Source organism: Aristolochia californica, unplaced genomic scaffold (genome assembly GCF_029961685.1).
Source record: "Aristolochia californica isolate CCGP_79_NKW_82.1479 unplaced genomic scaffold, dmAriCali1.0.hap1 SCAF_7, whole genome shotgun sequence".
NCBI lineage: Eukaryota > Viridiplantae > Streptophyta > Magnoliopsida > Piperales > Aristolochiaceae > Aristolochia > Aristolochia californica.
The window spans coordinates 15901989-16046167 of NW_027182268.1; positions in this window are offsets into that span (position 1 = coordinate 15901989).

Consider the following 144179-nt stretch of genomic DNA (forward strand, 5'->3'; position numbering starts at 1 on the left):
GAGAGATAATTCCAAAGAGTGTATGTAATTTTTAGGGATTGTAAGCTCTTTTAAGTTTTTATATCTCAGGTTTTGCAATCGTCGGGAAAAATTGGTGGCGGAGGATTTTTAACTGAGTGTTGAATTGCAATCCATAAGTCATTTCATACAAAAATATAGCCCTTTACGCTTGATAAATCACTTTACAATCATCTATGATTGTTAGATCAAATTTTTGAAAATGGCCAAAATAAAGACTTGTTTGACTCAGGTAAATATCCCACCACACGTTCACTTGAGAATATAATGAGCTTTTGTTATTCTCTTTAAAAGTTTTGGATCCATAGGTCATTTGAATCTTTAGCTTGTTTCAAACATGCATACCCATTTTTAAAACATGTGTTGAAAAAATCTCCTTCATGTAAAATTCCAAGATTAATAGGGTTGGACTAATGGAATTTCCCATACTTGGATAACAAAACTTTTGTGTTCATTTGTCGTGTGTGAGTAGATATTTTTTATTTACATTAGTTATTATTTTAAATATTTTCCACACATCAACTATAAAATTTTTATTTCGCTGTGATCGTTTTTGCCTTTTTTGTTTAGGGGATGAAGGGGGGACAGAAAACTCAAAGTTCTAATTGAAGAAAAAACTGTACATCTAAAATGGAAATGCACAATGCACAAATATAGAGAGAGATATTTCCAAAGAGTGTCTGTATGTTTTAGGGATTGTATGCAATTTTTTCGATATCATATCTAAGGTTTTGCAATCGTAGGGAAACGGGGGAGGCGGGCGATTTTTAACTGAGTGTTGACTTCAAATCCATAAGTCATTTCTTACAAAAATATAGCCCGTTACGCATGACAAATCACTTTACAATCATCTATGATTGTTAGCTCAACTTTTTGAATAAGGGCAATATGATGGCTTGTTTGACTCGGGAAAATATCCCACCGCACGCTCACTTGAGAATTTAATGAGCGTTTGTTATTCTCTTTAAAAGCTTTGGATCCATAGGTCATTTGAATCTTTAACATGTTTCTGGCATGCATATCCATTTTTAAAACATGTGTAGAAAAAATCTCCTTCATGTAAAATTCCAAGATATTAGTTTTGGACTAGTGGAATTTCCCAAACTTGGATAGCAAAACTTTTGTGTTCATTTGTGGTGTGTGAATAAATTTTCTTCATTTACTTTTTTTATTGTTTTAAACTTTTTCCGTACATCAACTATGAAATTTTCCGTTTGCTGTGATCTATTTGCCTTTTTTGTTTACGGGATGAAGGGAAAGCGAAAAACTCGAAGTTTTGATTTAAGAAAAATGTGTACATTTAAAATGGAAATGCACAATGCACATATGTAGGGAGAGATAATTCCAAAGAGTGTCTGTAATTTTTAGGGATTGTAAGCACCTTTTCGTTTTTATATCTCAGGTTTTGCAATCGTCGGGAAAAATTGGTTGTGGAGGATGTGTAACTGAGTGTTGAATTGCAATTGATAAGTCATTTCATACAAAAATATAGCCCGTTACGCATGATAAATCACATTACAATCATCTATGATTAATTATGTCAGTTTTTTGCAAATGGGTAAAATAATGGCATGTTTGACTTGGGTAAATATCCCACTGCAAGTTCACTTGAGAATTTAGTGAGCGTTTGTTATTCTCTTTAAAAGCTTTGCATCCATAGCTCATTTTCATCTTTAACATGTTTCAAACATGCATATCCATTTTTAAAACATGTGTGGATGAAATCTCTTTCTTGCAAAATTCCAAGCTATTAGAGTTAAACTAGTGGAATTTCCCAAAATTGGATAACAAAACTTTTGTGTTCATTTGTGTTGGGTGAATAAAATTTCTTTATTTATATTTTTTATTGTTTTAAATTTTTTCCATACATCAACCATAAAATTTTCATTTTCTTGTAAGGTTTTTGCCTTGTTTGTTTTTAGGATGAAGGGAGAGCGAAAAATCCAAGTTTTGACTTAAGAAAAAAGTGTAGATCTAAAATGGAAAAGCACAATGCATAATTGTAGGGAGAGATAATTTTTAGGGATTGTAAGTTATTTTTAGTTTTTATATCTCAGGTTTTGCAATCATCGGGAAAAATTGGTAGCAACGGATTTTTAACCGAGTGTTGAATTGCAATCCATAAGTCATTTCATGCAAAAATATAGCCCGTTACGCTTGATAAATCACTTTTCAATCATTTATGATTGTTAGATCAAATTTTTGAAAATGGGCAAAATAATGACTTGTTAGACTCGGGTAAACATCCCACCGCACGTTCACTTGAGGATTTAATGAGCGTTTGTTATTCTCTTAAAAAGCTTTGGATCCATAGGTCATTTGAATCTTTAACATGTTTCAAGCATCCATATCCATTTTTAAAACATGTGTAGAAAAAAACTCCTTCCTGTAAAATTCCAAGCTTAATAGGGTTGGACTAATGGAATTTCCCAAACTTGGATAACAAACTTTTGTGTTCATTTGTGGTGTGTGAATAGATTTTTTTTATTTACATTAGTTATTATTTTAAATATTTTCCACACATCAACTATAAAATTTTTATTTTGTTGTGATCTCTTTTGCCTTTTTTGTTTATGGGATGAAGGGGGAGCGAAAACTCAAAGTTCTGATTTAAGAAAAAAGTGTACATCTAAAATGAAAATGCACAATGCACAAATGTAGAGAGAGATATTTCCAAAGAGTGTCTGTATGTTTTAGGGATCGTATGCACTTTTTTCATATTTATATCTAAGGTTTTGCAATCGTCGGGAAATGGGGGAGGCAGGCTATTTTTAACTGAGTGTTGACTTCAAATCCATAAGTCATTTCTTAAAAAAATATAGCCCGAAACGCATGACAAATCACTTTACAATCACCTATGATTGTTAGCTCAACATTTTGAATATGGGCAAAATAATTCCTTGTTTGACTCGGGCAAATATCCCACCGCACGTTCACTTGAGAATTTAATGAGCGTTTGTTATTCTCATTAAAAGCTTCGGATCCATAGGTCATTTGAATCTTTAACATGTTTCTGGCATGCATATCCATTTTTAAAACATGTGTAGAAAAAATCTCCTTCATGTAAAATCCCAAGATATTAGATTTGGACTAGTTAAATTTCCCAAACTTGGATAACAAAACTTTTGTATTCATTTGTGGTGTGTGAATAAATTTTCTTCATTTACTTTTTTTATTTTTTAAACATTTTCCGTGTATCAACTATGAAATTTTCATTTTCCTGTGATCTATTTGCCTTTTTTGTTTATGTGATGAAGGGAGAGCGAAAAACTCGAAGTTTTGATTTAAGAAAAATGTGTACATCTAAAATGGAAATGCACAATGCACATATGTAGAGAGAGATAATTCCAAAGAGTGTCTATAATTTTCAGGGATTGTAAGCACTTTTCATTTTTATATCTCAAGTTTTGCAATCGTCGGGAAAAATGGGTTGCGGAGGATTTTTAACTGAGTGGTTAATTGCAATCCTTATGTCATTTAACACAAAAATATAGCCCGTTACGCATGATAAATCACATTACAATCATCTATGATTAATTATGTCAGCTTTTTGCAAAAGGGCAAAATAATGGCATGTTTGACTCGGGTAAATATCCCACCGCAAATTTACTTGACAATTTAATGAGCGTTTGTTATTCTCTTTAAAAGCTTTGCATCCATAGCTCATTTGCATCTTTAACATGTTTCAAACATGCGTATCCATTTTTAAAACATGTGTGGATGAAATCTCTTTCTTGTAAAATTCCAAGCTATTAGGGTTAAACTAGTGGAATTTCCCAAAATTGGATAACAAAACTTTTGTGTTCATTTGTGTTGGGTGAATAAATTTTTTTTATTTATATTTGTTATTGTTTTAAATTTTTTCCATACATAAACTATAAAATTTTCATTTTGTTGTAAGCTTTTTGCCTGGTTTGTTTTCGGGATGAAAGGAGAGCAAAAAGTCAAAAGTTTTGATTTAAGAAAAGAGTGTACATCTAAAATGGAAAATCAAAATGCACAATTGTAGGGAGAGATAATTCCAAAGAGTGTCTGCAATTTTTAGGGATTGTAAGCAGCTTTTCGTTTTTATATCTCAGGTTTTGCAATCGTCGGGAAAAATGGGTTGCGGAGGATTTTTAACTGAGTGTTGAATTGCAATCCATAAGTCATTTTATACAAAAACATAGCCCGTTATGCATGATAAATAACATTACAATCGTCTATGCTTGTTAGATCAAATTTTTGAAAATGGGCAAAATAATGACTTGTTAGACTCGGGTAAATATCCCACTGCACGTTCACTTGAGAATTTAACGAGCGTTTGTTATTTACTTTAAAAGCTTTGGATCCATAGGTCATTTGAATCTTTAACATATTTCAAGCATGCATATCCATTATTAAAACATGGGTAGAAAAAATCTCCTTCATGTAAAATTCCTTGCTTAATAGGGTTGGACTAATGGAATTTCCCAAACTTGGATAACAAAAATTTTATGTTCATTTGTGGTGTGTGAATAGATATTTTTTACTTAAATTAGTTATTATTTTAAATATTTTCCACTCATCAACTATAAAATTTTATTTTTTTGTGATCTTTTTTGCCTTTTTTGTTTATGGGATGAAGGGGGAGCGAAAAGTCAAAGTCCTGATTAAAGAAAAAAGTGTACATCTAAAATGGAAATACACAATGCACAAATGTAGAGAGGGATATTTCCAAAGAGTGTCTATATGTTTTAGGGACCATATGCACTTTTTTTGTTTTTATATCTGAGGTTTTGCAATCGTCGGGAAACGGGGGAGGTGGGCGATTTTTAACTGAGTGTTGACTTCAAATTCATAAGTCATTTCTTACAAAAATATAGCCCGTTACGCATGACAAATCACTTTACAATCATCTATGATTGTTAGCTCAACGTTTTGAATATGGGCAAAATAACGGCTTGTTTGACTCGGGCAAATATCCCACCGCACGTTCACTTGAAAATTTAATGAGCGTTTGTTATTCTCTTTAAAAGCTTTGGATCCATAGCTCATTTGAATCTTTAACATGTTTCTGGCATGCATATCCATTTTTAAAACATGTGTGGAAAAAATCTCCTTCATGTAAAATTCCAAGATATTAGTTTTGGACTAGTGGAATTTCCAAAAGTTGGATAACAAAACTTTTGTGTTCAATTGTGGTGTGTGAATAAATTTTCTTCATTTACTTTTTTTATTGTTTTAAACTTTTTTCGTACATCAACTATGAAATTTTCATTTTGCTATGATCTATTTGCCTTTTTTGTTTACGGGATGAAGGGAGAGCGAAAAACTCGATGTTTTAATTTAAGAAAAATGCGTACATCTAAAACGGAAATACACAATGCACATATGTAGAGAGAGATAATTCCAAAGTGTGTCTGTAATTTTAAGGGATTGTAAGCACCTTTACGTTTTTATATCTCAGGTTTTGCAATCGTCGGGAAAAATGGGTTGCGGAGGATTATTGACCGTGTGTTGAATTGCAATCCATAAGTCATTTCATACAAAAATATAGCCCGTTACGCATGATAAATCTCATTACAATTACCTATGATTAATTATGTCAGCTTTTTGCAAATGGGCAAAATATTGGCATGTTTGACTCGGGTAAATATCCTACCGCAAGTTCACTTGAGAATTTAATGAGCGTTTGTTATTCACTTTAAAAGCTTTGCTTCCATAGCACATTTTCATCTTTAACATGTTTCAAACATGCATATCCATTTTTAAAACATGTGTGGATGAAATCTCTTTCTTTCAAAATTCCAATCTATTAGGGTTAAACTAGTGGAATTTCCCAAAATTGGATAACAAACCTTTTGTGTTCATTTGTGTTGGGTGAATAAATTTTCTTTATTTATATTTTTTATTGTTTTAAATTTTTTCCATACATCAACTATAAAATTTTCATTTTGTTGGAAGCTTTTTGCCTTGTTTGTTTTCGGGATGAAGGAAGAGCGAAAAGTCCAAGTTTTGATTTAAGAAAAAAGTTTACATCTAAAATGAAAAGCACAATGCACAATTGTAGGGAGAAATAATTCCAAAGAGTGTCTGTAATTTTTAGGGATTCTAAGCAACTTTTCGTTTTTATATCTCAGGTTTTGCAATCGTCGAGAAAAATGGGCTGCGGAGGATTTTTAACTAAGTGTTGAATTGCAATCCATAAGTCATTTCATACAAAAATATAGCCCGATACGCATGATAAATCACTTTAAAATCGTCAATTATTAAATATGTCAGCTTTTGGCTAATGGGCAAAATAATTGCATGTTTGACTACGGTAAATATCCCACCGCAAGTTCACTTGAGAATTTAATGAGGGTTTGTTATTCTCTTTAAAAGCTTTGCATCCATAGCTCATTTGCATCTTTAACATGTTTCAAACATGCATATCCATTTTTAAAACATGTGTGGATGAAATCTCTTTCTTGCAAAATTCCAAGCTATTGGGGTTACACTAGTGGAATTTCCAAAAACTGGATAACAAAACTTTTCTGTTCATTAGAGTTTCGTGAATAAATTTTCTTTATTTATATTTTTTATTGTTTTAAATTTTTTCCATACATCAACTATAAAATTTTTATTTTGATGTAAGCTTTTTGCGTTGTTTGTTTTCGGGATGAAGGGAGAGCGAAAAGTCAATGTTTTGATTTAAGAAAAGTGTATACATCTAAAATGGAAAAGCAAAATGTACAATTGTAGGGAGAGATAATTCCAAAGAGTGTCTGTAATTTTTAGGGATTGTAAGCTCTTTTAGTTTTTATATCTCAGGTTTTGCAATCGTCGGGAAAAATTGGTGGCAGAGGATTTATAACTGAGTGTTGAATTGCAATCCATAACTCAATTCATACAAAAATATAGCCCGTTATGCATGATAAATCACTTTACAATCATCTATGATTGTTAGATCAAATTTTTGAAAATGGGCAAAATAATCACTTGTTAGACTCGGGTAAATATCCCACCGCAAGTTCACTTGAGAATTTAATGAGCATTTTTTATTCTCTTTAAAAGCTTTGGATCCACAGGTCATTTGAATCTTTAACATTTTTGAAGCATGCATATCCATTTTTAAAACATGTGTGGATGAAATCTCTTTCTTTCAAAATTCCAATCTATTAGGTTTAAATTAGTGGAATTTCCCAAAATTGGATAACAAACCTTTTCTGTTCATTTGTGTTGGGCGAACAAATTTTCTTTATTTATATTTATTATTGTTTTAAATTTTTTCCATACATCAACTATAAAATTTTCATTTTGTTGTAAGCTTTTTGCCTTGTTTGTTTTCGGGATGAAGGAAGAGCGAAAAGTCAAAGTTTTGATTTAAGAAAAAAGTGTACATCTAAAATGGAAAATCACAATGCACAATTGTAGGGAGAAATAATTCCAAAGAGTGTCTGTAATTTTTAGGGATTGTAAGCACCTTTTCGTTTTTATATCTCAGGTTTTGCAATGTCGAGAAAAATGGGTTGCGGAGGATTTTTAACTGAGTGTTGAATTGCAATCCATAAGTCATTTCATACAAAAATATAGCCCGTTACGCATGATAAATCACTTTACAATCGTCTATGATTAATTATGTCAACTTTTTGCAAATGGGCAAAATAATTGCATGTTTGACTCGGGTAAATATCCCACCACAAGTTCACTTGAGAATTTAATGAGCGTTTGTTATTCTCTTTAAAAGCTTTGCATCCATAGCTCATTTGCATCTTTAAAATGCTTCAAACATGCATATCCATTTTTAAAACATGTGTGGACGAAATCTCTTTCTTGCAAAATTCCAAACTATTGTGGTTAAACTAGTGGAATTTCCCAAAATTGGATAACAAAACTTTTGTGTTCATTTTTTTTGGGTGAATAAATTTTCTTTTTTTATATTTGTTATTGTTTTAAATTTTTTCCATACATCAACTATAAAATTTTTATTTTGTTGTAAGCTTTTTTCCTTGTTTGTTTTCGGGATGAAGGGAGAGTGAAAAGTCAAAGTTTTGATTTAAGAAAAGAGTATACATCTAAAATGGAAAAGCACAATGCACAATTGTAGGGAGAATTAATTCCAAAGAGTGTCTGTAATTTTTAGGGATTGTCAGCTCTTTTTAGTTTTTATATCTCAGGTTTTCCAATCGTCGGGAAAAATTGGTGGCAGAGGATTTTTAACTGAGTGTTGAATTGCAATCCATAAGTCATTTCTTACAAAAATAAAGCCCGTTACACATGAAAAATCACTTTACAATCATCTATGATTGTTAGCTCAACTTTTTGAATATGGGCAAAATTATGGCTTGTTTGACTCGGGCAAATATCCCACCGCACGTTCACTTGATAATTTAATGAGCGTTTGTTATTCTCTTTAAAAGCTTTGGATCCATAGGTCATTTGAATCTTTAACATGTTTGTGGCATTCATATCCATTTTTAAAACATGTGAAGAAAAAATCTCCTTCATGTAAAATTCCAAGATATTAGTTTTGGACTAGTGAAATTTCCCAAACTAGGATAACAAAACTTTTGTGTTCATTTGATGGTGTGTAAATAAATTTTCTTCATTTAATTTTTTTATTGTTTTAAACTTTTCCCGTACATCAACTATGTAATTTTCCTTTTGATGTGATCTATTTGCCTTTTTTGTTTACGAGATGAATGGAAAGCGAAAAACTCGAAGTTTTGATTTAAGAAAAATGTGTACATCTAAAATAGAAATGCATAATGCACATTTGTAGAGAGAGATAATTCCAAAGAGTGTCTGTAATTTTTAGGGATTTTAAGCACCTTTTCGTTTTTATATCTCAGCTTTTGCAATCGTCGGGAAAAATGGGTTGCGGAGGATGTTTAACTGAGTATTGAATTGCAATGGATAAGTCGTTTCATACAAAAATATTGCCCGTTACGCATGATAAATTACATTATAGACATCTATGATTAATTATATCAGCTTTTTGCAAATGGGCAAAATAATGACTTGTTAGACTCGGGTAAATATCCCACCGCACGTTCACTTGAGAATTTAATGAGCGTTTGCTATTCTCATTAAAAGCTTTGGATCCATAGGTCATTTCAATCTTTAACATGTTTCAAGCATGCATATCAATTTTTAAAACATGCGTAGAAAAAATCTCCTTCAAGTAAAATTCCAAGCTTAATAGGGTTGGACTAATGGAATTTCCCAAACTTGGATAACAAAACTTTTGTGTTCATTTGTGGCGTGTGAATAGATATTTTTTATATACATTAGTTATTATTTTAAATATTTTTGACACATCAACTATAAAATTTTTATTTTGTTGTGATCTTTTTTGCCTTTTTTGTTTACATGATGAAGGGAGAGCGAACACTCAAAATTCTGATTTAAGAAAAAAGTGTACATCTAAAATGGAAATGCACAATGCACAAATGTAGAGAGAGATATTTCCGAAGAGTGTTTGTATATTTTAGGGATCATATGCACTTTTTCGTTTTTATATCTAAGCTTTTGCAATCGTCGGGAAACGGGGGAGGCTGGCGATTTTTAAGTGAGTGTTGACTTCAAATCCATAAGTCATTTCTTACAAAAATATAGCCCGTTACGCATGAAAATTCACTTTACAATCATCTATGATTGTTAGCTCAACTTTTTGAATATGGGCAAAATAATGGCTTGTTTGGCTCAGATAAATATCCCACCGCACGTTCACTTGAGAATTTAATGAGCGTTTGTTATTTTCTTTAAAAGCTTTGGATCCATAGGTCATTTGAATCCTTAGCATGTTTCTGGAATGCATATCCATTTTTAAAACATGTGTAGAAAAAATCACCTTCATGTAAAATTCCAAGATATTAGTTTAGGACTAGTGGAATTTCCCAAACTTGGATAACAAAACATTTGTGTTCATTTGTGGTGTGTGAATAAATTTTCTTCGTTTAATTTTTTTATTGTTTTAAAATTTTTCTGTACATCAACTATGAAATTTTTATTTTGTTGTGATCTATTTGCCTTTTTTGTTTACGGGATGGAGGGAGAGCGAAAAACTCGAAGTTTTGATTTAAGAAAAATGTGTACATCTAAAACGGAAATGCACAATGCACATATGTAGATAGAGATAATTCCAAAGAGTGTCTGTAATTTTAGGGATTGTAAGCACTTTTTGTTTTTATATCTCAGGTTTTGCAATCGTCGTGAAAAATGGGTTGCGGAGGATTTTTAACTGAGTGTTGAATTGCAATCCATAAGTCATTTCATACAAAAATATAGCCCATTACGCATGATAAATCACATTACAATCATCTATGAATAATTACGTCAGATTTTTAAAAATGGGCAAACTAATGTCATGTTTGACTCGGGTAAATATCCCACCGCACGTTCCTTGAGAATTTAATGAGTGTTTGCTATTCTCTTTAAAAGTTTTGGATCCATAGGTCATTTCAATCTTTAACATGTTTCAAGCATGCATATCAATTTTTAAAACATGTGTAGAAAAAATCTCCTTCATGTAAAATTCCAAGCTTAATAAGGTTGGACTAATGGAATTTCCCAAACTTGGATAACAAAACTTTTGTTTTCATTTGTGGCGTGTGAATAGATATTTTTTATATACATTAGTTATTATTTTAAATATTTTTGACACATCAGCTGTAAAAATTTTAAATTTGTTGTGATCTTTTTTGCCTTTTTTGTTTATGGGATGAAGGGAAAGCGAAAACTCAAAGTTCTGATTTAAGAAAAAAGTGTACATCTAAAATGGAAATGCACAATGCACAAATGTAGAGAGAGATATTTCCAAAGAGTGTTTGTATATTTTAGGGATCGTATGCACTTTTTCGTTTTTATATATAAGCTTTTGCAATTGTCGGGAAACGGGGGAGGCTGGCAATTTTTAACTGAGTTTTGACTTCAAATCCATAAGTCATTTCTTACAAAAATATAGCCCGTTACTCATGACAAATCACTTTACAATCATCTATAATTGTTAGCTCAAGTTTTTGAATATGGGCAAAATAATGGCTTGTTTGACTCGGGCAAATATCCAATCGCACGTTCACTTGAGAATTTAGTGACCGTTTGTTATTCTCTTTAGAAGCTTTGGATCCATAGGTCATTTGAATCTTTAACATGTTTCTGGCATGCATATCCATTTTTAAAACATGTGTAGAAAAACTCCCCTTCATGTAAAATTCCATGATATTAGTTTTGGACTAGTGGAATTTCCCAAACTTGGATAACAAAACTTTTGTGTTCATTTGTGGTGTGTGAATAAATTTTCTTCCTTTAATTTTTTTATTGTTTTAAACTTTTTCCGTACATCAACTATGAAATTTTCATTTTGCTGTGAAATATTTGCCTTTTTTTTTTACGGGATGAAGGGAGAGCGAAAAACTCGAAGTTTTGATTTAAGAAAAATGTGTACATCTAAAACAGAAATGCACAATGAACATATGTAGAGAGAGATAATTCCAAAGAGTGTCTGTAATTTTTAGGGATTGAAAGTACCTTTTCGTTTTTATATCTCAGGTTTTGCAATCGTCGGGAAAAATGGGTTGCGGAGGATTTTTAACTGAGTGTTGAACTGCAATCCATAAGTTATTTAACACAAAAATATAGCCCGTTACGCTTGATAAATCACATTACAATCATCTATGATTAATTATGTCAGCTTTTTGCAAATGGGCAAACTAATGGCATGTTTGACTCGGGTAAATATCTCACCGCAAGTTCACTTGAGAATTTAATGAGCGTTTGTTATTCTCTTTAAAAGCTTTGCATCCATAGCTCATTTTCATCTTTAACATGATTCAAACATGCATATCCATTTTTAAAACATGTGTGGACGAAATCTCTTTCTTGCAAAATTCCAAGCTATTAGGGTTAAACTAGTGGAATTTCCCAAAATTGGATAACAAAACTTTTGTGTTCATTTGTGTTGGGTGAATAAATTTTCTTTTTTTATATTTTTTATTGTTTTATATTTTTTCCAGACATAAATCATAAAATTTTCATTTTGTTGTAAGCTTTTTGCCTTGTTTGTTTTCGGGATGAAGGGAGAGCGAAAAGTAAAAGTTTTGAGTTAAGAAAAAAGTGTACATCTAAAATGGAAAAGCACAATGCACAATTGTAGGAAGAGATAATTCCAAAGAGTGTCTGTAATTTTTAGGGATTGTAAGCTCTTTTTTAGTTTTTATATCTCATGTTTTGCAATCGTCGGGAAAAATTGGTGGCAGAGGATTTTTAACCGAGTGTTGAATTGCAATCCATAAGTCATTCCATAAAAAAATATAGCCTGTTACGCATGATAAATCACTTTACAATCATCTATGATTGTTAGATCAATTTTTTTAAAATGGGCAAAATATTGACTTGTCAGACTCAGGTAAATATCTCACCGCACGTTCACTTGAGAATTTAATGAGCATTTGTTATTCTCTTTAAAAGATTTGGATCCATAGATCATTTGAATCTTTAACATGTTTCAAGCATGGATATCCATTTTTAAAACATGTGTAGAAAAAATCTCCTCCAGGTAAAATTCCAAGCTTAATAGGGTTGGACAAGTGGAATTTCCCAAACTTGGATAACAAAACTTTTGTGTTCATTTGTGGTGTGTGAATAGATATTTTTTATTTACATTAGTTATTATTAATATTTTCCACAGATCAACTATAAAATTTTTATTTTGTTGTGATCTTTTTTGCCTTTTTTGTTCACGGGATGAAGGGGGAGCGAAAACTCAAAGTTCTAATTTAAGAAAAAAGTGTACATCTAAAATGGAAATGCACAATGCACAAATGTAGAGAGAGATATTCACAAAGAGAGTCTGTATGTTTCAGGGATCGTATGCATGTTTTTTGGCTTTATATCTAAGGTTTTGCAATCGTCGGGAAACGGGGGAGGCAGGCGATTTTTAACTGAGTGTTGACTTCAAATCCATAAGTCATTTCTTATGAAAATATAGCCCGTTACGCATGACAAAACACTTTACAATCATCTATGATTGTTAGCTCAACTTTTTGAATATGCGTAAAATAATGGCTTGTTTGACTCGGGCAAATATCCCATCGCACGTTCACTTGAGAATTTAATGAGCGTTTGTTATTCTCTTTAAAAGCTTTGGATCCATAGGTCATTTAAATCTTTAACATGTTTCTGGCGTGCATATCCATTTTTAAAACATGTGTAGAAAAAATCTCCTTCATCTAAAATTCCAGGATATTAGTTTTGGACTAGTGGAATTTCCCAAACTTGGATAACAAAAATTTTCTGTTCATTTGTGGTATGTGAATAAATTTTCTTCGTTTAATTTTTTTATTGTTTTAAATTTTTTCCGTACATCAACTATGAAATTTTCATTTTTGCTGTGATCTACTTGCCTTTCTTTTTTACAGGATGAAGGGAGAGCAAAAAACTCGAAGTTTTGATTTAAGAAAAATGTGTACATCTAAAACGGAAATGCACAGTGCACATATGTAGAGAGAGATAATTCCAAAGAGTGTCTATAAATTTTAGGGATTGTAAGCACCTTTACGTTTTTATATCTCAGGCTTTGCAATCGTCGGGAAAAATGGGTTGCGGAGGATTTTTAACTGAGTGTTGAATTGCAATCCATAAGTTATTTAATACAAAAATATTGCCCTTTACGCTTGATAAATCACATTACAATCATCTATGATTAATTATGTCAGCTTTTTGCACATGGGCAAACTAATGGCATGTTTGACTCAGGTAAATATCCCACCGCAAGTTCACTTGAAAATTTAATGAGCGTTTGTTATTCTCTTTAAAAGCTTTGCATCCATAGCTCATTTGTGTCTTTAACATGTTTCAAACATGCATATCCATTTTTAAAACATGTGTGGACGAAATCTCTTTCTTGCAAAATTCCAAGCTATTAGGGTTAATCTAGTGGAATTTCCCAAAATTGGATAACAAAACTTTTGTGTTCATTTGTGTTGGGTGAATAAATTTTCTTTATTTATATTTTTTATTGTTTAAAATTTTTCCATACATCAACTATAAAATTTTCATTTTGTTGTAAGCTTTTTGCCTTGTGTTTTTCCGGGATGAAGGGAGAGCGAAAAGTCAAAGTTTTGATTTAAGAGAAAAGTGTACATATAAAATGGAAAAGCACAATGCAAAATTGCAGGGAGAGATAATTCCAAAGAGCGTCTGTAATTTTTAGGGATTTTAAGCTCTGTTTTAGTTTTTATATCTTAGGTTTTGCAATCGTCGGGAAAAATTGGTGGCAGAGGATTTTTAACTGAGTGTTGAATTGCAATCCATAAGTCATTTCATACAAAAAAATAGCCCGTTACGCAAGATAAATCACTTTAAAATCATCTATGATTGTTAGATCAAATTTTTGAAAATGGGCAAAATAATGACTTGTTAGACTCGGGTAAATATCCCACCGCACGTTCACTTGAGAATTTAATGAGCGTTTGTTATTCTCTTTAAAAGCTTGGGATCCATAGGTCATTTGAATCTTTAACATGTTTCTGGCATGCATATCCATTTATAAAACATGTGTAGAAAAAATCCCCTTCATGTAAAATTCCAAGATATTAGTTTTGGTCTAGTGGAATTTCCCAAACTTGGATAACAAAACTTTTGTGTTCATTTGTGGTGTGTGAATTAATTTTATTCATTCACTTTTTGTATTGTTTTAAACTTTTTTCGTACATCAACTATGAAATTTTCATTTTGCTGTGATCTATTTGCCTTTTTTGTTTCCGGGATGAAGGGAGAGCGAAAAACTCGAAGTTTTGATTTAAGAAAAATGTGTACATCTAAAACGGAAATGCACAATGCACATATGTAGAGAGAGATAATTCAAAAGAGTGTCTGTAATTTTTAGGGATTATAAGCACCATTCCCTTTTTATATCTCAGGTTTTGCAATCGTCGGGAAAAATGGGTTGCAGAGCATTTTTAACTGAGTGTTGAATTGCAATCCCTAAGTCATTTCATACAAAAATATAGCCCGTTACGCATGATAAATCACATTACAATCATCTATGATTAATTATGTCAGCGTTTTCCAAGTGGGCAAAATAATGGCATGTTTGACTCCGATAAATATCCCACCGCAAGTTCACTTGAGAATTTATTGAGCGTTTGTTATTCTCTTTGAAAGCTTTGCATCCATAGCTCATTTGCATCTTTAACATGTTTCAAACATGCATATCCCTTTTTTAAACATGAGTGGACGAAATCTCTTTCTTGAAAAATTCCAAGCTATTAGGGTTAAACTAGAGGAATTTCAAAAAATTGGATAACACAACTTTTTGTGTTCATTTGTGTTGGGTGAATAAATTTTCTTTATTTATATTTTTTATTGTTTTAAATTTTTTCCATACGTCAACTATAAAATTTTCATTATTTTAAAGCTTTTTGCCTTGTTTGTTTTCGGGATGAAGGGAGAGCGAAAAGTCAAAGTTTTGATTTAAGAAAAAAGAGTACATCTAAAATGGAAAAGCACAATGCACAATTGTAGGGAGAGATAATTCCAAAGTGTGTCTATAATTTTTAGGGATTGTAAGCTCTTTTTTAGTTTTTATATCTCAGGTTTTGCAATCGTCGAGAAAAATTGGTGGCATAGGATTTTTGACTAAGTGTTGAATTGCAATCCATAAGTCATTTCATACAAAAATATAGCCCGTTACGCATGATAAATCACTTTAAAATCATCTAAGATTGTTAGATCAAATTTTTGAAAATGGGCAAAATAATGACTTGTTAGACTCGGGTAAATATCCCACCGCACGTTCACTTGAGAACTTAATGAGCGTTTGGAATTCTCTTTAAAAGCTTTGGATCCATAGGTCATTTGAATCTTTAACATGTTTCAAGCATGCATATCCATTTTTCAAACATGTGTAGAAAAAATCTCCTTCATGTAAAATTCCAAGCTTAATAGGGTTGGACTAATGGAATTTCCCAAACTTGCATAACAAAACTTTTGTGTTCATTTGTGGTGTGTGAATAGATATTTTTTATTTACATTAGTTATTATTTTAAATATTTTCCAGACATCAACTATAAAATTTTTATTTTGTTGTGATCTTTTTTGCCTTTTTTTTTACGGGATGAAGGGGTAGCGAAAACACAAAATTTTGATTTAAGAAAAAAGTGTACATCTAAAATGGAAATGCACAATGCACAAATGTAGAGAGAGATATTTCCAAAGTGTGTCTGTATGTTTTAGGGATTGTATGCACTTTTTTGTTTTTATATCTAAGGTTTTGCAATCGTCGGGAAACGGGGGAGGCGGGTGATTTTTAACTGAGTGTTGACTTCAAATCCATAAGTCATTTCTTACAAAAATATAGCTCGTTACGCATGACAAATCACTTTACAATCATCTATGATTGTTAGCTCAAATTTTTGAATATGGGCAAAATAATGGCTTGTTTGACTCGGGCAAATATCTCACCGCACGTTCACTTGAGAATTTAATGAGCGTTTGTTATTCTCTTTAAAAGCTTTGGATCCATAGGTCATTTGAATCTTTAACATGTTTCTGGCATGCATATCCATTTATAAAACCTGTGTAGAAAAAATCCCCTTCATGTAAAATTCCAAGATATTAGTTTTGGACTAGTGGAATTTCCAAACCTTGGATAACAAAACTTTTGTGTCCATTTGTGGTGTGTGAATAAATTTTCTTCATTTACATTTTTTATTATTTTAAACTTTTTCCGTACATCAACTTTCAAATTTTCATTTTGCTGCGATTTATTTGCCTTTTTTGTTTACGGGATGAAGGGAGAAGGAAAAACTCAAAGTTTTGATTTAAGAAAAATGTGTACATCTAAAACGGAAATGCACAATGAAAATATGTAGAGAGAGATAATTCCAAAGAGTGTCTGTAATTTTTAGGGATTGTAAGCATCATTCCGTTTTTATATCTCAGGTTTCGCAATCGTCGGGAAAAATGGGTTACGGAGAATTTTTAACTGAGTGTTGAATTGCAATCCATAAGTCATTTCATACAAAAATATACCCCGTTACGCATGATAAATCACATTACAATCACCTATGATTAATTATGTCAGCTTTTTGTAAATGGGCAAAATAATGGCATGTGTGACTCAGGTAAATATCCCACCGCAAGTTCACTTGAGAATTTAATGACCGTTTGTTATTCTCTTTAAAAGTTTTGCATCCTTAGCTCATTTGCATCTTTAATATGTTTCAAACACGCATATCCATTTTTAAAGCATGAGTGGATGAAATCTCTTTCTTGCAAAATTCCAAGCTATTAGGGTTAAACTAGTGGAATTGCAATCCATAACTCATTTCATACAAAAATATAGCCCGTCACTAGAGAACTTAATGAGAGTTTGTCATTCTCTTTAAAAGCTTTGGATCCATTAGTCATTTGAATCTTTAACATCTTTCAAGCATGCATATCCATTTTTAAAACATGTGTAGAAAAAATCTCCTTCATTTTAAAATTCCAAGCTTAATAGGGTTGGACTAATGGAATTTCCCAAACTTGGATAACAAAACTTTTGTGTTCATATTTGGTTTGTGATTAGATATTTTATATTTACATTAGTTATTATTTTAAATATTTTTCATACATCAAATATAAAACTTTTATTTTGTTGTGATCTTTTTTGCCTTTTTTGTTTACGGGATGAAGGGGGAGCGAAAACTCAAAGTTCTGATTTAAGAAAAAAATGTACATCTAAAATGGAAATGCACAATGCACAAATGTAGAGAGAGATATTTTCAAAGGGTGTCTTTATGTTTTAGGGATCGTATGCACTTTTTCGTTTTTATATCTAAGGTTTTGCAATCATCGGGAAATGGGGGAGGCGGGCGATTTTTAACTGAGTGTTGACTTCAAATCCAAAAGTTATTTTTTTACAAAAATATAGCCTGTTACATATTAAAAATCACTATACAATCATCTCTGATTGTTAGCTCAACTTTTTGAATATGGGCAAAATAATGGCTTGTTTGACTTCGGCAAATATCCCACCGTACGTTCACTTGAGAATTTAAAGAGCATTTGTTTTTCTCTTTAAAAGCTTGGGATCCATAGGTCATTTGAATCTTTAACGTGTTTCTGGCATGCATATCCATTTTTAAAACATGTGTAGAAAAAACCCCCTTCATGTAAAATTCCAAGATATTAGTTTTGGACTAGTGGAATTTCCCAAACTTCGAAAAAAAACTTTTGTGTTCATTTGTGGTGTGTGAATAAATTTTCTTCATTTACTTTTTTTATTGTTTTAAACTTTTTCTGTACATCAACTATGAAATTTTCATTTTGCTGTGATCTATTTGCCTTTTTTTTTGCGGGATGAAGGGCGAGCAAAAAACACGAAGTTTTGATTGAAGAAAAATGTGTACATCTAAAATGGAAATACGCAATGGACATATGTAGAGAGAGATAATTCCAAAGTGTGTATATAATTTTTAGGGATTGTAAGCACCTTTTCGGTTTTATAACTCAGGTTTTGCAATCGTCTGGAAAAATGGGTTGCGAAGAATTTTTAACTGAGTGTTGAATTGCAATCCATAAGTAATTTCATACAAAAATATAGCCCATTACGCATGATAAATCACATTACAATCATCTTTGATTAATTATGTCAGCTTTTTGCAAATGGGCAAAATAATGGCATGTTTGACTCGGGTAAATATCCCACCGCAAGTTCACTTGAGAATTTAATGAGCGTTTGTTATTCTCTTTAAAAGCTTTGGATCCATAGGTCATTTGAATCTTTAACATGTTTCAAGCATGCATATCTATTTTTAAAACATGTGTAGAAAAAATCTCCTTCTTGTAAAATTCCAAGCTTAATAGGGTTGGACTAATGGAATTTCCCAAACTTGGATAACAAAACTTTTGTGTTCATTTGTGGTGTGTGAATAGATATTTTTTATTTACGTTAGTTATTATTTTAAATATTTTCCACACATCAACTATAAAATTTTTATTTTGTTGTGATCTTTTTTACCTTTTTTTTTACGGGATGAAGGGGTTATGAAAACTCAATGTTCTGATTTAAAAAAAAAGTGTACGTCTAAAATGGAAATGCACAATGCACAAATGTAGAGAGAGATATTTCCAAAGAGTTTCTGTATGTTTTAGGGATCGTATGGACTTTTTCGTTTTTATATCCAAGGTTTTGCAATTGTCGGGAAACGGGGGAGGCGGGCGATTTTTAACTGAGTGTTGACTTCAAATCCATAAGTCATTTCTTAAAAAAATATAGCCTGTTACGCATGAAAAATCACTTTACAATCATCTATGATTGTTAGCTCAACTTTTTGAATATGGGCAAAATAATGGCTTGTTTGACTCGAGCAAAAATCTCACCGCACGTTCACTTTAGAATTTAATGAGCATTTGTTATTCTCTTTAAAAGCTTTGCATCCATAGGTCATTTGAATCTTTAACATGTTTCTGGCATGCATATCCATTTTTAAAACATGTGTAGAAAAAATCTCTTTCATGTAAAATTCCAAGATATAAGTTTTGGACTAGTGGAATTTCCCAAACTTGGATAACAAAACTTTTGTGTTCATTTGTGGTGTGTGAATAAATTTTCTTCACTTAATTTTTCTATTGTTTTAAACTTTTTTCGTACATCAACTATGAAATTTTCATTTTGCTGTGATCTATTTGAGATTTTTGTTTACGTGATGAAGGGAGAGCGAAAAACTCAAAGTTTTGATTTAAGAAAATGTGTACATCTAAAACGGAAATGCACAATGAACATATGTAGAGCGAGATAATTCCAAAGAGTGTCTGTAATTTTTAGGGATTGTAAGCACCTTTTCGTTTTTACATCTCAGGTTTTGCAATCGTCGGGAAAAATGGGTTGTAGAGGATTTTTAACTGAGTGTTGAATTGCAATCCATAAGTCATTTGATTCAAAAATATAGCCCGTTACACATGATAAATCACATTACAATCATCGATGATTAATTATGTCAGCTTTTTGCAAATGGGCAAAATAATGGCATGTTTGACTCGGGTAAATATCCCACCGTAAGTTCACTTGAGAATTTAATGAGCGTTTGTTATTCTCATTAAAAGCTTTGCATCCATAGCTCATTTGCATCTTTAACAAGTTTCAAACATGCATATCCATTTTTAAAACATGTGTGGACGAAATCTCTTTCTTGCAAAATTCCAAGCTATTAGGGTTAAACTAGGGGAATTTCCAAAAATTGGATAACAAAACTTTTGTGTTCATTTGTGTTTGGTGAATAAATTTTCTTTATTTATATTTGTTATTGTTTTAAATTTTTTCCATACATCAACTATAAAATTTTCATTTTGTTGTAAGATTTTTGCCATGTTTGTTTTCGGGTTGAAGGGAGAGCGAAAAGTCAAAGTTTTGATTTAAGAAAAAAGTGTATATCTAAAATGGAAAAGCACAATGCACAATTGTAGGAAGAGATAATTCCAAAGTGTGTCTGTAATTTTAAGGGATTGTAAGCTCTTTTTAGTTTTTATATCTTAGGTTTTGCAATCGTCGAGAAAAATTTGTGGTAGAGGATTTTTAACTGAGTGTTGAATTGCAATCCATAAGTCATTTGATACAAAAATATAGCCTGTTACGCATGATAAATCCCTTTACAATCATCTATGATTGTTAGATCAAATTTTTAAAATGGGCAAAATAATGACTTGTTAGATTCGGGTAAATATCCCACCGCACGTTCACTTGAGAACTTAATGAGCGTTTGTTATTCTCTTTAAAAGCTTTGGATCCATAGGTCATTTGAATCTTTAACATGTTTGTGGCATGCATATCCATTTTTAAAACATGTGTAGAAAAAATCTCTTTCATGTAAAATTCCAAGATATAAGTTTTGGACTAGTGGAATTTCCGAAACTTGGATAACAAAACTTTTGTGTTCATTTGTGGTGTGTGAATAAATTTTTTTCATTTAATTTTTCTATTGTTTTAAACTTTTTTTGTACATAAACTATGAAATTTTCATTTTGCTGTGATCTATTTGTGCTTTTTGTTTACGTGATGGAGGGAGAGCGAAAAACTCGAATTTTTGATTTAAGAAAACATGTACATCTAAAACAGAAATGCACAATGCACGTATGTAGAGAGAGATAATTCCAAAGAGTGTCTGTAATTTTTAGGGATTGTAAACACCTTTTCATTTTTATATCTCAGGTTTTGCAATCTTCGGGAAAAATGGGTTGTAGAGGATTTTTAACTGAGTGTTGAATTGCAATCCATAAGTCATTTCATACAAAAATATAGCCCGTTACGCATGATAAATCACATTACAATCTTCGATGATTAATTGTGTCAGCTTTTTGCAAATGGGCAAAATAATGGCATGTTTGACTCGGGTAAATATCCCACTGTAAGTTCACTTGAGAATTTAATGAGCATTTGTTATTCTCATTAAAAGCTTTACATCCACAGCTCATTTTCATCTTTAACAAGTTTCAAACATGCATATCCATTTTTAAAACATGTGTGGACGAAATCTCTTTCTTGCAAAATTCCAAGATATTATGGTTAAACTAGGGGAATTTCCCAAAATTGGATAACAAAACTTTTGTGTTCATTTGTGTTTGGTGAATAAATTTTCTTTATTTATATTTTTTTTGTTTTAAATTTTTTCCATACATCAGCTATAAAATTTTCATTTTGTTGTAAGATTTTTGCCATGTTTGTTTTCGAGATGAAGGGAGAGCGAAAAGTCAAAGTTTTGATTTAAGAAAAAAGTGTATATCTAAAATGGAAAAGCACAATGCACAATTGTAGGGAGAGATAATTCCGAAGTGTGTCTGTAATTTTAAGGGATTGTAAGCTCTTTTTCGTTTTTATATCTCAGGTTTTGCAATCATCGGGAAAAATGGGTTGCAGAGGATTTTTAACTGAGTGTTGAATTGCAATCCATAAGTCATTTCATACAAAAATATAGCCCGTTACGCATGATAAGTCACTTTACAATCATCTATGATTAATTATGTCAGCTTTTTGCAAATGGGCAAAATAATGGCATGTTTGACTCGGGTAAATATCCCACCGCAAGTTCACTTGAGAATTTAATGAGCGTTTGTTATTCTCAATAAAATATTTGCATCCATAGCTCATTTGCATCTTTAACATGTTTCAAACATGCATATCCATTTTTAAAACATGTGTGGACAAAATCTCTTTCTTGCAAAATACCAAGTTTAATAGGGTTGGACTAATGGAATTTCCCAAACTTGGATAAGAAAACATTTGTGTTCATTTGTGGTGTGTGAATAGATATTTTTTATTTACATTAGTTATTATTTTAAATATTTTCCACACATCAACTATAAAATTTTTATTTTGTTGTGATCTTTTTTGCCTTTTTTTTTTACGGGATGAAGGGGGAGCGAAAACTCAAAGTTCTGATTTAAGAAAAAAGTGTACATCTAAAATGGAAATGCACAATGCAAAAATGTAGAGAGAAATATTTCCAAAGAGTGTCTTTATGTTTTAGGGTTCGTATGCACTTTTTTGTTTTTATATCTAAGGTTTTGCAATCGTCGGGAAACGGGGGAGGTGGGCGATTTTTAACTAAGTGTTGACTTCAAATCCATAAGTCATTTCTTACAAAAATATAGCCCATTACGCATGACCATCACTCTACAATCATATATGATAGTTAGTTCAACTTTTATAAAATGGGCAAAATAATGGCTTGTTTGACTCGGGCAAATATCCCACCGCACGTTCACTTGAGAATTTAATGAGCGTTTGTTATTCTCTTTAAAAGCTTTTGATCCATAGGTCATTTGAATCTTTAACATGTTTCTAGCATGCATATCTATTTTTAAAACATGTGTAGAAAAAATCCCCTTCATGTAAAATTCCAAGATATTAGTTTTGGACTAGTGGAATTTCCCAAACTTGGATAACAAAACTTTTGTGTTCATTTGTGGTGTGTGAATAAATTTTCTTCATTTACTTTTTTTATTGTTTTAAACTTTTTCCGTACATCAACTATGAAATTTTTCATTTTGCTGTCATCTATTTGCCTTTTTTGTTTACGGGATGAAGGGAGAGATAAAAACTCGAAGTTTTGATTTAAGAAAATTGTGTGCATCTAAAAAAGAAATGCATAATGCACATATGTAGGGAGAGATAATTCCAAAGAGTGTGTGTAATTTTTAGGGATTGTAAGCTATTTTTAGTTTTTATATCTCAGGATTTGCAATCTTCAGGAAAAATTGGTGGCAGAGGATTTTTAACTGAGTGCTGAATTGCAATCCATAAGTCATTTCATACAAAAATATAGCCCGTTACGCATGATAAATCACTTTACAGTCATCTATGATTGCTAGATCAAATTTTTGAAAATGGGCAAAATAATGACTTGTTAGACTCGGGTAAATATCCCACCGCACGTTCACTTTATAATTTAATGAGCGTTTGTTATTCTCTTTAAAAACTTTGGATCCATTGGTCATTTGAATCTTTAACAATTTTCTGGCATGCATATCCATTTTTAAAACATGTGTAGAATAAATCCCCTTCATGTAAAATTCCAAGATATTAGTTTTGGACTAGTGGAATTTCCCAAACTTGGATAACAAAACTTTTGTGCTCATTTGTGGTGTGTGAATAAATTTTCTTCAATTAATTTATTTATTGTTTTAAACTTTTTCCGTACATCAACTATGAAATTTTCATTGTGCTGTGATCTATTTGCCTTTTTTGTTTACGGGATGAAAGGAGAGCGAAAAACTCGAAGTTTTGATTTAAGAAAAATGTGTACATAAAAAATGGAAATGCACAATGCACATATGTAGAGAGAGATAATTCCAAAGATTGTCTGTAATTTTTAGGGATTGTAAGCACCTTTTCGTTTTTATATCTCAAGTTTTGCAATCGTCGGGAAAAATGGGTTGCGGAGGATTTTTAACTGAGTGTTGAGTTGATCTCCGTAAGTCATTTCATACAAAAATATAGCCCGTTACGCATGATAAATCACATTACAATCATCTATGATTAATTATGTCAGCTTTTTGCAAATGGGCAAAATAATGGCATGTTTGACTCGAGTAAATATCCCACCGCAAGTTCACTTGAAAATTTAATTAGAGTTTGTTATTCTCATTAAAAGCTTTGAATCCATAGCTCATTTGCATCTTTAACATGTTTCAAAACTTCATATCTATTTTTAAAACATGTGTGGACGAAATATCTTTCTTGCAAAATTCCAAGCTATTTGGGTTAAACTAGTGGAATTTCCAAAAATTGCATAACAAAACTTTTCTGTTCATTTGTGTTGGGCGAATAAATTTTATTTATTTATATTTGTTATTGTTTTAATTTTTTTCCATACATCAACTATAAAATTTTCATTTTGTTGTAAGCTTTTTGCCTTGTTTGTTTTCGGAATGAAGGGAGAGCGAAAAGTCAAAGTTTTGATTTAAGAAAAAATTTTACATATAAAATGGAAAAGCACAATGCACAATTGTAGGGAGAGATAATTCCAAAGAGTGTCTGTAATTTTTAGGGATTGTAAGCTCCTTTTAGTTTTTATATCTCAGGTTTTGCAATCGTCGAGAAAAATTGGTGGCAGAGGATTTTTAACTGAGAGTTGAATTGCAATCCATAAGTCATTTCATACAAAAATATAGCACGTTCCGCATGATAAATCACTTTACAATCATCTATGATTGTTAGATCAAATTTTTGAAAATGGGAAAAATAATGACTTGTTGGTCTCGGGTAAATATCCCATCGCACATTCACTCGAGAATTTAATGAGCGTTTGTTATTCTCTTTAAAAGCTTTGGATCCATACGTCATTTGAATCTTTAACATGTTTCAAGCATGCATATCCATTTTTAAAACATGTGTAGAAAAAATCTCCTTCATGTAAAATTCCAAGCTTAATAGGGTTGGAATAATGGAATTTCCCAAGCTTGGATAACAAAAATTTTGTGTTCATTTGTGGTGTGGGAATAGATATTTTTTATTTACATTAGTTATTATTTTATATATTTTCCACACATCAACTATAAAAATTTTATTTTGTTGTGATCCTTTTTGCCTTTTTTGTTTACGGGATGAAGGGGGAGCGAAAACTCAAAGTTCTGAATTAAGAAAAAAGTGTACATCTAAAATGGAAATGCACAATGCACAAATGTAGAGAGAGATAATTCCAAAGAGTGTCTGTATGTTTTAGGAACGTATGCACTCTTTCGTTTTTATATCTAAGGTTTTGCAATCGTCGGGAAACGGGGGAGGCGGGCAATTTTTAACAGAGTGTTGACTTCAAATCCATAAGTCATTTCTTAAAAAAATATAGCCCGTTACACATGACAAATCACTTTACAATCAACTATGATTGTTAGCTCAACTTTTTGAATATGGGCAAAATAATGGCTTGTTTGACTCGGGCAAATATCCCACCGCACGTTCACTTGAGAATTTAAGGAGCGTTTGTTATTCTCTTTAAAAGCTTTGGATCCATAGGTCATTCGAATCTTTAACATGTTTCTGGCATGCATATCCATTTTTAAAACATGTGTAGAAAAAATCCCCTTCATGTAAAATTCCAAGATATTATTTTTAGACTAGTGGAATTTCCCAAACTTGGATAAAAAAACTTTTTTGTTCATTTGTGGTGTGTGAATAAATTTTCTTTATTTACTTTTTTTATTGTTTTAAACTTTTTTCCGTACATCAACTATGAAATTTTCATTTTGCTGTGATCTATTTGCCTTTTTTGTTTCTGGGATGAAGGGAGAGCGAAAAACTTGATGTTTTGATTTAAGAAAAATGTGTACATCTAAAATGGAAATGCACAATGCACAAATGTAGAGAGAGATAATTCCAAAGAGTGTCTATAATTTTTAGGGATTGTAAGCACCTCTTTGTTTTCATATCTCAGGTTTTGCAATCATCGGGAAAAATGGGTTGCGGAGGATTTTTAACTGAGTGTTGAAGTGCAATCCATAAGTCATTTCATACAAAAATATAGCCCGTCACGCATGATAAATCACATTACAATCATCTATGATTCAATATGTTAACTTTTTGAAAATGGGCAAAATAATGGCATGTTTGACTCGGGTAAATATCCCACTGCAAGTTCACTTGAGAATTTAATGAGCGTTTGTTATTCTCATTAAAAGCTTTGAATCCATAGCTCATTTGCATCTGTAACATGTTTCAAACATGCATATCCATTTTTAAAACATGTGTGGACGAAATCTCTTTCTTGCAAAATTCCAAGCTATTAGGGTTAAACAAGTGGAATTTCCCAAAATTGGAAAACAAAACTTTTGTGTTCATTTGTGTTGGGTAAATAAATTTTCTTTATTTATATTTGTCATTTTTTTAAATTTTTTCCATACTTCGACTATAAATTTCATTTTGTTGTAAGCTTTTTGTCTTGTTTGTTTTCGGGATGAAGGGAGAGTAAAAGTAAAAGTTTTGATTTAAGAAAAAAGTGTAGTTTTAAAAAGGAAAAGCACAATGCACAATTGTATGGAGAGATATTTCCAATGAGTGTCTCTAATTTTTAGGGATTGTTAGCTCTTTTTAGTTTTTATATCTCAGGTTTTGCAATCGTCGGGAAAAATTGGTGGTTGAATTCCAATCCATAAGTCATTTTATACAAAAATATAGCACGTTATGCATGATAAATCACTTTACAATCATGTATGATAGTTAGATCAAGTTTTTGAAAATGGGCAAAATAATGACTTGTTAGACTCGGGTAAATATCCCACCGCACTTTCACTTGAGAATTTAATGAGCGTTTGTTATTCTCTTTAAAAGCTTTGGATCCATAGGTCATTTGAATCTTTAACATGTTTCAAGCATGCATATCCATTTTTAAAACATGTGTAGAAAAAATCTCCTTCATGTAAAATTCCAAGCTTAATAGGGTTGGACTAATGGAATTTCCCAAAATTGGATAACAAAACTTTTGTGTTCATTTTTCGTGTCCGAATAGATATTTTTTATTTACATTAGTTATTATTTTAAATATTTTCCACACATCAACTATAAAATTTTTACTTTATTGTGATCTATTTTGCCTTTTTTTGTTTACGGGATGAAGGAGGAGCGAAAACTCAAAAGTTCTGATTTAAGAAAAAAGTGTACATCTAAAATAGAAATGCACAATGCACAAATGTAGAGAGAGATATTTCCAAAGAGTGTCTGTATGTTTTTCGGATCGTATGCACTTTTTTGTTTTTATATCTAAGGTTTTGCAATTGTCGGGAAACGGGGGAGGCGGGCGATTTTTAACTGAGTGTTGACTTCAAATCCATAAGTCATTTCTTACAAAAATATAGCCCGTTATGCATGACAAATCACTTTACAATCATCTATGATTGTTAGCTCAACTTTTTGAATATGGGCAAAATAAAGGCTTGTTTGACTCAGGCAAATATCCCACCGCACGTTCACTTGAGAATTTAATGAGCGTTTGTTATTCTCTTTAAAAGATTTGGATCCATCGGTCATTTGAATCTTTAACATGTTTCTGGCATGCATATCCATTTTAAAAACATGTGTAGAAAAAATCCCCTTCATGTAAAATTCCACGATATTCGTTTTGGACTAGTGGAATTTCCCAAACTTGGATAACAAAACTTTTGTGTTCATTTGTGGTGTGTGAATAAATTTTCTTCATTTACTTTTTTTATTGTTTTAAACTTTTTCCGTACATCAACTATGAAATTTTCATTTTGCTGTGACCTATTTGCCTTTTTTGTTTACGGGATGAAGGGAGAGCAAAAAACTCGAAGTTTTGATTTAAGAAAAATGTGTACATCTAAAACGGAAATGCACATTGCACATATGTAGAGAGAGATAATTCCAAAGAGTCACTATAATTTTTAGGGATTGTAAGCACCTTTTCGTTTTTATATCTTAGGTTTTGCAATCGTCGGGAAAAATGGGTTGCGGAGGATTCTTAACTGAGTGTTGAATTGCAATCCATAAGTCATTTCATACAAAAATATAGCCCATTACACATGATAAATCACATTACAATCATATATGATTAATTATGTCAGCTTTTTGCAAATAGGCAAAATAATGGCATGTTTGACTCGGGAAAATATCCCACCGCAAGTTCACTTGAGAATTTAATGAGCGTTTGTTATTCTCTTTAAAAGCTTTGCATCCATAGCTCATTTGCGTCTTTAACATGTTTCAAACATGCATATCCATTTTTAAAACATGTGTGGACGAAATCTCTTTCTTGCAAAATTCCAAGCAATTAGGGTTAAACTAGTGGAATTTCCCAAAATTGGATAACAAAACTTTTGTGTTCATTTGTGTTGGGTGAATAAATTTTCTTTATTTATATTTGTCATTGTTTTAAATTTTTGCCATACATCAAATATAAAATTTTCATTTTGTTGTAAGCTTTTTGCCTTGTTTGTTTTCGGGATGAAGGGAGAGCGAAAAGTCAAAGTTTTGATTTAAGAAAAAAGTGTACATCTTAAATGGAAAAGCACAACGCACAATCGTAGGGAGAGATAATTCATAAGAGTGTCTATAATTTTTAGGGATTGTAAGCTATTTTTAATTTTTATATCTCAGGTTTTGCAATCGTCTGGAAAAATTGGTGGCAGAGAATTTTTAACTGAGTGTTGAATTGCAATCCATAAGTCATTTCATACAAAAATACAGGCCGTTACACATGATAAATCACTTTACAATCATCTATGATTGTTAGATCAATTTTTTTAAAATGGGCAAAATAATGACTTGTTATACTCGGGTAAATATCCCACCGCACGTTCACTTGAGAATTTAATGAGCATTTGTTATTCTCTTGAAAAGCTTTGGATCCAGAGGTCATTTGAATCTTTAACATGTTTCAAGCATGCATATTCATTTTTAAAACATGTGTTGAAAAAATCTCCTTCATGTCAAATTCCAAGCTTAATAGGGTTGGACTAATGGAATTTCCCAAACTTGGATAACAAAACTTTTGTGTTCATTTTTGGTATGTGAATAGATGTTTTTTATTTACATGAGTTGTTATTTTAAATATTTTCCACACATCAACTATAAAATTTTTATTTTGTTGTGATCTTTTTTGCCTTTTTTGTTTACGGGATGAAGGGGCAGCGAAAACACAAAGTTCAGATTTAAGAAAAAAGTGTACATCTAAAATGGAAATGCACAATGCACAAATGTAGAGAGAGATATTTCCAAAAAGTGTCTGTATGTTTTAGGGATCGTATGCACTCTTTCGTTTTTATATCTAAGGTTTTAGAATCGTCGGGAAACGGGGGAGTCGGGCGATTTTTAACTGAGTGTTGACTTCAAATCCATAAGTCATTTCTTACAAAAATATAGCCCATTACGCATGACAAATCAATTTACAATCACCTATGATTGTTAGCTCAACTTTTTGAATATGGGCAAAATAATGGCATGTTTGACTCGGGTAAATATCCCACCGCAAGTTCACTTGAGAATTTAATGAGCGTTTGTTATTCTCTTTAAAAGTTTTGCATCCATAGCTCATTTGCATCTTTAACATGTTTCAAACATGCATATCTATTTTTAAAACATGTGTGGACAAAATCTGTTTCTTGCAAAATTCCAAGCTATTAGGGTTAAACTAGTGGAATTTCCCAAAATTGGATAACAAAACTTTTGTGTTCATTTGTGTTGGGTGAATAAATTTTCTTTATTTATATTTTTTATTGTTTTAAATTTTTTCCATAAATCAACTATAAAATTTTCATTTTGATGTAAGCTTTTTGCCATGTTTGTTTTCGGGATGAAGGGAGAGCGAAAAGTCAAAGTTTTGATTTAAGAAAAAAGTGTACATTAAAAATGGAAAAGCACAATGCACAATTGTACGGAGAGATTATTCCAAAGAGTGTCTGTAATTTTTAGGGATTGTAAGCTCTTTTTAGTTTTTATATCTTAGGTTTTGCAATCGTCAAGAAAAATTGGTGGCAGAGGATTTTTAACTGAGTGTTGAATTGCAATCCATAAGTCATTTCATACAAAAATATATCTCGTTACGCATGATAAATCATTTTACAATCAGCTATGATTGTTTGATCAAATTTTTGAAAATGGGCAAAATAATGACTTGTTAGACTCGGGTAAATATCCCATCGCACGTTCAGTTGAGAATTTAATGAGCATTTGTTATTCTCTTTAAAAGCTTTGGATCCATAGGTCATTTGAATCTTTAACATGTTTCAAGCATGCATATCCATTTTTAAAACAGGTGTAGAAAAAATCGCCTTCATGTAAAATTCAAAGCTTAATAGGGTTGGACTAATGGAATTTTCCAAACTTGGATAACAAAACTTTTGTGTTCATTTGTGGTGTGCGAATAGATATTTTTTATTTACATTAGTTATTATTTTAAATATTTTCCACACATGAACTATAAAATTTTTATTTCGTTGTGATCCTTTTTGCCTTTTTTGTTTACGGGATGTAGGGGAAGCGAAAACTCAAAGTACTGATTTAAGAGAAAAGTGTACATCTAAAATGGAAAAGCACAATGCACAAATGTAGAGATATATATATTTCCAAAGAGTGTTCGTATGTTTTAGGGCACTTTTTTGTTTTTATATCTAAGGTTTTGCAATCGTAGGGAAAAGGGGGAGGCGGGCGATTTTTAACTGAGTGTTGACTTCAAATCCATAAGTCACTTCGTACAAAAATATAGCTCGTCCAATCACCTATGATTGTTAGCTCATCTTTTTGAATATGGGCAAAATAATGGCTTGTTTGACTCGAGCAAATATCCCACTGCTCGTTCACTTGAGAATTTAATGAGCGTTTGTTATTCTCTTTAAAAGCTTTGGATCCATAGGTCATTTGAATCTTTAACATGTTTCTGGCATGCATATCCATTTTTAAAACAAGTGTAGAAAAAATCTCCTTCATGTAAAATTTCTTGATATTAGTTTTGGACTAGTGGAATTTCCGAAAATTGGATATCAAAACATTTGTGTTCATTTGTGATGTGTGAATAAATTTTCTTCATTTACTATTTTTATTGTTTTAAACTTTTTCCGTACATCAACTATGAAATTTTCATTTTGCTGTGATCTATTTGCTTTTTTTGTTTTCGGGATGAAGGGACAGCGAAAAACTCGAAGTTTTGATTGAAGAAAAATGTGTACATTTTAAACGGAAATGCACAATGCACATATGTAGAGAGAGATAATTCCAAAGAGTGCCTGTAATTTTTAGGGATTGTAAGCACCTTTTCATTTTTATATGTTGGGTTTTGCAATCGTCGGGAAAAATGGGTCGCGGAGGAATTTTAACTGAGGGTTGAATTTCAATCCATAAGTCATTTCATACAAAAATATAGCCCGTTACGCACGATAAATCACATTACAATCACCTATGATTAATTATGTCAGCTTTTTTAAAATGGGCAAAATAATGGCATGTTTGACTCGGGTAAATATCCCTCCGCAAGTTCACTTGAGAATTTAATGAGCATTTGTTATTCTCTTTAAAACTTTGTATCCATAGCTCATTTGCATCTTTAACATCTTTCAAACATGCATATCCATTTTTAAAACATGTATGGACGAAATCTCTTTCTTGCAAAATTCCAAGCTATTAGGGTTAAACTAGTGGAATTTGCCAAATTTGGATAACAAAACTTTTGTGTTCATTTGTGTTGGGTGAATAAATTTTCTTTATTTTTATTTGTTATTGCTTTAAATTTTTTCCACACATCAACAATAAAATTTTCATTTTTTTGTAAACTTTTTCCTTGTTTGTTTTCGGGATGAAGGGAGAACGAAAAGTCAAAGTTTTGATTTAAGAAAAAAGTGTACATCTAAAATGGAAAAGCACAACGCACAATTGTAGAGAGAGATAATTCCAAAGAGTGTCTGTAATTTTTAGGGATTGCAAGCTCTTTCTAGTTTTTTTATCTCCGGTTTTGCAATCGTCGGGAAATATTGGTGGGAGAAGATTTTTAACTGAGTGTTGAATTGCAATCCATAAGTCATTTCATACAAAAATATAGCCCATTACGCATGGTAAACCACTTTACAATCATCTCTGACTGTTAGATCAAATTTTTGAAAATGGGTAAAATAATGACTTGTTAGACTCGGGTAAATATCCCACAACACGTTCACTTGAGAGATTAGGAGCATTTGTTATTCTCTTTAAAAGCTTTGGATCCATAGGTCATTTGAATCTTTAACATGTTTCTGGCATGCATATCCATTTTAAAAACATGTGTAGAAAAAATCTCCTTCATGTAAAATTTCAAGCTTAATAGGGTTGGACCAATGGAATTTCCCAAACTTGGATAACAAAACTTTTGTGTTCATTTGTGGTGTGTGAATAGATATTTTTTTTTTACATTCGATATTATTTTAAATTTTTTCGACACATCAACTATAAAAGTTTTATTTTGTTGTGATCTTTTTTGCTTTTTTTATTTACGGGATGAAGGGGGAGCGAAAACTCAAAGTTCTGATTTAAGAAAAAAGTGTACATCTAAAAGTGAAATGCACAATGCACAAATGTAGAGAGAGATATTTCTAAAGTGTGTATGTATGTTTTAGGGATCGTATGCACTCTTTTGTTTTTATATCTAAGGTTTTGCAATCGTCGGGAAACGGGGGAGGCGGGCGATTTTTAACTGTGTTGACTTCAAATCCATAAGTCATTTCTTAAAAAAATATAGCCTATTAAGCATGACAAATCACTTTACAATCACCTATGATTGTTAACTCAACTTTTTGAATATGGGCAAAATAATGGCTTGTTTGACTCGGGCAAATATCCCACCGCACGTTTACTTCAGAATTTAATGAGCGTTTGTTATTCTCTTTAAAATCTTTTGATCCATAGGTCATTTGAATCTTTAACATGTTTCTGGCATGCATATGCATTTTTAAAACATCTGTAGAAAAAATCTCCTTCATGTAAAATTCCAAGATATTAGTTTTGGACTTGTGGAATTTCCCAAACTTGGATAAATAAACTTTTGTGTTCATTTGTGGTGTGTCAATAAATTTTCTTCAGTTACTTTTTTTATTGTTTTAAACTTTTTCCGTATATCAACTATGAAATTTTCATTTTGCTGTGATCTATTTGCCTTTTTTGTTTACGGGATGAAAGGAGAGCGAAAAACTCGAAGTTTTGATTTGAGAAAAATGTGTACATCTAAAACGGAAATGCACAATGCACATATATAGAGAGAGATAATTCCAAAGAGTGTCTATAATTTTTAGGGATTGTAAGCACCTTTTCGTTTTTATATCTCAGGTTTTGTAGTCGTCGGGAAAAATGGATTGCGGAGGATTTTTAACTGAGTGTTGAATTGCAATCCATAAGTCATTTCATACAAAAATATAGCCCGTTACGCATGATAAATCATATTACAATCACCTATGATTAATTCTGTCAGCTTTCTGCAAATGGGCAAAATAATGGCATGTTTGACTCCGATAAATATCCCACCGCAAGTTCACTTGAGAATTTAATGAGCGTTTGTTATTCTCTTTAAAAGCTTTGCATCCATAGCTCATTTGCATGTTTAACATGTTTGAAACATGCATATCCATTTTTAAAACATGTGTGGATGAAATCTCTTTCTTCCAAAATTCCAAGCTATTACAGTTAAACTAGTGGACTTTCCCAAAATTGGATAACAAAACTTTTGTGTTCATTTGTGTTGGGTGAATAAATTTTCTTTATTTATATTTGTTATTGTTTTAAATTTTTTCCATACATCAAGTATAAAATTTTCATTTTGCTGTAAGCTTTTTGCCTTGTTTGTTTTCGGGATGAAGGGAGAGCGAAAAGTCAAAGTTTTGATTTAAGAAAAAAGTGTACATCTAAAATGGAAAAGCACAAGGCACAATTGTAGGGAGAGATAATTCCAAAGAGTGTCTGTAATTTTCTGGGATTGTAAGCTCTTTTTAGTTTTTATATCTCAGGTTTTGCAATCGTCTGGAAAAATTGGTGGCTGAGGATTTTTAACTGAGTGTTGAATTGCAATCCATAAGTCATTTCATACAAAAATATAGCCCGTAACGCATGACCAATCACTTTACAATCACCTATGATTGTTAGCTCAACTTTTCTAATATGGGCAAAATATTGGCTTGTTTGACTTAGGCAAATATCCCACCGCACGTTCACTTGAGAATTTAATGAGCGTTTGTTGTTCTCTTTAAAAGCTTTGGATCCATAGGTCATTTGAATCTTTAACATGTGTCTGGTATGCATAACCATTTTTAAAACATGTATAGAAAAAATCTCCTTCATGTAAAATTCCAAGATATTAGTTTTGGACTAGTGGAATTTCCCAAACTTGGATAACAAAACTTTTGTGTTCATTTGTGGTGTGTGAATAAATTTTCTTCATTTACTTTTTTTATTGTTTTAAACTTTTTCCATGCATCAACTATGAAATTTTCATTTTGCTGTGATCTATTTGCCTTTTTTGTTTACGGGATGAAGGGACAGCGAAAAACTCGAAGTTTCAATTTAAGAAAAATGTGTACATCTAAAACGCAAATGCACAATGCACATATGTAGAGAGAGCTAATTCCAAAGAGTGTCTGTAATTTTGAGGGATTGTAAGCACCATTTTGTTTTTATAACTCAGGTTTTGCAATCGTCAGGAAAAATGGGTTGCAGAGGATTTTTAACTGAGTGTTGAATTGCAATCCATAAGTCATTTCATACAAAAATATAGCCCGTTACGTATGATAAATCACATTACAATCACTTATGATTAATTATGTCAGCTTTTTGCAAATGGGCAAAATAATGGCATGTTTGACTCTGGTAAATATCCCACCGCAAGTTCACTTGAGAATTTAATGAGCGTTTGTTATTCTCTTGAAAAGCTATGCATCCATAGCTCATTTGCATCTTTAAATTGTTTCAAACATGCATATCCATTTTTAAAACATGTGTGGATGAAATCTCTTTCTTCCAAAATTCCAAGCTGTTAGGGTTAAACTAGTGGAATTTCCCAAAATTGGATAACAAAACGTTTGTGTTCATTTGTGTTGGGTGAATAAATTTTCTTTATTTATATTTTTTATTGTTTTAAATTTTTTCCATACATCAACTATAAAATTTTCGTTTTGTTGTAAGTTTTTTGCCTTGTTTGTTTTCGGGATGAAAGGAGAGCGAAAAGTCAAAGTTTTGATTTAAGAAAAAAGTGTACATCTAAAATGGAAAAGCACAATGCACAATTGTAGGGAGAGATAATTCCAAAGAGTGTCTGTAATTTATAGGGATTGTAAGCTCTTTTTAATTTTTATATCTCAGGTTTTGCAATCGACGGGAAATTTTGGTGGCTGAGGATTTTTAACTGAGTGTTGAATTGCAATCCATAAGTCATTTCATACAAAAATATAGCCCGTTACGCATGATAAACCACTTTACAATCATCTATGATTGTTAGATCAAATATTTGAAAATGGGCAAAATAATGACTTGTTAGACCCGGGAAAATATCCCACTGCACGTTCACTTGAGAATTTAATGAGCGTTTGTTATTCTCTTTAAAAGCTTTGGATCTATAAGTCATTTGAATCTTTAACATGTTTCAAGCATGCATATCCATTTTTAAAACATGTGTAGAAAAAATCTCCTTCATGTAAAATTCCAAGCTTAATAGGGTTGGACTAATGGAATTTCCCAAACTTGGATAGAAAAACTTTTGTGTTCATTTGTGGTGTGTGAATAGATATTTTTTATATACATTAGTTATTATTTTAAATATTTTCCACATATCAACTATAAAATTTTTATTTTGTTGTGATCTTTTTTGCCTTTTTTGTTTACGGGATGAAGGGGGATTGAAAACTCAAAGTTGTAATTTAAGAAAAAAGTGTATATCTAAAATGGAAATGCACAATGCACAAATGTAGCGAGGGATATTTCCAAAGAGTGTCTGTATGTTTTTGGGATCGTATGCACTCTTTCGTTTTTATATCTAAGGTTTTGCAATCGTTGGGAAACGGGGGAGGCGGGCGATTTTTAACTGAGTGTTGACTTCAAATCCATAAGCCATTTCTTACAAAAATATAGCCCGTTATGCATGACAAATCACTTTACAATCACCTATGATTTTTAGCTCAACTTTTTGAATATGGGCAAAATAATGGCTTGTTTGACTCAGGCAAATATCCCACCGCACGTTCAGTTGAGAATTTAATGAGCGTTTGTTATTCTCTTTAAAAGCTTTGCATCAATAGGTCATTTGAATATTTATGTGTTTTTGGCATGCATACCCATTTTTAAAACATGTGTAGAAAAAATCTCCTTCTTGTAAAATTCCAACATATTAGTTTTGGACTAGTGGAATTTCCCAAACTTGGATAACAAAACTTTTGTGTTCATTTGTGGTGTGTGAATAAATTTTCTTCATTTACTTTTTTTATTGTTTTAAACTTTTTCAGTACATCAACTATGAAATTTTCATTTTGCTGTGGTCCATTTGCCTTTTTTGTTTATGGGATGAAGGGAGAGCGAAAAACTCAAAGTTTTGATTTAAGAAAAATGTGTAGATCTAAAATGGAAATGCGCAATGCACATATGTAGAAAGAGATAATTCCAAAGAGTGCCTGTAATTTCTAGGGATTGTAAGCACCTTTTCGTTTTTATATCTCAGGTTTTGCAATCGTCAGGAAAAATGGGTTGCGGAGGATTTTTAACTGACTGTTGAATTGCAATCCATAAGTCATTTCATACAAAAATATAGCCCGTTACGCATGATAAATCACATTACAATCACCTATGATTAATTATGTCCGCTTTTTCCGAATGGGCAAAATAATGGCATGTTTGACTCCGGTAAATATCCCACCGCAAGTTCACTTGAGAATTTAATGAGTGTTTGTTATTCTCTTTAAAAGTTTTGCATCCATAGCTCATTTGCATCTTTAACATGTTTCAAACATGCATATCCATTTTTAAAACATGTGTGGATGAAATCTCTTTCATGCAAAAATCCAAGCTATTAGGGTTAAACTAGTGGAATTTCCCAAAATTGGATAACAAAACGTTTGTGTTCATTTGTGTTGGGTGAATAAATTTTATTTATTTATATTTGTTATTGTTTAAAATTTTTTCCATACATCAACTATAAAATTTTCATTTTGTAGTAAGCTTTTTGCCTTGTTTGTTTTTGGGATGAAGCGAGAGCGAAAATTCAAAGTTTTGATTTAAGAAAAAAGTGTACATCTAAAATGGAAAAGCACAATGCACAAATGTAGGGAGAGATAATTCTAAAGAGTGTCTGTAATTTTTAGGGATTGTAAGCTCTTTTTAGTTTTTATATCTCAGGTTTTGCAATCGTCGGGAAAAATTGGTGGCAGAAGATTTTTAACTGAGTGTTGAATTGCAAACCATAAGTCATTTCATACAAAAATATAGCCCGTTACGCATGATAAATCACTTTACAATCATCTATGATTGTTAGATCAAATTTTCTAAAATGGGCAAAATAATGACTTGTTAGACTCGAATAAATATCCCACCGCACGTTCACTTCAGAATTTAACGAGCATTTGTTATTCTCTTTAAAAGCTTTGGATCCACAGGTCATTTGAATCTTTACCATGTTTCAAGCATGCATATCCATTTTTAAAACATGTGTAGAAAAAAGCTCTTTCATGTAAAATTCCTAGCTTAATAGGGTTGAACTAATGGAATTTCCCAAACTTGGATAACGAAACTTTTGTGGTCATTTGTGGTGTGTGAATAGATATTTTTTATTTACATTAGTAATTATTTTAAATATTTTCTACTCATCAACTATAAAATTTTTATTTTGTTGTGATCTTTTTTGCCTTTTTTGTTTACGGGATGAAGGGGGAGCGAAAACTCAAAGTTCTGATTTAAGAAAAAAGTGTACATCTAGTAAGGAAATGCACAATCTACAAATGTAGAGAGAGATATTTCCAAAGCGTGTCTGTATGTTTTTGGGATCGTATGTACTTTTTCATTTTTATGTATAAGGTTTGGCAATCGTCGGGAAATGGGGCAGGCTGGCAATTTTTAACTGAGTGTTGACTTCAAATCCATAAGTCATTTCTTACAAAAATATAGCCCGTTACGCATGACAAATCACTTTACAATCATCTATGATTGTTAGCTCAACTTTTTGAATATGGGCAAAATAATGGCTTGTTTGACTCGGGCAAATATCCCACCGCACGTTCACTTGAGAATTTAATGTGCGTTTGTTATTCTCTTTAAAAGCTTTGGATCCATAGGTCATTTGAATCTTTAACATGTTTCAAGAATGCATATCCATTTTTAAAACATGTGTAGAAAAAATCTCCTTCATGTAAAATTTCAAGCTTAATACGGTTGGACTAATGAAATATCCAAAACTTGGAGAACAAAACTTTTGTGTTCATTTGTGGTGTGTGAATAGATATTTTTTATTTACATTAGTTATTATTTTAAATATTTTCCTCACATCAACTATAAAATTTTTATTTTGTTGTGATCTTTTTGCCTTTTTTTAATGGATGAAGGGGGAGCGAAAACTCAGTGTTTTGATTGAAGAAAAAAGTGTACATCTAAAATGAAAATGCACAATGCACAAATGTAGAGAGAGATATTTCCAAAGAGTGTCTGTATGTTTTAGGGATCGTATAAACTTTTTCATTTTTATATAAAAGGTTTTGCAATCGTCGGGAAAAGGGGGAGGCGGGCGATTTTTAACTGAGTGTTGCTTCAAATCCATAAGTCATTTCTTAAAAAAATATAGCCCGTTACGCATGACATATCACTTTACAAATCATCTATGATTGTTAGCTCAAATTTTTGAATATGGGCAAAATAATGGCTAGTCTCACTCGAGCAAATATCCCACCGCACGTACACTTGATAATTTAATGAGCGTTTGTTATTCTCTTTAAAAGCTTTGGATCCATAGGTCACTTGAATCATTAAAATGTTTCTGGCATGCATATCCATTTTTAAAACAGGTGTAGAAAAAATCTCCTTCATGTAAAATTCCAAGATATTACTTTTGGACTACTGGAATTTCCCAAACTTGTACAAAACATTTTTGTTCATTTGTGGTGTGTGATTAAATTTTCTTCATTTACTTTCTTTTATTATTTAAAACTTTTTCCGTAGTTCAACTATGAAATTTTCATTTTGCTGTGATCTATTTTCCTTTTTTGTTTACGGGATGAAGGGAGAGCAAAAAACTCAATGTTTTGATTTAAGAAAAATGTGTACATCGAAAATGGAAATGCACAATGCACATATGTAGGGAGAGATAATTCCAAAGAGTGTCTATACTTTTTAGGGATTGTAAGCACTTTTTCGATTTTATATGTCAGGTTTTGCAATCGTCGGGAAAAATGGGTTGCGGAGGATTTTTAACTGAGTGTTGAATTGCAACCCATAAGTCATTTCATACAAAAATATAGTCCGTTACGCATGATAAATCACATCACAATCATGTATGATTATTATGTCAGCTTTTTGCAAATGGGGAAAATAATGGCATGTTTGACTCGGGTAAATATCCCACCGCAAGTTCACTTGAGAATTTAATGAGAGTTTGTTATTCTCTTTAAAAGCTTTGCATCCATAGCTCATTTGCGTCTTTAACATGTTTCAAACATGCATATCCATTTTTAAAACATGTGTGGATGAAATCTCTTGCTTGCAAAATTCCAAGCTATTAGTGTTGAACTAGTGGAATTTCCCAAAATTGGATAACAAAACTTTTGTGTTCATTTGTGTTGGGTGAATAAATTTTCTTTCTTTATATTTTTTATTGTTTTAAATTTTTTCCATACATCAACTATAAAATTTTCATTTTGTTGTAAGCTTTTTGCCTTGTTTGTTTTCGGGATGAAGGGAGAGCGAAAAATCAAAGTTTTGATTTAAGAAAAAAAAGTTCATCCAAAATGGGGCAGCACAATGCACAATTCTAGGGAGAAATAATTCCAAAGAGTATCTGTAATTTTTGGGGATTGTAAGCTCTTTTTAGTTTTTATATCTCAGGTTTTGCAATCGTCGGGAAAAATTGGTGGCAGAGGATTTTGAACTGAGTGTTGAATTGCAATCCATAAGTCATTTCATACAAAAATATAGCCCGTTACGCATGATAAATCACTTTACAATCATCTATGATTTTTAGATCAAATTTTTGAAAATGGGCAAAATAATGACTTGTTAGACTCGGGTAAATATCCCACCGCACGTTCACTAGAAAATTTAATGAGTGTTAGTTATTCTCTTTAAAAGCACTGGATCCATAGGTCATTTGAATCTTTATCTTGTTTCAACCATGCATATCCATTTTTAAAACATGTATAGAAAAAATCTCCTTCATGTAAAATTCCAAGCTTAATAAGGTGTGACTAATGGAATTTCCCAAACTTGGATAACAAAACTTTTGTATTCATTTGTGGTGTGTGAATAGATATTTTTTATTTACATTAGTTATTATTTTGAAATATATTCGATACATCAACTATAAAATTTTTATTTGGTTGTGATCTTTTTTGCCTTTTTTGTTTACGGGATCAAGGGGGAGCAAAAACATAAAGTTCTGATTTAAGAAAGAAGTGTACATCTAAAATGAAAATGCACAATTCAAAAAATTAGAGAGAGATATTTCCAAAGAGTTTCTGTATGTTTTAGGGATCATATGCACATTTTCGTTTTTATATGTAAGGTTTTGCAATCGTCGGGAAACGGGGGAGGCGGGCGATTTTTAACTGAGTGTTGACTTCAAATCCATAAGTCATTTCTTAAAAAAATATACCCCGTTACGCATGAAAAATCCCTTTACAAATAATCTATGATTGTTAGCTCACTTTTTTGAATATGGGCAAAATAATGGCTTGTTTGACTCGGGCAAATATCCCACCGCACATTCACTTGATAAATTAATGACCGTTTGTTATTCTCTTTAAAAGCTTTGGATCCATAGGTCATTTGAATCATTAACATGTTTCTGACATGCATATCCATTTTTAAAACATGTGTAGAAAAAATCTCCTTCATGTAAAATTCCAAGATATTAGTTTTGGACTAGTGGAATTTCCCAAACAAGGATAAAAAAACTTTTGTGTTCATTTGTGGTGTGTGATGAAATTTTCTTCATTTACTTTTTTTTATTGTTTTAAACTTTTTTCGTAGTTCAACTATGAAATTTTCATTTTGCTGTGACTATTTGCCTTTTTGGTTTACGGGATGAAGGCAGAGTGAAAAACTCGAAGTTTTGATTTAAGAAAAATGTGTACATCTAAAACGGAAATGCACAATGCTCATATGTAGAGAGAGATAATTCCAAAGAGTGTCTGTAATTTTTAGGGATTGTAAGCACTTTTTTGTTTTTATATCTCAGGTTTTGCAATCGTCGGGAAAAATGGCTTGTCGAGGATTTTTAACTGAGTGTTGAATTGCAACCCACAAGTCATTTCATACAAAAATATAGCCCGTTACGCATGTTAAATCACATCATAATCATGTATGATTATTATGTTAGCTTTTTGCAAATGGGCAAAATAATGGCATGTTTGACTCAGGTAAATATCCCACCGCTAGTTCAGTTGAGAATTTAATGAGCGTTTGTTATTCTCTTTAAAAGCTTTGCATCCATAGCTCATTTGCATCTCTAACATGTTTCAAACATGCATATCCATTTTTAAAACAAGTGTGGATGAAATCTCTTTCTTGCAAAATTTCAAGCTATTAGAGTTAAACTAGTGCAATTTCCCAAAATTGGATAACAAAACTTTTGTGTTCATTTGTGTTGGGTGAATAAATTTTCTTTATTCACATTTTTTATTGGTTTCAATTTTTTCCATACATAAACTATAAAATTTTCATTTTCTTGTAAGCTTTTTGCCTTGTTTGTTTTCGGGATGAAGTGAGAGCGAAAAGTCAAAGTTTTGATTTAAGAAAAAAATGTACATCTAAAATGGGAAAGCACAATGCACAATTGTGGGGAGATATAATTCCAAAGAGTATCTGTAATTTTTAGGGATTGTAAGCTCTTTTTAGTTTTTATATCTCAGGTTTTGCAATCGTCGGGAAAAATTGGTGGCAGAGGATTTTTAACTGAGTGTTGAATTGCAATCCATAAGTCATTTCATACAAAAATATTTCCCGTTACGCATGATAAATTACTTTACAATCATCTATAATTTTTAGATCAAATTTTTGAAAATGGGCAAAATAATGACTTGTTAGACTCGGGTAAATATCCCACCGCACGTTCACTAGAGAATTTAATGAGTGTTAGTTATTCTCTTTAAAAGCTTTGGATCCACAGGTCATTTGAATCTTTAACTGTTTCAACCATGCATATCCATTTTTAAAACATGTGTTGAAAAAATCTCCTTTATGTAAAATTCCAAGCTTAATAAGGTTGGACTATTGGAATTTCCCAAACATGGATACCAAAACTTTTGTGTTCATTTGTGGTGTGTGAATAGATATTTTTATTTCAATTAGTTATTATTTTAAATATTTTCCACACATCAACTATAAAATTTTTATTTTGTTGTGATATTTTTTGCCTTTTTTGTTTACGGGATGAAGGGGGAGCGAAAAATTAAAGTTCTAATTTAAGAAAAAAGTGTACATCTAAAATGAAAATGCACAATGCACAAATGTAGAGAGAGATATTTCCAAAGAGTGTCTGTATGTTTTAGGGATCGTATGCACTTTTTCGTTTTTATATCTAAGGTTTTGCAATCGTCGGGAAACGGGGGAGGCGGGCGATTTTTAACTGAGTGCTGACTTCAAATCCATAAGTCATTTCTTAAAAAAATATAGCCCGTTATGCATGACAAATCACTTCATAATCACCTATGATTGTTAGCTCAACTTTTTGAATACGGGCAAAATAATGGCTTGTTTGACTCGGGCAAATATCCCACCGCACGTTCACTTGAGAATTTAATGAGTGTTTGTCATTCTCTTTGAAAGCTTTGGATCCATAGGTCATTTGAATCTTTAACATGTTTCAAGCATGCATATCCATTTTTAAAACATGTGTAGAAAAAATCTTCTTCATGTAAAATTCCAAGCTTAATAGGGTTGGACTAATGGAATTTCCCAAACTTGGATAAGAAAACTTTTGTGTTCATTTGTGGTGTGTGAATAAATTTTCTTCATTTACTTTTTTTATTGCTTAAAAGTTTTTCCGTACATCATCTATGAAATTTTCATTTTGCTGTGATCTATTTGCCTTTTTGTTTACGTGATGAAGGGAGAGCGAAAAAGTCGAAGTTTTGATTTAAGAAAAATGTGTACATCTAAAACGGAAATGCACAATGCACATATGTAGAGAGAGATAATTCCAAAGAGTGTCTATAATTTTTAGGGATTGTAAGCACCTTTTCGTTTTTATATCTCAGGTCTCGCAATCGTCGGGAAAAATGGGTTGCGGAGGATTTTTAACTGAGTGTTGAATTGCAATCCATAAGTCATTTCATACAAAAATATAGCCCGTTATGCATGATAAATCACATTACAATCATCTATGATTAAATATGTCAGCTTCTTGCAAATGGGCAAAATAATGGCATATTTGACTCGGGTAAATATCCCACCTCAAGTTCATTTGAGAATTTAATGAGCGTTTGTCATTCTCTTTAAAAGATTTGCATCCATAGCTCATTTGCATCTTTAACATGTTTCAAACATGCATATCCATTTTTAAAACATGTGTGGACGAAATCTCTTTCTTGCAAAATTCCAAGCTACTAGGGTTGAACTCGTGGAATTTGCCAAAATTGGATAACAAAACTTTTGTGTTCATTTGTGTTGGGGTAATAAATTTTATTTATTTATATTTGTTATTGTTTTAAATTTTTTCCATACATCAACTATAAAGTTTTCATTTTGTTGTAAGCTTTTTGCCTTGTTTGTTTTCGTGATGAAGGGAGAGCGAAAAGTCAAAGTTTTGATTTAACAAAAAACTGTACATCTAAAATGGAAAAGCACAAATCACAATTGTAGGGAGAGATAATTTTAAAGAGTGTCTGTAATTTTAGGGGATTGTAAACTCTTTTTAGTTTTTATATCTCAGGTTTTGCAATGGTCGGGAAAAATTGGTGGCAGAGGATTTTTAATTGAGTGTTGAATTGCAATCCAAAAGTCATTTCATACAAAAATATAGCCCGTTACGCATGATAAATAACTTTACAATCATGTATGATTGTAAGATAAAATTTTTGAAAAAGGGCAAAATAATGACTTGTTATGCTCGAGTAAATATCCCACCGCACGTTCACTTGAGAATTTAATGAGCATTTGTTATTCTCTTTAAAAGCTTTGGATCCATAGGTCATTTGAATCTTTAACATGTTTCTGGCTTGCATATCCATTTTTAAAACATGTGTAGAAAAAATCTCCTTCATGTAAAATTCCAAGATATTAGTTTTGGACAAGTGGAATTTCCCAAACTTGGATAAAAAAAACTTTTGTGTTCATTTGTGGTGTGTGAATAAATTTCCTTCATTCCTTTTTTTTTATTTTTTTAAACTTTTTCCGTACATCAACTATGAAATTTTCATTTTGCAGTGATCTATTTGCCTTTTTTGTTTACGGGATGGAGGGAGAGCAAAAAACCTCGAAGTTTTGATTGAAGAAAATTGTGTACATCTAAAACGGAAATGCACAATGCACATATGTAGAGAGAGATAATTCCAAAGAGTGTCTATAATTTTTAGAGATTGTAAGCACTTTTTCGTTTTTATATCTCGGGTTTTGCAATCGTCGGGAAAAATGGGTTGCGGAGGATTTTTAACTGAGTGTTGAATTGCAATCCATAAGTCATTTTATACAAAAATATGGCCCGTTACGCATGATAAATCACATCACAATCATCTATGATTATTATGTCAGCTTTTTGCAAATGGGCAAAAAGTGCCGGTTTGACTCGGGTAAATATCCCACCGCAAGTTCACTTGAGAATTTAATGAGCGTTTGTTATTCTCTTTAAATTCTTGGCATCTATAGCTCATTTGCATCTTTAACAGGTTTCAAACATGCATATCCATTTTTAAAACATGTGTGGATGAAATCTCTTTCTTGCAAAATTCCATGCTATTAGGGTTAAACTAGTGGAATTTCCCAAAATTGGATAACAAAACTTTTGTGTTCATTTGTGTTGGGTGAATAAATTTTCTTTATTTATATTTGTTATTGTTTTAAATTTTTCCATACGTCAACTATAAAATTTTCATTTTGTTGTAAGCGTTTTGCCTTGTTTGTTTTCGGGATGAAGGGAGAGCGAAATGTCAAAGTTTTGATTTAAGAAAAAAGTGTACATCTAAAATATAAAAGCACAATGCAAAATTGTAGGGAGAGATAATTCCAAAGAGTGGCGGTAATTTTTAGGGATTGTAAGCTCTTTTTAGTTTTTATATTTTAGGTTTTGCAATCCTCGGGAAAAATTGGTGGCAGAGGATTTTGAACTGAGTGTTGAATTGCAATCCATAAGTCATTTCATACAAAAATATAGCCCGTTACGCATGATAAGTCACTTTACAATCATCTATGATTGTTAAATCAAATTTTTGAAAATGGGCAAAATAATGACTTGTTAGACTCGGGTAAATATCCCACCGCACGTTCATTTGAGAATTTAATGAGCGTTTGTTATTCTCTTTAAAAGCTTTGGATCCGTAGGTCATTTGAATCTTTAACATGTTTGAAGCATGCATATCCATTTTTAAAACATGTGTAGAAAAAATCTCCTTCATGTAAAATTCCAACCTTAATAGGGTTGACTAATGGAATTTCCCAAACTTGGATAAGGAAACTTTATTGTTCATTTGTGGTGTGTGAATAGATATTTTTTATTTACATTAGATATTATTTTAAATATTTTCCACACATCAACTATAAAAATTTTATTTTGTTGTGATCTTTTTTGCCTTTTTTTGTTTACGGGATGAAGAGGGAGCGAAAACTCAAAGGTGTGATTTAAGAAAAAAGTGAACCTCTAAAATGGAAATGCACAATGCACAAATGTAGAGAAAGATATTTCCAAAGAGTGTCTGTATGTTTTAGGGATCGTATGTAGTTTTTCATTTTTATGTCTAAGGCTTCGCAATCATCGGGAAACGAGGGAGGCGGGCGATTTTTAACTGAGTGTTGACTTCAAATCCATAAGTCCTTTTTTTCAATAATATAGCCCATTACGCATGACAAATCACTTTACAAATCATCTATGATTGTTACCTCAACTTTTTGAATATGGGATAAATAATGGCTTGTTTGACTCGGGCAAATATCCCACCACTCGTTCACTTGAGAATTTAATGAGCGTTTTTAATTATCTTTAAAATCTTTGGATCCATAGGTCATTTGAATCATTAAAATTTTCCTAGCATGCATATCCATTTTTAAAACATGTGTAGAAAAAATCTCCTTCATGTAAAATTCCAAGAAATTAGTTTTGGACTAGTGGAATTTCCCAAACTTGGATAACAAAACATTTATGTTCTTTTGTGGTGTGTGAATAAATTTTCTTCATTTGATTTTTTTATTGTTTTAAACTTTTTCCGTACATCAACTATGAAATTTTCATTCTGTTGTGATCTATTTGCCTTTTTTGTTTACGGGATGAAGGGAGAGCGAAAAACTCAAAGTTTTGATTTAAGAAAAATGTGTACATCTAAAACGGAAATGCACAATGCACATATGTAGAGAGAGATAATTCCAAAGAGTGTCTGTAATTTTTAGGGATTGTAAGCACTTTTTTGTTTTTATATCTCAGGTTTTGCAGTCGTCAGGAAAAATGGGTTACGGAGGATTTTTAACTGAGTGTTGAAATGCAACCCATAAGTCATTTCATACAAAAATATAGCCCGTTACGCATGATAAATCACATCACAATATTCTATGATTATTATGTTTGCTTTATCCAAATGGGCAAAATAATGGCATGTTTGACTCGGGTAAATATCCCACCGCAAGTTCACTTGAGAATTTAATGAGCGTTTGTTATTCTCTTTAAAAGCTTTGCATCCATAGCTCATTTACATCTTTAACATGTTTCAAACATGCGTATCCAGTTTTAAAACATGTGTGGATGAAATCTCTTTCTTGCAAAATTCCAAGCTTTTAGGGTTAAACTAGTGGAATTTCCCAAAATTGGATAACAAAACTTTTGTGTTCATTTGTGTTCGGTGAATAAATTTTCTTTATTTATATTTGTTATTGTTTTAAATTTTTTCCATACATCAACTATAAAATTTTCATTTTGTTTTAAGTTTTTTCCCTTGTTTGTTTTCGGGATGAAGGGAGAGCGAAAAGTCAAAGTTTTCATTTAAGAAAAAAGTGTACATCTAAAATGGAAAAGCACAATGCAAAATTGTAGGGAGAGATAATTACAAAGAGTGTCTGTAATTTTTAGGGATTGTAAGCTCTTTTTAGTTTTTATATCTCAGGTTTTGCAATCGTCGGGAAAAATTGGTGGCAGAGGATTTTTTACTGAGTATTGAATTGCAATCCATAAGTCATTTCATACAAAAATATAGCCTGTTACGCATGATAAATCACTTTACAATAATCTGTGATTGTTAGAACAAATTTTTGAAAATGGGCAAAATAATGACTTGTTAGACTCGGGTAAATATCCCACCGCACGTTCATTTGCGAATTTAATGAGCGTTTGTTATTCTCTTTAAAAGCTTTGGATCCGTAGGTCATTTGAATCTTTAACATGTTTGAAGCATGCATATCCTTTTTTAAAACATGTGTAGAAAAAATCTCTTTCATGTGAAATTCCAGGCTTAATAGGGTTGACTATTGAAATTTCCCAAACTTGGATAACAAAACTTTTGTGTTCATTTGTGGTGTGTGAATAGATATTTTTTATTTACATTAGTTATTATTTTAAATATTTTCCACACATCAACTATAAAATTTTTATTTTGTTGTGATCTTTTTTGCCTTTTTTGTTTACGGGATGAATGGGGAGCGAAAACGTAAAGTTGTGGTTTAAGAAAAAAGTGTACATCTAAAATGAAAATGCACAATGCACAAATGTAGAGAGTGATATTTCACAAGAGTGTCTGTATGTTTTAGGGATCGTATGCACTTTTTCGTTTTTATATAGAAGGTTTTGCAATCGTCGGGAAACGGGGGAGGCGGGTATTTTTAACTGAGTGTTGACTTCAAATCCATAAGTCATTTATTAAAAAAATATAGCCCGTTACGCATGACAAATTACTTTACAAATCATCTATGATTGTTAGCTCAACTTTTTGAATATGGGCAAAGTAATGGCATGTTTGACTCGGGCAAATATCCCATCGCACGTTCACTTGAGAATTTAATGAGCATTTATTATTCTCTTTAAAAGCTTTGGATCCATAGGTCATTTGAATCATTAACATGTTTCTGGCATGCATATCCATTTTTAAAACATGTGTAGAAAAAATCTCCTTCATGTAAAATTCCATGATATTAGTTTTGGACTAGTGGAATTTCCCAAACTTGGATAACAAAACTTTTGTGTTCATTTGTGGTGTGTGAATAAATTTTTTTTATTTACTTTTTTTTATTGTTTTAAACTTTTTCCGTACATCAACTATGAAATTTTCATTTTGCTATGATCTATTTGTTTTTTTTGTATACGGGAAGAAGGAGAGCGAAAAACTCGAAGTTTTGATTTAAGAAAAATGTGTACATCTAAAACAGAAATGCACTATGCACATATGTAGCGAGAGATAATTCCAAAGAGTGTCTATAACTTTTAGGGATTTTAAGCACTTCTTTGTTTTTATATCTCAGGTTCTGCAATCGTTGGGAAAAATGGGTTGTGGAGGATGTTTAACTGAGTGTTGAAATGCAACCCATAAGTCATTTCATACAAAAATATAGCCCGTTACGTATGACCAATCACATTACAATCATCTATGATTAATTATGTCAATTTTTTGCAAATGGGCAAAATAATGGCATGTTTGACTCGGGTAAATATCCCGCGCCAAGTTCACTTGAGAATTTAATGAGCGTTTGTTATTCTCTTTAAAAGCTTTGCATCATTAGATCATTTGCATCTTTAAAATGTTTCAAACATGCATATCCATTTTTAAAACATGTGTGGATGAAATCTCTTTCTTGCAAAATTCCAAGCTATTAGGGTTAAACTAGTGGAATTTCCCAAAATTGGATAACAAACTTTTGTGTTCATTTGTGTTGGGTGAATAAATTTCCTTTATTTATATTTGTTATTGTTTTAAATTTTTTCCATACATCAAGTATAAAATTTTCATTTTCTTGTAAGCTTTTTGCCTTGTTTGTTTTCAAGATGAACGGAGAGCGAAAAGTCAAAGTTTTGATTTAAGAAAAAAGTTTACATCTAAAATGGAAAAGCACAATGCACAATTGTAGGGAGAGAAAATTCCAAAGAGTGTCTGTAATTTTTTGGGATTGTAAGCTCTTTTTAGTTTTTACATCTCAGGTTTTGCAATTGTCAGGAAAAATTGGTGGCAGAGGATTTTTTACTGAGTGTTGAAAAACAATTCATAAGTCATTTCGTACAAAAATATAGCCCGTTACGCAAGATAAATCACTTTACAATCATCTATGATTGTTAGATCAAATTTTTGAAAATGGGGAAAATAATGACTTGTTAGACTCGGGTAAATATCCCACGCACGTTCACTTGAGAACTTAATGAGCATTTGTTATTCTCTTTAAAAGCTTTGGATCCATAGGTCATTTGAATCTTTAACATGTTTCTAGCATGCATATCCATTTTTAAAACATGTGTAGAAAAAATCTCCTTCATGTAAAATTCCAAGATTAATAGGGTTGGACTAATGGAATTTCCAAAACTTGGATAACAAAACATTTGTGTTCATTTGTGGTGTGTGAATAGATATTTTTTTTTACATTAGTTATTATTTTAAATATTTTCCACACATCAACTATAAAATTTTTATTTTGATGTGATCTTTTTTGCCTTTTTTGTTTACGGGATGAAGGGGGAGCGAAAACTCAAAGTTCTGATTTAAGAAAAAAGTGTACATCTCAAATGGAAATGGACAATGCAAAACTGTAGAGAGATATATTTCCAAAGAGTGTTTGTATGTTTCAGGGATCGTATGCACTTTTTCGTTTTTATTTCTAAGGTTTTGCAATCATCGGGAAACGGGGGAGGCGGGCGATTTTTAACTGAGTGTTGACTTCAAATCCATAAGTCATTTCTTACAAAAATATGGCCCGTTATGCATGACAAATCACTTTACAATCACCTATGATTGTTAGCTCAACTTTTTGAATATGGGCAAAATAATGGCTTGTTTGACTCGGGCAAATATCCCATCGCACGTTCACTTGAGAATTTAATGAGCGTTTGTTATTCTCTTTAAAAGTTTTGGATCCATGGGTCATTAGAATCTTTAACATGTTTCTGGCATGCATATCCATTTTTAAAACATGTGTAGAAAAAATCACCATCATGTAAACTTCCAAGATATTAGTTTTGGACTAGTGGAATTTCTCAAACTTGGATAACAAAACTTTTGTGTTCATTTGTGGTGTGTGAATAAATTTTATTCATTTGATTTTTTTATTGTTTTAAACTTTTTCCGTACATCAACTATGAAATTTTCATTCTGCTGTGATCTATCTGCCTTTTTTGTTTACGGGATGAAGGGAGAGCGAAAAACTCGAAGTTTTGATTTAAGAAAAATGTGTACATCTAAAACGGAAATGCACAATACACATATGTAGAGAGAGATAATTCCAAAGAGTGTCGGTAATTTTTAGGGATTGTAAGCACCTTTTCGTTGTTATATCTCAGGTTTTGCAATCGTCGGGAAAAATGGGTTGCGGAGGATTTTTAACTAAGTGTTGAATTGCAATCCAAAAGTCATTTCATAAAATAATATAGCCCGTTACGCATGATAAATCCCATTACAATCATCTATGATTAATTATGTTAGCTTTTTGCAAATGGGCAAAATAATGGCATGTGTGACTCGGTTAAATATCCCACTGCAAGTTCACTTCAGAATTTAATGAGCGTTTGTTATTCTCCCTAAAAGCTTTGCATCCATAGCTTATTTGCATCTTTAACATGTTTCAAACATGCATATCCATTTTTAAAACATGTGTGGACGAAATATCTATCTTGCAAAATTCCAAGCAATTAGGGTTAAACTAGTGAAATTTCCCAAAATTGGATAACAAAACTTTGTGTTCATATGTGTTGGGTGAATAAATTTTCTTTATTTATATTTGTTATTGTTTTAAATTTTTTCTATGCATCATCTATAAAATTTTCATTTTGTTGTAGGGCTTTTGCTATGTTTGTTTTCAGGAATAAGGGAGAGCAAAAAGTCAAAATTTTGATTTAAGAAAAGAGTGTACATCTAAAATGGAAAAGCACATTGCACAATTGTAGGGAGAGATAATTCCAAAGAGTGTCTGTAATTTTTAGGCATTGTAAGCTCTTTTTAGTTTTTATATCTCAGGTTTTGCAATCATCGGGAAAAATTGGTCCCAGAGGATTTTTAACTGAGTGTTGAATTGCAATCCATAAGTCATTTCAAACAAAAATATAGCCCGTTACGCATGATAAATCACTTTACGATCATCTATGATTGTTAGATCAAATTTTTGAAAATGGCCAAAATAATGACTTGTTAGACTCGGGTAAATATCCCACCGCACGTTCACTTGAGAATTTAATGAGCATTTGTTATTCTCTTTAAAAGCTTTGGATACATAGGTCATTTTAATCTTTAACAAGTTTCAAGCAAGCATATCCATTTTTAAAACATGTGTAGAAAAAATCTCCTTCATGTAAAATTCCAAGCTTAAAAGGGTTGGACTAATGGAATTTCCCAAACTAGGATAACAAAACTTTTGTGTTCATTTGTGGTGTGTGAATAGATATTTTTTATTTACATTATTTATTATTTAAATATTTTTCAAACATCAACTATAAAAAATTATTTTGTTGTGATCTTTTTTATCTTTTTTGTTTACGAGATGAAGGGGAAGCGAAAACTCAAAGTTCTGATTTATGAAAAAAGTGTACATCTAAAATGGAAATGCACAATGCAAAAATGTAGAGAGAGATATTTCCAAAGAGTGTCTGTATGTTTTAGGGATCGTATGCACTTTTTCAATTTTATATCTAAGGTTTTGCAATCGTCGGGAAACGGGGGAGGCGGGCGATTTTTAACTGAGTGTTGTCTTCAAATTCATAAGTCATTTCTTAAAAAAATATAGCCCGTTACACATGACAAATAACTTTACAATCATCTAAGATTGTTAGCTCATCTTTTTGAATATGGGCAAAATAATGGCTTGTTTGACTCGGGCAATATCCCACCGCACGTTCACTTGAGAATTGAATGAGCGTTTGTTATTCTCTTTAACAGCTTTGGATCCATAGGTCATTTGAATATTTAACATGTTTCTGGCATGCATAACCATTTTTAAAACATGTGTAGAAAAAATCTCGTTCATGTAAAATTCCAAGATATTGTTTTTGGACTAGTGGAATTTCCCAAACTTGGATAACAAAACTTTTGTGTTCATTTGTGGTGTGTGAATAAAATTTCTTCATTTAAATTTTTTATCGTTTTAAATTTTTTTCGTACATCAACTATGAAATTTTCATTTTGCTATGATCTATTTGCCTTTTTTGTTTACGGGATGAAGGGAGAGCAAAAAACCTCGAAGTTTTGAATTAAGAAAAATGTGTACATATAAAAATGCACATATGTAGAGAGATATAATTCCAAAGAGTGTCTTTAACTTTTAGGGATCGTAAGCACCTTCTCGTTTTTATATCTCTGGTTTTGCAATCATCGGGAAAAATGGGTTGCGGAGGATTTTCAACTGAGTGTTGATTTGCAATCCGTAAGTCATTTCATACAAAAATATAGCCCGTTACGCATGATAAATCCCATTACAATCATCTATGATTAATTATGTCAGCTTTTTGTAAATGGGCAAAATAATGGCATGTTTGACTTGGGTAAATATCCCACCGCAAGTTCACTTGAGAATTTAATGATTGTTTGTTATTCTCCTTAAAAGCTTTGCATCCATAGCTCATTTGCATATTTAACATGTTTCGAACATGCATATCCATTTTTAAAACATGTGTCGACGAAATCTCTTTCTAGCAAAATTCCAAGCTATTAGGGTAAACTAGTGTAATTTCCATAAATTGGATAACAAACTTTTGCGTTCATTTGTGTTGGGTGAATAAATTTTCTTTATTTATATTTTTTATTGTTTTCAATTTTTTCCATACATCAACTATAAAATTTTCATTTTGTTGTAATCTTTTTGCCATATTTGTTTTCGGGATGAAGGGAGAGAGAAAAGTCAAAATTTTGATTAAAGAAAAGAGTGTACATCTAAAATGGAAAAGCACAATGCAAAATTGTAAGGAGATATAATTCCAAAGAGTGTCTATAATTTTTAGGGATTGTAAGCTCTTTTTAGTTTTTATATCTCAGGTTTTGCAATCGTCGGGAAAAATTGGTGGCAGAGGGTTTTTAACTGAGTGTTGAATTGCAATCCATAAGTCATTTCATACAAAAATATAGCCTGTTACGCATGATAAATCACTTTACAATCATCTATGATTGTTAGATCAAATTTTTGAAAATGGGCAAAATAATGACTTGTTAGACTCGGGTAAATATCCCTCCGCACGTTCACTTGAGAATTTAATGAGTGTTTGTTATTCACTTTAAAAGCTTTGGATCCATAGGTCATTTGAATCTTTAACATGTTTCAGGGATGCATATCCATTTTTAAAACATGTGTAGAAAAAATCTCCTTCATGTAAAATTCCAAGCTTAAAAGGGTTGGACTAATGGAATTTCCCAAACTTGGATAACCAAACTTTTGTGTTCATGTCTGGTGTGTGAATAGATATTTTTTATTTACATTAGTTATTATTTTAAATATTTTTCACACATCAACTATAAAAATTTTATTTTGTTGTTATCTTTTTTGCCTTTTTTGTTTACGGGATGAAGGGGGAGCGAAAACTCAAAGTTCTGATTTAAGGAAAAACTGTACATCTAAAATGGAAATGCACAATGCAAAAATGTTGAGAGAGATATTTCCAAAGAGTGTCGGTATGTTTTAGGGATCGTATGCACTTTTTTAATTTTATATCTAAGGTTTTGCAATCGTCGGGAAACGTGGGAGGCGGGCCATTTTTAACTGAATGTTGTCTTCAAATCCATAAGTCATTTCTTACAAAAATATAGCCCGTTACGCATGACAAATCACTTTACAATCATCTGTGATTGTTAGCTCAACTTTTTGAATATGTGCAAAATAATGGCTTGTTTGACTCGGGCAAATATCCCACTGCACGTTCACTTGAGAATTGAATGAGCGTTTGTTATTCTCTTTAAAAGCTTTGGATCCATAGGTCATTTGAATCTTTAATATGTTTCTGCCATGCATATCCTTTTTTAAAACATGTGTAGAAAAAATCTTCTTCATGTAAAATTCCAAGATATTAGTTTTGGACTAGTGGAATTTCCCAAACTTGGATAACAAAACTTTTGTGTTCATTTGTGGTGTGTGAATAAATTTTCTTCATTTAATTTTTTTATTGTTTTAAACTTTTTCCGTACATCAACTATGAAATTTTCATTTTGCTATGATCTATTTGCCTTCTTTGTTTACGGGATGAAGGGAGAGCGAAAAGCTCGTAGTTTTGATTTAAGAAAAATGTGTACATCTAAAATTGAAATGCACAATGCACATATGTAGAGAGAGATAATTCCAAAGAGTGTCTGTAATTTTTAGGGATTGTAAGCACCTTTTCATTTTTATATCTCAGGTTTTGCAATCGTCGGGAAAAGTGGGTTGCGGAGGATTTTTAACTGAGTGTTGAATTGCTATCCATAATTCATTTTATTCAAAAATAAATCCCGTTACGCATGATAAATCACATTACAATCATCTATGATTAATTATGTCAGCTTTTTGCAAATGGGCAAAATAATGGCATGTTTGACTCGGGTAAATATCCCACCGCAAGTTCACTTGAGAATTTAATGAGTGTTTGTTATTCTCATTAAAAGATTTGCATCCATAGCTCATTTGCATCTTTAAGATGTTTCAAACATCCATATCAATTTTTAAAACATGTGTGGACGAAATCGCTTTCTTGCAAAATTCCAAGCTATTAGTGTTAAACTAGTGGAATTTCCCAAAATTGGATAACAAAACATTTGTGCTCATTTGTGTTGGGTGAATAAATTTTCTTTATTTATAGATGTTATTGTTTTAAATTTTTTCCATACATCAACTATAAAATTTTCATTTTGTTGTAATCTTTTTGCCTAGTTTGTTTTCGGGATGAAGGGAGAGCGAAAAGTCAAAGTTTTGATTTAAGAAAAAAATTAACATATAAAATTGAAAAGAGCAAAGCACAATTGTAGGGAGAGACAATTCCAAAGAGTGTCTGTAATTTTTAGGGATTTTAAACTGTTTTTAGTTTTTATATCTCAGGTTTCGCAATCGTCGGAAAAAATTGGTGGAAGAGGATTTTTCACTGAGTGTTAAATTTCAATCCATAAGTCATTTCATACAAAAATATAGCCCATTACGCATGATAAATCAGTTTACAATCATCTATGATTGTTAGATCAAATTTTTGAAAATGGGCAAAATAATGACTTGTTAGACTCGGGTAAATATCCCACCGCACATTCACTTGAAAATTTACTGAGCGTTTGTTATTCTCTTTAAAAGCATTGGATCCATAGATCATTTTAATCTTTAACATGTTTCAAGCATGCATATCCATTTTTAAAACATGTGTAGAAAAAATCTCCTTCATGTAAAATTCCAAGCTTTAAAGGGTTGGACTAATGGAATTTCCCAAACTTGGATAACCAAACTTTTGTGTTCATTTGTGGTGTGTGAATAGATATTTTTTATTTACATTATTTATTATGTTAAATATTTTCCACACATCAACTATAAAATTTTTATTTTGTTGTGATCTTTTTTGCCCTTTTTGTTTACGGGATGAAGGGGGAGTGAAAACTCAAAGTTCTAACTTAAGAAAAAAGTGTACATCTAAAATGGAAATGCACAATGCACAAATGTAGAGAGAAATATTTCCAAAGAGTGTCTGTATGTTTTAGGGATCGTATGCACTTTTTCTTTTTTATATCTAAGGGTTTGCAATCGTCGGGAAACGGGGGAGGCGGGGGATTTTTAACAGAGTCTTGAATTGCAATCCATAAGACATTTCACACAAAAATATAGTTACGCATGATAAATCACTTTACAATGATCTATGATTGTTAGATCAAATTTTTGAAAATGGGCAAAATAATGACTTGTTAGACTCGGGTAAATATCCCACCGCACGTTCACTTGAAAATTGAATGAGTGTTTGTTATTCTCTTTAAAAGGTTTGGATCCATAAGTCAATTGAATCTTTAACGTGTTTCTGCCATGCATATCCTTTTTTAAAACATGTGTAGAAAAAATATCCTTCATGTAAAATTCGAAGATATTAGTTTTGGACTAGTGGAATTTCCAAAGCTTGGATAACAAAATTTTTCTGTTCATTTGTGGTGTGTGAATAAATTTTCTTCATTTACTTTTTTTATGGTTTTAAACTTTTTCCGTACATCAGCTATGAAATTTTCATTTTGTTATGATCTATTTGCCTTTTTTATTTACGGGATGAAGGGAGAGCGAAAAACTCATAGTTTTGATTTAAGAAAAATGTGTACATCTAAAACGGAAATGCACAGTGCACGTATGTAGAGAGAGATAATTCCAAAGAGTGTCTGTAATTTTTAGGGACTGTACGGACCTTTTCATTTTTATATCTCAGGTTTTGCAATCATAGGGAAATATGGGTTGCGGAGGATTTTTAACTGAGTGTTGAATTGCTATCCATAATTCATTTTATACAAAAATATAGCCCGTTACGCATGATAAATCACATTACAATCATCTATGACTAATTATGTCAGCTTTTTGCAAATCGGTAAAATAATGGCATGTTTGACTCGGGTAAATATCCCACCGCAAGTTCACTTGAGAATTTAATGAGCGTTTGTTATTCTCTTTAAAAGATTTGCATCCATAGCTCATTTGCATTTTTAACATGTTTCAAACATGCATATCAATTTTTAAAACATGTGTGGACGAAATCTCTTTCTTGCAAAATTCCAAGCTATTAGGGTTAAACTAGTGGAATTTCCAAAAATTGGATAACAAAACTTTTGTGTTCATTTGTGTTGGGTGAATAAATTTTCTTTATTTATAGCTGTTATTGTTTTAAATTTTTTCCATACATCAACTATAAAATTTTCATTTTGTTGTAAGCTTTTTGCCTTGTTTGTTTTCGGGATGAAGGGAGAGCGAAAAGTCAAATTTTTTATTTAAGAAAAAAATTAACATATAAAATTGAAAAGCACAATGCACAATTGTAGGGAGAGATAATTCCAAAGAGTGTCTGTAATTTTTAGGGATTGTAAACTCTTTTTAGTTTTTATATCTCAGGTTTTGCAATCGTCGGGAAAAATTGGTGGCAGAGGATTTTTCACTGAGTGTTAAATTTCAATCCATAAGTCATTTCATACAAAAATATTGCCCGTTGCGCATGATAAATCAGTTTAAAATCATCTATGATTTTTAGATCAAATTTTTGAAAATGGGCAAAATATTGACTTGTTAGACTCGGGTAAATATCCCACCGCACGTTCACTTGAGAATTTAATGAGCGTTTGTTATTCTCTTTAAAAGCATTGGATCCATTGGTCATTTGAATCTTTAACATGTTTCAAGCATGCATATCCATTTTTAAAACATGTGTAGAAAAAATCTGCTTCAAGTAAAATTCCAAGCTTAAAAGGGTTGGACTAATGGAATTTCCCAAACTTGGATAAGAAAAATTTTGTGTTCATTTGTGGTGTGTGAATAGATATTTTTTATTTACATTAGTTATTATTTTAAATATTTTTCACACATCAACTATAAATTTTTATTTTGTTGTGATCTTTTTTGCCTTTTTTGTTTACGGGATGAAGGGGGAGCGAAAACTCAAATTTCTAACTTAAGAAAAAAGTGTACATCTAAAATGGAAATGCACAATGCACAAATGTAGAGAGAGATATTTCCAAAGAGTGTCTGTATGTTTTAGGGATCGTATGCACTTTTTCGTTTTTATATCTAAGGTTTTACAATCGTCGGGAAACGGGGGAGGCTAGGGATTTTTAACTGAGTGTTGACTTCAAATCCATAAGTCATTTCTTACAAAAATATAGCCTGTTACGCATGACAAATCACTTTACAATCATCTATGTTTGTTAGCTGAACTTTTTGAATATGGGCAAAATAATGGCTTGTTTGACTCGGGCAAATATCCTACTGCATGTTCACTTGAGAATTTAATGAGGGTTTGTTATTCTCTTTAAAAGCTTTGGATCCATAGGTCATTTGAATCTTTAACATGTTTCTGGCATGCATATCCATTTTTAAAACATGTGTAGAAACAATCTCCTTCATGTAAAATTCCAAGATATTAGTTTTGTACTAGTGGAATTTCCCAAACTTGGATAACAAAACTTTTGTGTTCATTTGTGGTGTGTGAATAAATTTTCTTCATTTAATTTTTTTATTGTTTTTAACTTTTTCCGTACATCAACTATGAAATTTTCATTTTGCTATGATCTTTTTGCCTATTTTGTTTACGGGATGAAGGGAGAGCGAAAAACTCAAAGTTTTGATTTAAGAAAAATGTGTACATCTAAAAAGGGAAATTCACAATGCACATATGTAGGGAGCGATAATTCCAAAGAGTGTCTATAAGTTTTAGGGATTGTAAGCACCTTTTTCGTTTTTAAATCTCAGGTTTTGCAACGTCGGGAACAATGGGTTGCAGAGGATTTTTAACTGAGTGTTGAATTGCAATCCATAAGTCATTTCATACAAAAATATAGCCCGTTACGTATGACAAATCACTTTACAATAATCTATGATTAATTATGTCAGCTTCTTGCAAATGGGCAAAATAACGGCATGTTTGACTCGGGTTAACATCCCCCCGCAGGTTCACTTGAGAAATTAATGAGCGTTTGTTATTCTCTTTAAAAGCTTTGCATCATTAGCGTCTTGAACATGTTTCAAACATGCATATCCATTTTTAAAACATGTGTGGACGAAATTTCTTTCTTGCAAAATTCCAACCTATTAGGGTTAAACTAGTGGAATTTCCCAAAATTGGATATCAAAACTTTTGTGTTCATTTGTGTTGGGTGAATAAATTTTATTTATTTATATTTTTTATTGTTTTAAATTTTTTCCATACATCAACTATAAAATTTTCATTTTGTTGTAAGCTTTTTGCCTTGTTTGTTTTCGGGATGAAGGGAGAGCGAAAAGTCAAAGTTTTGATTTAAGAAAAGAGTGTACATCTAAAATGCAAAAGCATAATGCACAATTGTAGGGAGAGATAATCCCAAAGAGTTTCTATAATTTTTAGGGATTGTAAGTTCTTTTTAGTTTTTATATCTAAGGTTTTGATGTCGTCGGGAAAAATTGGTGGCAAAGGATTTTTAACTGAGTGTTGAATTGCAATCCATAAGTCATTTCATACAAAAATATAGGCCGTTATGCATGATAAATCATATTACAATCATCTATGATTAATTATGTCAGTTTTTTGCAAATGGGCAAAATAGTGGCATGTTTGACTCGGGCAAAATATCCCACCGCAAGTTCCCTTGATAATTTAATGAGCGTTTGTTCTTCTATTTAAAAGATTTGCATCCATAGCTCATTTACATCTTTAACATGTTTCTAACATGCATATCTATTTTTAAAACATGTGTGGACGAAATCGCTTTCTTGCAAAATTCCAAGCTATTAGGGTTAAACTAGTGGAATTTCCATAAATTGGATAACAAAACTTTTGTTTTCATTTGTGTTGGGTGAATATATTTTCTTTATATATATTTGTTATTGTTTTAAATTTTTTCCATACATCAACAATAAAATTTTCATTTTGTTGTAGGCTGTTTGCCTTGTTTGTTTTCGGGATGAAGGGAGAGCGAAAAGTCAAATTATTGATTTAAGAAAAAAGTGTACATCTAAAATGGAAAAGCACATTGCACAATTGTAGGGAGAGATAATTCCAAAGAGTGTTTATAATTTTTAGGGATTGTAGCCTCTTTATAGTTTTTATATCTGAGGTTTCGCAATCGTCGGGAAAAATTGGTGGCAGAGGATTTTTAACTGAGAGTTAAATTGCAATCCATAAGTTATTTCATACAAAAATATAGCCCGTTACGCATGATAAATCACTTTAAAATCATCTATCATTGTTAGATCAAATTTTTGAAAATGGACAAAATAATGACTTGTTAGACTCGGGTAAATATCCCACCGCACGTTCACTTGAGAATTTAATGAGCGTTTGTTATTCACTTTAAAAGCTTTGGATCCATACGTCATTTGAATCTTTAACATGTTTCAAGCAGGCATATCCATTTTTAAAACATGTGTAGAAAAAATCTCCTTCATGTAAAATTGCAAGCTTAAAAGGGTTAGACTAATGGAATTTCCCAAACTTGGATAACCAAACTTTTGTGTTCATTTGTGGTGTGTGAATAGATATTTTTTATTTACATTAGTTATAATTTTAAATATTTTTCACACATCAACTATAAATTTTTTATTTTGTTGTGATTTTTTTTGCCTTTTTTGTTTACGGGATGAAGGGGGAGTGAAAACTCAAAGTTCTGATTTAAGGAAAAACTGTACATCTAAAATGGAAATGCACAATGCAAAAATGTAGAGAGAGATATTTCCAAAGAGTGTCAGTATGTTTTAGGGATCGTATGCACTTTTTCAATTTTATATCTAAGGTTTTGCAATCGTCGGGAAACGTGGGAGGCGGGCGATTTTTAACTGAGTGTTGTCTTCAAATCCATAAGTAATTTCTTACAAAAATATAGCCCGTTACGCATGACAAATCACTTTACAATCATCTGTGATTGTTATCTCAACTTTTTGAATATGGGCAAAATAATGGCTTGTTTGACTCGGGCAAATATCCCACTGCACGTTCACTTGAGAATTGAATGAGCGTTTGTTATTCTCTTTAAAAGCTTTGGATCCATAGGTCATTTGAATCTTTAACATGTTTCTGCCATGCATATCCTTTTTTAAACATGTGTAGAAAAAATCTCCTTCATGTAAAATTCCAAGATATTAGTTTTGGACTAGTGGAATTTCCCAAACTTGGATAAGAAAACTTTTGTGTTCATTTGTGGTGTGTGAATAAATTTTCTTCATTTAATTTTTTTATTGTTTTAAACTTTTTCCGTACATCAATTATGAAATTTTCATTTTGCTATGATCTATTTGCCTTTTTTGTTTACGGGATGAAGGGAGAGCGAAAAGCTCGTAGTTTTGATTTAAGAAAAATGTGTACATCTAAAATTGAAATGCACAATGCACATATGTAGAGAGAGATAATTCCAAAGAGTGTCTGTAATTTTTAGGGATTGTAAGCACCTTTTCATTTTAATATCTCAGGTTTTGCAATCGTTGGGAAAAATGGGTTGCAGAGGATTTTTAACTGAGTGTTGAATTGCTATCCATAATTCATTTTATATAAAAATATAGCCCGTTACGCATGATAAATAATATTACAATCATCTATGATTAATTATGTCAGCTTTTTGTAAATGGGCAAAATAATGGCATGTTTGACTCGGGTAAATATCCCACCGCAAGTTCACTTGAGAATTGAATGAGCGTTTGTTATTCTCTTTAAAAGATTTGCATCCATAGCTCATTTGCATCTTTAACATGTTTCAAACATGCATATCAATTTTTAAAACATGTGTGGACGAAATCTATTTCTTGCAAAATTCCAAGCTATTAGGGTTAAACTAGTGGAATTTCCTAAAATTGGATAACAAAAATTTTGTGCTCATTTGTGTTGGGTGAATAAATTTTCTTTATTTATAGCTGTTATTGTTTTAAATTTTTTCCATACATCAACTATAAAATTTTCATTTTGTTGTAAGTTTTTTGCCTTGTTTGTTTTCGGGATGAAGGGAGAGCGAAAAGTCAAAGTTTTGATTTAAGAAAAAAAATTGCAAATAAAATTGAAAAGCACAATGCACAATTGTACGGAGAGATAATTACAAAGAGTGTCTGTAATTTTTAGGGATTGTAAACTCTTTTTAGTTTTTATATCTCAGGTTTTGCAATCGTCGGGAAAAATTGGTGGAAGAGGATTTTTCACTGAGTGTTAAATTTCAATCCATAAGTCATTTCATACAAAAATATAGCCCGGTACGCATGATAAATCACTTTACAATCATCTATGATTGTTAGATCAAATTTTATGAAATGGGCAAAATAATGACCTGTTAGACTCGGGTAAATATCCCACCACACGTTCACTTGAAAATTTAATGAGAGTTTGTTATTCTCTTTAAAAGCATTGCATCCATAGGTCATTTGAATCTTTAACATGTTTCAAACATGCATATCAATTTTTAAAACATGTGTGGACGAAATCTCTTTCTCGCAAAATTTCTAGCTATTAGGGTTAAACTAGTGGAATTTCCTAAAATTGGATAACAAAACTTTTGTGCTTATTTGTGTTGGGTGAATAAATTTTCTTTATTTATAGCTGTTATTGTTTTAAATTTTTTCCATACATCAACTATAAAATTTTCATTTTGTTGTAAGCTTTTTTCCTTGTTTGTTTTCGGGATGAAGGGAGAGCAAAAAGTCAAACTTTTGATTTAAGAAAAAAATTAACATATAAAATTGAAAAGCACAATGCACAATTGTAGGTAGAGATAATTCCAAAGAGTGTCTATAATTTTTAGGGATTGTAAACTCTTTTTAGTTTTTATATCTCAGGTTTTGCAATCGTCGGGAAACATTGGTGGCAGAGGATTTTTCACTGAGTGTTAAATTTTAATCCATAAGTCATTTCATACAAAAATATTGCCCGTTACGCATGATAAATCAGTTTACAATCATCTATGATTTTTAGAGCAAATTTTTGAAAATGGGCAAAATAATGACTTGTTAGACTTGGGTAAATATCCCACCGCACGTTCACTTGAGAATTTAATGAGCGTTTGTTATTCTCTTTAAATGCATTGGATCCTTAGGTCATTTGAATCTTTAACATGTTTCAAACATGCATATCCATTTTTAAAACACGTGTAGAAAAAATCTGCTTCATGTAAAATTCCATGCTTAAAAGGGTAGGACTAATGGAATTTCCCAAACTTGGATAACAAAAATTTTATGTTCATTTGTGGTGTGTGAATAGATATTTTTTATTTACTTTAGTTATTATTTTAAATATTTTTCACACATCAACTATAAATTTTTATTTTGTTGTGATCTTTTTTGCCTTTTTTGTTTACGGGATGAAGGGGGAGCGAAAACTCAAAGTTCTAACTTAAGAAAAAAGTGTACATATAAAATGGAAATGCACAATGCACAAATGTAGAGAGAGATATTTCCATAGAGTGTTTGTATGTTTTAGGGATCGTATGCACTTTTTCGTTTTTATATCTAAGGTTTTACAATCGTCGGGAAACGGGGGTGGCGGGGGATTTTTAACTGAGTGTTGACATCAAATCCATAAGTTATTTCTTACAAAAATATAGCTTGTTACGCATGACAAATCACTTTACAATCATCTATGTTTGTTAGCTCAACTTTTTGAATATGGGCAAAATAATGGCTTGTTTGACTCGGGCAAATATCCTACTGCATGTTCACTTGAGAATTTAATGAGGGTTTGTTATTCTCTTTAAAAGCTTTGGATCCATAGGTCATTTGAATCTTTAACATGTTTCTGGCATGCATATCCATTTTTAAAACATGTGTAGAAACAATCTCCTTCATGTAAAATTCCAAGATATTAGTTTTGTACTAGTGGAATTTCCCAAACTTGGATAACAAAACTTTTGTGTTCTTTTGTGGTGTGTGAATAAATTTTCTTCATTTAATTTTTTTATTGTTTTTAACTTTTTCCGTACATCAACCATGAAATTTTTATTTTGCTGTGATCTTTTTGCCTATTTTGTTTACGGGATGAAGGGAGAGCGAAAAACTCAAAGTTTTGATTTAAGAAAAATGTGTACATCTAAAAAGGGAAATGCATAATGCACATATGTAGAGAGAGATAATTCCAAAGAGTGTCTATAAGTTTTAGGGATTGTAAGCACCTTTTTCGTTTTTAAATCTCAGGTTTTGCAATCGTTGGGAAAAATGGGTTGCAGAGGATTTTTAACTGAGTGTTAAATTGCAATCCATAAGTCATTTCATACAAAAATATAGCCCGTTACGCATGATAAATCACTTTAAAATCATCTATCATTGTTAGATCAAATTTTTGAAAATGGACAAAATAATGACTTGTTAGACTCGGGTAAATATCCCACCGCACGTTCACTTGAGAATTTAATAAGCATTTGTTATTCACTTTAAAAGCTTTGGATCCATAGGTCATTTGAATCTTTAACATGTTTCAAGAATGCATATCCCTTTTTAAAACATGTATAGAAAAAATCTCCTTCATGTAAAATTCCAAGCTTAATAGGGTTGGACTAATGGAACTTCCCAAACTTGGATAACAAAACTTTTGTGTTCATTTGTGGTGTGTGAATAGATATTTTTTATTTACATTAGTTATTATTTTAAATATTTTCCACACATCAACTATAAAATTTTTATTTTATTCTGATCTTTTTTGCCGTTTTTGTTTACGGGATGAAGGGGGAGTGAAAACTCAAAGTTTTAATTTAAGAAAAAAGTGTACATCTAAAATGGAAATGCACAATCCACAAATGTAGAGAGAGATATTTGCAAAGGGTGTCTGTATGTTTTAGGGATCGTATACACTCTTTCGTTTTTATATCTAAGGTTTTGCAATCGTCGGGAAACATGGGAGGCGGGCGATTTTTAACTGACTGTTGACATCAAATCCATAAGTTATTTCTTACAAAAATATAGCCCGTTACGCATGACAAATCACTTTACAATCATCTATGATTGTTAGCTCAACTTTTGGAATATGGGCAAAATAATGGATTGTTTGACTCGAGCAAATATCCCACTGCACGTTCACTTGAGAATTTAATGAGTGTTTGTTATTCTCTTTAAAAGCTTTGGATCCATAGGTCATTTGAATCTTTAAGATGTTTCTGGCATGCATATCCATTTTTAAAACATGTGTAGAAAAAATCTCCTTCATGTAAAATACCAAGATATTAGTTTTGGACTAGTGGAATTTTCCAAACTTGGATAACAAAACTTTTGTGTTCTTTTGTAGTGTGTGAATAAATTTTCTTCATTTAATTTTTTTATTTTTTTAACTTTTTCTGTACAACAACTATGAAATTATCATTTTGTTGTGATCTTTTTGCCTATTTTATTTACGGGATGAAGGGAGAGCGAAAAACTCGAAGTTTTGATTTATGAAAAATGTGTACATCTAAAACGGTAATGCACAATGCACATATGTAGAGAGAGATAATTCCAAAGACTGTCTGTAATTTTTAGGGATTGTAAGCACCTTTTTCTTTTTTAAATCTCAGGTTTTGCAATCGTCGGGAAAAATGGGTTGCGGAGAATTTTTAATTGAGTGTTGAAATTCACTCCATAAGTCATTTCATACAAAAATATAGCCCGTTATGCATGATAAATCACATTACAATCATCTATGATTAATTATGTCAGCTTTTTGCAAATGGGCAAAATAATGGCATGTTTGACTCGGGTAAATATCCCACCGCAAGTTCACTTGAGAATTTTATTAGCGTTTGTTATTCTCTTTAAAAGATTTGCATCCATAGCTCATTTGCATCTATAACATGTTTCAATCATGCATATCCTTTTTTAAAACATGTGTGGATGAAATCTCTTTCTTGCAAAATTCCAAGCTATTAGGGTTAAACTAGTGGAATTTCACAAAATTGGATACCAAAACTTTTGTGTTCGTTTGTGTTGGGTGAATAAATATTATTTATTTATATTTGTTATTATTTTAATTTTTTTCCATACATCAACTATAAAATTTTTATTTTGTTGTAAGTTTTTTGCCTTGTTTGTTTTCGGGATGAAGGGATAGTGAAAAGTCAAAGTTTTGATTTAATAAAAGAGTGTAGATCTAAAATGGAAAAGCACAATGCACAATTGTAGGGAGAGATAATTCCACAGAGTGTCTGTAATTTTTAGGGATTGTAAGCTCTTTTTAGTTTTTATATCTTAGGTTTTGCAATTGTCGGGAAAAATTGGTGGCAGAAGATTTTTAACTGAGTGTTGAATTGCAATCCATAAGTCATTGCATAAAAAAATATAGCCCGTTACGCATGATAAATCACTTTACAATCATCTATGATTTGTAGATCAAATTTTTGAAAATGGGCAAAATAATGACTTGTTAGACTCGGGTAAATATCCCACCGCACGTTCACTTGAGAATTTAATGAGCGTTTGTTATTCTCTTTAAAAGCTTTTGATCCATAAGGTCATTTGAATCTTTAAAATGTTTCAAGCATGCATATCCATTTTTAAAACATGTGTAGAAAAAATCTCCTGCCTGTAAAATTCCAAGCTTAATAGGGTTAGACTAATGGAATTCCCCAAACTTGGATAACAAAACTTTTGTGTTCATTTGTGGTATGTGAATAGATATTTTTTATTTACATTAGTTATTATTTAAATATTTTCACATCAACTATAAAATTTTTATTTTCTTGTGATTTTTTTTGCCTTTTTTTTTTTACGGGATGAAGAGGGAGCAAAAACTCAAAGTTCTGATTTAAGAAAAAAGTATACATCTAAAATCGAAATGCGCAATGCAAAAATGTAGAGAGAGATATTTCCAAAGAGTGTCTGTATGTTTTAGGGATCGTATGCACTATTTCGTTTTTATTCTAAGGTTTTGCAATCGTCGGAAAATGGAGGAGGCGGGCGGTTTTTAACTGAGTGTTGACTTCAAATCAATAAGTCATTTCTCACAAAAATATAGCCCGTTACGGACGACAAATCTCTTTACAATCATCTATGTTTGTTAGCTCAACTTTTTGAATATGGGCAAAATAATGGCTTGTTTGACTCGGGCAAATATCCCACCGCACGTTCACTTGAGAATTTAATGAGCGTTTGTTATTCTCTTTAAAAGCTTTGGATCCATAGGTCATTTGAATCTTTAACATGTTTCTGCCATGCATATCCATTTTTAAAACATGTGTAGAAAAACTCTCATTCAAGTAAAATTTCAAGATATTAGTTTTGGACTAGTGGAATTTCCCAAAATTGGATAACAAAACTTTTGTGTTCATTTGTGTTGGGTGAATAAATTTTCTTTATTTATATTTTTTATTGTTTTAAATTTTTTCCATACATCAACTATAAAATTTTCATTTTGTTGTAATCTTTTTGCCTTGTTTGTTTTCAGGATGAAGGGAGAGTGAAAAGTCAAAGTTTTGATTTAAGAAAAAAGTGTTAATCTAAAAGGGAAAAGCACAATGCACAATTGTAGGGATTTATAACTCCAAAGATTTTTTTTAATTTTTAGGGATTGTAAGCTCTTTTTAGTTTTTATATCTCAGGTTTTGCAATCGACAGGAAAAATTGGTGGCAGAGGATTTTTATCGGAGTGTTGAATTGCAATCCATAAGTCATTTCATACAAAAATATAGCTTGTTACGCATGATAAATCACATTACAATCATCTATGATTAATTATGTCAGCTTTTTGCAAATGGGCAAAATAATGGCATGTTTGATTCGGGTAAATATCCCACTGCAAGTTCACTTGAGAATTTAATGACCGTTTATTATTCTCTTTAGAAGATTTGTATCCATAGCACATTTGCATCTTTAACATGTTTCAAACACGCATATCCATTTTTAAAACATGTGTGGATGAAATCTCTTTCTTTCAAAATTCCAAGCTATTAGGGTTCAACTAGTGGAATTTCCAAAAATTGGATAACAAAACTTTTGTGTTCATTTGAGTTGGGTGAATAAATTTTATTTATTTATATTTGTTATTGTTTTAAATTTTTTCCATACATCAAATATTAAATTTTCATTTTTTTCTAAGCTTTTTGCCTTGTTTGTTTTCGGGATGAAGGGAGAGCGAAAAGTCAAAGTTTGATTTAAGAAAAGAGTGTACATCTAAAATGGAAAAGCACAATGCACAATTGTAGGGAGTGATAATTCCAAAGAATGTCAATAATTTTTAGGGATTGTAAGCTCTTTTTAGTTTTTATATCTCAGGTTTTGCAAACATCGGGAAAAATAGGTGGCAGAGGATTTTTAACTGAGTGTTGAATTGCAATCCATAAGTCATTTCATACAAAAATATAGCCCGTTACGCATTATAAACCACTTTACAATCATCTATGATTGTTAGATCAAATTTTTTGAAAGTGGGCAAAATAATGACTTATTAGACTCAGGTATATAGCCCACCGCATGTTCACTTGAGAATTTAACGAGCGTTGGTTATTCTCTTTAAAAGCTTTGGATCCATAGGTCATTTGAATTTTTAACATGTTTCAAGCATGCATATCCATTTTTAAAACATGTGCAGAAAAAATCTCCTTCATGTAAAATTCCAAGCTTAATAGGGTTGGACTAATGAAATTTCCCAAACTTGGATAACAAAACTTTTGTCTTCATTTGTGGTGTGTGAATAGATATTTTTTATTTAAATTAGTTATTATTTTAAATATTTTCCACACATCAACTATAAAATTTTTGTTTTGTTGTGATGTTTTTTGCCTTTTTTGTTTATGGGATGATGGTGGAGCGAAAACTCAAAGTTCTGATTTTAAAAAAAAGTGTACATCTAAAATGGAAATGCACAATGCACAAATGTAGAGAGAGATATTTCCAATGAGTGTCTATATGTTTTAGGGACCGTATGCACTTTTTCGTTTTTATATCTAAGGTTTTGCAATCGTCGGGAAACGGGGGAGGCGGGCGATTTTTAACTGAGTGTTGACTTCAAATCCATAAGTCATTTCTTACAAAAATATATCCCGTTACGCATTAAAAATCACTTTATAATCATCTATGATTGTTAGCTCAACTTGAGAATTTAATGAGCGTTTGTTATTCTCTTTAAAAGCTTTGGATCCAAAGGTCATTTTAATCTCTAACATGTTTCAAGCATGCATATGCATTTTTAAAACATGTGTAGAAAACATCTCCTTCATGTAAAATTCCAAGCTTAATAGGGTTGGACTAATGGAATATCCCAAACTCTCATAACAAAACTTTTGTGTTCATTTGTGGTGTGTGAATAGATATTTTATATTTACATTAGTTATTATTTTAAATATTTTCCACACATCAACTATAAAATTTTTATTTTGTTGTGATCCTTTTTGCCTTTTTTGTTTACGGGATGAAGGGGGAGCGAAAACTCAAAGTTTTGATTTAAGAAAAAAGTGTACATCTAAAATGGAAATGCACAATGCACAAATGTAGAGAGAGATATTTTCAAAGAGTGTCTGTATGTTTTAGGGATCGTAAGTACTTTTTCGTTTTTATATCTAACGTTTTGCAATCGTCGGGAAACGGGGATGGCGGTGGATTTTTAACTGAGTGTTGACTTCAAATCCATAAGTCATTTCTTACAAAAATATAGCCCATTACGCATGACAAATCAGTTTACCGTCATCTATATTGTTACCTCAACTTTTTGAATATGGGCAAAATAATGGCTTGTTTGACTCGGCCAAATATCCCACCGCACGTTCACTTGAGAATTTAGTGAGCATTTCTTATTCTCTTTAAAAGCTTTGGATCCATAGGTCATTTCAATCTTTAACATGTTTCTGGCATGCATATCCATTTTTAAAACATGTGTAGAAAAAATCCCCTTCATGTAAAATTCCAAGATATTAGTTTTGGACTTGTGGAATTTCCCAAACTTGGATAACAAAACTTTTGTGTTCATTTGTGGTGTGTGAATAAATTTTCTTCATTTACTTTTTTATTTTTTTAAACTTTTTCCATACATCAACTATGAAATTTTCATTTTGCTGTGATCTATTTGCCTTTTTTGTTTACGGAATGAAGGGAGAGCGAAAAACTTGAAGTTTTGATTTAAGAAAAATGTGTACATCTAAAACGGAAATGCACAATGCACATATGTAGAGAGGGATAATACCAAAGAGTGTCAGTAACTTTTAGGGATTGTAAGCACCTTTTCGTTTTTATATCTCAGGTTTTGCAATCGTCGGGAAAAATAGGTTGCGGAGGATTTTTAACTGAGTGTTGAATTGCAATCCATAAGTCATTTCGTACGAAAATATAGCCCGTTACGCATGATAAATCACATTACAATCATCAATGATTAATTATGTCAGCATTTTGCAAATGGGCAAAATAATGGCATGTTTGACTCGGGTAAATATCCCACCGCAAGTTCACTTGAGAAATTAAAGAGCGTTTGTTATTCTCTTTAAAAGCTTTGAATGCATAGCTCATTTTAATCTTTAACATGTTTCAAACATGCATATCCATTTTTAAAACATGTGTGGACGAAATCTCTTTCTTGCAAAATTCCAAGCTTTTAGGGTTAAACTAGTGGAACTTCCCAAAATTGGATAACAAAACTTTTGTGTTCATTTGTGTTGGGTGAGTAAATTTTCTTTATTTATATTTGTTATTATTTTAAATTTTTTCCATACATCAACTATAAAATTTTCATTTTGTTGTAAGCTTTTTGCCTTGTTTGCTTTCGGGATGAAGGGAGAGCGAAAAGTCAATGTTTTGATTTAAGAAAAACGTGTACATCTAAAATAGAAAAGCACAATGCACAATTGTAGGGAGAGATAATTCCAAAGAGTGTCTATAATTTTTAGGGATTGTAAGCTCTTTTTGGTTTTTATATCTCAGGTTTTGCAATCGTCGGAGAAATATTGGTGGGAGAGGATTTTTAACTGAGTGTTGAATTGCAATCCATAAGTCCTTTCATACAAAAATATAGCCCGTTACTCATGATAAATCACTTTACAATCATCTATGATTGTTAGATCAAATTTTTGAAAATGGGCAAAATAATGACTTGTTAGACTCGGGTAAATATCCCACCGCACGTTCACTTGAGAATTTAATGAGCGTTTGTTATTCTCTTTAAAAGCTTTGGATCCATAGGTCATTTGAATTTTTAACATGTTTCAAGCATGCATATCCATTTTTTAAAACATGTGTAAAAAATATCCCCTTCATGTAAAATTCAAAGCTTAATAGGGTTGGACTAATGGAATTTCCAAAACATGGATAACAAAACTTTTAGGTTCATTTGTGTTGGGTGAATAAATTTTCTTTATTTATATTTGTTATTGTTTTAAATTTTTTCCTTACATCAACTATAAAATTTTTATTTTGTTGTAAGCTTTTTGCCTTGTTTGTTTTCAGGATGAAGGGAGAGCGAAAAGTCAAAGTTTTGATTTAAGAAAAAAGTGTACATCTAAAATGGTAATGCACAATGCACTATTGTAGGGAGAGATAATTCCAAAGAATGTCTGTAATTTTTAGGGATTGTAAGCTCTTTTAAGTTTTTATATCTCAGGTTTTGCAATCGTCAGGAAAAATTTGTGGCAGAGGATTTTTAACTGAGTGTTGAATTGCAATCCATAATTCATTTCATACAAAAATATAGCCCGTTACGCATGATAAATCACTTTACAATCATCTATGATTGTTAGATAAAAAGTTTTTAAATGGACAAAATAATGACTTGTTAGACTCGGGTAAATATCCCACCGCACGTTCACTTAAGAAATTAATGAGCGTTTGTGATTCACTTTAAAAGTTTTGGATCCATAGGTCATTTGAATCTTTAACATATTTCAAGCATCCATATCCATTTTTAAAACATGTGTAGAAAAAATCTCCTTCATGTAAAATTCCAAGCTTAATAGGGTTGGACTAATGGAATTTCCCAAACATGGATAACAAAACTTTTGTGTTCAATTGTGGTGAGTGAATAGATATTTTTTATTTACATTAGTTATTATTTTAAATATTTTCCACACATCAACTATAATAATTTTATTTTGTTGTGATCTTTTTTGCCTTATTTGTTTACGGGATGAAGGGGGAGCGAAAACTCAAAGTTCTGATTTATGAAAAAAGTGTACATCTAAAATGGAAATGCACAATGCACAAATGTAGAGAGAGATATTTCCAAAGAGTGTCTGTATGTTTTAGGGATTGTATGCACCTTTTTCGTTTTAATATCTAAGGTTTTGCAATCATCGGGAAACGGGGGAGGCGGGCGATTTTTAATTGAGTGTTGACTTCAAATCCATAAGTCATTTCTTACAAAAATATAGCCCGTTACAAATGACAAATCACTTTACAATCATCTATCATTGTTAGCTCAACTTTTTGAATATGGGCAAAATAATGACTTGTTTGACTCGGGCAAATATCCCACCGCACGTTCACATGAGAATTTAATGTGCTTTTGTTATTCTCTTTAAAATCTTTGGATCCATAGGTCATTTGAATCTTTAACATGTTTCTGGCATGCATATCCATTTTTAAAACATGTGTAGAAAAAATCTCCTTCATGTAAAATTCCAAGATATTAGTTTTGGACTTGTGGAATTTCCCAAACTTGGATAACAAAACTTTTGTGTTCATTTGTGGTGTGTGAATAAATTTTCTTCATTTACTTTTTTTATTGTTTTAAACTTTTTCTGTACATCAACTATGAAATTTTCATTTTGCTGTGATCTATTTGCCTTTTTTGTTGACGGGATGAAGGGAGAGCCAAAAACTTGAAGTTTTGATTTAAGAAAATTGTGTACATCTAAAACGGAAAAGCACAATGCACATATGTAGAGAGGGATAATTCCAAAGAGTGTCTGTAATTTTTAGGGATTGTAAGTACCTTTCCTTTTTTATATCTCAGGTTTTGCAATCGTCAGGAAAAATGGGTTGCGGAGGATTTTTAACTGAGTGTTGAATTGCAATCCATAAGTCATTTCGTATGAAAATATAGCCCGTTACACATGATAAATCATTATTACAATCATCTATGATTAATTATGTCAGCAATTTGCAAATGGGCAAAATAATGGCATGTTTGACTTGGGCAAATATCCCACCGCAAGTTCACTTGAGAAATTAATGAGCGTTTGTTATTCTCTTTAAAAACTTTGCATCCATAGCTCATTTGAATCTTTAACATGTTTCAAACATGCATATCCATTTTTAAAACATGTGTGGACGAAATCTCTTTCTTGCAAAATTCCAAGCTATTAGGGTTAAACTAGTGGAATTTCCCAAATTTGGATAACAAAACTTTTGTGTTCATTTGTGTTGGGAGAATAAATTTTCTCTATTTAAATTTGTTATTCTTTTAAATTTTTTCCATACATCAACTATTAAATTTTCATTTTGTTGTAAGCTTTTTGCCTTGTTTGTTTTCGGGATGAAGGGAGAGCGAAAAGTAAAAGTTTTGATTTAAGAAAAAAGTGTACATCTAAAATGGAAAAGCACAATGGACAATTGTAGGGAGAGATAATTCCAAAGAGTGTCTATAATTTTTAGGGATTGTAAGCTCTTTTTAGTTTTTATGTCTCAGGTTTTGCAATCATCGGGGAAAAATTGGTGGCAGAGGATTTTTAACTGAGTGTTGAATTGCAATCCATAAGTCCTTTCATACAAAAATATGGCCCGTTACACATGATAAATCACTTTACAATCACCTATGATTGTTAGATCAAATTTTTGAAAATGGGCAAAATAATGACTTGTTAGTCTCGGGTAAATATCCCACCGCACGTTCACTTGAGAATTTAATGAGCGTTTGTTATTCTCTTTAAAAGCTTTGGATCCATAGGTCATTTGAATCTTTAACATGTTTCAAGCATGCATATCCATTTTTATAACATGTGTAGAAAAAATCCCCTTCTTGTAAAATTCCAAGCTTAATAGGGTTGGACTAATGGAATTTCCCAAACATGGATAACAAAACTTTTGTGTTCATTTGTGTTGGGTAAATAAATTTTCTTTATTTATATTTGTTATTGTTTTAAATTTTATCCATACATCAACTATAAAATTTTCATTTTGTTGTAAGCTTTTTGCCTTGTTTGTTTTCGGGATGAAGGGAGAGCGAAAAGTCAAAGTTTTGATTTAAGAAAAAAGTGTACATCTAAAATGGAAAAACACAATGCACAATTGTAGGGAGAGATAATTCCAAAGAATATCTGTAATTTTTAGGGATTGTAAGCTCTTTTAAGTTTTTATATCTTAGCTTTTGTAATCGTCGGGAAAAATTGGTGGCAGAGGATTTTTAACTGAGTGTTGAATTGCAATCCATAATTCATTTCATACAAAAATCTAGCCCGTTAGACTCGGGTAAATATTCCACCGCACGTTCACTTAAGAATTTAATGAGCGTTTGTTATTCACTTTAAAAGTTTTGGAACCATAGGTCATTTGAATCTTTAACATATCTCAAGCATGCATATCCATTTTTAAAACAAGTGTAGAAAAAATCTCCTTCATATAAAATTCCAAGCTTAATAGGGTTGGACTAATGGAATTTCCCAAACTTGGATAACAAAACTTTTGTGCTCATTTGTGGTGAGTAAATAGATATTTTTTATTTACATTAGTTATTATTTTAAATATTTTCCACACATCAACTATAAAATTTTTATTTTGTTGTGATCTTTTTTGCCTTATTTGTTTACGGGATGAAGGTGGAGCGAAAACTCAAAGTTCTGATTAAAGAAAAAAGTGTACATCTAAAACGGAAATGCACAATGCACATATGTAGAGAGAGATAATTCCAAAGAATGTCTGTAACTTTTATGGATTGTAAGCACCATTCAGTTTTTATATCTCAGGTTTTGCAATTGTCGGGAAAAATGGGTTGCGGAGGATTTTTAACTGAGAGTTGAATTTATATCCATAAGTCATTTCATACAAACATATAGCCCGTTAGGCATGATAAATCACATTACAATCATCTATGATTAATTATGTCAGCTTTTTGCAAATGGGCAAAATAATGGCATGTTTGACTCGGGTAAATATCCCACCGCAAGTTCACTTGAGAATTTAATGAGCGTTTGTTATTCTCTTTAAAAGCTTTGCATCCATAGCTCATTTGCATCTTTAACATGTTTCAAACGTGCATGTCCTTTTTTAAAACTTGCATGGACGAAATCTCTTTCTTGCAAAATTCCAAGCTATTAGGGTTAAACTAGTGGAATTTCCCAAAATTGGATAACAAAACTTTTATGTTCATTTGTGTTGGGTGAATAAATTTTCTTTATTTATGTTTTAAATTGTTTTAAATTTTTTCCATACATCAACTATAAAATTTTCATTTTGGTTTAAGCTTTTTGCCTTGCTTGTTTTCGGGATGAAAGGAGAGAGAAAAGTCAAAGTTTTGATTTAAGAAAAAAATCTAAATCTAAAATGGAAAAGCACAATGCACAATTGTAGGGAGAGATAATTCCAAAGAGTGTCTGTAATTTTTAGGGATTGTAAGCTCTTTTTTAGTTTTTGTATCTCAGGTTTTGCAATCGTCGGGAGAAATTGGTGGCAGAGGATTTTTAACAGAGTGTTGAATTGCAATCCATAAGTCATTTCATACAAAAATATAGCCCATTACGCATGATAAATCACTTTACAATCATCTATGATTGTTAGATCAAATTTTTGAAAATGGGCAAAATAATGACTTGTTAGACTCGAGTAAATATCCCACCGCACGTTCACTTGAGAATTTAATGAGAGTTTGTTATTCTCTTTAAAAGCTTTGGATCAATAGGTCATTTGAACCTTTAACATGTTTCAAGCATGCATATCCATTTATAAAACATGTGTAGAAAAAATCTCCTTCATGTAAAATTCCAAGCTTTATAGGGTTGGACTTATGGAATTTCCCAAACTTGGATAACAAAACTTTTGTATTCAATTGTGGTGTGTGAATAGATATTTTTTATTTAAATTATTTATTATTTTAAATATTTTCCTCACATCAACTATAAAATTTTTATTTTGTTGTGATCTTTTTTGCCTTTTTTGTTTACAGGATGAAGGGGGACCGAAAACTCAAAGTTCTGATTTAAGAAAAAAGTGTACATCTAAAATGGAAATGCACAATGCACAAATGTAGAGTGAGATATTTCCAAAGAGTGTCTGTATGTTTTAGGGATAGTATGCACTTTTTCATTTTTATATCTAAGGTTTTTCAATCGTCGGGAAACGGGGGAGGCGGGCGATTTTTAACTGAGTGTTGACTTCAAATCCATATGTCATTTCTTACAAAAATATAACCCGTTACGCATGAAAAATCACTTTACAATCATCTATGATTGTTAGCTCAACTTTTTCAATATGGGCAAAATAATGGCTTGTTTGAATCGGCCAAATATCCCACCGCACGTTCACTTGAGAATTGCAATCCATAAGTTATTTCACTCAAAAATATAGCTCGTTACGCATGATAGATCACATTACAATCATCTAGGATTAATTATGTCAGCTTTTTAAAAATGGGCAAAATAATGGCATGTTTGACTCGGGTAAATATCCCACCGCAAGTTCACTTGAGAATTTAATGAGCGTTTGTTTTTCTCTTTAAAAGCTTTGCATCCATAGCCCATTTGCATCTTTAACATGTTTCAAACATGCATATCCATTTTTAAAACATGTGTGGATGAAATCTCATTCTTGCAAAATTCCAACCTATTAGGGTTAAACTAGTGGAATTTCCAGAAATTGGATAACAAAACTTTTGTGTTCATTTGTGTTTGGTGAATAAATTTTCTCTATTTTTATTTTTTATTGTTTTAAATTTTTTCCATACATCAACTATAAAATTTTCATTTTGTGGTCAGCTTTTTGCTTTGTTTGTTTTCGGGACGAAGGGAGAGTGAAAAGTCAAACTTTTGATTTAAGAAAAAAGTGTACATTTAAAATGGAAAAGCACAATGCACAATTGTAGGGAGAGATAATTCCAAAGAGTGTCTGTATATTTTAGGGATTGTAAGCTCTTTTTAGTTTTTATATCTCAAGTTTTGCAATCGTCTGGAAAAATTGGTGGCAGAGGCTTTTTAACTGAGTGTTGAATTGCAATCCATAAGTCATTCCATACAAAAATATAGCCCGTTACGCATGATAAATCACTTTACAATCATATATGATTCTTAGATCAAATTTTTGAAAATGGGCAAAATAATGACTTGTTAGACTTGGGTAAATATCGCACCGCACGTTCACTTGAAAATTTAATGAGCATTTGTTATTATCTTTAAAAGCTTTGGATCCATAGGTCATTTGAATCTTTAACTTTTTTCAAGCATGCATATCCATTTTTAAAACATGTGTAGAAAAAATCTCCTTCGTTTAAAATTCCAAGTTTAATAGGTTGGACTACTGGAATTTCCCAAAGTTGGATAACAAAAATTTTGTGTTTAGTTGTGTTTGTGAATAAATATTTTTTATTTACATTAGTTATTATTTTAAATATTTTCCACACATCAACCATAAAATTTTTATTTTGTTGTGTTCTTTTTGGCGTTTTTTGTTTACGGGATGAAGGGGGAGCGAAAACTCAAAGTTCTGATTTAAGAAAAAAGTGTATATCTAAAATGGAAATGGACAATGCACAAATGTAGAGAGAGATATTTCCAAAGAGTGTCTGTCTGTTTTAGGGATCGTATGCACTTTTTTTGTTTTTATATCTAAGGTTTTGCAATGATCGGGAAACGGGGGAGGCGGGCGATTTTTAACAGAGTGTTGACTTCAAATCCATAAGTCATTTCTTCCAAAAATATAGCCCGTTATGCATGACAAATCACTTTACAATCATCTATGATTGTTAGCTCAACGTTTTGAATATGGGCAAAATAATGGCTTGTTTGACTCGGGCAAATATCCCACCGCACGTTCACTTGAGAATTTAATGAGCGTTTGTTATTATTCTCTTTAAAAGCTTTGGATCCATAGGTCATTTGAATCTTTAACATGTTTCTTGAATGCATATCCATTTTTAAAACATGTGTAGAAAAAATCTCCTTCATGTAAAATTCCATGATATTCGTTTTGGACTTGTGGAATTTCGAAAATTTGGATAACAAAACTTTTGTGTTCATTTGTGGTGTGTGAATAAATTTTCTTCATTTACTTTTATTTTTGTTTTAAACTTTTTCCGTACATCAACTGTGAAATTTTCATTTTGCTGTGATCTATTTGCCTTTTTTGTTTTCGAGATGAAGGGAGAGCGAAAAACTCAAAGTTTTGATTTAAGAAAAATGTGTACATCTAAAAAGGAAATGCACAACACACATATGTAGAGAGAGAATTCCAAAGAGTGTCTGTAATTTTTAGGGATTGTCAGCAACTTTCGGTTTTTATATCTCAGGTTTTGCAATCGTCGGGAAAAATGGGTTGCGGAGGATTTTTAACTGAGTGTTGAATTGCAATCCATAAGTCATTTCATACAAAAATATAGCCCGTTACGCATGATAAATCACATTACAATCATCTATGATTAATTATGTCAGCTTTTTGGAAATGGGCAAAATAATGGCATGTTTGACTCGGGTAAATATCCCACCGCAAGTTCACTTGAGAATTTAATCAGCGTTTGTTGTTCTGTTTAAAAGATTTGCATCCATAGCCCATTTGCATCTTTAACATGTTTCAAACATGCATATCCATTTTTAAAACATGTGTGGATGAAATCTCTTTCTTGACAAATTCCAAGCTTTTAGGGTTAAACTAGTGGAATTTCCCAAAATTGGATAACAAAAATTTTGTGTTCATTTGTGTTGGGTGAATAAATTTTCTTTAATTATATTTTTTATTGTTTTAAATTTTTTCCATACATCAACTGTAAAATTTTCATTTTGTTGTAAGCTTTTTTCCCTGTTTGTTTTCGTGATGAAGGGAGAGCGAAAAGTCAAAGTTTTGATTTAAGAAAAAAGTGTACATCGAAAATGGAAAAGCACAATGCACAATTGTAGGGAGAGATAATTCCAAAGAGTGTCTATAATTTTTAGGGATTGTAAGCTCTTTTTAGTTTTTATATCTCAGGTTTTGCAATCGTCGGGAAAAATTGGTGGTAGAGGATTTTAAACTGTGTGTTGAATTGCAATCCATAAGTCATTTCATACAAAAATATAGCCCGTTACGCATGATAAATCACTTTACAATCATCTATGATTGTTAGATAAAAATTTTGAAAATGGGAAAAATAATGACTTGTTAGACTCGGGTAAATATCCCACCGCACGTTCATTTCAGAATTTAATGAGCGTTTGTTATTCTCTTTAAAAGCTTTGGATCCATAGGTCATTTGAATCTCTAACATGTTTCAAGCATGCATATCCATTTTTAAAACATGTGTAGAAAAATTCTCCTTCGTGTAAAATTCCCACCTTAATTGGGTTGGACTAAAGGAATTTCCCAAACTTGGATAACAAAACTTTTGTGTTCATTTGTGGTCTGTGAATAGATATTTTTTATTTACATTAGTTATTATTTTAAATATTTTCCACACATCAACTATAAAATTTTTATTTTGTTGTGATCTTTTTTGCCTTTTTTGTTTATGGTATGAAGGGGGAGCGAAAACTCAAAGTTCTGATTTAAGAAAAGTGTGTCCATCTAAAATGGAAATGCACAATACACAAATGTAGAGAGAGATATTTCCAAACAGTGTCTGTATGTTTTAGGGATCGTATGCACTTTTTCGTTTTTATATCTAAGGTTTTGCAATCGTCGGGAAACAGGGAAGGCGGGCGATTTTGAACAGAGTGTTGACTTCAAATCCATAAGTTATTTCTTACAAAAATATAGACCGTTACGTATGACAAATCACTTTACAATCATCTATGATTGTTAGCTCAACGTTTTGAATATGGGCAAAATAATGGGTTGTTTGACTCGGGCAAATATCCCAACGCACGTTCACTTGAGAATTTAATGAGCATTTGTTATTCTCTTTAAAAGCTTTGGATCCATAGGTCATTTGAATCTTTAACATGTTTCTGGCATGCATATCCATTTTTAAAACATGTGTAGAAAAAATCTCCTTCATGTAAAATTCCAAGATATTAGTTTTGGACTAGTGGAATTACCCAAACTTGGATAACAAATTTTTGCGTTCATTTCTGGTGTGTGAATAAATTTTCTTCCTTTGCTTTTTTTATTGTTTTAAACTTTTTCCCTACATCAACTATGAAATTTTCATTTTGTTGTGATCTATTTGCCTTTTTTGTTTACGGGAAGAAGGGAGAGTGAAAAACTCGAAGTTTTGATTTAAGAAAAATGTGTACATCTAAAACGGAAATGCACAATGCACATATGTAGAGAGAGATAATTCTAAAGCGTGTCCGTAAGTTTTTAGGGATTGTAAGCACCTTTTCGTTTTTATATCTCAGGTTTTGCAATCGTTGGGAAAAATGGGTTGCGGAGGATTTTTAACTGAGTGTTGAATTGCAATCCATAAGTCATTTCATACAAAAATATAGCCCGTTACGTATGATAAATCACATTACAATCATCTATGATTAATTATGTCAGCTTTTTGCAAATAGGCAAAATAATGGCATGTTTCACTCGGGTAAATATCCCACCGCAAGTTCGCTTGAGAATTTAATGAGCGATTGTTATTCTCTATAAAAACTTTGCATCCATAGCTTATTACCGTCTTTAACATGTTTCAAACATGCATATCCATTTTTAAAACATGTGTGGATGAAATCTCTTTCTTGCAAAATTCCAAGCTATTAGGGTTAGACTAGTAGAATTTTCCAAAATTGGGTAACAAAACTTTTGTGTTCATTTGTGTTGGGTGAAAAAAAAAATTTATTTATATTTGTTATTGTTTTAAATTTTTTCCATACATCAACTATAAAATTTTCATTTTGTTGTAAGCTTTTTGCCTTGTTTGTTTTCGGGATGAAGGGAGAGCGAAAAGTCAAAGTTTTGATTTAAGAAAAAAGTATACATTTAAAATGGAAAAACACAATGCACAATTGTAGGGAGAGATAATTCCAAAGAGTGTCTGTAATTTTTAGGGATTGTAACCACTTTTTAGTTTTATATCTCAGGTTTTGCAATCGTCTGGAAAAATTGGTGGCAGAGGATTTTTAACTGAGTGTTGAATTGCAATCCGTAACTCATTTCATAGAAAAATATAGCCTGTTACGCATGATAAATCACTTTACAAGCATCTATGATTGTTTGATCAAATTTTTGGAAAATGGGCAAAATAATGACTTGAAAGATTCGGGTAAATATCCCACCGCACGTTCACTTGAGAATTTAATGAGCGTTTGTTATTCTCTTTTAAAGATATTTATCCATGGGTCATTTGAATCTTTAACATGTCTCAAGCATGCATATCCATTTTTAAAACATGTGTAGAAAAAATCACCTTCATGTAAAATTCCAAGCTTAATAGGGTTGGACTAATGGAATTTCCCAAACTTGGATAACAAAACTTTTGTGTTCATTTGTGGTGTGTGAATAGATATTTTTTATTTACATTAGTTATTATTTTAAATAATTTCCACACATCAACTATAAAATTTTTATTTTGTTGTGATCTTTTTTGCCTTTTTTGTTTACGGGATGAAGGGGGAGCGAAAACTCAAAGTTCTGATTTAAGAAAAAAGCGTACATCTAAAATGGAAATGCACAATGCAAAAATGTAGAGAGAGATATTTCCAAAGAGTGTCTGTATGTTTTAGGGATTGTATGCACTCTTTTCGTTTTTATATCTAAGGTGTTGCAATCGTCGGCAAACGGGGGAGGCGGGCGATTTTTAACTGAGAGTTGACTTCAAATCCATAAGTCATTTCTTACAAAAATATAGCCCGATACGCATGACAAATCACTTTACAATCATCTATGATTGTTAGCTCAACGTTTTGAATATGGAAAAAATAATGGCTTGTTTGACTCGGGCAAATATCCCACCGCATGTTCACTTGAGAATTTAATGAGCGTTCGTTATTCTCTTTAAAAGCTTTGGATCCATAGGTCATTTGATTCTTTAACTTGTTTCTGGCATGCATATCCATTTTTAAAACATGTGTAGAAAGAATCTCCTTCATGTAAAATTCCAAGATATTAGTTTTGGACTAGTGGAATTTCCCATACTTGGATAACAAAACTTTTGTGTTCATTTGTGGTGTGTAAATAAATTTTCTTCATTTACTTTTTTTATTGTTTTAAACTTTTTCCGTACATCAACTATGAAATTTTCATTTTGCTGTTATCTATTTGCATTTTTTGTTTACGGGATGAAGGGAGAGCGAAAAACTCGAAGTTTTGATTTAAGAAAAATGTGTACATTTAAAACGAAAATGCACAATGCACATATATAGAGAGAGATAATTCCAAAGAGTGTCTGTAATTTTTAGGGATTGTAAGCACCTTTTCGTTTTTATATCTCCGGTTTTGCAATCGTCGGGAAAAATGGGTTGCGGAGGATTTTTAACTGAGTGTTAAATTGCAATCCATAAGTCATTTCAGAAAAAAATATAGCCCGTTATGCATTATAAATCACATTACAATAATCTATGATTAATTATGTCAGCTTTTCGCAAATGGGCAAAATAATGGCATGTTTGACTCGGGTAAATATCCCACTGCAAGTTCACTTGAGAATTTAATGAGCATTTGTTATTCTCTTTAAAAGATTTCCATCCATAGCTCATTTTCATCTTTAACATGTTTCAAACATGCATATCCATTTTTAAAACATGTGTGGACGAAATCTCTTTCTTGCAAAATTCCAAGCTATAAGGGTTAAACTAGTGGAATTTCCCAAAATTGGATAACAAAAGTTTTGTGTTCATTTGTGTTGGGTGAATAAGTTTTCTTTATTTATATTTGTAATTGTTTTAAATTTTTTTCATACATCAACTATAAAATTTTAATTTTGTTGCAAGCTTTTTGCCTTGTTTGTTTTCGGGATGAAGGGAGAGCGAAGAGTCAAAGTTTTGATTTAAGAAAAAAGTGTATATATAAAATGGAAAAGAAAAATGCACAATTGAAGGGAGGGATAATTCCAAAGAATGTCTGTAATTTTTAGGGATTGTAAGCTCTTTTAAGTTTTTATATCTCAGGTTTTGCAATCGTCAGGAAAAATTGGTGGCAAAGGATTTTTAACTGAGTGGTTAATTGCAATCCATAAGTCATTTCATACAAAAATATAGCCCGTTACGCATGATAAATCACTTTACAATCATCTATGATTGTTAGATCAAATTTTTCAAAATGGGCAAAATAATGACTTGTTAGACTCGGGTAAATATCCCACCGCACGTTCATTGAGAATTTAATGAGCGTTTGTTATTCTCTTTAAAATCTTTGGATCCACATGTCATTTGAATCTTTAACATGTCTCAAGCATGCATATCCATTTTTAGAACATGTGTAGAAAAAAACTTCTTCTTGTAAAATTCCAAGCTTAATAGGGTTGGACTAATGGAATTTCCCAAACTTGGATAACAAAAATTTTGTGTTCATTTGTGGTGTGTGAATAGATATTTTTTATTTACATTAATTATTATTTTAAATATTTTCCACACATCAACTATAAAATTTTTATTTTGTTGTGATCTTTTTTGCCTTTTTTTTTTACTGGATGAAGGGGGAACGAAAACTCAAAGTTCTGATTTAAGAAAAAAATGTACATCTAAAATGGAAATGCACAATGCACAAATGTACAGAGAGATATTTCCAAAGAGTGTATGAATGTTTTAGGGATCGTATGCACTTTTTTCATTTTTATATCTAAGGTTTTGCAATCGTCGGGAAATGGGGGAGGCGAGCGAGTTTTAACTGAGTGTTGACTTCAAATCCATAAGTCATCTCTTCCAAAAATATAGCCCGTTACGCATGACAAATCACTTTACAATCATCTATGATTTTTAGCTCAACTTTTTGAATGTGGGAAAAAAAATGGCTTGTTTGACTCGGGCAAATATCCCAACGCACGTTCACTTGAGAATTTAATGACCGTTTGTTATTCTCTTTAAAAGCTTGGGATCCATAGGTCATTTGAATCTTCAACATGTTTCTGGCATGCATATCCATTTTGAAACAAGTGTAGAAAAAAACTCCTTCTTGTAAAATTCCAATATATTAGTTTTGGACTAGTCGAATTTCCCAAACTTGGTTAACAAAACTTTTGTGTTCATTTGTGGTGCGTGAATAAATTTTCTTCATTAACTTTTTTTATTGTTTTAAACTTTTCCGTACCTCAACTATGAAATTTTCATTTTTCTGTGATCTATTTGCCTTTTTTGTTTACGGGTTCAAGGGAGAGCGAAAAACACGAAGTTTTGATTTAAGAAAAATGTGTACATCTAAAATGGAAATGCACAATGCACACATGTAGAGAGAGATAATTCCAAAGAGTGTCTCTAATTTTTAGGGATTGTAAGCACCTTTTCGTTTTTATATCTCAGGTTTTGCAATCGTCAGGAAAAATGGGTTGCGGAGGATTTTTAACTGAGTGTTGAATTGCAATCCGTAAGTCATTTCATACAAAAATATAGCCCGTTACGCATGATAAATCACATTACAATCATCTATGATTAATTATGTCAGCTTTATGCAAATGGGCAAGTTCACTTGAAAATTTAATGAGCGTTTGTTATTCTCTTCAAAAGCTTTGCATCCATAGCTCATTTGCATCTTTAACATGTTTCAAACATGCATATCCATTTTTAAAACATGTGTGGACGAAATCTCTTTCTTGCAAAATTCCAAGCTATTAGGGTTAAACTAGTGGAATTTCCCAAAATTGGATAACAAAAATTTTGTGTTCATTTGTGTTGGGTGAATAAATTTTCTTTATTTATATTTTTTATTTTTTTTAATTTTTTCCATAATTCAATTATAAAATTTTCATTTTATTGTAAGCTTTTTGCCTTGTTTGTATTCGGGATGAAGGGAGAGCGAAAAGTCAATGTTTTGATTTAAGAAAAAAGTGTACATATAAAATGGAAAAGCATAATGCACAATTGTAGGGAGAGATAATTCCAAAGAGTGTCTATAATTTTTAGGGATTGTAAGCTCTTTTTAGTTTTTATATCTCAGGTTTTGCAAACGTCGGGAAAAATTGGTGCCAAAGGATTTTTAACTGAGTGTTGAATTGCAATCCATAAGTCATTTCATACAAAAATATAGCCCATTACGCATGATAAATCACTTTACAATCATCTATGATTTTTAGATCAAATTTTAGAAAATGGGCAAAATAATGACTTGTTAGACTCGGGTAAATATCCCACCGCACGTTCACTTGAGAATTTAATGAGCGTTTGTTATTCTCTTTAAAAGCTTTGGATCCATAGGTTATTTGAATCTTTAACATGTCTCAAGCATTCATATCCATTTTTAAAACATTTCTAGAAAAAATCTCCTTCATTTAAAATTCCAAGCTTAATAGGGTTGGACTAATGGAATTTCCCAAACTTGGATAACAAAACTTTTGTGTTCATTTGTGGTGTGTGAATAGATATTTTTTATTTACATTAGTTATTATATGAAATATTTTTCACACATCAACTATAAAATTTTTATTTTGTTATGATCTTTTTTGCCTTTTTTTGTTTACAGGATGAAAGGGGAGCGAAAACTCAGAGTTCTGATTTAAGAAAAAAGTGTACATGTAAAATGGAAATGCACAATGCACAAATGTAGAAAGAGATATTTCCAAAGAGTGTCTGTATGTTTTAGGGATCATATGCACTTTTTTCTTTTCTATATCTAAGGTTTTGCAATCGTCAGGAAACAGGGGAGTCTGGCGATTTTTAACTAAGTGTTGACTTCAAATCCATAAGTCATTTCTTACAGAAATATAGCCCGTTATGCATGACAAATCACTTTACAATGATCTATGATTGTTAGCTCAACTTTTTGAATATGGGCAAAATAATGGCTCTTTTGACTCAGGCAAATATCCAACCACACGTTCACTTGAGAATTTAATGACCATTTGTTATTCTCTTTAAAAGGTTTGGATCCATAGGTCATTTGAATCTTTAACATGTTTCTGGCATGCATATCCATTTTTAAAACATGTGTAGAAAAAATCTCCTACATGTAAAAAACTCCAAGATATTAGTTATGGACTAGTGGAATTTCCCAAACTTGGATAACATAACTTTTGTGTGCATTTGTGGTGTGTGAATAAATTTTCTTCATTTACTTTTTTTATTGTTTTAAACTTTTTTCGTACATCAATTATGAAATTTTCATTTTGCTGTGATCTATTTGCCTTTTTTGTTTACGGGATGAAAGGAGAGCGAAAAACCCGAAGTTTTGATTTAAGAAAAATGTGTACATCTAAAACGGAAATGAACAACGGACTTATGTAGAGAGAGATAATTCATAAGAGTGTCTGTAATTTTTAGGGATTGTAAGCACTTTTTCGTTTTTATATCTCAAGTTTTGCAATCGTCGGGAAAAATGGGTTGCGAAGGATTTTTAACTGAGTGTTGAATTGCAATCCATAAGTTGTTTCATACAAAAATATAGCCCGTTACGCATGATAAATCGCATTACAATCATCTATGATTGTTAGATCAAATTTTTGCAAATGGGCAAAATAATGACTTGTTAGACTCGTGTAAATATCCCACCACACGTTCACTTGAGAATTTAATGAGCATTTGTCATTCTCTTTAAAAGCTTTGGATCCATAGGTCATTTGAATCTTTAACATGTTTCAAGCATGCATATCCATTTTTAAAACATGTGTAGAAAAAATCTCCTTCATGTAAAATTCCAAGCTTAATAGGGTTGGACTAATGGATCTTCCCAAACTTGGATAACAAAACTTTTATGTTCTTTTGTGGTGTGTGAATAGATATTTTTTATTTCCATTAGTTATTATTTTAAATATTTTCCACACATCAACTATAAGATTTTTATTTTGTTGTGATCTTTTTTGCCTTTTTTGGTTTACGGGATGAAGGGGGAGCGAAAACTCAAAGTTCTGATTTATGAAAAAAGTGTACATTTAAAATGGAAAAGCACAATGCACAAATGTAGAGAGAGATATTTCCAAAGTGTGTATGAATGTTTTAGGGATCGTATGCACTTTTTTCGTTTTTATATCTAAGGTTTTGCAATCGTCAGGAAATGGGGGAGGCGAGCGAGTTTTAACTGAGTGTTGACTTCAAATCCATAAGTCATCTCTTACAAAAATATAGCCCGTTATACATGACAAATCACTTTACAATCATCTATGATTTCTAGCTCAACTATTTGAATGTGGGAAAAAAAATGGCTTTGTTTGACTCGGGCAAATATCCCAACGCACGTTCACTTGATAATTTAATGACCGTTTGTTATTCTCTTTAAAAGCTTGGGATCCATAGGTCATTTGAATCTTTAACATGTTTCTGGCATGCATATCCATTTTTTAAACAAGTGTAGAAAAAATCACCTTCATGTAAAATTCCAAGATATTTGTTTTGGACTAGTGGAATTTCCCAAACTTGGATAACAAAACTTTTGAGTTCATTTGTGGTGTGTGAATAAATTTTCTTCTTTGACTTTTTTTATTGTTTTAAACTTTTTCCGTACCTCAACTATGAAATTTTCATTTTGCTGTGATCTATTTGCCTTTTTTGTTTACGGGATGAAGGGAGAGCGAAAAACTAAATGTTTTGATTTAAGAAAAATGTGTACATCTAAAACGGAAATGCACAATGCACACATGTAGAGAGAGATAATTTCAAAGAGAGTCTGTAATTTTTAGGGATCGTAAGCACCTTTTCATTTTTATATCACAGGTTTTGCAATCGTCGGGAAAAATGGGTTGCGGAGGATTTTTAACTGAGTGTTGAATTGCAATCCATAAGTCATTTCATACAAAAATATAGCCTGTTACGCATGATAAATCACATTACAATCATCTATGATTAATTATGTCAGCTTTTTGCAAATGGGCAAAATAATGGCATGTTTGACTCGGGTAAATATCCCACGCCAAGTTCACTTGAAAATTTAATGAGCGTTTGTTATTCTCTTCAAAAGCTTTGCATCCATAGCTCATTTGCATCTTTAACATGTTTCAAACATGCATATCCATTTTTAAAACATGTGTGGACGAAATCTCTTTCTTGCAAAATTCCAAGCTATTAGGGTTAAACTAGTGGAATTTCCCAAAATTGGATAACAAAACTTTTGTGTTCATTTGTGTTGGGTGAATAAATTTTTTCTATTTATATTTTTTATTGTTTTAAATTTTTTCCATACTTCAATTATAAAATTTTCATTTTGTTGTAAGCTTTTTGCCTTGTTTGTTTTCGGGATGAAGGGAGAGCGAAAAGTCAAAGTTTTGATTTAAGAAAAAAGTGTACATCTAAAATGGAAAAGCACAATGCACAATTGTAGGGAGAGATAATTCAAAAGTGTGTCTATAATTTTTAGGGATTGTAAGCTCTTTTTAGTTTTTATATCTCAGGTTTTGCAAACGTCGGGAAAAATTGGTGCCAGAGGATTTTTAACTGAGTGTTGAATTGCAATCCATAAGTCATTTCATACAAAAATTTAGCCCATTACGCATGATAAATCACTTTACAATCATCTATGATTTTTAGATCAAATTTTAGAAAATGGGCAAAATAATGACTTGTTAGACTCGGTTAAATATCCCACCGCACGTTCACTTGAGAATTTAATGAGCGTTTGTTATTCTATTTAAAAGCTTTGGATCCATAGGTTATTTGAATCTTTAACACTTCTCAAGCATTCATATCCATTTTTAAAACATGTGTAGAAAAAATCTCCTTCATTTAAAATTCCAAGCTTAATAGGGTTGGACTAATGGAATTTCCCAAACTTGGATAACAAAACTTTTGTGTTCATTTGTGGTGTGTGAATAGAAATTTTTTATTTACATTAGTTATTATTTGAAATATTTTTCACACATCAACTATAAAATTTTTATTTTGTTCAGATCTTTTTTGCCTTTTTTGTTTACAGGATGAAAGGGGAGCGAAAACTCAGAGTTCTGATTTAAGAAAAAAGTGTACATGTAAAATGGAAATGCACAATGCACAAATGTAGAAAGAGATATTTCCAAAGAGTGTCTGTATGTTTTAGGGATCGTATGCACTTTTTTCTTTTTTATATCTAAGGTTTTGCAATCGTCGGGAAACAGGGGAGGCGGGCGATTTTTAACTGAGTGTTGACTTCAAATCCATAAGTCATTTCTTACAGAAATATAGCCCGTTACGCATGACAAATCACTTTACAATGATCTATGATTGTTAGCTCAACTTTTTGAATATGGGCAAAATAATGGCTCTTTTGACTCGGGCAAATATCCCACCACACGTTCACTTGAGTATTTAATGACCGTTTGTTATTCTCTTTAAAAGCTTTGGATAAATAGGTCATTTGAATCTTTAACATGTTTCTGGCATGCATATCCATTTTTAAAACATGTGTAGAAAAAATCTCGTACATGTAAAAAACTCCAAGATATTAGTTATGGACTAGTGGAATTTCCCAAACTTGGATAACATAACTTTTGTGTGCATTTGTGGTGTGTGAAAAATTTTCTTCATTTACTTTTTTTATTGTTTTAAACTTTTTTCGTACATCAATTATGAAATTTTCATTTTGCTGTGATCTATTTGCCTTTTTTGTTTACGGGATGAAAGGAGAGCAAAAAACTTGAAGTTTTGATTTAAGAAAAATGTGTACATCTAAAACGGAAATGCACAATGCACTTATGTAGAGAGAGATAATTCCTAAGAGTGTCTGTAATTCTTAGGGATTGTAAGCACTTTTTCGTTTTTATATCTCAAGTTTTGCTATCGTCGGGAAAAATGGGTTGCGGAGGATTTTTAACTGAGTGTTGAATTGCAATCCATAAGTCGTTTCACAAAATAATATAGCCCGTTACTCATGATAAATCGCATTACAATCATCTATGATTAATTATGTCAGCTTTTTGCAAATGGACAAAATAATGGCATGTTTGACTCGGGTAAATATTCCATCACAAGTTCACTTGAGAATTTAATGAGCGTTTGTTATTCTCTTTAAAAGATTTGCATCCATAGCTCATTTGCATCTTTAACATGTTTCAAACATGCATATCCATTTTTAAAACATGTGTGGATGAAATCTCTTTCTTGCAAAATTCCAAGCTATTAGGGTTAAACTAGTGGAATTTCCCAAAATTGGATAACAAAACTTTTGTGTTCATTTGTGTTGGGTGAATAAATTTTCTTTATTTATATTTGTTATTGTTTTAAATTTTTTGCATACATCAACTATAAACTTTTCATTTTGTTGTAAGCTTTTTGCCTTGTTTGTTTTCGAGATGAAGGGAGAGGGAAAAGTCAAAGTTTTGATTTAAGAAAAAAGTGTACATCTAAAATGTAAAAGCAGAATGCACAATTGTAGGGAGAGATAATTCCAAAATGCGCCTGTAATTTTTAGGGATTGTAAGCTCTTTTAAGTTTTTATATCTCAGGTTTTGCAATCGTCGGGAAAAATTGGTAGCAGAAAATTTTTAACCGAGTGTTGAATTGCAATCCATAAGTCATTTCATACAAAAATATTGCCTGTTCCGCATGATAAATCACTTTACATTCATCTATGATTGTTAGATCAAATTTTTGCAAATGGGCAAAATAATGAATTGTTAGACTCGTTTAAATATCCCACCGCACGTTCACTTGAGAATTTAATGAGCGTTTGTTATTCTCTTTAAAAGCTTTGGATCCATAGGTCATTTGAATCTTTAACATGTTTCAAGCATGCATATCCATTTTCAAAACATGTGTAGAAAAAATCTCCTTCATGTAAAATTCCAAGCTTAATAGGGTTGGACTAATGGATCTTCCCAAACTTGGATAACAAAACTTTTATGTTCTTTTGTGGTGTGTGAATAGATATTTTTTATTTCCATTAGTTATTATTTTAAATATTTTCCACACATCAACTATAAGTTTTTTATATTGTTGTGATCTTTTTTGCCTTTTTTGTTTACGGGATGAAGGGGGTGCGAAAACTCAAAGTTCAGATTTAAGTAGAAAGTGTACATCTAAATGGAAATGCACTATCCACAAATGTAGAGAGAGATATTTCCAAAGAGTGCCTGTATGTTTTAGGGATCGTATGCAGTCTTTCGTTTTTATATCTAAGGTTTTGGAATCATCGGGAAATGGGGGAGACGGGCGATTTTTAACTGAGTGTTGACTTCGAATCCATAAGTCATTTCTTACAGAAATATAGCCCGTTACGCATGACAAATCACTTTACAATGATCTATGATTGTTAGCTCAACTTTTTGAATATGGGCAAAATAATGGCTCTTTTGACTCGGGCAAATATCCCACCACACGTTCACTTGAGTATTTAATGACCGTTTGTTATTCTCTTTAAAAGCTTTGGATAAATAGGTCATTTGAATCTTTAACATGTTTCTGGCATGCATATCCATTTTTAAAACATGTGTAGAAAAAATCTCCTACATGTAAAAAACTCCAAGATATTAGTTATGGACTAGTGGAATTTCCCAAACTTGGATAACATAACTTTTGTGTGCATTTGTGGTGTGTGAAAAATTTTCTTCATTTACTTTTTTTATTGTTTTAAACTTTTTTCGTACATCAATTATGAAATTTTCATTTTGCTGTGATCTATTTGCCTTTTTTGTTTACGGGATGAAAGGAGAGCAAAAAACTTGAAGTTTTGATTTAAGAAAAATGTGTACATCTAAAACGGAAATGCACAATGCACTTATGTAGAGAGAGATAATTCCTAAGAGTGTCTGTAATTCTTAGGGATTGTAAGCACTTTTTCGTTTTTATATCTCAAGTTTTGCTATCGTCGGGAAAAATGGGTTGCGGAGGATTTTTAACTGAGTGTTGAATTGCAATCCATAAGTCGTTTCACAAAATAATATAGCCCGTTACTCATGATAAATCGCATTACAATCATCTATGATTAATTATGTCAGCTTTTTGCAAATGGACAAAATAATGGCATGTTTGACTCGGGTAAATATTCCATCGCAAGTTCACTTGAGAATTTAATGAGCGTTTGTTATTCTCTTTAAAAGATTTGCATCCATAGCTCATTTGCATCTTTAACATGTTTCAAACATGCATATCCATTTTTAAAACATGTGTGGATGAAATCTCTTTCTTGCAAAATTCCAAGCTATTAGGGTTAAACTAGTGGAATTTCCCAAAATTGGATAACAAAACTTTTGTGTTCATTTGTGTTGGGTGAATAAATTTTCTTTATTTATATTTGTTATTGTTTTAAATTTTTTGCATACATCAACTATAAACTTTTCATTTTGTTGTAAGCTTTTTGCCTTGTTTGTTTTCGAGATGAAGGGAGAGGGAAAAGTCAAAGTTTTGATTTAAGAAAAAAGTGTACATCTAAAATGTAAAAGCAGAATGCACAATTGTAGGGAGAGATAATTCCAAAATGCGCCTGTAATTTTTAGGGATTGTAAGCTCTTTTAAGTTTTTATATCTCAGGTTTTGCAATCGTCGGGAAAAATTGGTAGCAGAAAATTTTTAACCGAGTGTTGAATTGCAATCCATAAGTCATTTCATACAAAAATATTGCCTGTTCCGCATGATAAATCACTTTACATTCATCTATGATTGTTAGATCAAATTTTTGCAAATGGGCAAAATAATGAATTGTTAGACTCGTTTAAATATCCCACCGCACGTTCACTTGAGAATTTAATGAGCGTTTGTTATTCTCTTTAAAAGCTTTGGATCCATAGGTCATTTGAATCTTTAACATGTTTCAAGCATGCGTATCCATTTTCAAAACATGTGTAGAAAAAATCTCCTTCATGTAAAATTCCAAGCTTAATAGGGTTGGACTAATGGATCTTCCCAAACTTGGATAACAAAACTTTTATGTTCTTTTGTGGTGTGTGAATAGATATTTTTTATTTCCATTAGTTATTATTTTAAATATTTTCCACACATCAACTATAAGTTTTTTATTTTGTTGTGATCTTTTTTGCCTTTTTTGTTTACGGGATGAAGGGGGTGCGAAAACTCAAAGTTCAGATTTAAGTAGAAAGTGTACATCTAAATGGAAATGCACTATCCACAAATGTGGAGAGAGATATTTCCAAAGAGTGTCTGTATGTTTTAGGGATCGTATGCAATCTTTCGTTTTTATATCTAAGGTTTTGGAATCATCGGGAAATGGGGGAGACGGGCGATTTTTAACTGAATGTTGACTTCAAATCCATAAGTCATTTCTTACAAAAATATAGCCCGTTACGCATGACAAATCAAATTACAACTATCTTTGATTGTTAGCTCAAATTTTTGAATATGGGCAAAATAATGTCTTGTTTGACTCGGGCAAATATACCACCGCACGTTCACTAGAGAATTTAAGAAGCGTTTGTTATTCTCTTTAAAAGCTTTGGTTCCATAGGTCATTTGAATCTTTAACATGTTTCTCACATGCATATCCCTTTTTAAAACATTTTAACAAAAAATCTCCTTCATGTAAAATTCCAAGATATTAGTTTTGGACTAGTGGAATTTCCCAAACTTGGATAACAAAACTTTTGTGTTCATTTTTGGTGTGTGAATAAATTTTCTTCATTTAGTTTTTTTATTGTTTTAAACCTTTTCCGTACATCAACTATGAAATTTTCATTTTGCAGTGATCCATTTGCCTTTTTTGTTTACGGGATGAAGGGAGAGCGAAAAACTCGAAGTTTTGATTTAAGAAAAATGTGTACATCTAAAACGGAAATCCACAACACACATATGTAGAGAGAGATAATTCCAAAGAGTGTCTGTAATTTTTAGGGATTGTAAGCACCTTTTCATTTTTATATCTCAGGTTTTGCAATCGTAGGGAAAAATGGGTTGCGGAGGATTTTTAACTGAGTGTTAAATTGCAATCCATTAGTAATTTCATACAAAAATATAGACCGTTACGCATGATAAATTACATTACAAGCATCTATGATTAATTATGTCAGCTTTTTTTAAATGGACAAAATAATGGCATGTTTGACTCGGGTAAATATCCCATCACAAGTTCACTTGAGAACTTAATGAGCGTTTGTTATTCTCTTTAAAAGCTTTGCATCCATAGCTCATTTGCATCTTTAACATGTTTCAAACATGCATATCCATTTTTAAAACATGTGTGGATGAAATCTCTTTCTTGCAAAATTCCAAGCTATTAGGGTTAAACTAGTGGAATTTCCAAAAATTGGATAACAAAATTTTTGTGTTCATTTGTGTTGGGTGAATAAATTTTATTTATTTATATTTGTTATTATTTTAAATTTTTTGCATACATCAACTATAAAATTTTCATTTTGTTGTAGGCTTTTTGCCTTGTTTGTTCTCGGGATGAAGCGAGAGCGAAAAGTCAAAGTTTTGATTTAAGAAAAAAGTGTACATCTAAAATGGAAAAGCACAATGCACAATTGTAAGGAGAGATAATTCCAAAGAGTGTCGGCAATTTTTAGGGATTGTAAGCTCTTTTTAGTTTTTATATCTCAGGTTTTGCAATCGTCGGGGAAAAATTGGTGGCAGAGGATTTTTAACTGAGTGTTGAATTACAATCCATAAGTCATTTCATATAAAAATCAGCCCGTTACGCATGATAAATCACTTTACATTCATCGATGATTGTTAGATCAACTTTTTGAAAATGGGCAAAATAATGACTTGTTAGACTCAGGTAAATATCCCACCGCACGTTCACTTGAGAATTTAATGAGCGTTTGTTATTCTCTTTAAAATCTTTGGATCCATAGGTCATTTGAATCTTTAACATGTTTCCAGCATGCATATCCATTTTTAAAACATGTGTGGAAAAAATCTCCTTCATGTAAAATTCCAAGCTTAATAGGGTTGGACTAATGGAATTTCCCAAACTTGGATAACAAAACTTTTGTGTTCATTTGTGGTGTGTGAATAGATATTTTTTATTTACATTAGTTATTATTTTAAATATTTTACACACATCAACTATAAAATATTTCTTTTGTTGTGATCTTTTTTGCCTTTTTTGTTTACGGGATGAAGGGGGAGTGAAAACTCAAAGTTTTGATTGAAGAAAAAATTGTACATCTAAAATGGAAATGCACAATGCACAAACGTAGAGAGAGATATTTCCAAAGATTGTCTGTATGTTTTAGGGATCGTATGCACTCTTTCATTTTTATATGTAAGGTTTTTCAATCGTCGAAAAACGGGGGAGGCGGGCGATTTTTAACTGAGTGTTGACTTCAAATCCATAAGTCATTTCTTACAAAAGTATAACCCGTTACGCATGACAAATCACTTTACAATCATCTATGATTGTTAGCTCAACTTTTTGAATATGGGCAAAATAATGGCTTGTTTGACTCGGGCAAATATCCCACCGCACGTTCACTTGAGAATATAAGGAGTGTTTGTTATCCTCTTTAAAAGCTTTGGTTCCATAGGTCATTTGAATCTTTAACATGTTTCTGGCATGCATATCCATTTTTAAAACATGTGTAGAAAAAATCTCCTTCATGTAAAATTCCAAGATATTAGTTTTGGACTAGTGGAATTTCCCAAACTTGGATAACAAAACTATTGTGTTCATTTGTGGTGTGTGAATAAATTTTCTTCATTTACTTTTTTTATTGTTTTAAACTTTTTCCGTACATCAACTATGAAATTTTGATTTTGCTGTGATCTATTTGCCTTTTTTGTTTATGGGATGAAGGGAGAGCGAAAAACTCGAAGTTTTGATTTAAGAAAAATATGTACAACTAAAACGGAAATGCACAACGCACATATGTAAAGAGAGATAATTCAGAAGAGTGACTGTAATATTTAGGGATTGTAAGCACCTTTTCGTTTTTATCTCAGGTTTTACAATCGTAGGGAAAAATGGGTTGCGGAGGATTATTAACTAAGTGTTGAATTGCAATCCATAAGTCATTTCATAAAAAAATATAGCCCGTTACGCATGATAAATCACATTACAATCATCTATGATTAATTATGTCAGCTTTTTGCAAATGGACAAAATAATGGCATGTTTGACTCGGGTAAATATCCCACGCCAAGTTCACTTGAGAATTTAATGAGCGTTTGTTATTCTCTTTAAAAGCTTTGCATCCATAGCTCATTTGCATCTTTAACATGTTTCAAACATGCATATCCATTTTTAAAACATGTGTGGATGAAATGTCTTTCTTGCAAAATTCCAAGCTATTAGGGTTAAACTAGTGAAATTTCCCAAAATTGGATAACAAAACTTTTGTGTTCATTTGTGTTGGGTGAATAAATTTTCTTTAATTATATTTGTTATTGTTTTAAATTTTTCTATACATCAACTATAAAATTTTAATTTTATTGTAATCTTTTTGCCTTGTTTGTTTTCGGGATAAAGGGAGAGCGAAAAGTCAAAGTTTTGATTTAGGAAAAAAGTGTACATCTAAAATGGCTAAGCACAATACACAATTGTGGGGAGAGATAATTCCAAAGAGTGTCGGTAATTTTTAGCGATTGTAATGTGTTTTTAGTTTTTATATCTCAGGTTTTGCAATCGTTGGGAAAAATTGGTAGCAGAGGATTTTTAACTGAATGTTGAATTGCAATCCATAAGTCATTTCATACAAAAATATAGCCCGTTACGCATGATAAATCACTTTACATTCATCCATGATTGTTAGATCAAATTTTTGTAAATGGGGAAAATAATGACTTGTTAGACTCGGGTAAATATCCCACCGTACGTTCACTTGAGAATTTAATGAGTGTTTGTTATTCTCTTTAAAAGCTTTGGATCCATATGTCATTTAAATCTTTAACATGTTTCAAGCATGCATATCCATTTTTAAAACATGTGTGGAAAAAATCTCCTTCATGTAAAATTCCAAGCTTAATAGGGTTGGACTATTGGAATTTCCCAAACTTGGATAACAAAACTTTTGTGTTCATTTGTGGTGTGTGAATAGATATTTTTTATTTACATTAGTTATTATTTTAAATATTTTACACACATCAACTATAAAATTTTTCTTTTGTTGTGATCTTTTGCCTTTTTTGTTTACGGGATGAAGGGGGAGTGAAACTCAAAGTTCTGACTGAAGAAAAAATTGTACATCTAAAATGGAAATGCACAATGCACAAATGCAGAGAGAGATATTTCCAAAGAGTGTCTGTATGTTTTAGGGATCGTATGCACTGTTTCATTTTTATATGTAAGGTTTTTCAATCGGCGAAAAATGGGGGAGGCGGGCGATTTTTAACTGAGTGTTGACTTCAAATCCATAAGTCATTTCTTACAAAAATATAGCCCGTTACGCATGGCAAATCACTTTACAATCATCTATGACTGTTAGCTCAACTTTTTGAATATGGGCAAAATAATGGCTTGTTTGACTCAGGCAAATATCCCACCGCACGTTCACTTGAGAATTTAAGAAGCGTTTGTTATGCTCTTTAAAAGCTTTGGATCCATTGGTCATTTGAATCTTTAACATGTTTCTGGCATGCATATCCATTTTTAAAACATGTGTAGAAAAAATCTCCTTCATGTAAAATTCCAAGATATTAGTTTTGGGCTAATGGAATTTCCCAAACTTGGATAACAAAACTTTTGTGTTCATTTGTGGTGTGTGAATAAATTTTCTTCATTTACTTTTTTTATTGTTTTAAACTTTTTCCGTACATCAACTATGAAATTTTGATTTTGCTGTGATCTATTTGCCTTTTTTGTTTACGGGATGAAGGGAGAGCGAAAAACTCGAAGTTTTGATTTAAGAAAAATATGTACAACTAAAACGGAAATGTACAACGCACATATGTAAAGAGAGATAATTCAGAAGAGTGTCTGTAATTTTTAGGGATTGTAAGCACCTTTTCGTTTTTATCTCAGGTTTTGCAATCGTCGGGAAAAATGGGTTGCGGAGGATTTTTAACTAAGTGTTGAATTGCAATCCATAAGTCGTTTCATACAAAAATATAGCCCGTTACGCATGATAAATCACATTACAATCATCTATGATTAATTATGTCAGCTTTTTGCAAATGGACAAAATAATGGCATGTTTGACTCGGGTAAATATCCCATGCCAAGTTCACTTGAGAATTTAATGAGCGTTTGTTATTCTCTTTAAAAGCTTTGCGTCCATAGCTCATTTGCATCTTTAACATGTTTCAAGCATGCATATCCATTTTTAAAACATGTGTGGATGAAATGTCTTTCTAGCAAAATTCCAAGCTGTTAGGGTTAAACTTGTGGAATTTCCCAAAATCGGATAACAAAACTTTTGTGCTCATTTGTGTTGGGTGAATAAATTTTCTTTATTTATATTTGTTATTGTTTTAAATTTTCCATACATCAACTATAAAATTTTAATTTTGTTGTAATCTTTTTGCCTTGTTTGTTTTCGGGATGAAGGGAGAGCGAAAAGTCAAAGTTTTGATTTAAGAAAAAAGTGTACATCTAAAATGGAAAACCACAATGCACAATTGTGGGGAGAGATAATTCCAAAGAGTGTCGGTAATTTTTAGGGATTGTAATGTGTTTTTTGTTTTTATATCTCAGGTTTTGCAATCGTCGGGAAAAATTGGTGGCAGAGGATTTTTAACCGAGTGTTGAATTGCAATCCATAAGTCATTTCATACAAAAATATAGCCCGTTACGCATGGTCAATCAATTTACTATCATCTATGATTGTTAGATCAAATTTTTGTAAATGGGCAAAATAATGACTTGTTAGACTCGGGTAAATATCCCACCGTACGTTCACTTGAGAATTTAATGAGTGTTTGTTATTCTCTTTAAAAGTATTTGATCCATAGGTCATTTGAATCTTTAACATGTTTCAAGCATGCATATCCATTTTTAAAACAAGTGTAGAAAAAATCTCCTTCATGTAAAATTCCAAGCTTAATAGGGTTGGACTAATGGATCTTCCCAAACACTGATAACAAAACTTTTATGTTCATTTGTGGTGTGTGAATAGATATTTTTTATTTACATTAGTTATTATTTTAATATTTTCCACACATCAACTATAAAATTTTTATTTTGTTGTGATCTGTTTTGCCTTTTTTGTTTACGGGATGAAGGGGGAGCGAAAACTCAAAGTTCTGATTTAAGAAAAAAGTGTACATCTAAAATGGAAATGCACAATGTACAAATGTAGAGAGAGATAATTCCAAAGAGTGTTTCTAATTTTTAGGGATTGTAAGCACCTTTTCGTTTTTATATCTCAGGTTTTGCAATCGTTGGGAAAAATGGGTTGCGGAGGATTTTTAACTGAGTGTTGAATTGCAATCCATAAGTCATTTCATACAAAAATATAGCCCGTTACGCATGATAAATCACATTACCATCATCTATGATTAATTATGTCAGCTTTTTGCAAATGGGCAAAATAATTCCATGTTTGACTCGGGTAAATATCCCACGCCAAGTTCACTTGAGAATTTAATGCGCGTTTGTTATTCTCTTTAAAGGCTTTGCATCCATAGCTCATTTGCATCTTTAACATGTTTCAAACATGCATATCCATTTTTAAAACATGTGTGGATGAAATTTCTTTCTTGCAAAATTCCAAGCTATTAGTTTTGGACTAGTGCAATTTCCAAAACTTGGATAACAAAACTTTTGTGTTCATTTGTGGTGTGTGAATAAATTTTCTTCATTTAATTTTTTTATTGTTTTAAACTTTTTCCGTACATCAACTATCAAATTTTCATTTTGCTGGGATCTATTTGCCTTTTTTTTTACAGGATGAAGGGAGAGCCAAAAACTCAAAGTTTTGATTTAAAAAAAAAGTGTACATCTATAACGGAAATGCACAATGCACATATGTAGCGATAGATAATTCCAAAGAGTATCTGTAATTTTTAGGGATTGTAAGCACCTTTACGTTTTTATATCTCAGGTTTTGCAATCGTCAGGAAAAATGGGTTGCGGAGGATTTTTAACTGATTGTTGAATTGCAATCCAAATGTCATTTCATACAAAAATATAGCCTATTACGCATGATAAATCACATTACAATAATCTATGATTAATTATGTCAGCTTTTTGCAAATGGGCAAAATAATTCCATGTTTGACTCGGGTAAATATCCCACGCCAAGTTCACTTGAGAATTTAATGAGCGTTTGTTATTCTCTTTAAGAGCTTTGCATCCATCGCTCATTTGCATCTTTAACATGTTTCAAACATGCATATCCATTTTTAAAACATGTGTGAATGAAATCTCTTTCTTGCAAAATTCCAAGCTATTAGTTTTGGACTAGTGGAATTTCCAAAACTTGGATAACAAAACTTTTGTGTTCATTTGTGGCGTGTGAATAAATTTTCTTCATTTAATTTTTTTATAGTTTTAAACTTTTTTCGTACATCAACTATCAAATTTTCATTTTGCTGTGATCTATTTGCCTTTTTTTTTACGGGATGAAGGGAGAGCCAAAAACTCGAAGTTTTGATTTAAAAAAAAGTGTATATCTATAATGGAAAAGCACAATGCACATATGTAGAGAGAGATAATTCCAAACTGTAATTTTTAGGGATTGTAAGCAACTTTTCGTTTTTATATCTCAGGTTTTGCAATCGTCAGGAAAAATGGGTTGCGGAGGATTTTTAACTGAGTGTTGAATTGCAATCCATAAGCCATTTTATACAAAAATATAGCCTGTTACGCATGATAAATCATATTACAATCATCTTTGATTAATTATGTCAGCTTTTTGTAAATGGGCAAAATAATGGCATGTTTGACTCGCGTAAATATCCCACGCAAAGTTCACTTGAGAATTTAATGAGCGTTTGTTATTTTCTTTAAAAGCTTTGCATCCATAGCTCATTTGCATCTTTAACATGTTTCAAACATGCCTATCCATTTTTAAAACATGTGTGGATGAAATCTCTTTCTTGCAAAATTCCAAGCTATTAGTTTTGGACTAGTGGAATTTCCCAAACATGGATAAGAAAACTTTTGTGTTCATTTGTGGTGTGTGAATAAATTTTCTTCATTTAATTTTTTTATTGTTTTACACTTTTTCCGTACATCAACTATGAAATTTTCATTTTGTTGTGATCTATTTGCCTTTTTTCTTCACGGGATGAAGGGAGAGCGAAAAACTCGATGTTTTGATTTAAGAAAAATGTGTACATCTATAACGGAAAAGCACAATGCACTTCTGAAGAGAGAGATAATTCCAAAGAGTGTCTGTATTTTTTAGGGATTGTAAGCACCTTTTCGTTTTTATATCTCAGGTTTTACAATCATCGGGAAAAATGGGTTGCAGAGGATTTTTTACTGAGTGTTGAATTGCAATCCATAAGCCATTTTATACAAAAATATAGCCCGTTACGCATGATAAATCATATTATAATCATCTTTGATTAATTATGTCAGCTTTTTGCATGTGGGCAAAATAATGGTATGTTTGACTCGGGTAAATATCCCACGCAAAGTTCACTTGAGAATTTAATGAGCATTTGTTATTCTCTTTAAAAGCTTTGCATCCATAGCTCATTTGCATCTTTAACATGTTTCAAACATGCATATCCATTTTTAAAACATGTGTGGATGAAATCTCTTTCTTGCGAAATTCCAAGCTATTAGGGTAGTGGAATTTCCAAAAATTGGATAAAAAACCTTTTGTGTTCATTTTTGTTGGGTGAATAAATTTTCGTTATTTATATTTGTATTGTTTTAAATTTTTTCCATTAATCAACTATAAAATTTTCAATTTGTTGTAAGCTTTTTGACTTGTTTGTTTCCGGGATGAATGGAGAGCGAAAAGTCAATGTTTTGATTTAAGACAAAAGTGCACATCTAAAATATAAAAGCACAATGCACAATTGTAGGGAGAGATAATTCCAAAGAGTGTCTGTAATTTTTAGGGATTGTAAGCTCTTTTTAGTTTTTATATCTCAGGTTTTGCAGTCGTCGGGAAAAATTGGTGGCAGAGGATTTTTAACTGAGTGTTGAATTGCAATCCATAAGTCATTTCATACAAAAATATAGCCCGTTACGCAGGATAAATCACTTTACAATCATCTATCATTGTTAGATCAAATTTTTGAAAATGGGCAAAATAATGATTTGTTAGACTCGGGTAAATATCTCACTGCACGTTCACTTGAGAATTTAGCGTGCGTTTGTTTTTCTCTTTAAAAGCTTTGGATCCATAGGTCATTTGAATCTTTAACATGTTTCAGGCATGCATATCCATTTTTAAAACATGTGTAGAAAAAATTTCCTTCATGTAAAATTCCAAGCTTAATAGGGTTGGACTAATGGAATTTCCCAAACTTGGATAACAAAAATTTTGTGTTCATTTGTGGTGTGTGAATAGATATTTTTTATTTACATTAGTTATTATTTTAAATATTTTCCACACATCAACTATAAAATTTTTATTTTTTGTGATTTTTTTGCCTTTTCTGTTTACGCGATGAAGGGGGAGCGAAAACTCAAAGTTCTGATTTAAGAAAAAAGTGTACATCTAAAATGGAAATGCACAACGGACAAATGTAGAGAGAGATATTTCCAAAGAGTGTCTGTATGTTTTAGGGATCGTATGCACTCTTTCGTTTTAATATGTAAGGTTTTGCAATCGTCGGGAAACGGGGGAGGCAGCGATTTTTAACTGAGTGTGGACTTCAAATCCATAAGTCATTTCTGAATAAAATATGGCCCGTTACGCATAACAAATCACTTTACAATCATCTGACATTGTTAGCTCAACTTTTTGAATATGGGCAAAATAATGGCTTGTTTGACTCGGGCAAATATCCCACCGCACGTTCACTTGAGCATTTAATAAGCGTTTCTTATTCTCTTTAAAGGTTCCGGATCCATAGGTCATTTGAATCTTTAACATGTTTCTGGCATGCATATCCATTTTTAAAACATGTGTAGAAAAAATCTTCTTCATGTAAAATTCCATGATATTAGTTTTGGACTAGTGGAATTGGCCAAACTTGGATAACAAAACTTTTGTGTTCATTTGTGGTGTGTGAATAAATTTTCTTCATTTACTTTTTTTATTGTTTTAAACTTTTTCCGTACATCAACTATGAAATTTTCATTTTTCTATGATCTATTTGCCTTTTTTTTTTTACGGGATGAAGGGAGAGCCAAAAACTCCAAGTTTAGATTTAAGAAAAATGTGTACATCTAAAATGGAAATGCACAATGAAAATACGTACAGAGAGATAATTCCAAAGAGTGTCTGTAATTTTTAGGGATTGTAAGCACCTTTTCGTTTTTATATCTCAGGTTTTGCAATCATCGCGAAAAATGGTTTGCGGAGGATTTTTAACTGAGTGTTGAATTGCAATCCATAAGTCATCAACTATAAAATTTTCATTTTGTTGTAAGCTTGTCGCCTTGTTTGTTTTCGGGATGAAGGGAGAGCGAAAAGTCAAATTTTTTATTTAAGAAAAAAGTGTACATTTAAAAAGGAAAAGCACAATGCACAATTGTAGGGAGAGATAATTCCAAAGAGTGTCTGTAATTTTTAGGGATTGTAAGCTCTTTTTAGTTTTTATATCTCAGGTTATGCAATCGTCGGGAAAAATTGGTGGCAGAGGATTTTTAATTGAGTGTTGAACTGCAATCCATAAGTCATTTCATACGAAAATATAGCTCGTTACGCATGATAAATCACTTTACAATCATCTATGATTGTTGGATCCAATTTTTGAAAATTGGCAAAATAATGACTTGTTAGACTCCAATAAATATCCCACCGCACGTTCACTTGAGATTTTAATGAGAATTTGTTATTCTCTTTAAAAGCTTTGCATCCATAGTTCATTTGCATCTTTAACATGTTTCAAACATGCCTATCCATTTTTAAAACATGTGTGGATGAAATCTCTTTCTTGCAAAATTCCAAGCTATTAGTTTTGGACTAGTGGAATTTCCCAAACTTGGATAAGAAAACTTTTGTGTTCATTTGTGGTGTGTGAATAAATTTTCTTCATTTAATTTTTTTTTTGTTTTACACTTTTTCCGTACATCAACTATGAAATTTTCATTTTGTTGTGATCTATTTGCCTTTTTTCTTCACGGGAAGAAGGGAGAGCGAAAAACTCGATGTTTTGATTTAAGAAAAATGTGTACATCTATAACGGAAAAGCACAATGCACTTCTGAAGAGAGAGATAATTCCAAAGAGTGTCTGTAATTTTTAGGGATTGTAAACACCTTTTCGTTTTTATATCTCAGGTTTTGCAATCATCGGGAAAAATGGGTTGCAGAGGATTTTTTACTGAGTGTTGAATTGCAATCCATAAGCCATTTTATAAAAAAATATAGCCCGTTACGCATGATCAATCATATTATAATCATCTTTGATTAATTATGTCAGCTTTTTGCATGTGGGCAAAATAATGGCATGTTTGACTCGGGTAAATATCCCACGCAAAGTTCACTTGAGAATTTAATGAGCGTTTGTTATTCTCTTTAAAAGCTTTGCATCCATAGTTCATTTGCATCTTTAACATGTTTCAAACATGCATATCCATTTTTAAAACATGTGTGGATGAAATCTCTTTCTTGCGAAATTCCAAGCTATTAGGGTTAAACTAGTGGAATTTCCCAAAATTGGATAAAAAACCTTTTGTGTTCATTTGTGTTGGGTGAATAAATTTTTGTTATTTATATTTGTATTGTTTTAAATTTTTTCCATTAATCAACTATTAAATTTTCAATTTGTTGTAAGCTTTTTGACTTGTTTGTTTCCGGGATGAATGGAGAGTGAAAAGTCAATGTTTTGATTTAAGACAAAAGTGCACATCTAAAATATAAAAGCACAATGCACAATTGTAGGGAGAGATAATTCCAAAGAGTGTCTGTAATTTTTAGGGATTGTAAGCTCTTTTTAGTTTTTATATCTCAGGTTTTGCAGTCGTCGGGAAAAATTGGTGGCAGAGGATTTTTAACTGAGTGTTGAATTGCAATCCATAAGTCATTTCATACAAAAATATAGCCCGTTACGCAGGATAAATCACTTTACAATCATCTATCATTGTTAGATCAAATTTTTGAAAATGGGCAAAATAATGATTTGTTAGACTCGGGTAAATATCCCACTGCACGTTCACTTGAGAATTTAACGTGCGTTTGTTTTTCTCTTTAAAAGCTTTGGATCCATAGGTCATTTGAATCTTTAACATGTTTCAGGCATGCATATCCATTTTTAAAACATGTGTAGAAAAAATCTCCTTCATGTAAAATTCCATGATATTAGTTTTGGACTAGTGGAATTTCCCAAACTTTGATAACAAAACTTTTGTGTTCATTTGTGGTGTGTGAATAAATTTTCTTCATTTACTTTTTTTATTGTTTTAAACTTTTTCCGTACATCAACTATGAAATTTTCATTTTTCTATGATCTATTTGCCTTTTTTTTTTAACGGGATGAAGGGAGAGCCAAAAACTCCAAGTTTAGATTTAAGAAAAATGTGTACATCTAAAATGGAAATGCATAATGAAAATACGTAGAGAGAGATAATTCCAAAGAGTGTCTGTAATTTTTAGGGATTGTAAGCACCTTTTCGTTTTTATATCTCAGGTTTTGCAATCATCGCGAAAAATGGGTTGCGGAGGATTTTTAACTGAGTGTTGAATTGCAATCCATAAGTCATCAACTATAAAATTTTCATTTTGTTGTAAGCTTGTCGCCTTGTTTGTTTTCGGGATGAAGGGAGAGCGAAAAGTCAAATTTTTGATTTAAGAAAAAAGTGTACATTTAAAAAGGAAAAGCACAATGCACAATTGTAGGGAGAGATAATTCCAAAGAGTGTCTGTAATTTTTAGGGATTGTAAGCTCTTTTTAGTTTTTATATCTCAGGTTATGCAATCGTCGGGAAAAATTGGTGGCAGAGGATTTTTAATTGAGTGTTGAATTGCAATCCATAAGTCATTTCATACAAAAATATATCTCGTTACGCATGATAATTCACTTTACAATCATCTATGATTGTTGGATCCAATTTTTGAAAATTGGCAAAATAATGACTTGTTAGACTCGAGTAAATATCCCACCGCACGTTCACTTGAGATTTTAATGAGAATTTGTTATTCTCTTTAAAAGCTTTGGATACATAGGTCATTTGAATCTTTAACATGTTTCAAGCCAGCATATCCATTTTTTAAACATGTGTGGAAAAAATATCCTTCATGTAAAATTCCAAGCTTAATAGGGTTGGACTAATGGAATTTTCCAAACTTGGATAACAAAACTTTTGTGTTCATTTGTGGTATGTGAATAGATATTTTTTATTTACATTAGTTATTATTTTAAATATTTTCAACACATCAACTATAAAATTTTTATTTTGTTGTGATCTTTTTTGCCTTTTTTTGTTGACGAGATGAAGGGGGAGCGAAAACTCAAAGTTCTGGTTTAAGAAAAAAGTGAACATCTAAAATGGAAATGCACAATGCACAAATATAGAGAGAGATATTTCCAAATAGTGTCTGTATGTTTTAGGGATCGTATGCACTCTTTTGTTTTTACAGCTAAGGTTTTGCAATCGTCGGGAAACAGGGGAGGTGGGCAATTTTTAACTGAGTGTTAACTTCAAATCCATAAGTCATTTCTTACAAAAATATAGCCCGTGACGCATGACAAATCACTTTACAATCATCTATGATTGTTAGCTCAACTTTTTAATATGGACAAAATAATGGCTTGTTTGACTCGGGCAAATATCCCACCGCACGTTCACTTAAGAATTTAATGAGCGTTTGTTATTCTCTTTAAAAGCTTTGGATCCGTAGGTCATTTGAATCTTTAACATGTTTCGAGCATGCATATCCAATTTTAAAACATGTGTAGAAAAAATCTCCTTCATGTAAAATTCCAAGATATTAGTTTTGGACTAGTGGAATTTCCCAAACTTGGATAACAAAATTTTTGTGTTCATTTGTGGTGTGTGAATAAATTTTCTTCATTTAATTTTTTTATTGTTTTAAATTTTTTCCGTACATCAACTATAAAATTTTCATTTTGTTGTTATCTATTTTCCCTTTTTGTTTACGGGATGAAGGGAGAGCGAAAAAATCGATGTTTTGATTTAAGAAAAATGTGTAAATCTAAAACGAAAATGCAGAATGCACATATATAGAGAGAGATAATTGCAAAGAGTGTATGTAATTTTTAGGGATTGTAAGCACTTTTTCGTTTTTATATCTCAGGTTTTGCAATCGTCGGGAAAAATGGGTAGCGGAGGATTTTTAACTGAGTGTTGAATTGCAATCCATAAGTCATTTCATACAATAATATAGCCCGTTACGCATGAAATCACTTTACAATCATCTATGATTGTTAGATCAAATTTTTGAAAATGAGGAAAATAATGACTTGTTAGACTCGGTTAAATATCCCACAGCACGTTCAGTTGAGAATTTAATGAGCGTTTGTTATTCTCTTTAAAAGCTTTGGATCCATAGGTCATTTAAATCTTTAACATGTTTCAAGAATGTGTATCCATTTTTAAAACATGTGTAGAAAAAATATCTTTTGTGTAAAATTCCAAGCTTAATAGGGTTGGACTAATGGAATTTCCCAAACATGGATAACAAAACTTTTGTGTTCATTTGTGGTGTGTGAATAGATATTTTTTTTTTACATTAGGTATTATTTTAAATATTTTCCACACATCAACTATAAAATTTTTATTTTGTTGTGATCTTTTTTGCCTTTTTTTGTTTACGGGGTGAAGGGGGAGCGAAAACTCAAAGTCCTTCATGTAAAATTCCAAGATATTAGTTTTGGACTAGTGGAATTTCCCAAACTTGGATAACAAAACTTTTGTGTTCATTTGTGGTGTGTGAATGAATTTTCTTCATTTACTTTTTTTATTGTTTCAAACTTTTTCCGTACATCAACTATGAAATTTTCATTTTGCTATGATCTATTTGCCTTTTTTTTTTACGGGATGTAGGGTGAGCGAAAAACTAGAAGTTTTGATTTAAGAAAACTGTGTACATCTAAAAGGGAAATGCACAATGCACATATGTAGAGAGAGATAATTCCAAAGAGTGTCTGTAAATTTTAGGGATTGTCAGCACCTTTTCGTTTTTATATCTCAGGTTTTGCAATCGTCGAGAAAAATGGGTTGCAGAGGATTTTTAACTGAGTGTTGAATTGCAATCCATAAGTCATTTCATACAAAAATATAGTCCATTACGCATGATAAATCACATTACAATCATCTATGATTAATTATATCAGCTTTTTGCAAATAGGCAAAATAATGGCATGTTTGACTCGGGTAAATATCCCACGCCAAGTCCACTTGAGAATTTAATGAGCATTTGTTGTTCTCTTTAAAAGCTTTGCATCCATAGCTCATTTGCATCTTTAACATGTTTCAAAAATGCATATCCATTTTTAAAACATGTGTGGATGAAATCTCTTTCTTGCAAAATTCCAAGCTATTAGGGTTAAACTAGTGGAATTTCCCAAAATTGGATAAATAAACTTTTGTGTTCATTTGTGTTGGGTGAATAAATTTTATTTATTTATATTTTTTATTGTTTTAAATTTTTTCCACCGATCAACTATAAAATTTTCATTTTGTTGTAAGCTTTTTGCCTTGTTTGTTTTCGGGTTAAAGGGAGAACGAAAAGTCAAAGTTTTGATTTAAGAAAAAAGTGTACATCTAAAATAGAAAAGCACAATGTACAATTGTTGGGAGAGATAATTCCAAAGAGTGTCTGTAATTTTTAGGGATTGTAAGCTCTTTTTAGTTTTTATATCTCAGGTTTTGCAATCGTCGGGGAAAATTGGTGGCAGACGATTTTTAACTGAGTGTTGAATTGCAATCCATAAGTCATTTCGTAAAAAAATATAGCCCGTTATGCATGATAAATCACTTTAAAATCATCTATGATTGTTAGATCAAATTTTTGAAAATGGGGAAAATAATGACTTGTTAGACTCGGGTAAATATCCCACCGCACGTTCACTTGAGAATTTAATGAGCGTTTGTTATTCTCTTTGAATGCTTTGGATCCATAGGTCAATTGAATCTTTAACATGTTTAAAGCATGCATATCCATTTTTAAAGCATGTGTAGAAAAAATCTCCTTCATGTAAAATTCCAAGCTTAATAGGGTTGGACTAATGGAATTTCCCAAACTTGGATAACAAAACTTTTGTGTTCATTTGTGGTGTGTGAATAGATATTTTTTATTTACATTAGTTATTATTTTAAATATTTTCCACACAACAACTATAAATTTTTTATTTGGTTGTGATCTTTTTTGCCTTTTTTGTCCACGGGATGAAGGTGGAGAGAAAACTCAAAGTTTTGATTTAAGAAAAAAGTGTACATCTAAAATGGAAATGCACAATGCACAAATGTAGAGAGAGATATTTTCAAAGAGTGTCTGTATGTTTTAGGGATCGTATGCACTCTTTCGTTTTTATATCTAAGGTTTTGCAATCTTCGGGAAACGGGGGAGACGGGCGATTTTAATTGAGTGTTGACTTCAAATCCATAAGTCATTTCTTACAAAAATATAGCCCGTTACACATGACAAATGACTTTACAATCATCTATGATTGTTAGCTCAACTTTTTGAATATGGGCAAAATAATGGCTTTTTTAACTCGGGCAAATATCCTACTGCAAGTTCACTTGAGAAATTAATGAGCGTTTGTTATTCTGTTTAAAAGCTTTGGATCCATAGGTCATTTGAATCTTTAACATGTTTCTCGCATGCATATCCATTTTTAAAACATGTGTAGAAAAAATCTCCTTCATGTAAAATTACAAGATATTAGTTTTGGACTAGTGGAATTTCCCGAACTTGGATAACAAAAATTTTGTGTTCATTTGTAGTGTGAATAAATTTTCTTCATTTAGTTTTTTTATTGTTTTAAACTTTTTCCTTACACCAACTATGAAATTTTCATTTTGCTGTGATCTATTTGCCTTTTTTTTTATGGGATGAAGGGAGAGCGAAAAACTCGAAGTTTTGATTTAAGACAAATGTGTGAATCTAAAATTGAAATGCACAATGCACATATGTAGAGAGAGATAATTCCAAAGTGTGTCTCTAATTTTTAGGGATTGTAAGCACCTTTTTCGTTTTAAAATATCAGGTTTTGCAATCCTCGGGAAAAATGGGTTGCTGAGGATTTTTAACTGAGTGTCGAATTGCAATCCATAAGTCATTTCATACAAAAATATAGCCCGTTACGCATGATAAATCACATTAAAATCATCTATGATTAATTATGTCAGCTTTTTGCAAATGGGCACATTACTAGCATGTTCGACTCTGGTAAATATCCCACACCAAGTTCACTTGAGAATTTAATGAGCGATTGTTATTCTCTTTAAAATCTTTGCATCCATATCTCGTTTGCATTTTAACATGTTCCAAACATGCATATCCATTTTTAAAACATGCGTGGATGAAATCTCTTTCTTGAAAAATTCCAAGCTTTTAGGGTTAAACTAGTGGAATTTTCCAAAATTCGATAACAAAACTTTTGTGTTCATTTGTGTTGGGTGAATAAATTTTCTTTATTTCTATTTTTTATTGTTTTAAATTTTTTCCATACATCAAATATAAAATTTTCATTTTGTTGTAAGCTTTTTGCCTTGTTTGTTTCCGGGAAGAAAGGAGAGAGAAAAGTGAAAGTTTTGATTTAAGAAAAAAGTGTACATCTAAAATGGAAAAGCATAATGCACAATTGTAGGGAGTGATAATTCCAAAGAGTGTCTGTAATATTTAGGGATTGTAAGCTCTTTTTAGTTTTTATGTCTCAGGTTTTGCAATCGTCGGGAAAAATTGGTAGCAGAGGATTTTTAACTAAGTGCTGAATTGCAATCCATAAGTCATTTCATACAAAAATATAGCCCGTTACGCATGATAAGTCACTTTACAATCATCTATGATTGTTAGATCAAATTTTTAAAAATGGGCAAAATAATGACTTGTTAGACTCGGGTAAATATCCCACCGCACGTTCACTTGAGAATTTAATGAGTGTTTGTTATTCTCTTTAAAAGCTTTGGATCCATAGGTCATTTGAATCTTTAACATGTTCCATGCATGCATATCTATTTTTAAAACATGTGTAGAAAAAATCTCCTTCATGTAAAATTCCAAGCTTAATAGGGTTGGACTAATGGAATTTCCCAAACTTGGATAACAAAACTTTTGTGTTCATTTGTGGTGTGTGAATAGATATTTTTTATTTACATTAGTTATTATTTTAAATATTTTCCACACATCAACTATAAAATTTTTATTTTGTTGTGATCTTTTTTGCCTTTTTTGTTTACGGGATGAAGGTGGAGAGAAAACTCAAAGTTCTGATTTAAGAAAAAAGTGTACATCTAAAATGGAAATGCACAATGCACAAATGTAGAGAGAGATATTTCCAAAGAGTGTCTATATGTTTTAGGGATCGTATGCACTCTTTCGTTTTTATATCTAAGGTTTTACAATCTTCGGGAAACGCGGGAGGCGGGCGATTTTTAACTGAGTGTTGACTTCAAATCCATAAGTCATTTCTTACAAAAATATAGCCCGTTACGCATGACAAATCACTTTACAATCATCTATGATTGTTAGCTCAACTTTTTCAATATGGGCAAAATAATGGCTTTTTTAACTCGGGCAAATATCCCACTGCAAGTTCACTGGAGAATTTAATGAGCGTTTGTTATTCTCTTTAAAAGCTTTGGATCCATAGGTCATTTGAATCTTTAACATATTTCTCGCATGCATATCCATTTTTAAAACATGTGTAGAAAAAATCACCTTCATGTAAAATTCCAAGATATTAGTTTTGGACTAGTGGAATTTCACAAACTTGGATAACAAAACTTTTGTGTTCATTTGTGGTGTGTGAATAAATTTTTTTCATTTACTTTTTTTATTGTTTTAAAATTTTTCCGTACCTCAACTATGAAATTTTCATTTTGCTGTGATCTCTTTGCCTTTTTTTTTTACGAGATGAAGGGAGAGCGAAAAACTCGAAGTTTTGATTTAAGAAAAATGTGTACATCTAAAACGGAAATACACAATGCACATATGTAGAGAGAAATAATTCCAAAGTGTGACTATAATATTTAGGGATTGTAAGCACCTTTTCATTTTTATATCTTCGGTTTTGCTATCGTCGGGAAAAATGGGTTGCAGACAATTTTTAACTGAGAGTTGAATTGCAATCCATAAGTAATTTCATACAAAAATATAGCCCATTACGCATGATAAATCACATTAAAATCATCTATGATTAATTATGTCAGCTTTTTGCAAATGGGCAAAATAATGGCATGTTTGACTAGGGTAAATATCTCACCGCAAGTTCACTTGAGAATGTAATGAGTGTTTGTTATTCTCTTCAAAAGCTTTGCATCCATAGCTCATTTGCATCTTTAACATGTTTCAAACATGCATATCCATTTTTAAAACATGTGTGGATGAAATCTCTTTCTTGCAAAATTCCAAGCTATTGGGGTTAAACTGGTGGAATTTCCCAAAATTGGATAACAAAACTTTTGTGTTCATTTATGTTGGGTGAATAAATTTTATTTATTTATATTTGTTATTGTTTTAAATTTTTTACATACATCAACTATAAAATTTTCATTTTGTTGCAAGCTTTTTGCCTTGTTTGTTTTAGGGATGAAGTGAGAGCGAAAAGTCAAAGTTTTGATTTAAGAAAAAAGTGTAGATCTAAAATGGAAAAGCACAATGCACAATTGTAGGGAGTGATATATCCAAAGAGTGTGTGTAATTTTGAGGGATTGTAAGCTCTTTTTAGTTTTTATATTGCAGGTTTTGCAATCGTCGGCAAAAATTGGTGGCAGAGGATTTTTAACTGAGTGTTGAATTGCAATCCATAAGTCATTTCATACAAAAATATAGCCCGTTATGCATGATAAATCACTTTACAATCAGCTATGATTGTTACATCAAATTTTTGAAAATGGGCAAAATAATGACTTGTTAGATTCGGGTAAATATCCCACCGCAGGTTCACTTGAGAATTTAATGAGAGTTTGTAATTCTCTTTAAAAGGTTTGGATCCATAGGTCATTTGAATCTTTAACATGTTTCAAGCATGCATATCCTTTTTTAAAACATGTGTAGAAAAAATCTCCTTCATGTAACATTCCAAGCATAATAGGGTTGGAGTAATGGAATTTCCCAAACTTGGATAACAAAACTTTTGTGTTCATTTGTGGTGTGTGAATATATATTTTTTATTTACATTAATTATTATTTTAAATATTTTCCACACATAAACTATAAAATTTTTATTTTGTTGTGATCTTTTTTCCCTTTTTTGTTTACGAGATGAAGGGGGACCGAAAACTCAAAGTTCTGGTTTAAAAAAAAAGTGTACATCTAAAATGGAAATGCACAATGCACAATGCACAAATGTAGAGAGAGATATTTCCAAAGAGTGTCTGTATGTTTTAGGGATCGTATGCACTCTTTCGTTTTTATATCTAAGGTTTTGCAATCGTCGGGAAACGGGGGAGGCGGGCGATTTTTAACTCAGTCTTGACTTCAAATCCATAAGTCATTTCTTACAAAAATATAGCCCGTTAGGCATGACAAATCACTTTACAATCATCTATGATTGTTAGCTCAACTTTTTGAATATGGGCAAAATAATGGCTTGTTTGACTCGGGCAAATATCCCACCGCACGTTCACTTGAGAATTTAATGAGCGTTTGTTATTCTCTTTAAAAGCTTTGGATCCATAGGTCATTTGAAACTTTAACATGTTTCTGGCATACATATCCATTTTTAAAACATGTGTAGAAAAAATCTCCTTCAGGTAAAATTCCAAGATATTAGTTTTGGACTAGTGGAATTTCGCAAACTTGGATAACAAAACTTTTGTGTTCATTTGTGGTGTGTGAATAAATTTTTTTCATTTACTTTTTTATTGTTTTAAATTTTTTTCGTACCTCAACTATGAAATTTTCATTTTGCTGTGATCTCTTTGCCTTTTTTGTTTACGGGATGAAGGGAGAGCGAAAAACTCGAAGTTTTGTTTTAAGAAAAATGTGTACATCTAAAACAGAAATGCACAATGCACATATGTAGAGAGAAATAATTCCAAAGAGTGATTGTAATATTTAGGAATTGTAGACACCTTTTCATTTTTATATCTTAGGTTTTGCAATTGTCGGGAAAAATGGGTTGCGGACAATTTTTAACTGATTGTTGAATTGCAATCCATAAGTCATTTCATACAAAAATATAGCCCGTTACGCATGATAAATCACATTACAATCATCTATGATTAATTATGTCAGCTTTTTGCAAATGGGCAAAATAATGGCATGTTTGACTAGGGTAAATATCCCACCGCAAGTTCACTTGAGAATTTAATGAGCGTTTTTTATTCTCTTTAAAAGCTTTGCATCCATAGCTCATTTGCATCTTTAACATGTTTCAAACATGCGTATCCATTTTTAAAACATGTGTGGATGAAATCTCTTTCTTATAAAATTCCAAGCTATTAGGGTTAAACCTATGGAATTTCCCAAAATTGGATAACAAAACTTTTGTGTTCATTTGTGTTGGGTGAATAAATTTTATTTATTTATATTTTTTATTATTTTAAATATTTTCCATACATCAACTATAAAATTTTCATTTTGTCGTAAGTTTTTTGCCTTGTTTGTTTTCGGGATGAAGGGAGGGCGAAAAGTCAAAGTTTTGATTTAAGAAAAAAGTGTACATCTAAAATGGAAAAGCACAATGCACAATTGTAGGGTGAGATAATTCCAAAGAGTGTGTGTAATTTTTAGGGATTGTAAGCTCTTTTTAGTTTTAATATCTCAGGTTTTGCTATCGTCGGGAAAAATTGGTGGCAGAGGATTTAATTGAGTGTTGAATTGCAATCCATAAGTAATTTCATACAAAAATATAGCCCGTTACGCATGATAAATCACTTTATAATCATCTATGATTGTTAGATCAAATTTTTGAAAATGGGCAAAAAAATGACTTGTTAGACTCGGGTAAATATCCCACCGCACGTTCACTTGAGAATTTAATGAGCGTCTGTTATTCTCTTTAAAAGCGTTGGATCCATAGGTCATTTCAATCTTTAACATGTTTCAAGCATGCATACCCATTTTTAAAACATGTTAGAAAAAATCTCCTTCATGTAAAATTCTAAGCTTAATAGGGTTGGACAAATGGAATTTCCCAAACTTGGATAACAAAACTTTTGTGTTCATTTGTGGTGTGTGAATATATATTTTTTATTTACATTAATTATTATTTTAAATATTTTCCACACATCAACTATAAAATTTTTATTTTGTTGTGATCTTTTTTGCCTTTTTTGTTTATGAGATGAAGGGGAGCGAAAACTCAAAGTTCTGGTTTAAGAAAAAAGTGTACATCTAAAATGGAAATGCACAATGCACAATACACAAATGTAGAGAGATATATTTCCAAAGAGTGTCTGTATGTTTTAGAGATCGTATGCACTCTTTCGTTTTTGTATCTAAGGTTTTGCAATCGTCGGGAAATAGGGGAGGCGGGCGATTTTTAACTGAGTGTTGACTTCAAATCCATAAGTCATTTCTTACAAAAATATAGCCCATTACGTATGACAAATCACTTTAGAATCGTCTATGATTGTTAGCTCAACTTTTTGAATATGGCCAAAATAATGGCTTGTTTGACTCAGGCAAATATCCCACCACACGTTCACTTGAGAATTTAATGAGCATTTGTTATTCTCTTTAAAAGCTTTGGATCCATAGGTCATTTGAATCGTTAACATGTTTCTGGCATGCAAATCCATTTTTAAAACATGTCTAGAAAAAATCACCTTCATGTAAAATTCCAAGATATTAGTTTTGGACAAGTGGAATTTCCCATACTTGGCTAAAAAAACTTTTGTGTTCATTTGTGTTGTGTGAATAAATTTTCTTCATTTACTTTTTTATTGTTTTAAACCTTTTCTGTACATCAACTATGAAATTTTCATTTTGTTGTGATCTATTTGCCTTTTTTGTTTACGAGGATGAAGACAGAGCGAAAAACTCGAAGTTTTGATTTAAGAAAAATGTGTACATCTAAAACGGAAATGCACAATGCACATATGTAGAGAGAGATAATTCCAAAGAGTGTCTGTAATTTTTAGGGATTGTAAGCACCTTTTCGTTTTTATATCTTAGGTTCTGTAATCATCGGGAAAAATGGGTTGCGGAGGATTTTTAACTGAGTGTTGGAATGCAATCCATAAGTCATTTCACACAAAAATATAGCCCCTTACGCATGATAAATCACATTACAATCATCTATGATTAATTATGTCAGCTTTTTGCAAATGGGGAAAATAATGGCATGTTTGACTCGGGTAAATATCCCACGCCAAGTTCACTTGAGAATTTAATTAGCGTTTGTTATTCTTTTTAAAAGCTTTGCATCCATAGCTCATTTTCATCTTTAACATGTTTTAAACATGCATATCCATTTTTAAAACATGTGTGGACGAAATCTCTTTCTAACAAAACTTCAAGCTATTACGGTTAAACTAGTGGAATTTCCCATTATTGGATAACAAAACTTTTGTGTTCAATTGTGTTGGGTGAATAAATTTTCTTTATTTATATTTGTTATTGTTTTAAATTTTTTCCATACATCAACTATAAAATTTTCATTTTGTTGTAAGCTTTTTGCCTTGTTTGTTTTCGGGATGAAGTGAGAGCGAAAAGTCAAAGTTTTGCTTTAAGAAAAAAGTGTACATCTAAAATGGAAAAGCACAATTCACAATTGTAGGGAGAGATAATTCCAAAGAGTGTACGTAATTTTTAGGGATTGTAAGCTCTTTTTAGTTTTTATATCTCAGGTTTTGCAATCGTCGGGAAAAATTGGTGGCAGAGGATTTTTAACTGAGTGTTGAATTGCAATCCATAAGTCATTTCATAAAAAAATATTGACCGTTATGCATGATAAATCACTTTACACTAATCTATGATTGTTAGATCAAATTTTTGAAATTGGGCAAAATAATGACTTGTTAGGCTCGGGTAAATATCCCACCGCACGTTCACTTGAGAATTTAATGAGCGTTTGTTATTCTCTTTAAAAGCTTTGGATCCATAGGTCATTTGAATCTTTATCATGTTTCAAGCATGCATATCCATTTTTAAAACATGTGTAGAAAAAATCTTCTTCATGTAAAATTCCAAGCTTAATAGGGTTGGACTAATGGAATTTCCCAAACTTGGATAACAAAACTTTTGTGTTCATTTGTGGTGTGTGAATAGATATTTTTTATTTGCATTAGTTATTATTTTAAATATTTTCCACACATAACCTATAAAATTTTTATTTTATTGTGATCTTTTTTGCCTTTTTTGTTTACGAGATGAAGGAGGAGCGAAAACTCAAAGTTCTGCTTTAAGCAAAAAGTGTACATCTAAAATGGAAATGCACAATGCACAAATGTAGAGAGAGATATTTTTAAAGAGTGTCTATATGTTTTAGGGATCGTATGCACTTTTTCGTTTTCATATCTAAGGTTTGGCAATCGTCGGGAAACGGGGGAGGCGGGCGATTTTTAACTGAGTGTTGACTTCAAATCCATAAGTCATTTCTTACAAAAATATAGCCCGTTACGCATGACAAATCACTTTACAATCATCTATGATTGTTAGCTCAACTTTTTGTATATGGGCAAAATAATGGCTTGTTTGACTAGGGCAAATATCCCATCGCACGTTCACTAGAGAATTTAATGAGTGTTTGTTATTCTCTTTAAAAGCTTTGGATCCATAGGTCATTTGAATCTTTAACATGTTTCTGGCATGCATATCTATTTTTAAAACATGTGTAGAAAAAATCCCCTTCATGTAAAATTCCAAGATATTAGTTTTGGACTAGTAGAATTTCCCAAACTTGGGTAACAAAACTTTTGCGTTCATTTGTGGTGTGTGAATAAATTTTCTTCATTTACTTTTTTTATTGTTTTAAACTTTTTCCGTACATCAACTATGAAATTTTCATTTTGCTGTGATCTATTTGCCTTTTTTGTTTACAGTATGAAGGGAGAGCAAAAAACTCGAAGTTTTGATTTAAGAAAAATGGGTACATCTAAAACGGAAATGCACAATGCACATATGTAGAGAGAGATAATTCCAAAGAGTGTCTGTAATTTTTAGGGATTGAAAGCACCTTTTCGTTTTTATATCTCAGGTTTTGCAATCGTCGGGAAAAATGGGGTGCAGAGGATTTTTAACTGAGTGTTGAATTGCAATCCATAAGTCATTTCATACAAAAATATAGACCGTTACGCATGATAAATCACATTACAATCATCTATGATTAATTATGTCAGCATTTTGCAAATGGGCAAAATAATGGCATGTTTGACACGGGTAAATATCCCACCGCAAGTTCACTTGAGAATTTAATGAGCGTTTGTTATTCTCTTTAAAATATTTGTATCCATTGCTCATTTGCATCTTTAACATGTTTCAAACATGCATATCCATTTTTAAAACATGTGTGGACGAAATCTCTTTCTTACAAAATTCCAAGCTATTAGGGTTAAACTAGTGGAATTTCCCAAAATTGGATAACAAAATTTTTGTGTTCATTTGTGTTGGGTGAATAAATTTTCTTTATTTATATTTTTTATTGTTTTAAATTTTTTCCATACATCTACTATAAAATTTTCATTTTGTTGTAAGCTTTTTGCCTTGTCTGTTTTCGGGATGAAGGGAGAGCGAAAAGTCAAAGTTTGGATTTAAGAAAAAAGTGTACATCTAAAATGGAAAAGCACAATGCACAATTGTAGGGAGAGATAATTTCGAAGAGTCTCTGTAATTTTTAGGGATTGTAAGCTCTCTTTAGTTTTTATATCTTAGGTTTTGTAATCGTCGGGAAAAATTGGTGGCAGAGGATTTTTAACTGAGTGTTGAATTGCAATCCAGGAGTCATTTCATACAAAAATATAGCCCGTTACGCATGATAAATCACTTTACAATCATCTATGATTGTTAGATCAAATTTTTGAAAATGGGCAAAATAATGACTTGTTAGACTCGGGTAAATATCCCACCGAACGTTCACTTGAGAATTTAATGAGCGTTTGTTATTCTCTAGAAAATCTTTGGATCCATAGGTCATTTGAATCTTTCACTTGTTTCAAGCATGCATATCATTTTTAAAACATGTGTAGAAAAAATCTTCTTCATGTAAAATACCAAGCTTAATAGGGTTGGACTAATGGAATTTCCAAAACATGGAAAACAAAACTTTTGTGTTCATTTGTGGTGTGTGAATAGATATTTTTTATTTACATTAGTTATTATTTTAAATATTTTCCACACATCAACTATAAATTTTTTTTTTTTTTTTGTGATCTTTTTTGCCTTTTTTGTTTACGGGATGAAGGGGGAGCGAAAACTCAAAGTTCTGATTTAAGAAAAAAGTGTACATCTAAAATGGAAATGCAGAATGCACAAATGTAGAGATAGATATTTCCAAAGAGTGTCTGAATGTTTTAGGGATCGTATGCACTTTTTCGTTTTTATATCTAAGGTTTTGTAATCGTCGGGAGACAGGGGAGGCAGGCGATTTTTAACTGAGTGTTGACTTCAAATCCATAAGTCATTTCTTAAAAAAATATAGCCCGTTACGCATGACAAATCACTTTACAATTATCTATGATTGTTAGCTCAACTTTTTGAATATGGGCAAAATATTGGCTTGTTTGACTCGGGCAAATATCCCACCACATGTTCACTTGAGAATTTAGTGAGCGTTTGTTGTTCTCTTTAAAAGCTTTGGATCCATAGGTCATTTGAATCTTTAACATGTTCTTGGCATGCATATCCATTTTTAGAACATGTGTAGAAAAAATCTCCTTCAAGTAAAATTCCAAGATATTAACTTTGGACTAGTGGAATTTCCCAAACTTGGATAAAAAAACTTTTGTGTTCATTTGTGGTGTGTGAATAAATTTTCTCCTTTTAATTTTTTTATTATTTTAAACTTTTTCTGTATATCAACTACGAAATTTTCATTTTGCTGTGATCTATTTGCCTTTTTTGTTTACGGGATGAAGGGAGAGCGAAAAACTCGAAGTTTTGATTTAAGAAAAATGTGTACATCTAAAACGGAAATGCACAATGCACATATGTAGAGAGATATAATTCCAGAGAGTGTCTGTAATTTTTAGGGATTGTAAGGACCTTTTCATTTTTATATCTTAGGTTTTGCAATCGTCGGGAAAAATGGGATGCAGAGGATTTTTAACTGAGTGTTCAATTGAAATCCATAAGTCATTTCATACAAAAATATAGCCCATTACGCATGATAAATCACATTACAATCATCTATGAATAATAATGTCAGATTTTTGCAAATGGGCAAAATAATGGCATGTTTGACTCGGGTAAATATCCCACCGCAAGTTCACTTGAGAATTTAATGACCGTCTGTTATTCTCTTTAAAAGCTTTGCATCCATAGCTCATTTGCATCTTTAACATGTTTCAAACATGCATATCCATTTTTAAAACTTGTGTGGACGAAATCTCTTTCTTGCAAAACTTTTGTGTTCATTTGTGTTGGCTGAATAAATTTTCTTTATTTATATTTGTTTTTGTTTTAAATTTTTTCCATACATCAACTATAAAATTTTCATTTTGTTGTAAGCTTTTTGCCTTGTTCGTTTTCGGAAAAAATTTAAAACAATAACTAATGTAAATAAAAAATATTTATTCACACACCACAAATGAACACAAATAGCTTGGATTTTTAACTAAGTGTTGAATTGCAATCCATCAGTCATTTCTTAAAAAAATATACCCCATTACGCATGATAAATCACTTTACAATCATCTATGATTGTTAGGTCAAATTTTTGAAAATGGGCAAAATAATGACATGTTAGATTTGGGTAAATATCCCACCGCACGTTCACTTGAGAATTTAATGAGCGTTTATTCTCTTTAAAATATTTGGATCCATAGGTCATTTGAATCTTTAACATGTTTCAAGCATGCATATCCATTTTTAAAACATGTGTAGAAAAAATCTCCTTCATGTAAAATTCCAAGCTATTAGGGTTGGACTAATGGAATTTCCCAAACTTGGTTAACAAAAATTTTGTGTTCATTTGGGGTGTGTGAATAAATATTTTTTATTTAAATTATTTAGTATTTAAATTTTTTTCCACACATCAACTATAAAATTTTTATTTTGTTGTCATCTATTTGCCTTTTTTTTGTTTTCGGAATCAAGGGAGAGCGAAAACTCAAAGTTTTGATTTAAGAAAAAAGTGTACATCTAAAATGGAAAAGTACAATGCAGAAATGTAGAGAGAGATAATTCCGAAGAGTGTCTGTAATTTTTAGGGATTCTAAGCTCTTTTTAGTTTTTATTTCTCAGGTTTTGCAATCGTTGGGAAAAATTGGTGGCGGAGGATTTTTAACTGAGTGTTGAATTGCAATCCATAAGTCATTTCTTACAAGAATATACCCTGTAACGCATGAGAAATCACTTTACCATCATCTATGATTGTTAGGTCAAATTTTTGAAAATGGGCAAAATAATGACTTGTTAGATTCGGGTAAATATCCCACCGCACGTTCACTTGAGAATTTAATGAGCGTTTATTCTCTTTAAAAGCTTTGGATTTATAGGTCATTTTAATATTTAACATGTTTCAAGCATGCAAATCATGTGTAGAAAAAATCTCCTTCATGTAAAATTCCAAGCTATTAGGGTTGGGCTAATGGAATTACCCAAACTTGGATAACAAAACTTTTGTGTTCATTTGTGGTGTGTGAATAAATATTTTTTATTTACATTAGTTATTTTTTAAAATTTTTTCCCCACATCAACTATAAAATTATTATTTTGTGGTCATCTATTTGCCTTTTTTTTGTTTACGAAATGAAGGGAGAGTGAAAAACTCAAAGTTTTGATTTAAGAAAAATGTGTATATCTAAAACGGAAATGCACAATGCACAAATGTAGAGAGAGATAATTCCAAAGAGTGTCTGTAATTTTTACGGATTGTAAGCACTTTTTCGTTTTTATATCTCAGGTTTTGCAAACGTCGGGAAAAGGGGGAGGCGGGGGATTTTTAACTGAGTGTTGACTCCCAATCCAAAAGTCATTTCTTACAAAAATATAGCCCGTTACGTATGATAAATCACTTTACAATTATCTATGATTATTATGTCAGTTTTTTACAAACGGGCAAAATAATGGCATGTTTGACTCGGGAAAATATCCCACCACCGCAGGTTCACTTGAGAATTTAATGAACATTTGTTATTCTCTTTAAAAGCTTTGCGTCCATAGCTCATTTGCATCTTTAACATGTTTCAAACCTGCATAACCATTTTTAAAACATGTGTAGAAGAAACCCCTTTCTTGTAAAATTCCAAGCGATTAGGGTTAAACTAGTGGAATTTCCCAAAATTGGATAACAAAAATTTTGTGTTCATTTGTGTTGTGTGAATAAATTTTTTTATTTCCATTTGTTATTGTTTTAAATTTTTTTCATACATCAACTATAAAAATTTTATTTCCTTGTGAGTTTTTTGCATTTTTTGTTTTCGAAATCAAGGGAGAGCGAAAACTCAAAGTTTTGATTTAAGAAAAAAGTGTACATCTAAAATGGAAAAGTACAATGCAGATATGTAGAGAGAAATAATTCTGAAGAGTGTCTGTAATTTTTAGGGATTCTAAGCTCTTTTTAGTTTTTATATCTCAGGTTTTTCAATCGTCGGGAAAAATGGGTGGCGGAGGATTTTTAACTGAGTGTTGAATTGCAATCCATAAGTCATTTCTTACAAGAATATACCCTGTAACGCATGAGAAATCACTTTACCATCATCTATGATTGTTAGGTCAAATTTTTGAAAATGGGCAAAATAATGACTTGTTAGATTCGGGTAAATATCCCACCGCACGTTCACTTGAGAATTTAATGAGCGTTTATTCTCTTTAAAAGCTTTGGATCCATAGGTCATTTTAATATTTAACATGTTTCAAGCATGCAAATCCATTTTTAAAACATGTGTAGAAAAAATCTCCTTCATGTAAAATTCCAAGCTATTAGGGTTGGACTAAAGGAATTACCCAAACTTGGATAACAAAACTTTTGTGTTCATTTGTGGTGTGTGAATAAATATTTTTTATTTACATTAGTTATTGTTTTAAATTTTTTCCACACATCAACTATAAAATTTTTATTTTGTTGTGATCTATTTGCCTTTTTTTTGTTTACGGAATGAAGGGAGAGCGAAAAACTTGAAGTTTTGATTTAAGAAAAATGTGTACATCTAAAACGGAAATGCACAATGCACAAATGTAGAGAGAGATAATTCCAAAGAGTGTCTGTAATTTTTACGGATTGTAAGCACTTTTTCGTTTTTATATCTCAGGTTTTGCAAACGTCGGGAAAAGGGGGAGGCGGGGGATTTTTAACTGAGTGTTGACTGCCAATCCAAAAGTCATTTCTTAAGAAAATATAGCCTGTTACGCATGATAAATCACTTTACAATCATCTATGATTATTATGTCAGCTTTTTGTAAACGGGCAAAATAATGGCATGTTTGACTCGGGAAAATATCCCACCGCAGGTTCACTTGAGAATTTAATGAACGTTTGTTATTCTCTTTAAAAGCTTTGCGTCCATAGCTCATTTGCATCTTTAACATGTTTCAAACTTGCATATCCATTTTTAAAACATGTGTAGAAGAAATCTCTTTCTTGAAAAATTTCAAGCGATTAGGTTTAAACTAGTGGAATTTCCCAAACTTTGATAACAAAATTTCTGTGTTCATTTGTGCTGTGTGAATAAATTTGATTTATTTATATTTTTTATTGTTTTAAATTTTTTTCATACATCAACTATAAAATTTTTATTTTGTTGTGTATTTTTGCATTTTTTGTTTTCGGGATGAAGGGAGAGCGAAAACTCAAAGTTTTGATTTAAGAAAAAAGTGTACATCTAAAATGGAAAAGTACAAAGCAGAAATATAGAGAGAGATAATTTCGAAGAGTGTCTATAATTTTTAGGGATTCTAAGCTCTTTTTAGTTTTTATATCTCAGGTTTTGCAATCGTCGGGAAAAATGGTTGGCGGAGGATTTTTAACTGAGTGTTGAATTGCAATCCATAAGTCATTTCTTACAAGAATATACCCTGTAACGCATGAGAAATCACTTTACCATCATCTATGATTGTTAGGTCAAATTTTTGAAAATGGGCAAAATAATGACTTGTTAGATTCGGGTAAATATCCCACCGCACGTTCACTTGAGAATTTAATGAGCGTTTATTCTCTTTAAAAGCTTTGGATCCATAGGTCATTTTAATATTTAACATGTTTCAAGCATGCAAATCCATTTTTAAAACATGTGTAGAAAAAATCTCCTTCATGTAAAATTCCAAGCTATTAGGGTTGGACTAAAGGAATTACCCAAACTTGGATAACAAAACTTTTGTGTTCATTTGTGGTGTGTGAATAAATATTTTTTATTTACATTAGTTATTTTTTAAAATTTTTTCCTCACATCAACTATAAAATTATTATTTTTTGGTCATCTATTTGCCTTTTTTTTGTTTATGAAATGAAGGGAGAGTGAAAAACTCAAAGTTTTGATTTAAGAAAAATGTGTATATCTAAAACGGAAATGCACAATGCACAAATGTAGAGAGAGATAATTCCAAAGAGTGTCTGTAATTTTTAGGAATTGTAAGCTCTTTTTAGTTTTTATATCTCAGGTTTTGCAATCGTCGGGAAAAATGGGTTGCGAAGGATTTTTAATTGAGTGTTGAATTGCAATCCATAAGTCATTTCACAAAAAAATATAGGCCGTTACGCATAATAAATCACTTTACAATCATCTATGATTGTTAGGTCAAATTTTTGAAAGTGGGCAAAATAAAGACTTGTAAGACTTGGGTAAATATCCCACCGCACATTCACTTGAGAATTTAATGAGGGTTTATTCTCTTTAAAAGATTTGGATCCATAGGTCCTTTGAATCTTTAACATGTTTCAAGTATGCATATCCATTTTTAAAACATGTGTAGAAAAATCTCCTTCAAGTAAAATTCCAAGCTATTAGGGTTAGACTAATGGAATTTTCAACACTTGGATAACAAAACTTTTGTGTTCAATTGTGGTGTGTGAATCAATATTTTTTATTTACATTAGTTATTGTTTTAAATTTTTTCCACACATCAACTATAAAATTTTCATTTTGTTGTGATCTATTTGCCTTTTTTTTGTTTACGGAATGAAGGTCCCTAAGCAATCACTTAGTGGAAAAGGAAGTGATCGAGCGATGACAACCAGGAGGTGGGCTTGGAAGCAGCCATCCTTTGAAGAAAGCGTAATAGCTCACTGGTCTAGCTCCATGGCACCGAAAATGTATCAGGGCTCAAGTGATTCACCGAAGCGACGAGACCTTGAAAGCTGCTTTTTCAAGTGTCAGTGCGAAAAACTCGAAGTTTTGATTTAAGAAAAATGTGTACATCAAAAACGGAAATGCACAATGCACAAATGTAGAGAGAGACAATTCCAAAGAGTGTCTGTAATTTTTACGGATTGTAAGCACTTTTTCATTTTTATATCTCAGGTTTTGCAAACGTCGGGAAAAGGGGGAGGCGGGGGATTTTTAACTGAGTGTTGACTCCCAATCCAAAAGTCATTTCTTAAGAAAATATAGCCTGTTACGCATGATAAATCACTTTACAATCATCTATGATTATTATGTCAGCTTTTTGTAAACGGGCAAAGTAATGGCCTGTTAGACTCGGGAAAATATCCCATCGCAGGTTCACTTGAGAATTTAATGAACGTTTGTTATTCTCTTTAAAAGCTTTGCATCCATAGCTCATTTGCATCTTTAACATGTTTCAAACTTGCATATCCATTTTTAAAACATGTGTAGAAGAAATCTCTTTCTTGAAAAATTTCAAGCGATTAGGTTTAAACTAGTGGAATTTCCCAAACTTTGATAACAAAATTTTTGTGTTCATTTGTGCTGTGTGAATAAATTTTATTTATTTACATTTTTTATTGTTTTAAATTTTTTTCATACATCAACTATAAAATTTTTATTTTGTTGTGTGTTTCTGCATTTTTTGTTTTCGGGATGAAGGGAGAGCGAAAACTCAAAGTTTTGATTTAAGAAAAAAGTGTACATCTAAAATGGAAAAGTACAATGCAAAAATACAGAGAGAGATAATTTCGAAGGGTGTCTATAATTTTTAGGGATTGTAAGCTGTTTTTAGTTTTTATTTCTCAAGTTTTGCAATCGTCGGGAAAAATGGGTGGCGGAGGATTTTTAACTGAGTGTTGAATAGCAATCCATAAGTCATTTCTTACAAGAATATAGCCCGTTACGCATAATAAATCACTTTATAATCATCTGTGATTGTTAGGTCAAATTTTTGAAAATGGGCAAAATAATGACATGTTAGATTCGGGTAAATATCCCACCGCACGTTCACTTGAGAAATTAATGAGCGTTTATTCTCTTTAAAAGCTTTGGATCCATAGGTCATTCGAATCTTTAACATGTTTCATGCATGCATATCCATTTTTAAAACAAGTGTAGAAAAACACTCCTTCATGTAAAATTCCAAGCTATTAGGTTTGGACTAATGGAATTTCACAAACCTGGATAACAAAACTTTTGTGTTCATTTGTGGTGTGTGAATAAATATTTTTTATTTACATTAGTTATTGTTTTAAATTTTTTCCACACATCAACTATAAAATTTTTATTTTGTTGTGATCTATTTGCCTTTTTTTTGTTTATGGAATGAAGGGAGAGCGAAAAACTCGAAGTTTTGATTTAAGAAAAATGTGTACATCTAAAACGGAAATGCACAATGCACAAATGTAGAGAGAGATAATTTTAAGGAGTGTCTATAATTTTTAGGGATTGTAAGCACTTTTTCGTTTTTATATTTCAGATTTTGCAAATGTCGGGAAAAGGGGGAGGCGGGGGATTTTTAACTGAGTGTTGACTCCCAAACCAAAAGTCATTTCTTACAAAAATATAGCCCGTTACACATGATAAATCACTTTACAATCATCTATGATTATTACGTCAACTTTTTGCAAACGGGCAAAATAATTGCATGTTTGACTCGCGTACATATTCATAGCAGGTTCACTTGAGAATTTAATGAACGTTTGTTATTCTCTTTAAAAACTTTGCGTCCATAGCTCATTTGCATCATTAACATGTTTCAAACAAGCATATCCAATTTTAAAACATGTGTAGAAGAAACTTCTTTCTTGTAAAATTCCAAGTGATTAGGGTAAAACTAGTGGAAATTCCGAAACTTGGATAACAAAAATATTGTGTTCATTTGTGTTGTGTGAATAAATTTTTTTATTTACATTTGTTATTGTTTTAATTTTTTTCAAACACCAACTATAAAATTTTTATTTTGTTGTGAGTTTTTTGCATTTTTTGTTTTTGGAATCAAGGGAGAGCGAACACTCAAAGTTTTGATTTAAAAAAAAAGTGTACATCTAAAATGGAAAAGTAAAATGCCGAAATGTAGAGAGAGATAATTCCGAAGAGTGTCTGTAATTTTTAGGGATTCTAAGCTCTTTTTAGTTTTTATATCTTAGGTTTTGCAATAGTCGGGAAAAATCGGTGGCAGTGGAGTTTTAACTGAGTGTTGTATTGCAATCCATAAGTCATTTCTTACAAGAATATACCCTGTTACGCATGATAAATCACTTTACAAAATCATCTATGACTGTTAGGTCAAATTTTTGAAAATGGGCAAAATAATGACTTGTTAGATTCGGGTAAATATCCCACCGCACGTTCACTTGAGAAATTAATGAGGGTTTATTCTCTTTAAAAGCTTTGGATCCATAGGTCATTTGAATCTTTAACATGTTTCAAGAATGCATTTCCTTTTTTAAAACATGTGTAGAAAAACACTCCTTCATGTAAAATTCCAAGCTATTAGGTTTGGACTAATGGAATTTCCCAAACCTGGATAACAAAACTTTTGTGTTCATTTGTGGTGTGTGAATAAATATTTTTTATTTAAATTAGTTATTGTTTTAAATTTTTTCCACACATCAACTATAAAATTTTTATTTTGTTGTGATCTATTTGCCATTTTTTTGTTTACGGAATGAAGGGAGAGCGAAAAGCTCTAAGTTTTGATTTAAGAAAAATGTGTACATCTAAAACGGAAATGCACAATGCACAAATGTAGAGAGAGATAATTTTAACGAGTGTCAGTAATTTTTAGGGATTGTAAGCACTTTTTCTTTTTTATATATCAGATTTTGCAAATGTCGGGAAAAGGGGGAGGCGGGGGATTTTTAACTGAGTGTTGACTCCCAAACCAAAAGTCATTTCTTACAAAAATATAGCCCGTTACACATGATAAATCACTTTACAATCATCTATGATTATTACGTCAACTTTTTGCAAACGGGCAAAATAATTGCATGTTTGACTCGCGTAAATATCCACAGCAGGTTCATTTGAGAATTTAATGAACGTTTGTTATTCTCTTTAAAAGCTTTGCGTCCATAGCTCATTTGCATCATTAACATGTTTCAAACAAGCATATCCAATTTTAAAACATGTGTAGAAGAAACTTCTTTCTTGTAAAATTCCAAGTGATTAGGGTAAAACTAGTGGAATTTCCGAAACTTGGATAACAAAAATATTGTGTTCATTTGTGTTGTGTGAATAAATTTTTTTATTTACATTTGTTATTGTTTTAATTTTTTTCATACACCAACTATAAAATTTTTATTTTGTTGTGAGTTTTTTGTATTTTTTGTTTTCGGAATCAAGGGAGAGAGAACACTCAAAGTTTTGATTTAAGAAAAAAGTGTACATCTAAAATGGAAAAGTACAATGCAGAAATATAGAGAGAGATAATTTCGAAGAGTGTCTGTAATTTTTAGGGATTGTAAGCTCTTTTTAGTATTTATTTCTCAAGTTTTGCAATCGTCGGGAAAAATGGGTGGCGGAGGATTTTTAACTGAGTGTTGAATAGCAATCCATAAGTCATTTCTTACAAGAATATAGCCCGTTACGCATAATAAATCACTTTACAAACATCTATGATTGTTAGGTCAAATTTTTGAAAATGGGCAAAATAATGACATGTTAGATTCGGGTAAATATCCCACCGCACGTTCACTTGAGAAATTAATGAGCGTTTATTCTCGTTAAAAGCTTTGGATCCATAGGTCATTCGAATCTTTAACATGTTTCATGCATGCATATCCATTTTTAAAACAAGTGTAGAAAAACACTCCTTCATGTAAAATTCCAAGCTATTAGGTTTGGACTAATGGAATTTCACAAACCTGGATAACAAAACTTTTGTGTTCATTTGTGGTGTGTGAATAAATATTTTTTATTTACATTAGTTATTGTTTTAAATTTTTTCCACACATCAACTATAAAATTTTTATTTTGTTGTGATCTATTTGCCTTTTTTTTGTTTACGGAATGAAGGGAGAGCGAAAAACTCTAAGTTTTGATTTAAGAAAAATGTGTACATCTAAAACGGAAATGCACAATGCACAAAAGTAGAGAGAGATAATTTTAAGGAGTGTCTGTAATTTTTAGGGATTGTAAGCACTTTTTCATTTTTATATTTCAGATTTTGCAAATGTCGGGAAAAGGGGGAGGCGGGGGATTTTTAACTGAGTGTTGACTCCCAAACCAAAAGTCATTTCTTACAAAAATATAGCCCGTTACGCATGATAAATCACTTTACAATCATCTATGATTATTACGTCAACTTTTTGCAAACGGGCAAAATAATTGCATGTTTGACTCGCGTACATATTCATAGCAGGTTCACTTGAGAATTTAATGAACGTTTGTTATTCTCTTTAAAAGCTTTGCATCCATAGCTCATTTGCATCATTAACATGTTTCAAACAAGCATATCCAATTTTAAAACATGTGTAGAAGAAACTTCTTTCTTGTAAAATTCCAAGTGATTAGGGTAAAACTAGTGGAATTTCCGAAACTTGGATAACAAAAATATTGTGTTCATTTGTGTTGTGTGAATAAATTTTTTTATTTACATTTGTTATTGTTTTAATTTTTTTCAAACACCAACTATAAAATTTTTATTTTGTTGTGAGTTTTTTGCATTTTTTGTTTTCGGAATCAAGGGAGAGCGAACACTCAAAGTTTTGATTTAAGAAAAAAGTGTACATATAAAATGGAAAAGTAAAATGCCGAAATGTAGAGAGAGATAATTCCGAAGAGTGTCTGTAATTTTTAGGGATTCTAAGCTCTTTTTAGTTTTTATATCTTAGGTTTTGCAATAGTCGGGAAAAATGGGTGGCAGTGGAGTTTTAACTGAGTGTTGGATTGCAATCCATAAGTCATTTCTTACAAGAATATACCCTGTTACACATGATAAATCACTTTACAAAATCATCTATGATTGTTAGGTCAAATTTTTGAAAATGGGCAAAATAATGACTTGTTAGATTCGGGTAAATATCCCACCGCACGTTCACTTGAGAAATTAATGAGCGTTTATTCTCTTTAAAAGCTTTGGAGCCATAGGTCATTTGAATCTTTAACAAGTTTCAAGAATGCATATCCTTTTTTAAAACATGTGTAGAAAAACACTCCTTCATGTAAAATTCCAAGCTATTAGGTTTGGACTAATGGAATTTCCCAAACCTGGATAACAAAACTTTTGTGTTCATTTGTGGTGTGTGAATAAATATTTTTTATTTAAATTAGTTATTGTTTTAAATTTTTTCCACACATCAACTATAAAATTTTTATTTTGTTGTGATCTATTTGCCATTTTTTTGTTTACGGAATGAAGGGAGAGCGAAAAGCTCTAAGTTTTGATTTAAGAAAAATGTGTACATCTAAAACGGAAATGCACAATGCACAAATGTAGAGAGAGATAATTTTAACGAGTGTCAGTAATTTTTAGGGATTGTAAGCACTTTTTCTTTTTTATATATCAGATTTTGCAAATGTCGGGAAAAGGGGGAGGCGGGGGATTTTTAACTGAGTGTTGACTCCCAAACCAAAAGTCATTTCTTACAAAAATATTGCCCGTTACACATGATAAATCACTTTACAATCATCTATGATTATTACGTCAACTTTTTGCAAACGGGCAAAATAATTGCATGTTTGACTCGCGTAAATATCCACAGCAGGTTCATTTGAGAATTTAATGAACGTTTGTTATTCTCTTTAAAAGCTTTGCGTCCATAGCTCATTTGCATCATTAACATGTTTCAAACAAGCATATCCAATTTTAAAACATGTGTAGAAGAAACTTCTTTCTTGTAAAATTCCAAGTGATTAGGGTAAAACTAGTGGAATTTCCGAAACTTGGATAACAAAAATATTGTGTTCATTTGTGTTGTGTGAATAAATTTTTTTATTTACATTTGTTATTGTTTTAATTTTTTTCATACACCAACTATGAAATTTTTATTTTGTTGTGAGTTTTTTGTATTTTTTGTTTTCGGAATCAAGGGAGAGAGAACACTCAAAGTTTTGATTTAAGAAAAAAGTGTACATCTAAAATGGAAAAGTACAATGCAGAAATATAGAGAGAGATAATTTCGAAGAGTGTCTGTAATTTTTAGGGATTGTAAGCTCTTTTTAGTATTTATTTCTCAAGTTTTGCAATCGTCGGGAAAAATGGGTGGCGGAGGATTTTTAACTGAGTGTTGAATAGCAATCCATAAGTCATTTCTTACAAGAATATAGCCCGTTACGCATAATAAATCACTTTACAAACATCTATGATTGTTAGGTCAAATTTTTGAAAATGGGCAAAATAATGACATGTTAGATTCGGGTAAATATCCCACCGCACGTTCACTTGAGAAATTAATGAGCGTTTATTCTCGTTAAAAGCTTTGGATCCATAGGTCATTCAAATCTTTAACATGTTTCATGCATGCATATCCATTTTTAAAACAAGTGTAGAAAAACACTCCTTCATGTAAAATTCCAAGCTATTAGGTTTGGACTAATGGAATTTCACAAACCTGGATAACAAAACTTTTGTGTTCATTTGTGGTGTGTGAATAAATATTTTTTATTTACATTAGTTATTGTTTTAAATTTTTTCCACACATCAACTATAAAATTTTTATTTTGTTGTGATCTATTTGCCTTTTTTTTGTTTACGGAATGAAGGGAGAGCGAAAAACTCTAAGTTTTGATTTAAGAAAAATGTGTACATCTAAAACGGAAATGCACAATGCACAAATGTAGAGAGAGATAATTTTAAGGAGTGTCTGTAATTTTTAGGGATTGTAAGCACTTTTTCATTTTTATATTTCAGATTTTGCAAATGTCGGGAAAAGGGGGAGGCGGGGGAATTTTAACTGAGTGTTGACTCCCAAACCAAAAGTCATTTCTTACAAAAATATAGCCCGTTACGCATGATAAATCACTTTACAATCATCTATGATTATTACGTCAACTTTTTGCAAACGGGCAAAATAATTGCATGTTTGACTCGCGTACATATTCATAGCAGGTTCACTTGAGAATTTAATGAACGTTTGTTATTCTCTTTAAAAGCTTTGCGTCCATAGCTCATTTGCATCATTAACATGTTTCAAACAAGCATATCCAATTTTAAAACATGTGTAGAAGAAACTTCTTTCTTGTAAAATTCCAAGTGATTAGGGTAAAACTAGTGGAATTTCCGAAACTTGGATAACAAAAATATTGTGTTCATTTGTGTTGTGTGAATAAATTTTTTTATTTACATTTGTTATTGTTTTAATTTTTTTCAAACACCAACTATAAAATTTTTATTTTGTTGTGAGTTTTTTGCATTTTTTGTTTTCGGAATCAAGGGAGAGCGAACACTCAAAGTTTTGATTTAAGAAAAAAGTGTACATATAAAATGGAAAAGTAAAATGCCGAAATGTAGAGAGAGATAATTCCGAAGAGTGTCTGTAATTTTTAGGGATTCTAAGCTCTTTTTAGTTTTTATATCTTAGGTTTTGCAATAGTCGGGAAAAATGGGTGGCAGTGGAGTTTTAACTGAGTGTTGGATTGCAATCCATAAGTCATTTCTTACAAGAATATACCCTGTTACACATGATAAATCACTTTACAAAATCATCTATGATTGTTAGGTCAAATTTTTGAAAATGGGCAAAATAATGACTTGTTAGATTCGGGTAAATATCCCACCGCACGTTCACTTGAGAAATTAATGAGCGTTTATTCTCTTTAAAAGCTTTGGAGCCATAGGTCGTTTGAATCTTTAACAAGTTTCAAGAATGCATATCCTTTTTTAAAACATGTGTAGAAAAACACTCCTTCATGTAAAATTCCAAGCTATTAGGTTTGGACTAATGGAATTTTCCAAACCTGGATAACAAAACTTTTGTGTTCATTTGTGGTGTGTGAATAAATATTTTTTATTTACATTAGTTATTGTTTTAAATTTTTTCCACACATCAACTATAAAATTTTTATTTTGTTGTGATCTATTTGCCATTTTTTTGTTTACGGAATGAAGGGAGAGCGAAAAACTCTAAGTTTTGATTTAAGAAAAATGTGTACATCTAAAACGGAAATGCACAATGCACAAATGTAGAGAGAGATAATTTTAACGAGTGTCAGTAATTTTTAGGGATTGTAAGCACTTTTTCGTTTTTATACATCAGATTTTGCAAATGTCGGGAAAAGCGGGAGGCGGGGGATTTTTAACTGAGTGTTGACTCCCAAACCAAAAGTCATTTCTTACAAAAATATAGCCCGTTACGCATGATAAATCACTTTACAATCATCTATGATTATTACGTCAACTTTTTGCAAACGGGCAAAATAATTGCATGTTTGACTCGCGTAAATATCCACAGCAGGTTCACTTGAGAATTTAATGAACGTTTGTTATTCTCTTTAAAAGCTTTGCGTCCATAGCTCATTTGCATCATTAACATGTTTCAAACAAGCATATCCAATTTTAAAACATGTGTAGAAGAAACTTCTTTCTTGTAAAATTCCAAGTGATTAGGGTAAAACTAGTGGAATTTCCGAAACTTGGATAACAAAAATATTGTGTTCATTTGTGTTGTGTGAATAAATTTTTTTATTTACATTTGTTATTTTTTTAATTTTTTTCAAACACCAACTATAAAATTTTTATTTTGTTGTGAGTTTTTTGCATTTTTTGTTTTCGGAATCAAGGGAGAGCGAACACTCAAAGTTTTGATTTAAGAAAAAAGTGTACATCTAAAATGGAAAAGTACAATGCAGAAATGTAGAGAGAGATAATTCCGAAGAGTGTCTGTAATTTTTAGGGATTCTAAGCTCTTTTTAGTTTTTATATCATAGGTTTTGCAATAGTCGGGAAAAATGGGTGGCAGTGGAGTTTTAACTGAGTGTTGAATTGCAATCCATAAGTCATTTCTTACAAGAATATACCCTGTTACGCATGATAAATCACTTTACAAAATCATCTATGATTGTTAGGTCAAATTTTTGAAAATGGGCAAAATAATGACTTGTTAGATTCGGGTAAATATCCCACCGCACGTTCACTTGAGAAATTAATGAGGGTTTATTCTCTTTAAAAGCTTTGGATCCATAGGTCATTTGAATCTTTAACATGTTTCAAGAATGCATATCCTTTTTTAAAACATGTGTAGAAAAACACCCCTTCATGTAAAATTCCAAGCTATTAGGTTTGGACTAATGGAATTTCCCAAACGTGGATAACAAAACTTTTGTGTTCATTTTTGGTGTGTGAATAAATATTTTTTATTTACATTAGTTATTGTTTTAAATTTTTTCCACACATCAACTATAAAATTTTTATTTTGTTGTGATCTATTTGCCATTTTTTTGTTTACGGAATGAAGGGAGGCGAAAAACTCGAAGTTTTGATTTAAGAAAAATGTGTACATCTAAAACGGAAATGCACAATGCACAAATGTAGAGAGAGATAATTTTAACGAGTGTCTGTAATTTTTAGGGATTGTAAGCACTTTTTCGTTTTTATATATCGGATTTTGCAAATGTCGGGAAAAGCGGGAGGCGGGGGATTTTTAACTGAGTGTTGACTCCCAAACCAAAAGTCATTTCTTACAAAAATATAGCCCGTTACGCATGATAAATCACTTTACAATCATCTATGATTATTACGTCAACTTTTTGCAAACGGGCAAAATAATTGCATGTTTGACACTCGTAAATATCCACCGCAGGTTCACTTGAGAATTTAATGAACGTTTGTTATTCTCTTTAAAAGCTTTGCGTCCATAGCTCATTTGCATATTTAACATGTTTCAAACAATCATATCCATTTTTAAAACATGTGCAGAAGAAACTTCTTTCTTGTAAAATTCCAAGCGATTAGGGTTAAACTAGTGGAATTTCCGAAACTTGGATAACAAAAATATTGTGTTCATTTGTGTTGTGTGAATAAATTTTTTTATTTACATTTGTTATTGTTTTAATTTTTTTGAAACACCAACTATAAAATTTTTATTTTGTTGTGAGTTTTTTGCATTTTTTGTTTTCGGAATCAAGGGAGAGCGAACACTCAAAGTTTTGATTCAAGAAAAAAGTGTACATATAAAATGGAAAAGTAAAATGCCGAAATGTAGAGAGAGATAATTCCGAAGAGTGTCTGTAATTTTTAGGGATTCTAAGCTCTTTTTAGTTTTTATATCTTAGGTTTTGCAATAGTCGGGAAAAATGGGTGGCAGTGGAGTTTTAACTGAGTGTTGGATTGCAATCCATAAGTCATTTCTTACAAGAATATACCCTGTTACACATGATAAATCACTTTACAAAATCATCTATGATTGTTAGGTCAAATTTTTGAAAATGGGCAAAATAATGACTTGTTAGATTCGGGTAAATATCCCACCGCACATTCACTTGAGAAATTAATGAGCGTTTATTCTCTTTAAAAGCTTTGGAGCCATAGGTCATTTGAATCTTTAACAAGTTTCAAGAATGCATATCCTTTTTTAAAACATGTGTAGAAAAACACTCCTTCATGTAAAATTCCAAGCTATTAGGTTTGGACTAATGGAATTTTCCAAACCTGGATAACAAAACTTTTGTGTTCATTTGTGGTGTGTGAATAAATATTTTTTATTTACATTAGTTATTGTTTTAAATTTTTTCCACTCATCAACTATAAAATTTTTATTTTGTTGTGATCTATTTGCCATTTTTTTGTTTACGGAATGAAGGGAGAGCGAAAAACTCTAAGTTTTGATTTAAGAAAAATGTGTACATCTAAAACGGAAATGCACAATGCACAAATGTAGAGAGAGATAATTTTAACGAGTGTCAGTAATTTTTAGGGATTGTAAGCACTTTTTCGTTTTTATACATCAGATTTTGCAAATGTCGGGAAAAGCGGGAGGCGGGGGATTTTTAACTGAGTGTTGACTCCCAAACCAAAAGTCATTTCTTACAAAAATATAGCCCGTTACGCATGATAAATCACTTTACAATCATCTATGATTATTACGTCAACTTTTTGCAAACGGGCAAAATAATTGCATGTTTGACTCGCGTAAATATCCACAGCAGGTTCACTTGAGAATTTAATGAACGTTTGTTATTCTCTTTAAAAGCTTTGCGTCCATAGCTCATTTGCATCATTAACATGTTTCAAACAAGCATATCCAATTTTAAAACATGTGTAGAAGAAACTTCTTTCTTGTAAAATTCCAAGTGATTAGGGTAAAACTAGTGGAATTTCCGAAACTTGGATAACAAAAATATTGTGTTCATTTGTGTTGTGTGAATAAATTTTTTTATTTACATTTGTTATTTTTTTAATTTTTTTCAAACACCAACTATAAAATTTTTATTTTGTTGTGAGTTTTTTGCATTTTTTGTTTTCGGAATCAAGGGAGAGCGAACACTCAAAGTTTTGATTTAAGAAAAAAGTGTACATCTAAAATGGAAAAGTACAATGCAGAAATGTAGAGAGAGATAATTCCGAAGAGTGTCTGTAATTTTTAGGGATTCTAAGCTCTTTTTAGTTTTTATATCATAGGTTTTGCAATAGTCGGGAAAAATGGGTGGCAGTGGAGTTTTAACTGAGTGTTGAATTGCAATCCATAAGTCATTTCTTACAAGAATATACCCTGTTACGCATGATAAATCACTTTACAAAATCATCTATGATTGTTAGGTCAAATTTTTGAAAATGGGCAAAATAATGACTTGTTAGATTCGGGTAAATATCCCACCGCACGTTCACTTGAGAAATTAATGAGGGTTTATTCTCTTTAAAAGCTTTGGATCCATAGGTCATTTGAATCTTTAACATGTTTCAAGAATGCATATCCTTTTTTAAAACATGTGTAGAAAAACACTCCTTCATGTAAAATTCCAAGCTATTAGGTTTGGACTAATGGAATTTCCCAAACGTGGATAACAAAACTTTTGTGTTCATTTTTGGTGTGTGAATAAATATTTTTTATTTACATTAGTTATTGTTTTAAATTTTTTCCACACATCAACTATAAAATTTTTATTTTGTTGTGATCTATTTGCCATTTTTTTGTTTACGGAATGAAGGGAGGCGAAAAACTCGAAGTTTTGATTTAAGAAAAATGTGTACATCTAAAACGGAAATGCACAATGCACAAATGTAGAGAGAGATAATTTTAACGAGTGTCTGTAATTTTTAGGGATTGTAAGCACTTTTTCGTTTTTATATATCGGATTTTGCAAATGTCGGGAAAAGCGGGAGGCGGGGGATTTTTAACTGAGTGTTGACTCCCAAACCAAAAGTCATTTCTTACAAAAATATAGCCCGTTACGCATGATAAATCACTTTACAATCATCTATGATTATTACGTCAACTTTTTGCAAACGGGCAAAATAATTGCATGTTTGACTCTCGTAAATATCCACCGCAGGTTCACTTGAGAATTTAATGAACGTTTGTTATTCTCTTTAAAAGCTTTGCGTCCACAGCTCATTTGCATATTTAACATGTTTCAAACAATCATATCCATTTTTAAAACATGTGTAGAAGAAACTTCTTTCTTGTAAAATTCCAAGCGATTAGGGTTAAACTAGTGGAATTTCCGAAACTTGGATAACAAAAATATTGTGTTCATTTGTGTTGTGTGAATAAATTTTTTTATTTACATTTGTTATTGTTTTAATTTTTTTGAAACACCAACTATAAAATTTTTATTTTGTTGTGAGTTTTTTGCATTTTTTGTTTTCGGAATCAAGGGAGAGCGAACACTCAAAGTTTTGGTTTAAGAAAAAAGTGTACATCTAAAATGGAAAAGTACAATGCAGAAATGTAGAGAGAGATAATTCCGAAGAGTGTCTGTAATTTTTAGGGATTCTAAGCTCTTTTTAGTTTTTATATCTCAGGTTTTGCAATCGTCGGGAAAAATGGGTGGCGGGGGATTTTTAACTGAGTGTTGAATTGCCATCCATAAATCATTTCCTACAAGAATATACCCTGTTACGCATGATAAATCACTTTAAAAAATCATCTATGATTGTTAGGTCAAATTTTTGAAATTGGGCAAAATAATGACTTGTTAGATTCAGATAAATATCCCACCGCACGTTCACTTGAGAAATTAATGAGCGTTTATTCTCTTTAAAAGCTTTGGATCCATAGGTCATTTGAATCTTTAACATGTTTCAAGCATGCATATCCTTTTTTAAAACATGTGTAGAAAAACACTCCTTCATGTAAAATTCCAAGCTATTTGGTTTGGACTAATGGAATTTCCCAAACCTGGATAACAAAACTTTTGTGTTCATTTGTGGTGTGTGAATAAATATTTTTTATTTACATTAGTTATTGTTTTAAATTTTTTCCACACATCAACAATAAAATTTTTATTTTGTTGTGATCTATTTGCCATTTTTTTGTTTACGGAATGAAGGGAGAGCGAAAAACTCGAAGTTTTGATTTAAGAAAAATGTGTACATCTAAAATGGAAATGCACAATACAAAAATGTAGAGAGAGATAATTTTAAGGATGTCTATAATTTTTAGGGATTGTAAGCACTTTTTCGTTTTTATATTTCATATTTTGCAAATGTCGGGAAAAGGGGGAGGCGGGGGATTTTTAACTGAGTGTTGACTCCCAAACCAAAAGTCATTTCTTACAAAAATATAGCCCGTTACGCATGATAAATCACTTTACAATCATCTATGATTATTACGTCAACTTTTTGCAAACGGGCAAAATAATTGCATGTTTGACTCGCGTAAATATCCACTGCAGGTTCACTTGAGAATTTAATGAACGTTTGTTATTCTCTTTAAAAGCTTTGTGTCCATAGCTCATTTGCATCATTAACATGTTTCAAACAAGCATATCCATTTTTAAAACATGTGTAGAATAAACTTCTTTCTTGTAAAATTCCAAGCGATTAGGGTTAAACTAGTGGAATTTCCCAAACATGGATAACAAAAATTTTGTGTTCATTTGTGTTGTGTGAATAAATTATTTTATTTACATTTGTTATTGTTTAAATTTTTTTCAAACACCAACTATAAAATTTTTATTTTGTTGTGAGTTTTTTGCATTTTTTGTTTTTGGAATCAAGGGAGAGCGAACACTCAAAGTTTTGATTTAAGAAAAAAGTGTACATCTAAAATGGAAAAGTACAATGCAGAAATGTAGAGAGAGATAATTCCGAAGAGTGTCTGTAACTTTTAGGGATTCTAAGCTCTTTTTAGTTTTTATATCTCAGGTTTTGCAATCGTCGGGAAAAATGGGTGGCGGGGGATTTTTAACTGAGTGTTGAATTGCCATCCATAAGTCATTTCTTACAAGAATATACCCTGTTACGCATGATAAATCACTTTACAAAATCATCTATGATTGTTAGGTCAAATTTTTGAAAATGGGCAAAATAATGACTTGTTAGATTCGGATAAATATCCCACCGCATGTTCACTTGAGAAATTAATGAGCGTTAATTCTCTTTAAAAGCTTTGGATCCATAGGTCATTCGAATTTTTAACATGTTTCAAGCATGCATATCCATTTTTAAAACATTTGTAGAAAAACACTCCTTCATGTAAAATTCCAAGCTATTAGGTGTGGACTAATGGAATTTCACAAACGTGGATAACAAAACTTTTGTGTTCATTTGTGGTGTGTGAATAAATATTTTTTATTTACATTAGTTATTGTTTTAAATTTTTTCCACACATCAACTATAAAATTTTTATTTTGTTGTGATCTATTTGGCATTTTTTTTGTTTACGGAATGAAGGGAGAGCGAAAAACTCAAAGTTTTGATTTAAGAAAAATGTGTACATCTAAAACGGAAATTCACAATGCACAAATGTAGAGAGAGATAATTTTAAGGAGTGTCTGTAATTTTTAGGAATTGTAAGCAATTTTTCGTTTTTATATTTCAGATTTTGCAAATGTCGGGAAAAAGGGGGAGGCGGGGGATTTTTAACTGAGTTTTGTCTCCCAAACCAAAAGTCATTTCTTACAAAAATATAGCCCGTTACGCATGATAAATCACTTTACAATCATCTATGATTATTACGTCAACTTTTTGCAAACGGGCAAAATAATTGCATGTTTGACATAGGTAAATATCCCACCGCAAATTTACTTGAGAATTTAATAAGGGTTTGTTATTCTCTTTAAAAGCTTTGCATCCATAGCTCATTTGCATATTTTACATGTTTCAAACATGCATTTCCATTTTTAAAACATGTTTAGAAGAAATCACTTTCTTGTAAAATTCTAAGCTTTCTTTTAAATGGGTTAAACTAGTGAAATTTCCAAAACATGGATAACAAAACTTTTGTGTTCCTTTGTGTTGTGTGAATAAATTTTCTTTATTTACATTTGTTATTGTTTTAAATTTTTTCCATACCTCAACTATAAAATTTTGATTTGTTGTGAGCTCTTTGCCTATTTTGTTTTCGGGATGAGGGTAGAGCGAAAACTCAATGTTTTGTTTTAAGAAAAAAGTGTACATCTAAAATGTAAAAGCACAATGCACAAATGTAGAGAGTGATAATTCCGAAGAGTGTCTGTAATTTTTAGGGATTGTAAGCTCTTTTTAGTTTTTGTATATCATGTTTTGCAATCCTCTAGAAAAATGGGTAGCGGAGGATTTTTAACTGAGTGTTGAATTGCAATCCATAAGTCATTTCTTACCAAAAAATAGCCCGTTACGCATGATAAATCACTTTACAATCATCTATGATTGTTAGGTCTAATTTTTGAAAATGGGCAAAATAATGACTTGTTAGACTCGGGTAAATATCCCACAGCACGTTCACTTGAGAATTTAATGAGCGTTTGTTATTCTCTTTAAAAGCTTTGGATCCATAGGTCATTTGAATCTTTAACATGTTTCAAGCATGCATATCCCTTCGTAAAACATGTGTAGAAAAAATCTCCTTCATGTAAAATTCCAAGCTATTAGGGTTGAACTAATGGAATTTCCCAAACTTGGATAACAAAACTTTTGTATTCATTTGTGGTGTATGAATAAATATTTTTTATTTCCATTAGTTATTGTTTTAAATTTTTTCCACACATCAACTATAAAATTTTTATTTGTTTGTGATCTATTTGCCTTTTCTGTTTATGGGATGAAGGGAGAGCGAAAACTCAAAGTTCTGATCTAGGAAAAAAGTATACATCTAAAATGGTAATGCACTATGCACAAATGTGGAGAGAGAAAATTCCAAAGAGTGTCTGTAATTTTTTGGGACCATAAGCACTTTTTCGTTTTTATATCTAATGTTTTGCAATCGTCGGGAAAAGGGGGAGACGGGTGATTTTTAATTGAGTGTTGACTTCCAATCCATAAGTCATTTCTTACAAAGATATAGCCCGTTACGCATGACAAATCACTTTACAATCATCTATGATTGTTAGGTCAACTTTTTGAAAATGGGCAAAATAATGGCTTGTTTGACTCGGGCAAATATCCCACCGCACGTTCACTTGAGAATTTAATGAGCGTTTATTATTCTCTTTAAAAGGTTTGGATCCATAGGTCATTAGAATCTTTAACATGTTTCTAGCATGCATATCCATTTTAAAAACATATATAGAAAAAATCTCCTTCATGTAAAATTTCAAGATATTAGTGTTGGACTAGTGGAATTTCCCAAACATGGATAACAAAACTTTTGTGTTCATTTGTGGTGTGTGAATAAATTTTCTTTATTTACGTTTTTTATTGTTTTAAAGTTTTTACGTACATCAATAATAAAATGCTCATTTTTTTGTCATCTATTTGCCTTTTTTTATTTTACGGGATGAAGGGAGAGCGAAAAACTCGAACTTTTGATTTAAGAAAAATGTGTACATCTAAAATGGAAATGCACAATGCACAAATATAGAGAGAGATAATTCCAAAGAGTGTCTGTAATTTTTAGGGATTGTAAGCACTTTTTCGTTTTTATATCTCAGATTTTGCAATCGTCGGGAGAAGAGGGAGGCAGGGGATTTTTAATTGAGTGTTGACTCCCAATCCAAAAGTCATTTCTTACAAAAATATAGCCCGTTACGCATGATAAATTACTTTACAATCATCTATGATTATTATGTCAGCTTTTTGCAAATGGGCAAAATAATGGCATGTTTGACTTGGATAAATATCACACCGCAAGTTCACTTGAGAATTCATTAAGTGTTTGTTATTCTCTTTAAAAGCTTTGCATCAATAGCTCATTTGCATCTTTAACATGTTTCAAACATGCATATCCATTTTTAAAACATGTGTAGAAGAAATCTCTTTCTTGTAAAATTCCAAACTATTAGGGTTAAACTAGTGGAATTTCCCAAACTTGGATAACAAAACTTTTGTGTTCATTTGAGTTGTGTGAATAAATTTTCTTTCTTTACATTTTTTTTGTTTTAAATTTTTTCCATACATCAACTATAAATTTTTTATTTTGTTGTGAGCTTTTTACCTTTTTTTGTTTTCGGGATGAAGGGAGAGCGAAAACTCAAAGTTTTGATTTAAGAAAAAAGTGTACATCTAAAATGGAAAAGCACTATGCACAAATACAGAGAGAGATAATTTCGAAGAGTGTCTATAATTTTTAGGGATTGTAAGCTCTTTTTAGTTTTTATTTCTCAAGTTTTGCAATCGTCGGGAAAAATGGGTGGCGGAGGATTTTTAACTGAGTGTTGAATTGCAATCCATAAGTCATTTCTTACAAAAATATAGCCCGTTACGCATGATAAATTACGTTACAATCATCTATGATTGTTAGGTCTAATTTTTGAAAATGGGCAAATAATGACTTGTTAGATTCGGGTAAATATCCCACCGCACGTTCACTTGAGAATTTAATGAGCGTTTGTTATTCTCTTTAAAAGCTTTGGATCCATAGGTCATTTGAATCTTTAACATGTTTCAACCATGCATATCCATTTTTAAAACATGTGTAGAAAAAATCTCCTTCATGTAAAATTCCAAGCTGTTAGGGTTGGACTAATGGAATTTCCCAAACTTGGATAACAAAACTTTTGTGTTCATTTGTGGTGTGTGAATAAATATTTTTTATTTACTTTAGTTATTCTTTTAAAATTTTTCCACATTTAAACTATAAAAGTTTTATTTTATTGTGATCTATTTACCTTTTCTGTTTACGGGATGAAGGGACAGCGGAAACTCAAAGTTCTGATTTACAAAAAAAGTGTACATCTAAAATGGAAATGCACAATGCACAAATGTAGAGAGAGATAATTCCATGGAGTGTCTGTAATTTTTAAGGACCGTAAGCATTTTCTTTTTTTTATATCTAATGTTTTGCAATCGTCGGGAAAAGGGGGAGGCAGGTGATTTTTAACTGAGTGTTGACTTCCAATCCATAAGTCATTTCTTACAAAGATATAGCCCGTTACGCATGAAAAATCACTTTACAATCATCTATGTTTGTTAGGTCAACTTTTTGAATATGGGCAAAATAATGGCTTGTTTCCTTCGGGCAAATGTCCCACCGTACGTTCACTTGAGAATTTAATGAGCATTGTTATTCTCCTTAAAAGCTTTGGATCCATAGGTCATTTGAATCTTTAACATTTTTCTAGCATGCATATCCATTTTTAAAACATGTGTAGAAAAAATCTCCTTCATGTAAAATTCCAAGATATTAGTTTTGGATTAGTGGAATTTCC